Genomic DNA, 144,179 nt, shown 5'->3' on the forward strand with positions numbered 1-144,179 from the left:
CCCTACCCCACCCCCACCCCCTACACCCTCACCCACCCCCAACCCCACACCCACACCCTCACCCACCCCTCCACCCCACACCTAACCCTAACCCTACCCTAACCCTACCCTACCCTAACCCTACCCTACCCTAACCCACCCTCCTAACCCTACCTACCTAACCCACCTAACCCTAACCCACAACCCTAACCCTAACCCTAACCCTAACCCTAACCCTAACCCTAACCCTAACCCTAACCCTAACCCTAACCCTAACCCTAACCCTAACCCTAACCCTAACCCTAACCCTAACCCTAACCCTAACCCTAACCCTAACCCTAACCCTAACCCTAACCCTAACCCTAACCCTAACCCTAACCCTAACCCTAACCCTAACCCTAACCCTAACCCTAACCCTAACCCTAACCCTAACCCTAACCCTAACCCTAACCCTAACCCTAACCCTAACCCTAACCCTAACCCTAACCCTAACCCTAACCCTAACCCTAACCCTAACCCTAACCCTAACCCTAACCCTAACCCTAACCCTAACCCTAACCCTAACCCTAACCCTAACCCTAACCCTAACCCTAACCCTAACCCTAACCCTAACCCTAACCCAACCCTAACCCTAACCCTAACCCTAACCCTAACCCTAACCCTAACCCTAACCCTAACCCTAACCCTAACCCTAACCCTAACCCTAACCCTAACCCTAACCCTAACCCTAACCCTAACCCTAACCCTAACCCTAACCCTAACCCTAACCCTAACCCTAACCCTAACCCTAACCCTAACCCTAACCCTAACCCTAACCCTAACCCTAACCCTAACCCTAACCCTAACCCTAACCCTAACCCTAACCCTAACCCTAACCCTAACCCTAACCCTAACCCTAACCCTAACCCTAACCCTAACCCTAACCCTAACCCTAACCCTAACCCTAACCCTAACCCTAACCCTAACCCTAACCCTAACCCTAACCCTAACCCTAACCCTAACCCTAACCCTAACCCTAACCCTAACCCTAACCCTAACCCTAACCCTAACCCTAACCCTAACCCTAACCCTAACCCTAACCCTAACCCTAACCCTAACCCTAACCCTAACCCTAACCCTAACCCTAACCCTAACCCTAACCCTAACCCTAACCCTAACCCTAACCCTAACCCTAACCCTAACCCTAACCCTAACCCTAACCCTAACCCTAACCCTAACCCTAACCCTAACCCTAACCCTAACCCTAACCCTAACCCTAACCCTAACCCTAACCCTAACCCTAACCCTAACCCTAACCCTAACCCTAACCCTAACCCTAACCCTAACCCTAACCCTAACCCTAACCCTAACCCTAACCCTAACCCTAACCCTAACCCTAACCCTAACCCTAACCCTAACCCTAACCCTAACCCTAACCCTAACCCTAACCCTAACCCTAACCCTAACCCTAACCCTAACCCTAACCCTAACCCTAACCCTAACCCTAACCCTAACCCTAACCCTAACCCTAACCCTAACCCTAACCCTAACCCTAACCCTAACCCTAACCCTAACCCTAACCCTAACCCTAACCCTAACCCTAACCCTAACCCTAACCCTAACCCTAACCCTAACCCTAACCCTAACCCTAACCCTAACCCTAACCCTAACCCTAACCCTAACCCTAACCCTAACCCTAACCCTAACCCTAACCCTAACCCTAACCCTAACCCTAACCCTAACCCTAACCCTAACCCTAACCCTAACCCTAACCCTAACCCTAACCCTAACCCTAACCCTAACCCTAACCCTAACCCTAACCCTAACCCTAACCCTAACCCTAACCCTAACCCTAACCCTAACCCTAACCCTAACCCTAACCCTAACCCTAACCCTAACCCTAACCCTAACCCTAACCCTAACCCTAACCCTAACCCTAACCCTAACCCTAACCCTAACCCTAACCCTAACCCTAACCCTAACCCTAACCCTAACCCTAACCCTAACCCTAACCCTAACCCTAACCCTAACCCTAACCCTAACCCTAACCCTAACCCTAACCCTAACCCTAACCCTAACCCTAACCCTAACCCTAACCCTAACCCTAACCCTAACCCTAACCCTAACCCTAACCCTAACCCTAACCCTAACCCTAACCCTAACCCTAACCCTAACCCTAACCCTAACCCTAACCCTAACCCTAACCCTAACCCTAACCCTAACCCTAACCCTAACCCTAACCCTAACCCTAACCCTAACCCTAACCCTAACCCTAACCCTAACCCTAACCCTAACCCTAACCCTAACCCTAACCCTAACCCTAACCCTAACCCTAACCCTAACCCTAACCCTAACCCTAACCCTAACCCTAACCCTAACCCTAACCCTAACCCTAACCCTAACCCTAACCCTAACCCTAACCCTAACCCTAACCCTAACCCTAACCCTAACCCTAACCCTAACCCTAACCCTAACCCTAACCCTAACCCTAACCCTAACCCTAACCCTAACCCTAACCCTAACCCTAACCCTAACCCTAACCCTAACCCTAACCCTAACCCTAACCCTAACCCTAACCCTAACCCTAACCCTAACCCTAACCCTAACCCTAACCCTAACCCTAACCCTAACCCTAACCCTAACCCTAACCCTAACCCTAACCCTAACCCTAACCCTAACCCTAACCCTAACCCTAACCCTAACCCTAACCCTAACCCTAACCCTAACCCTAACCCTAACCCTAACCCTAACCCTAACCCTAACCCTAACCCTAACCCTAACCCTAACCCTAACCCTAACCCTAACCCTAACCCTAACCCTAACCCTAACCCTAACCCTAACCCTAACCCTAACCCTAACCCTAACCCTAACCCTAACCCTAACCCTAACCCTAACCCTAACCCTAACCCTAACCCTAACCCTAACCCTAACCCTAACCCTAACCCTAACCCTAACCCTAACCCTAACCCTAACCCTAACCCTAACCCTAACCCTAACCCTAACCCTAACCCTAACCCTAACCCTAACCCTAACCCTAACCCTAACCCTAACCCTAACCCTAACCCTAACCCTAACCCTAACCCTAACCCTAACCCTAACCCTAACCCTAACCCTAACCCTAACCCTAACCCTAACCCTAACCCTAACCCTAACCCTAACCCTAACCCTAACCCTAACCCTAACCCTAACCCTAACCCTAACCCTAACCCTAACCCTAACCCTAACCCTAACCCTAACCCTAACCCTAACCCTAACCCTAACCCTAACCCTAACCCTAACCCTAACCCTAACCCTAACCCTAACCCTAACCCTAACCCTAACCCTAACCCTAACCCTAACCCTAACCCTAACCCTAACCCTAACCCTAACCCTAACCCTAACCCTAACCCTAACCCTAACCCTAACCCTAACCCTAACCCTAACCCTAACCCTAACCCTAACCCTAACCCTAACCCTAACCCTAACCCTAACCCTAACCCTAACCCTAACCCTAACCCTAACCCTAACCCTAACCCTAACCCTAACCCTAACCCTAACCCTAACCCTAACCCTAACCCTAACCCTAACCCTAACCCTAACCCTAACCCTAACCCTAACCCTAACCCTAACCCTAACCCTAACCCTAACCCTAACCCTAACCCTAACCCTAACCCTAACCCTAACCCTAACCCTAACCCTAACCCTAACCCTAACCCTAACCCTAACCCTAACCCTAACCCTAACCCTAACCCTAACCCTAACCCTAACCCTAACCCTAACCCTAACCCTAACCCTAACCCTAACCCTAACCCTAACCCTAACCCTAACCCTAACCCTAACCCTAACCCTAACCCTAACCCTAACCCTAACCCTAACCCTAACCCTAACCCTAACCCTAACCCTAACCCTAACCCTAACCCTAACCCTAACCCTAACCCTAACCCTAACCCTAACCCTAACCCTAACCCTAACCCTAACCCTAACCCTAACCCTAACCCTAACCCTAACCCTAACCCTAACCCTAACCCTAACCCTAACCCTAACCCTAACCCTAACCCTAACCCTAACCCTAACCCTAACCCTAACCCTAACCCTAACCCTAACCCTAACCCTAACCCTAACCCTAACCCTAACCCTAACCCTAACCCTAACCCTAACCCTAACCCTAACCCTAACCCTAACCCTAACCCTAACCCTAACCCTAACCCTAACCCTAACCCTAACCCTAACCCTAACCCTAACCCTAACCCTAACCCTAACCCTAACCCTAACCCTAACCCTAACCCTAACCCTAACCCTAACCCTAACCCTAACCCTAACCCTAACCCTAACCCTAACCCTAACCCTAACCCTAACCCTAACCCTAACCCTAACCCTAACCCTAACCCTAACCCTAACCCTAACCACACCCGAACCCTCACCTAACCCTACCCTAACCCTCCCTCCCGTACCCTACACCCTTCCCTAACCCTAACCTAACCCCTAACCCTAACCCTAACCCTAACCCTAACCCTAACCCTAACCCTAACCCTAACCCTAACCCTAACCCTAACCCTAACCCTAACCCTAACCCTAACCCTAACCCTAACCCTAACCCTAACCCTAACCCTAACCCTAACCCTAACCCTAACCCTAACCCTAACCCTAACCCTAACCCTAACCCTAACCCTAACCCTAACCCTAACCCTAACCCTAACCCTAACCCTAACCCTAACCCTAACCCTAACCCTAACCCTAACCCTAACCCTAACCCTAACCCTAACCCTAACCCTAACCCTAACCCTAACCCTAACCCTAACCCTAACCCTAACCCTAACCCTAACCCTAACCCTAACCCTAACCCTAACCCTAACCCTAACCCTAACCCTAACCCTAACCCTAACCCTAACCCTAACCCTAACCCTAACCCTAACCCTAACCCTAACCCTAACCCTAACCCTAACCCTAACCCTAACCCTAACCCTAACCCTAACCCTAACCCTAACCCTAACCCTAACCCTAACCCTAACCCTAACCCTAACCCTAACCCTAACCCTAACCCTAACCCTAACCCTAACCCTAACCCTAACCCTAACCCTAACCCTAACCCTAACCCTAACCCTAACCCTAACCCTAACCCTAACCCTAACCCTAACCCTAACCCTAACCCTAACCCTAACCCTAACCCTAACCCTAACCCTAACCCTAACCCTAACCCTAACCCTAACCCTAACCCTAACCCTAACCCTAACCCTAACCCTAACCCTAACCCTAACCCTAACCCTAACCCTAACCCTAACCCTAACCCTAACCCTAACCCTAACCCTAACCCTAACCCTAACCCTAACCCTAACCCTAACCCTAACCCTAACCCTAACCCTAACCCTAACCCTAACCCTAACCCTAACCCTAACCCTAACCCTAACCCTAACCCTAACCCTAACCCTAACCCTAACCCTAACCCTAACCCTAACCCTAACCCTAACCCTAACCCTAACCCTAACCCTAACCCTAACCCTAACCCTAACCCTAACCCTAACCCTAACCCTAACCCTAACCCTAACCCTAACCCTAACCCTAACCCTAACCCTAACCCTAACCCTAACCCTAACCCTAACCCTAACCCTAACCCTAACCCTAACCCTAACCCTAACCCTAACCCTAACCCTAACCCTAACCCTAACCCTAACCCTAACCCTAACCCTAACCCTAACCCTAACCCTAACCCTAACCCTAACCCTAACCCTAACCCTAACCCTAACCCTAACCCTAACCCTAACCCTAACCCTAACCCTAACCCTAACCCTAACCCTAACCCTAACCCTAACCCTAACCCTAACCCTAACCCTAACCCTAACCCTAACCCTAACCCTAACCCTAACCCTAACCCTAACCCTAACCCTAACCCTAACCCTAACCCTAACCCCAACCCCAACCCCAACCCTAACCCTAACCCCTTCTCACCCTGAGGCCAGTATTCTAAACCTGTGCTGTGTTGAGACCTTGTTGACCGAGGGCCATGATGGTGAAAAGCCTGGACGGCCTTCCTGGTGAAAATGAGATACGCAGTTGCGTCTAGGCAAGGTGTTCCCTGCTTCCTTCGGCAAATATCCAGCCTGGGCAAATGTTGTCTTCCGGAGGCAAGTCAAGCCAGGAACTCTGAGAGATGGTTCCATCCCCAATGTGCCACTTGTAAGAACTGTGTAAAAAGCGACAGAGAACGTGATCAGCAAGGAAACACAATTCTCCTGAGAACGACAATCATCGTGCCGATCGTAATCTCAGTGCATACCTGGATGCCCAACAAGCCAAGCCAGTGGTTCCCAAGCGTTGTAATGCCACGGAACACTTTGCTGAGACCAAAAACCTTCGCGGCGCACCAACATGAAAAAAAAAAAAAAGGATTAACTAGGTTAGTCTCACCTGAATGGCAACAGGCTGCTAAAACTATTATCACACGCACATTGCATGTTAAAGTATGTCAGTAAGGGAGTAATTAAAAGGGCAAATGTGTGAAGTGCAAGGAGTGGCCTTAGTGGTTAGGTAAAAAAGTACACAGACAAACTAAATAATCCCTTGATACAAATCATTTATTTAGTGCAGACAGACCAAGACCAGCCACAATAAACTATTCGCAGTAAATATAAATTCACAGCAAAATAGGTTCAGTTCACAATATCCTATAACAAGCTGTATTTAACGAAGTAGTTAAACGTTACAAAGGGCATTACAATTGTTGAAAAACAATAGCACACGGATCAAACATGCTATCCCCGCCGTTTTATTCGATTTGATTAGACGTTTCGCGACCGAAATGTTTTGTGTGCAGACTGAACGCACACCTGAGCCGAGCACGACCACAATACATATCCACAGTTAATCTAAGCAGTGTCATATTGTAACCGTTTTGGTCTGTTATCAACCCTTCCGGATCCAAAACCAGGAGTCAGACACCCTTTTCGGTGGACATGCTGTTGACTTCTCACAAGCACCATCTGCCTTCACAAAGGCAGCGCTAGCAGTGGAAAGAACGAAGAACTGCAGGAGAAACGCCGGGGCTATTTAGAGCCCGATTATTCAACACAGAGGGGGGAAACCAAAGCCAAATGAGACTTAGAGGAACAGGAGACATCCAACAACAGTATAAAGATGAAAAGGAATTCACCACATGTCCCTTTAATCAATTGCCTTGCAGTTCCACTGTGTAGCGTTATGTTGGGTGTATTTTGATAAGAGCATTTGGGCTCTGAGCTGAAGCACTGATCTAAAGAAGACCTCTACACCCCCAAAGTTATCAGATTGCCTTTGCTCATCAGCTTGGAACTGGTTTGCATCAAAGTGACAGTTTTGGGGAGGATGGCACCGAGAAGAGGCCAAATAGGTTGAATCCTGCTATAGGATGTCTGGAGAAAGGGGCCTGTAGGTGATAAAAACTCTTTGAAGTGGACGAGAGCCGAAATCCCGACATAGAGCTACGAACCCGGGCCAACCGGCATTTCCAAAACATGGCATGGATTGACATCAGTCATAAATCAAGCCCCCCTCCATTAGGACACTGGGGGCTGAAACCGAAATCCAATCTCAAGAACTCAAGAACCAATCACCTATTGATCTGACAGACTATAAGGAACAGTGCACAGTCTCTCTCTCTCTCTCTCTCTCTCTCTCTCTTTCTCTCTCACCTGAACCAGTAACTCGCTGCCACAGCTCAACCTGTAGCTCTGTTGCCCGAACCGGAACCAGAAACCAACCAAGTCTTTGCCGGCAACAGAAGAGTTAAACTGGGAGAAGGAGATTGAGCCGTACGAAGAATTCTATTAAAGGACTTTATTAAATAAAGAACTTTACAGACTGCGCATGCCCGCCTGTGCCCACCTGATCAGTGGAGTTTTACAGCTGGACAATTGAGTAAGTCGAATGTATATGAAAGTGTTCAGTCATTTAAATAGCTATTTGAGTCTTAAGAAACTTGACCCTTGGAACGAACAGGGCCCTGCTTTCCTCAAAGACTTTGTCTTCAAGTAACTACGGTGGAACCCTGCTTACAAAGAAGATTTTGTGCACAACCTTGGAGCCTTCAAACCAGTGGAAAATCTGTTTGGAAAAGACTCTAATTTCGCGAAACCCCAACTTCCAGGTGCATCGACTGAGTGGAAGTTCTTGGACAAAGCCGAACCGCACTGCCTTTGTTCCAAACCACACGGACCATGTGCCGTGTGCTGTGATCTGAGCCCGAAGACAGAGAGGCCTCTCTGCGACGAAGTTCAGATAAGTTTAACAGTTTGGAGTTCATGATTCATGACATTTGAGAAATCAATTAGAAATGTTATTCTGTGATTCATAAATCTAGAATGTGTAATATCATTTAGTTTTCTTAAATATAAATGTGTGTTGCATTAAACTGTTTTGTTGATAATTTTAGAAATAAAATCTGTCAACCCCGAGAAATATCTTCTCATTCCTGTTTAACTGTTTAGTCTGAAATTGACACAAGTCAATAGACGTTAGATTATTGGTGGCCCTGCCTATCCTTGATCATTGAATAATAATCAGTTAAGGGAAATTGTGGTAACAAGTAATGATAGGATCTTTCTCGGCACCTAAACGTAAATGAGACTGATATATATATAACGAGAAGTTACCTGACATAAATACTAACCTGCCTAGTTATTTAATGTCTGACTAACAATACTAACGAGAGACTCACCTTCGTCTTACTAACCGGTATTGTAGTTAATGTGTTTATAACCTTTTTTGTTTAACGATTTGTGTGTTATCATATGCGATCCCATGGTCTTTGATTTGGTCACGGAAGTGATTTGTCTTTGATTTGTTGATCTAGAGTTGAATTTTGATTAGCTTTTCCCTTTTGTATAATTAGTGTAGTGCTACATTTAGTCTTTGTTTTTGAATAAATTTAACAATTTATATCTTTGGAATTGGTGTCTGTGTCCAATTATCACAGAAATTGAGTTCTACAAGATTCCAGGATTCGTGATAAGGTGATACTATAAATTCACTTCTTAAATTGAAATTTATAAGTGTACCTTACGATACAACTGATAGCACTGCAACTCAGTGTAGGTGTGCGTTCAGTCCGGCAAACACAACATTTCAGTTATGAAACGCTTTCTACAGGTGATGTATAAATGTAATATTTTCACACATTTGAATAAGTTTGATTTGATACAAGATTTATGAAGTTGACCAAACAAAATGACATAATATTTTTCAGGGGATAAAAATCTCACGACACAATTGGGTAGTCCTCACGGCACACGGGTTGAAAACCACTGAGCCAAGCCACGGTGCTTCTTGGCTTTGCACGGCCACTGAGACTGCCAGGGGAAGACGGTGAGAAGCATCCCTTCGATAGCTCAGTTGGTAGAGCGGAGGACTGTAGGTTTCAGGCAGCGGGCATCCTTAGGTCGCTGGTTCAATTCCGGCTCGAAGGAAGGCGTGATTATGGTTTGACATCGGTTTTGGACGAGCTCCCAAATGTCAAGCCATTGGAATTGCATGAGGACAAGGAGAAAACACCGGAAATTCGGATTTGCTGTGGAGAACTCGCATTGCCCAAACATCTCATATGCATGTGACCCTTTTCACCCTGAGCCCAGTTTTCTAAATCGGCCAGTAAGCGGTGTGGAACAATCATGAAGCCAACACATTGTGAAGCACTTCACTGAAGCCCGGGTAGCTCAGCCGGTAGAGCATCAGACTTTTAATCTGAGGGTCCAGGGTTCGAGTCCCTGTTCGGGTGCCTTGTTGACCGAGGGCCATGATGGTGAAAAGCCTGGATGGCCTTCCAGGTGACAATGAAATATGCAGTTGCGTCTAGGCAAGGTGTCTAGTCCTCTTTGCTTCTTTCGGCAAATATCCAGCCTGGGCAAGTGTTGTCTTCCAGAGGCAAGTCAAGCCAGGAACTCTGAGAGATGTTTTTGCCGTTGACGACGTGTCACTTTAGAACAGCACAACATCCATCTCTACTTGACTTGGCACAATCTGTGAGGGTTGGGCCAACACAACGTGTCCACACATTTGCAGGCGTCTTGAAATACTTGGAATGACCTGTGGCCCCATGCCATGCAGAAGTCCACAGGTATGCGTGTCAGCATGCTCTGCTCCTCATCCCCAATGTGCCACTTGTAAGAACTTTGTAAAAAGCGACAGAGAACATGATCAGCAAAGAAACACAATTCTCCTGAGAACGACAATCATCGTGCCGATCGTAATCTCAGTGCATACCTGGATGCCCAACAAGCCAAGCCAGTGGTTCCCAAGCGTTGTAATGCCACGGCACACTTTGCTGAGACCAAAAACCTTCGCGGCGCACCAACATGAAAAAAGAAAAAAAGGATTTACTAGGTATTGTCTCACCTGAATGGCAACAGGCTGCTAAAACTATTATCACACGCACATTGCATGTTAAAGTATGTCAGTAAGGGAGTAATTAAAAGGGCAAATGTGTGAAGTGCAAGGAGTGGCCCTTAGTGGTTAGCTAAAAAAGTACACAGACAAACTAAATAATCCCTTGATACAAATCATTTATTTAGTGCAGACAGACCAAGACCAGCCACAATAAACTATTCGCAGTAAATATAAATTCACAGCAAAATAGGTTCAGTTCACAATATCCTATAACAAGCTGTATTTAACGAAGTAGTTAAACGTTACAAAGGGCATTACAATTTTAGAAAAACAATAGCACACGGATCAAACATGCTATCCCCGCCATTTTATTCGATTTGATTAAACGTTTCGCGACCGAAATGTTTTGTGTGCAGACTGAACGCACACCTGAGCCGAGCACGATCACAATACATATCCACAGTTAATCTAAGCAGTATCATATTGTAACCGTTTCGGTCTGTTATCAACCCTTCCGGATCCAAAACCAGGAGTCAGACACCCTTTTCGGTGGACATGCTGTTGACTTCTCACAAGCACCATCTGCCTTCACAAAGGCAGCGCTAGCAGTGGAAAGAACGAAGAACTGCAGGAGAAACGCCGGGGCTATTTAGAGCCCGATTATTCAACACAGAGGGGGGAAACCAAAGCCAAATGAGACTTAGAGGAACAGGAGACATCCAACAACAGTATAAAGATGAAAAGGAATTCACCACATGTCCCTTTAATCAATTGCCTTGCAGTTCCACTGTGTAGCGTTATGTTGGGTGTATTTTGATAAGAGCATTTGGGCTCTGAGCTGAAGCACTGATCTAAAGAAGACCTCTCCACCCCCAAAGTTATCAGATTGCCTTTGCTCATCAGCTTGGAACTGGTTTGCATCAAAGTGACAGTTTTGGGGAGGATGGCACCGAGAAGAGGCCAAATAGGTTGAATCCTGCTATAGGATGTCTGGAGAAAGGGGCCTGTAGGTGATAAAAACTCTTTGAAGTGGACGAGAGCCGAAATCCCGACATAGAGCTACGAACCCGGGCCAACCGGCATTTCCAAAAGATGGCATGGATTGACATCAGTCATAAATCAAGCCCCCCTCCATTAGGACACTGGGGGCTGAAACCGAAATCCAATCTCAAGAACTCAAGAACCAATCACCTATTGATCTGACAGACTATAAGGAACAGTGCACAGTCTCTCTCTCTCTCTCTCTCTCTCTCTCTCTTTCTCTCTCACCTGAACCAGTAACTCGCTGCCACAGCTCAACCTGTAGCTCTGTTGCCCGAACCGGAACCAGAAACCAACCAAGTCTTTGCCGGCAACAGAAGAGTTAAACTGGGAGAAGGAGATTGAGCCGTACGAAGAATTCTATTAAAGGACTTTATTAAATAAGGAACTTTACAGACTGCGCATGCCCGCCTGTGCCCACCTGATCAGTGGAGTTTTACAGCTGGACAATTGAGTAAGTCGAATGTATATGAAAGTGTTCAGTCATTTAAATAGCTATTTGAGTCTTAAGAAACTTGACCCTTGGAACGAACAGGGCCCTGCTTTCCTCAAAGACTTTGTCTTCAAGTAACTACGGTGGAACCCTGCTTACAAAGAAGATTTTGTGCACAACCTTGGAGCCTTCAAACCAGTGGAAAATCTGTTTGGAAAAGACTCTAATTTCGCGAAACCCCAACTTCCAGGTGCATCGACTGAGTGGAAGTTCTTGGACAAAGCCGAACCGCACTGCCTTTGTTCCAAACCACACGGACCATGTGCCGTGTGCTGTGATCTGAGCCCGAAGACAGAGAGGCCTCTCTGCGACGAAGTTTATAACCTTTTTTGTTTAACGATTTGTGTGTTATCATATGCGATCCCAATGGTCTTTGATTTGGTCACGGAAGTGATTTGTCTTTGATTTGTTGATCTAGAGTTGAATTTTGATTAACTTTTCCCTTTTGTATAATTAGTGTAGTGCTACATTTAGTCTTTGTTTTTGAATAAATTTAACAATTTATATCTTTGGAATTGGTGTCTGTGTCCAATTATTACAGAAATTGAGTTCTACAAGATTCCAGGATTCGTGATAAGGTGATACTATAAATTCACTTCTTAAATTGAAATTTATAAGTGTACCTTACGATACAACTGATAGCACTGCAACTCAGTGTAGGTGTGCGTTCAGTCCGGCAAACACAACATTTCAGTTATGAAACGCTTTCTACAGGTGATGTATAAATGTAATATTTTCACACATTTGAATAAGTTTGATTTGATACAAGATTTATGAAGTTGACCAAACAAAATGACATAATATTTTTCAGGGGATAAAAATCTCACGACACAATTGGGTAGTCCTCACGGCACACGGGTTGAAAACCACTGAGCCAAGCCACGGTGCTTCTTGGCTTTGCACGGCCACTGAGACTGCCAGGGGAAGACGGTGAGAAGCTTCCCTTCGATAGCTCAGTTGGTAGAGCGGAGGACTGTAGTTTTCAGGCAGCGGGCATCCTTAGGTCGCTGGTTCAATTCCGGCTCGAAGGAAGGCGTGATTATGGTTTGACATCGGTTTTGGACGAGCTCCCAAATGTCAAGCCATTGGAATTGCATGAGGACAAGGAGAAAACACCGGAAATTCGGATTTGCTGTGAAGAACTCGCATTGCCCAAACATCTCATATGCATGTGACCCTTTTCACCCTGAGCCCAGTTTTCTAAATCGGCCAGTAAGCGGTGTGGAACAATCATGAAGCCAACACATTGTGAAGCACTTCACTGAAGCCCGGGTAGCTCAGCCGGTAGAGCATCAGACTTTTAATCTGAGGGTCCAGGGTTCGAGTCCCTGTTCGGGTGCCTTGTTGACCGAGGGCCATGATGGTGAAAAGCCTGGATGGCCTTCCAGGTGACAATGAAATATGCAGTTGCGTCTAGGCAAGGTGTCTAGTCCTCTTTGCTTCTTTCGGCAAATATCCAGCCTGGGCAAGTGTTGTCTTCCAGAGGCAAGTCAAGCCAGGAACTCTGAGAGATGTTTTTGCCGTTGACGACGTGTCACTTTAGAACAGCACAACATCCATCTCTACTTGACTTGGCACAATCTGTGAGGGTTGGGCCAACACAACGTGTCCACACATTTGCAGGCGTCTTGAAATACTTGGAATGACCTGTGGCCCCATGCCATGCAGAAGTCCACAGGTATGCGTGTCAGCATGCTCTGCTCCTCATCCCCAATGTGCCACTTGTAAGAACTTTGTAAAAAGCGACAGAGAACATGATCAGCAAAGAAACACAATTCTCCTGAGAATGACAATCATCGTGCCGATCGTAATCTCAGTGCATACCTGGATGCCCAACAAGCCAAGCCAGTGGTTCCCAAGCGTTGTAATGCCACGGCACACTTTGCTGAGACCAAAAACCTTCGCGGCGCACCAACATGAAAAAAAAAAAAAAGGATTTACTAGGTATTGTCTCACCTGAATGGCAACAGGCTGCTAAAACTATTATCACACGCACATTGCATGTTAAAGTATGTCAGTAAGGGAGTAATTAAAAGGGCAAATGTGTGAAGTGCAAGGAGTGGCCCTTAGTGGTTAGGTAAAAAAGTACACAGACAAACTAAATAATCCCTTGATACAAATCATTTATTTAGTGCAGACAGACCAAGACCAGCCACAATAAACTATTCGCAGTAAATATAAATTCACAGCAAAATAGGTTCAGTTCACAATATCCTATAACAAGCTGCACAAAGGCAGCGCTAGCAGTGGATAGAACGAAGAACTGCAGGAGAAACGCCGGGGCTATTTAGAGCCCGATTATTCAACACAGAGGGGGAAAACCAAGGCCAAATGAGACTTAGAGGAACAGGAGACATCCAACAACAGAATAAAGATAAAAAGGAATTCACCACATGTCCCTTTAATCAATTGCCTTGCAGTTCCACTGTGTAGCGTTATGTTGGGTGTATTTTGATGAGAGCATTTGGGCTCTGAGCTGAAGCACTGATCTAAAGAAGACCTCTCCACCCCCAAAGTTATCAGATTTCCTTTGCTCATCAGCTTGGAACCGGTTTGCATCAAAGTGACAGTTTTGGGGTGGATGGCACCGAGAAGAGGCCAATACTAACGAGAGACTCACCTTCGTCTTACTAACCGGTATTGTAGTTAATGTGTTTATAACCTTTTTTGTTTAACGATTTGTGTGTTAGAGCATCAGACTTTTAATCTGAGGGTCCAGGGTTCGAGTCCCTGTTCGGGCGCCTTGTTGACCGAGGGCCATGATGGTGAAAAGCCTGGATGGCCTTCCAGGTGACAATGAAATATGCAGTTGCGTCTAGGCAAGGTGTCTAGTCCTCTTTGCTTCTTTCGGCAAATATCCAGCCTGGGCAAGTGTTGTCTTCCAGATGCAAGTCAAGTCAGGAACTCTGAGAGATGTTTTTGCCGTTGACGACATGTCACTTTAGAACAGCACAACATGCATCTCTACTTGACTTGGCACAATCTGTGAGGGTTGGGCCAACACAACGTGTCCACACATTTGCAGGCGTCTTGAAATACTTGGAATGACCTGTGGCCCCATGCCATGCAGAAGTCCACAGCTATGCGTGTCAGCATGCTCTGCTCTTCATCCCCAATGTGCCACTTGTAAGAACTGTGTAAAAAGCGACAGAGAACGTGATCAGCAAAGAAACACAATTCTCCTGAGAACGACAATCATCGTGCCGATCGTAATCTCAGTGCATACCTGGATGCCCAACAAGCCAAGCCAGTGGTTCCCAAGCGTTGTAATGCCACGGAACACTTTGCTGAGACCAAAAACCTTCGCGGCGCACCAACATGAAAAAAAAAAAAAAGGATTTACTAGGTATTGTCTCACCTGAATGGCAACAGGCTGCTAAAACTATTATCACACGCACATTGCATGTTAAAGTATGTCAGTAAGGGAGTAATTAAAAGGGCAAATGTGTGAAGTGCAAGGAGTGGCCCTTAGTGGTTAGGTAAAAAAGTACACAGACAAACTAAATAATCCCTTGATACAAATCATTTATTTAGTGCAGACAGACCAAGACCAGCCACAATAAACTATTCGCAGTAAATATAAATTCACAGCAAAATAGGTTCAGTTCACAATATCCTATAACAAGCTGCACAAAGGCAGCGCTAGCAGTGGATAGAACGAAGAACTGCAGGAGAAACGCCGGGGCTATTTAGAGCCCGATTATTCAACACAGAGGGGGAAAACCAAGGCCAAATGAGACTTAGAGGAACAGGAGACATCCAACAACAGAATAAAGATAAAAAGGAATTCACCACATGTCCCTTTAATCAATTGCCTTGCAGTTCCACTGTGTAGCGTTATGTTGGGTGTATTTTGATGAGAGCATTTGGGCTCTGAGCTGAAGCACTGATCTAAAGAAGACCTCTCCACCCCCAAAGTTATCAGATTTCCTTTGCTCATCAGCTTGGAACCGGTTTGCATCAAAGTGACAGTTTTGGGGTGGATGGCACCGAGAAGAGGCCAATACTAACGAGAGACTCACCTTCGTCTTACTAACCGGTATTGTAGTTAATGTGTTTATAACCTTTTTTGTTTAACGATTTGTGTGTTAGAGCATCAGACTTTTAATCTGAGGGTCCAGGGTTCGAGTCCCTGTTCGGGCGCCTTGTTGACCGAGGGCCATGATGGTGAAAAGCCTGGATGGCCTTCCAGGTGACAATGAAATATGCAGTTGCGTCTAGGCAAGGTGTCTAGTCCTCTTTGCTTCTTTCGGCAAATATCCAGCCTGGGCAAGTGTTGTCTTCCAGATGCAAGTCAAGTCAGGAACTCTGAGAGATGTTTTTGCCGTTGACGACATGTCACTTTAGAACAGCACAACATGCATCTCTACTTGACTTGGCACAATCTGTGAGGGTTGGGCCAACACAACGTGTCCACACATTTGCAGGCGTCTTGAAATACTTGGAATGACCTGTGGCCCCATGCCATGCAGAAGTCCACAGCTATGCGTGTCAGCATGCTCTGCTCTTCATCCCCAATGTGCCACTTGTAAGAACTGTGTAAAAAGCGACAGAGAACGTGATCAGCAAAGAAACACAATTCTCCTGAGAACGACAATCATCGTGCCGATCGTAATCTCAGTGCATACCTGGATGCCCAACAAGCCAAGCCAGTGGTTCCCAAGCGTTGTAATGCCACGGAACACTTTGCTGAGACCAAAAACCTTCGCGGCGCACCAACATGAAAAAAAAAAAAAAGGATTTACTAGGTATTGTCTCACCTGAATGGCAACAGGCTGCTAAAACTATTATCACACGCACATTGCATGTTAAAGTATGTCAGTAAGGGAGTAATTAAAAGGGCAAATGTGTGAAGTGCAAGGAGTGGCCCTTAGTGGTTAGGTAAAAAAGTACACAGACAAACTAAATAATCCCTTGATACAAATCATTTATTTAGTGCAGACAGACCAAGACCAGCCACAATAAACTATTCGCAGTAAATATAAATTCACAGCAAAATAGGTTCAGTTCACAATATCCTATAACAAGCTGCACAAAGGCAGCGCTAGCAGTGGAAAGAACGAAGAACTGCAGGAGAAACGCCGGGGCTATTTAGAGCCCGATTATTCAACACAGAGGGGGAAAACCAGGGCCAAATGAGACTTAGAGGAACAGGAGACATCCAACAACAGTATAAAGATAAAAAGGAATTCACCACATGTCCCTTTAATCAATTGCCTTGCAGTTCCACTGTGTAGCGTTATGTTGGGTGTATTTTGATAAGAGCATTTGGGCTCTGAGCTGAAGCACTGATCTAAAGAAGACCTCTCCACCCCCAAAGTTATCAGATTTCCTTTGCTCATCAGCTTGGAACCGGTTTGCATCAAAGTGACAGTTTTGGGGTGGATGGCACCGAGAAGAGGCCAAATAGGTTGAATCCTGCTATGAGATGTCTGGAGAAAGGGGCCTGTAGGTGATAAAAACTCTTTGAAGTGGACGAGAGCCGAAATCCCGACATAGAGCTACGAACCCGGGCCAACCGGCATTTCCAAAAGATGGCATGGATTGACATCAGTCATAAATCAAGCCCCCCTCCATTAGGACACTGGGGGCTGAAACCGAAATCCAATCTCAAGAACTCAAGAACCAATCACCTATTGATCTGACAGACTATAAGAAACAGTGCACAGTCTCTCTCTCTCTCTCTCTCTCTCTCTCTCTCTCTCACCTGAACCAGTAACTCGCTGCCACAGCTCAACCTGTAGCTCTGTTGCCCGAACCGGAACCAGAAACCAACCAAGTCTTTGCCGGCAACAGAAGAGTTAAACTGGGAGAAGGAGATTGAGCCGTACGAAGAATTCTTTTAAAGGACTTTATTAAATAAAGAACTTTACAGACTGCGCATGCCCGCCTGTGCCCACCTGATCAGTGGAGTTTTACAGCTGGACAATTGAGTAAGTCGAATGTATATGAAAGTGTTCAGTCATTTAAATAGCTATTTGAGTCTTAAGAAACTTGACCCTTGGAACGAACAGGGCCCTGCTTTCCTCAAAGACTTTGTCTTCAAGTAACTACGGTGGAACCCTGCTTACAAAGAAGATTTTGTGCACAACCTTGGAGCCTTCAAACCAGTGGAAAATCTGTTTGGAAAAGACTCTAATTTCGCGAAACCCCAACTTCCAGGTGCATCGACTGAGTGGAAGTTCTTGGACAAAGCCGAACCGCACTGCCTTTGTTCCAAACCACACGGACCATGTGCCGTGTGCTGTGATCTGAGCCCGAAGACAGAGAGGCCTCTCTGCGACGAAGTTCAGATAAGTTTAACAGTTTGGAGTTCATGATTCATGACATTTGAGAAATCAATTAGAAATGTTATTCTGTGATTCATAACTCTAGAATGTGTAATATCATTTAGTTTTCTTAAATATAAATGTGTGTTGCATTAAACTGTTTTGTTGATAATTTTAGAAATAAAATCTGTCAACCCCGAGAAATATCTTCTCATTCCTGTTTAACTGTTTAGTCTGAAATTGACACAAGTCAATAGACGTTAGATTATTGGTGGCCCTGCCTATCCATGATCTTTGAATAATAATCAGTTAAGGGAAATTGTGGTAACAAGTAATGATAGGATCTTTCTCGGCACCTAAACGTAAATGAGACTGATATATATATAACGAGAAGTTACCTGACATAAATACTAACCTGCGTAGTTATTTAATGTCTGACTAACAATACTAACGAGAGACTCACCTTCGTCTTACTAACCGGTATTGTAGTTAATGTGTTTATAACCTTTTTTGTTTAACGATTTGTGTGTTAGAGCATCAGACTTTTAATCTGAGGGTCCAGGGTTCGAGTCCCTGTTCGGGCGCCTTGTTGACCGAGGGCCATGATGGTGAAAAGCCTGGATGGCCTTCCAGGTGACAATGAAATATGCAGTTGCGTCTAGGCAAGGTGTCTAGTCCTCTTTGCTTCTTTCGGCAAATATCCAGCCTGGGCAAGTGTTGTCTTCCAGAGGCAAGTCAAGCCAGGAACTCTGAGAGATGTTTTTGCCGTTGACGACGTGTCACTTTAGAACAGCACAACATGCATCTCTACTTGACTTGGCACAATCTGTGAGGGTTGGGCCAACACAACGTGTCCACACATTTGCAGGCGTCTTGAAATACTTGGAATGACCTGTGGCCCCATGCCATGCAGAAGTCCACAGCTATGCGTGTCAGCATGCTCTGCTCTTCATCCCCAATGTGCCACTTGTAAGAACTGTGTAAAAAGCGACAGAGAACGTGATCAGCAAAGAAACACAATTCTCCTGAGAACGACAATCATCGTGCCGATCGTAATCTCAGTGCATACCTGGATGCCCAACAAGCCAAGCCAGTGGTTCCCAAGCGTTGTAATGCCACGGCACACTTTGCTGAGACCAAAAACCTTCGCGGCGCACCAACATGAAAAAAAAAAAAAAGGATTTACTAGGTATTGTCTCACCTGAATGGCAACAGGCTGCTAAAACTATTATCACACGCACATTGCATGTTAAAGTATGTCAGTAAGGGAGTAATTAAAAGGGCAAATGTGTGAAGTGCAAGGAGTGGCCCTTAGTGGTTAGGTAAAAAAGTACACAGACAAACTAAATAATCCCTTGATACAAATCATTTATTTAGTGCAGACAGACCAAGACCAGCCACAATAAACTATTCGCAGTAAATATAAATTCACAGCAAAATAGGTTCAGTTCACAATATCCTATAACAAGCTGCACAAAGGCAGCGCTAGCAGTGGATAGAACGAAGAACTGCAGGAGAAACGCCGGGGCTATTTAGAGCCCGATTATTCAACACAGAGGGGGAAAACCAAGGCCAAATGAGACTTAGAGGAACAGGAGACATCCAACAACAGAATAAAGATAAAAAGGAATTCACCACATGTCCCTTTAATCAATTGCCTTGCAGTTCCACTGTGTAGCGTTATGTTGGGTGTATTTTGATGAGAGCATTTGGGCTCTGAGCTGAAGCACTGATCTAAAGAAGACCTCTCCACCCCCAAAGTTATCAGATTTCCTTTGCTCATCAGCTTGGAACCGGTTTGCATCAAAGTGACAGTTTTGGGGTGGATGGCACCGAGAAGAGGCCAATACTAACGAGAGACTCACCTTCGTCTTACTAACCGGTATTGTAGTTAATGTGTTTATAACCTTTTTTGTTTAACGATTTGTGTGTTAGAGCATCAGACTTTTAATCTGAGGGTCCAGGGTTCGAGTCCCTGTTCGGGCGCCTTGTTGACCGAGGGCCATGATGGTGAAAAGCCTGGATGGCCTTCCAGGTGACAATGAAATATGCAGTTGCGTCTAGGCAAGGTGTCTAGTCCTCTTTGCTTCTTTCGGCAAATATCCAGCCTGGGCAAGTGTTGTCTTCCAGATGCAAGTCAAGTCAGGAACTCTGAGAGATGTTTTTGCCGTTGACGACATGTCACTTTAGAACAGCACAACATGCATCTCTACTTGACTTGGCACAATCTGTGAGGGTTGGGCCAACACAACGTGTCCACACATTTGCAGGCGTCTTGAAATACTTGGAATGACCTGTGGCCCCATGCCATGCAGAAGTCCACAGCTATGCGTGTCAGCATGCTCTGCTCTTCATCCCCAATGTGCCACTTGTAAGAACTGTGTAAAAAGCGACAGAGAACGTGATCAGCAAAGAAACACAATTCTCCTGAGAACGACAATCATCGTGCCGATCGTAATCTCAGTGCATACCTGGATGCCCAACAAGCCAAGCCAGTGGTTCCCAAGCGTTGTAATGCCACGGAACACTTTGCTGAGACCAAAAACCTTCGCGGCGCACCAACATGAAAAAAAAAAAAAAGGATTTACTAGGTATTGTCTCACCTGAATGGCAACAGGCTGCTAAAACTATTATCACACGCACATTGCATGTTAAAGTATGTCAGTAAGGGAGTAATTAAAAGGGCAAATGTGTGAAGTGCAAGGAGTGGCCCTTAGTGGTTAGGTAAAAAAGTACACAGACAAACTAAATAATCCCTTGATACAAATCATTTATTTAGTGCAGACAGACCAAGACCAGCCACAATAAACTATTCGCAGTAAATATAAATTCACAGCAAAATAGGTTCAGTTCACAATATCCTATAACAAGCTGCACAAAGGCAGCGCTAGCAGTGGAAAGAACGAAGAACTGCAGGAGAAACGCCGGGGCTATTTAGAGCCCGATTATTCAACACAGAGGGGGAAAACCAGGGCCAAATGAGACTTAGAGGAACAGGAGACATCCAACAACAGTATAAAGATAAAAAGGAATTCACCACATGTCCCTTTAATCAATTGCCTTGCAGTTCCACTGTGTAGCGTTATGTTGGGTGTATTTTGATAAGAGCATTTGGGCTCTGAGCTGAAGCACTGATCTAAAGAAGACCTCTCCACCCCCAAAGTTATCAGATTTCCTTTGCTCATCAGCTTGGAACCGGTTTGCATCAAAGTGACAGTTTTGGGGTGGATGGCACCGAGAAGAGGCCAAATAGGTTGAATCCTGCTATGAGATGTCTGGAGAAAGGGGCCTGTAGGTGATAAAAACTCTTTGAAGTGGACGAGAGCCGAAATCCCGACATAGAGCTACGAACCCGGGCCAACCGGCATTTCCAAAAGATGGCATGGATTGACATCAGTCATAAATCAAGCCCCCCTCCATTAGGACACTGGGGGCTGAAACCGAAATCCAATCTCAAGAACTCAAGAACCAATCACCTATTGATCTGACAGACTATAAGAAACAGTGCACAGTCTCTCTCTCTCTCTCTCTCTCTCTCTCTCTCTCTCACCTGAACCAGTAACTCGCTGCCACAGCTCAACCTGTAGCTCTGTTGCCCGAACCGGAACCAGAAACCAACCAAGTCTTTGCCGGCAACAGAAGAGTTAAACTGGGAGAAGGAGATTGAGCCGTACGAAGAATTCTTTTAAAGGACTTTATTAAATAAAGAACTTTACAGACTGCGCATGCCCGCCTGTGCCCACCTGATCAGTGGAGTTTTACAGCTGGACAATTGAGTAAGTCGAATGTATATGAAAGTGTTCAGTCATTTAAATAGCTATTTGAGTCTTAAGAAACTTGACCCTTGGAACGAACAGGGCCCTGCTTTCCTCAAAGACTTTGTCTTCAAGTAACTACGGTGGAACCCTGCTTACAAAGAAGATTTTGTGCACAACCTTGGAGCCTTCAAACCAGTGGAAAATCTGTTTGGAAAAGACTCTAATTTCGCGAAACCCCAACTTCCAGGTGCATCGACTGAGTGGAAGTTCTTGGACAAAGCCGAACCGCACTGCCTTTGTTCCAAACCACACGGACCATGTGCCGTGTGCTGTGATCTGAGCCCGAAGACAGAGAGGCCTCTCTGCGACGAAGTTCAGATAAGTTTAACAGTTTGGAGTTCATGATTCATGACATTTGAGAAATCAATTAGAAATGTTATTCTGTGATTCATAACTCTAGAATGTGTAATATCATTTAGTTTTCTTAAATATAAATGTGTGTTGCATTAAACTGTTTTGTTGATAATTTTAGAAATAAAATCTGTCAACCCCGAGAAATATCTTCTCATTCCTGTTTAACTGTTTAGTCTGAAATTGACACAAGTCAATAGACGTTAGATTATTGGTGGCCCTGCCTATCCATGATCTTTGAATAATAATCAGTTAAGGGAAATTGTGGTAACAAGTAATGATAGGATCTTTCTCGGCACCTAAACGTAAATGAGACTGATATATATATAACGAGAAGTTACCTGACATAAATACTAACCTGCGTAGTTATTTAATGTCTGACTAACAATACTAACGAGAGACTCACCTTCGTCTTACTAACCGGTATTGTAGTTAATGTGTTTATAACCTTTTTTGTTTAACGATTTGTGTGTTAGAGCATCAGACTTTTAATCTGAGGGTCCAGGGTTCGAGTCCCTGTTCGGGCGCCTTGTTGACCGAGGGCCATGATGGTGAAAAGCCTGGATGGCCTTCCAGGTGACAATGAAATATGCAGTTGCGTCTAGGCAAGGTGTCTAGTCCTCTTTGCTTCTTTCGGCAAATATCCAGCCTGGGCAAGTGTTGTCTTCCAGAGGCAAGTCAAGCCAGGAACTCTGAGAGATGTTTTTGCCGTTGACGACGTGTCACTTTAGAACAGCACAACATGCATCTCTACTTGACTTGGCACAATCTGTGAGGGTTGGGCCAACACAACGTGTCCACACATTTGCAGGCGTCTTGAAATACTTGGAATGACCTGTGGCCCCATGCCATGCAGAAGTCCACAGCTATGCGTGTCAGCATGCTCTGCTCTTCATCCCCAATGTGCCACTTGTAAGAACTGTGTAAAAAGCGACAGAGAACGTGATCAGCAAAGAAACACAATTCTCCTGAGAACGACAATCATCGTGCCGATCGTAATCTCAGTGCATACCTGGATGCCCAACAAGCCAAGCCAGTGGTTCCCAAGCGTTGTAATGCCACGGCACACTTTGCTGAGACCAAAAACCTTCGCGGCGCACCAACATGAAAAAAAAAAAAAAGGATTTACTAGGTATTGTCTCACCTGAATGGCAACAGGCTGCTAAAACTATTATCACACGCACATTGCATGTTAAAGTATGTCAGTAAGGGAGTAATTAAAAGGGCAAATGTGTGAAGTGCAAGGAGTGGTCCTTAGTGGTTAGGTAAAAAAGTACACAGACAAACTAAATAATCCCTTGATACAAATCATTTATTTAGTGCAGACAGACCAAGACCAGCCACAATAAACTATTCGCAGTAAATATAAATTCACAGCAAAATAGGTTCAGTTCACAATATCCTATAACAAGCTGCACAAAGGCAGCGCTAGCAGTGGAAAGAACGAAGAACTGCAGGAGAAACGCCGGGGCTATTTAGAGCCCGATTATTCAACACAGAGGGGGAAAACCAAGGCCAAATGAGACTTAGAGGAACAGGAGACATCCAACAACAGTATAAAGATAAAAAGGAATTCACCACATGTCCCTTTAATCAATTGCCTTGCAGTTCCACTGTGTAGCGTTATGTTGGGTGTATTTTGATAAGAGCATTTGGGCTCTGAGCTGAAGCACTGATCTAAAGAAGACCTCTTCACCCCCAAAGTTATCAGATTTCCTTTGCTCATCAGCTTGGAACTGGTTTGCATCAAAGTGACAGTTTTGGGGAGGATGGCACCGAGAAGAGGCCAAATAGGTTGAATCCTGCTATGAGATGTCTGGAGAAAGGGGCCTGTAGGTGATAAAAACTCTTTGAAGTGGACGAGAGCCGAAATCCCGACATAGAGCTACGAACCCGGGCCAACCGGCATTTCCAAAAGATGGCATGGATTGACATCAGTCATAAATCAAGCCCCCCTCCATTAGGACACTGGGGGCTGAAACCGAAATCCAATCTCAAGAACTCAAGAACCAATCACCTATTGATCTGACAGACTATAAGGAACAGTGCACAGTCTCTCTCTCTCTCTCTCTCTTTCTCTCTCTCTCTCTTTCTCTCTCACCTGAACCAGTAACTCGCTGCCACAGCTCAACCTGTAGCTCTGTTGCCCGAACCGGAACCAGAAACCAACCAAGTCTTTGCCGGCAACAGAAGAGTTAAACTGGGAGAAGGAGATTGAGCCGTACGAAGAATTCTTTTAAAGGACTTTATTAAATAAAGAACTTTACAGACTGCGCATGCCCGCCTGTGCCCACCTGATCAGTGGAGTTTTACAGCTGGACAATTGAGTAAGTCGAATGTATATGAAAGTGTTCAGTCATTTAAATAGCTATTTGAGTCTTAAGAAACTTGACCCTTGGAACGAACAGGGCCCTGCTTTCCTCAAAGACTTTGTCTTCAAGTAACTACGGTGGAACCCTGCTTACAAAGAAGATTTTGTGCACAACCTTGGAGCCTTCAAACCAGTGGAAAATCTGTTTGGAAAAGACTCTAATTTCGCGAAACCCCAACTTCCAGGTGCATCGACTGAGTGGAAGTTCTTGGACAAAGCCGAACCGCACTGCCTTTGTTCCAAACCACACGGACCATGTGCCGTGTGCTGTGATCTGAGCCCGAAGACAGAGAGGCCTCTCTGCGACGAAGTTCAGATAAGTTTAACAGTTTGGAGTTCATGATTCATGACATTTGAGAAATCAATTAGAAATGTTATTCTGTGATTCATAACTCTAGAATGTGTAATATCATTTAGTTTTCTTAAATATAAATGTGTGTTGCATTAAACTGTTTTGTTGATAATTTTAGAAATAAAATCTGTCAACCCCGAGAAATATCTTCTCATTCCTGTTTAACTGTTTAGTATGAAATTGACACAAGTCAATAGACGTTAGATTATTGGTGGCCCTGCCTATCCTTGATCATTGAATAATAATCAGTTAAGGGAAATTGTGGTAACAAGTAACGATAGGATCTTTCTCGGCACCTAAACGTAAATGAGACTGATATATATATAACGAGAAGTTACCTGACATAAATACTAACCTGCGTAGTTATTTAATGTCTGACTAACAATACTAACGAGAGACTCACCTTCGTCTTACTAACCGGTATTGTAGTTAATGTGTTTATGACATTTTTTGTTTAACGATTTGTGTGTTATCATATGCGATCCCATGGTCTTTGATTTGGTCACGGAAGTGATTTGTCTTTGATTTGTTGATCTAGAGTTGAATTTTGATTAGCTTTTCCCTTTTGTATAATTAGTGTAGTGCTACATTTAGTCTTTGTTTTTGAATAAATTTAACAATTTATATCTTTGGAATTGGTGTCTGTGTCCAATTATTACAGAAATTGAGTTCTACAAGATTCCAGGATTCGTGATAAGGTGATACTATAAATTCACTTCTTAAATTGAAATTTATAAGTGTACCTTACGATACAACTGATAGCACTGCAACTCAGTGTAGGTGTGCGTTCAGTCCGGCAAACACAACATTTCAGTTATGAAACGCTTTCTACAGGTGATGTATAAATGTAATATTTTCACACATTTGAATAAGTTTGATTTGATACAAGATTTATGAAGTTGACCAAACAAAATGACATAATATTTTTCAGGGGATAAAAATCTCACGACACAATTGGGTAGTCCTCACGGCACACGGGTTGAAAACCACTGAGCCAAGCCACGGTGCTTCTTGGCTTTGCACGGCCACTGAGACTGCCAGGGGAAGATGGTGAGAAGCTTCACTTCGATAGCTCAGTTGGTAGAGCGGAGGACTGTAGGTTTCAGGCAGCGGGCATCCTTAGGTCGCTGGTTCAATTCCGGCTCGAAGGAAGGCGTGATTATGGTTTGACATCGGTTTTGGACGAGCTCCCAAATGTCAAGCCATTGGAATTGCATGAGGACAAGGAGAAAACACCGGAAATTCGGATTTGCTGTGGAGAACTCGCATTGCCCAAACATCTCATATGCATGTGACCCTTTTCACCCTGAGCCCAGTTTTCTAAACCGGCCAGAAAGCGGTCTGGAACAATCATGAAGCCAACACATTGTAAAGCACTTCACTGAAGCCCGGGTAGCTCAGCCGGTAGAGCATCAGACTTTTAATCTGAGGGTCCAGGGTTCGAGTCCCTGTTCGGGCGCCTTGTTGACCGAGAGCCATGATGGTGAAAAGCCTGGATGGCCTTCCAGGTGACAATGAAATATGCAGTTGCGTCTAGGCAAGGTGTCTAGTCCTCTTTGCTTCTTTCGGCAAATATCCAGCCTGGGCAAGTGTTGTCTTCCAGAGGCAAGTCAAGCCAGGAACTCTGAGAGATGTTTTTGCCGTTGACGACGTGTCACTTTAGAACAGCACAACATGCATCTCTACTTGACTTGGCACAATCTGTGAGGGTTTGGGCCAACACAACGTGTCCACACATTTGCAGGCGTCTTGAAATACTTGGAATGACCTGTGGCCCCATGCCATGCAGAAGTCCACAGCTATGCCTCATCCCCAATGTGCCACTTGTAAGAACTTTGTAAAAAGCGACAGAGAACATGATCAGCAAAGAAACACAATTCTCCTGAGAACGACAATCATCGTGCCGATCGTAATCTCAGTGCATACCTGGATGCCCAACAAGCCAAGCCAGTGGTTCCCAAGCGTTGTAATGCCACGGCACACTTTGCTGAGACCAAAAACCTTCGCGGCGCACCAACATGAAAAAAAAAAAAAAGGATTTACTAGGTATTGTCTCACCTGAATGGCAACAGGCTGCTAAAACTATTATCACACGCACATTGCATGTTAAAGTATGTCAGTAAGGGAGTAATTAAAAGGGCAAATGTGTGAAGTGCAAGGAGTGGCCCTTAGTGGTTAGGTAAAAAAGTACACAGACAAACTAAATAATCCCTTGATACAAATCATTTATTTAGTGCAGACAGACCAAGACCAGCCACAATAAACTATTCGCAGTAAATATAAATTCACAGCAAAATAGGTTCAGTTCACAATATCCTATAACAAGCTGCACAAAGGCATCGCTAGCAGTGGAAAGTACGAAGAACTGCAGAAGAAACGCCGGGGCTATTTAGAGCCCGATTATTCAACACAGAGGGGGGAAACCAAAGCCAAATGAGACTTAGAGGAACAGGAGACATCCAACAACAGTATAAAGATGAAAAGGAATTCACCACATGTCCCTTTAATCAATTGCCTTGCAGTTCCACTGTGTAGCGTTATGTTGGGTGTATTTTGATAAGAGCATTTGGGCTCTGAGCTGAAGCACTGATCTAAAGAAGACCTCTCCACCCCCAAAGTTATCAGATTTCCTTTGCTCATCAGCTTGGAACTGGTTTGCATCAAAGTGACAGTTTTGGGGAGGATGGCACCGAGAAGAGGCCAAATAGGTTGAATCCTGCTATGAGATGTCTGGAGAAAGGGGCCTGTAGGTGATAAAAACTCTTTGAAGTGGACGAGAGCCGAAATCCCGACATAGAGCTACGAACCCGGGCCAACCGGCATTTCCAAATGATGGCATGGATTGACATCAGTCATAAATCAAGCCCCCCTCCATTAGGACACTGGGGGCTGAAACCGAAATCCAATCTCAAGAACTCAAGAACCAATCACCTATTGATCTGACAGACTATAAGGAACAGTGCACAGTCTCTCTCTCTCTCTCTCTCTCTCTCTCTCTCTCTTTCTCTCTCACCTGAACCAGTAACTCGCTGCCACAGCTCAACCTGTAGCTCTGTTGCCCGAACCGGAACCAGAAACCAACCAAGTCTTTGCCGGCAACAGAAGAGTTAAACTGGGAGAAGGAGATTGAGCCGTACGAAGAATTCTATTAAAGGACTATATTAAAGAAAGAACTTTACAGACTGCGCATGCCCGCCTGTGCCCACCTGATCAGTGGAGTTTTACAGCTGGACAATTGAGTAAGTCGAATGTATATGAAAGTGTTCAGTCATTTAAATAGCTATTTGAGTCTTAAGAAACTTGACCCTTGGAACGAACAGGGCCCTGCTTTCCTCAAAGACTTTGTCTTCAAGTAACTACGGTGGAACCCTGCTTACAAAGAAGATTTTGTGCACAACCTTGGAGCCTTCAAACCAGTGGAAAATCTGTTTGGAAAAGACTCTAATTTCGCGAAACCCCAATTTCCAGGTGCATCGACTGAGTGGAAGTTCTTGGACAAAGCCGAACCGCACTGCCTTTGTTCCAAACCACACGGACCATGTGCCGTGTGCTGTGATCTGAGCCCGAAGACAGAGAGGCCTCTCTGCGACGAAGTTCAGATAAGTTTAAAAGTTTGGAGTTCATGATTCATGACATTTGAGAAATCAATTAGAAATGTTATTCTGTGATTCAAAACTCTAGAATGTGTAATATCATTTAGTTTTCTTAAATATAAATGTGTGTTGCATTAAACTGTTTTGTTGATAATTTTAGAAATAAAATCTGTCAACCCCGAGAAATATCTTCTCATTCCTGTTTAACTGTTTAGTCTGAAATTGACACAAGTCAATAGACGTTAGATTATTGGTGGCCCTGCCTATCCTTGATCATTGAATAATAATCAGTTAAGGGAAATTGTGGTAACAAGTAATGATAGGATCTTTCTCGGCACCTAAACGTAAATGAGACTGATATATATATAACGAGAAGTTACCTGACATAAATACTAACCTGCGTAGTTATTTAATGTCTGACTAACAATACTAACGAGAGACTCACCTTCGTCTTACTAACCGGTATTGTAGTTAATGTGTTTATAACCTTTTTTGTTTAACGATTTGTGTGTTAGAGCATCAGACTTTTAATCTGAGGGTCCAGGGTTCGAGTCCCTGTTCGGGCGCCTTGTTGACCGAGGGCCATGATGGTGAAAAGCCTGGATGGCCTTCCAGGTGACAATGAAATATGCAGTTGCGTCTAGGCAAGGTTTCTAGTCCTCTTTGCTTCTTTCGGCAAATATCCAGCCTGGGCAAGTGTTGTCTTCCAGAGGCAAGTCAAGCCAGGAACTCTGAGAGATGTTTTTGCCGTTGACGACGTGTCACTTTAGAACAGCACAACATGCATCTCTACTTGACTTGGCACAATCTGTGAGGGTTGGGCCAACACAACGTGTCCACACATTTGCAGGCGTCTTGAAATACTTGGAATGACCTGTGGCCCCATGCCATGCAGAAGTCCACAGCTATGCGTGTCAGCATGCTCTGCTCTTCATCCCCAATGTGCCACTTGTAAGAACTGTGTAAAAAGCGACAGAGAACGTGATCAGCAAAGAAACACAATTCTCCTGAGAACGACAATCATCGTGCCGATCGTAATCTCAGTGCATACCTGGATGCCCAACAAGCCAAGCCAGTGGTTCCCAAGCGTTGTAATGCCACGGAACACTTTGCTGAGACCAAAAACCTTCGCGGCGCACCAACATGAAAAAAAAAAAAAAGGATTTACTAGGTATTGTCTCACCTGAATGGCAACAGGCTGCTAAAACTATTATCACACGCACATTGCATGTTAAAGTATGTCAGTAAGGGAGTAATTAAAAGGGCAAATGTGTGAAGTGCAAGGAGTGGCCCTTAGTGGTTAGGTAAAAAAGTACACAGACAAACTAAATAATCCCTTGATACAAATCATTTATTTAGTGCAGACAGACCAAGACCAGCCACAATAAACTATTCGCAGTAAATATAAATTCACAGCAAAATAGGTTCAGTTCACAATATCCTATAACAAGCTGTATTTAACGAAGTAGTTAAACGTTACAAAGGGCATTACAATTTTAGAAAAACAATAGCACACGGATCAAACATGCTATCCCCGCCATTTTATTCGATTTGATTAAACGTTTCGCGACCGAAATGTATTGTGTGCAGACTGAACGCACACCTGAGCCGAGCACGATCACAATACATATCCACAGTTAATCTAAGCAGTATCATATTGTAACCGTTTCGGTCTGTTATCAACCCTTCCGGATCCAAAACCAGGAGTCAGACACCCTTTTCGGTGGACATGCTGTTGACTTCTCACAAGCACCATCTGCCTTCACAAAGGCAGCGCTAGCAGTGGAAAGAACGAAGAACTGCAGGAGAAACGCCGGTGCTATTTAGAGCCCGATTATTCAACACAGAGGGGGAAAACCAAGGCCAAATGAGACTTAGAGGAACAGGAGACATCCAACAACAGTATAAAGATAAAAAGGAATTCACCACATGTCCCTTTAATCAATTGCCTTGCAGTTCCACTGTGTAGCGTTATGTTGGGTGTATTTTGATAAGAGCATTTGGGCTCTGAGCTGAAGCACTGATCTAAAGAAGACCTCTCCACCCCCAAAGTTATCAGATTTCCTTTGCTCATCAGCTTGGAACTGGTTTGCATCAAAGTGACAGTTTTGGGGAGGATGGCACCGAGAAGAGGCCAAATAGGTTGAATCCTGCTATGAGATGTCTGGAGAAAGGGGCCTGTAGGTGATAAAAACTCTTTGAAGTGGACGAGAGCCGAAATCCCGACATAGTGCTACGAACCCGGGCCAACCGGCATTTCCAAAAGATGGCATGGATTGACATCAGTCATAAATCAAGCCCCCCTCCATTAGGACACTGGGGGCTGAAACCGAAATCCAATCTCAAGAACTCAAGAACCAATCATCTATTGATCTGACAGACTATAAGGAACAGTGCACAGTCTCTCTCTCTCTCTCTCTCTCTCTCTCTCTTTCTCTCTCTCTCTCTTTCTCTCACCTGAACCAGTAACTCGCTGCCACAGCTCAACCTGTAGCTCTGTTGCCCGAACCGGAACCAGAAACCAACCAAGTCTTTGCCGGCAACAGAAGAGTTAAACTGGGAGAAGGAGATTGAGCCGTACGAAGAATTCTTTTAAAGGACTTTATTAAATAAAGAACTTTACAGACTGCGCATGCCCGCCTGTGCCCACCTGATCAGTGGAGTTTTACAGCTGGACAATTGAGTAAGTCGAATGTATATGAAAGTGTTCAGTCATTTAAATAGCTATTTGAGTCTTAAGAAACTTGACCCTTGGAACGAACAGGGCCCTGCTTTCCTCAAAGACTTTGTCTTCAAGTAACTACGGTGGAACCCTGCTTACAAAGAAGATTTTGTGCACAACCTTGGAGCCTTCAAACCAGTGGAAAATCTGTTTGGAAAAGACTCTAATTTCGCGAAACCCCAACTTCCAGGTGCATCGACTGAGTGGAAGTTCTTGGACAAAGCCGAACCGCACTGCCTTTGTTCCAAACCACACGGACCATGTGCCGTGTGCTGTGATCTGAGCCCGAAGACAGAGAGGCCTCTCTGCGACGAAGTTCAGATAAGTTTAACAGTTTGGAGTTCATGATTCATGACATTTGAGAAATCAATTAGAAATGTTATTCTGTGATTCATAACTCTAGAATGTGTAATATCATTTAGTTTTCTTAAATATAAATGTGTGTTGCATTAAACTGTTTTGTTGATAATTTTAGAAATAAAATCTGTCAACCCCGAGAAATATCTTCTCATTCCTGTTTAACTGTTTAGTCTGAAATTGACACAAGTCAATAGACGTTAGATTATTGGTGGCCCTGCCTATCCTTGATCATTGAATAATAATCAGTTAAGGGAAATTGTGGTAACAAGTAACGATAGGATCTTTCTCGGCACCTAAACGTAAATGAGACTGATATATATATAACGAGAAGTTACCTGACATAAATACTAACCTGCGTAGTTATTTAATGTCTGACTAACAATACTAACGAGAGACTCACCTTCGTCTTACTAACCGGTATTGTAGTTAATGTGTTTATAACCTTTTTTGTTTAACGATTTGTGTGTTATCATATGCGATCCCATGGTCTTTGATTTGGTCACGGAAGTGATTTGTCTTTGATTTGTTGATCTAGAGTTGAATTTTGATTAGCTTTTCCCTTTTGTATAATTAGTGTAGTGCTACATTTAGTCTTTGTTTTTGAATAAATTTAACAATTTATATCTTTGGAATTGGTGTCTGTGTCCAATTATTACAGAAATTGAGTTCTACAAGATTCCAGGATTCGTGATAAGGTGATACTATAAATTCACTTCTTAAATTGAAATTTATAAGTGTACCTTACGATACAACTGATAGCACTGCAACTCAGTGTAGGTGTGCGTTCAGTCCGGCAAACACAACATTTCAGTTATGAAACGCTTTCTACAGGTGATGTATAAATGTAATATTTTCACACATTTGAATAAGTTTGATTTGATACAAGATTTATGAAGTTGACCAAACAAAATGACATAATATTTTTCAGGGGATAAAAATCTCACGACACAATTGGGTAGTCCTCACGGCACACGGGTTGAAAACCACTGAGCCAAGCCACGGTGCTTCTTGGCTTTGCACGGCCACTGAGACTGCCAGGGGAAGACGGTGAAAAGCTTCCCTTCGATAGCTCAGTTGGTAGAGCGGAGGACTGTAGGTTTCAGGCAGCGGGCATCCTTAGGTTGCTGGTTCAATTCCGGCTCGAAGGAAGGCGTGATTATGGTTTGACATCGGTTTTGGACGAGCTCCCAAATGTCAAGCCATTGGAATTGCATGAGGACAAGGAGAAAACACCGGAAATTCGGTTTTGCTGTGGAGAACTCGCATTGCCCAAACATCTCATATGCATGTGACCCTTTTCACCCTGAGCCCAGTTTTCTAAACCGGCCAGAAAGCGGTCTGGAACAATCATGAAGCCAACACATTGTGAAGCACTTCACTGAAGCCCGGGTAGCTCAGCCGGTAGAGCATCAGACTCTTAATCTGAGGGTCCAGGGTTCGAGTCCCTGTTCGGGCGCCTTGTTGACCGAGGGCCATGATGGTGAAAAGCCTGGATGGCCTTCCAGGTGACAATGAAATATGCAGTTGCGTCTAGGCAAGGTGTCTAGTCCTCTTTGCTTCTTTCGGCAAATATCCAGCCTGGGCAAGTGTTGTCTTCCAGAGGCAAGTCAAGCCAGGAACTCTGAGAGATGTTTTTGCCGTTGACGACGTGTCACTTTAGAACAGCACAACATGCATCTCTACTTGACTTGGCACAATCTGTGAGGGTTGGGCCAACACAACGTGTCCACACATTTGCAGGCGTCTTGAAATACTTGGAATGACCTGTGGCCCCATGCCATGCAGAAGTCCACAGCTATGCGTGTCAGCATGCTCTGCTCCTCATCCCCAATGTGCCACTTGTAAGAACTTTGTAAAAAGCGACAGAGAACATGATCAGCAAAGAAACACAATTCTCCTGAGAACGACAATCATCGTGCCGATCGTAATCTCAGTGCATACCTGGATGCCCAACAAGCCAAGCCAGTGGTTCCCAAGCGTTGTAATGCCACGGCACACTTTGCTGAGACCAAAAACCTTCGCGGCGCACCAACATGAAAAAAAAAAAAACGGATTTACTAGGTATTGTCTCACCTGAATGGCAACAGGCTGCTAAAACTATTATCACACGCACATTGCATGTTAAAGTATGTCAGTAAGGGAGTAATTTAAAGGGCAAATGTGTGAAGTGCAAGGAGTGGCCCTTAGTGGTTAGGTAAAAAAGTACACAGACAAACTAAATAATCCCTTGATACAAATCATTTATTTAGTGCAGACAGACCAAGACCAGCCACAATAAACTATTCGCAGTAAATATAAATTCACAGCAAAATAGGTTCAGTTCACAATATCCTATAACAAGCTGCACAAAGGCAGCGCTAGCAGTGGAAAGAACGAAGAACTGCAGGAGAAACGCCGGGGCTATTTAGAGCCCGATTATTCAACACAGAGGGGGAAAACCAAGGCCAAATGAGACTTAGAGGAACAGGAGACATCCAACAACAGTATAAAGATAAAAAGGAATTCACCACATGTCCCTTTAATCAATTGCCTTGCAGTTCCACTGTGTAGCGTTATGTTGGGTGTATTTTGATAAGAGCATTAGGGCTCTGAGCTGAAGCACTGATCTAAAGAAGACCTCTCCACCCCCAAAGTTATCAGATTTCCTTTGCTCATCAGCTTGGAACTGGTTTGCATCAAAGTGACAGTTTTGGGGAGGATGGCACCGAGAAGAGGCCAAATAGGTTGAATCCTGCTATGAGATGTCTGGAGAAAGGGGCCTGTAGGTGATAAAAACTCTTTGAAGTGGACGAGAGCCGAAATCCCGACATAGTGCTACGAACCCGGGCCAACCGGCATTTCCAAAAGATGGCATGGATTGACATCAGTCATAAATCAAGCCCCCCTCCATTAGGACACTGGGGGCTGAAACCGAAATCCAATCTCAAAAACTCAAGAACCAATCATCTATTGATCTGACAGACTATAAGGAACAGTGCACAGTCTCTCTCTCTCTCTCTCTCTCTCTCTTTCTCTCTCTCTCTCTTTCTCTCTCACCTGAACCAGTAACTCGCTGCCACAGCTCAACCTGTAGCTCTGTTGCCCGAACCGGAACCAGAAACCAACCAAGTCTTTGCCGGCAACAGAAGAGTTAAACTGGGAGAAGGAGATTGAGCCGTACGAAGAATTCTTTTAAAGGACTTTATTAAATAAAGAACTTTACAGACTGCGCATGCCCGCCTGTGCCCACCTGATCAGTGGAGTTTTACAGCTGGACAATTGAGTAAGTCGAATGTATATGAAAGTGTTCAGTCATTTAAATAGCTATTTGAGTCTTAAGAAACTTGACCCTTGGAACGAACAGGGCCCTGCTTTCCTCAAAGACTTTGTCTTCAAGTAACTACGGTGGAACCCTGCTTACAAAGAAGATTTTGTGCACAACCTTGGAGCCTTCAAACCAGTGGAAAATCTGTTTGGAAAAGACTCTAATTTCGCGAAACCCCAACTTCCAGGTGCATCGACTGAGTGGAAGTTCTTGGACAAAGCCGAACCGCACTGCCTTTGTTCCAAACCACACGGACCATGTGCCGTGTGCTGTGATCTGAGCCCGAAGACAGAGAGGCCTCTCTGCGACGAAGTTCAGATAAGTTTAACAGTTTGGAGTTCATGATTCATGACATTTGAGAAATCAATTAGAAATGTTATTCTGTGATTCATAACTCTAGAATGTGTAATATCATTTAGTTTTCTTAAATATAAATGTGTGTTGCATTAAACTGTTTTGTTGATAATTTTAGAAATAAAATCTGTCAACCCCGAGAAATATCTTCTCATTCCTGTTTAACTGTTTAGTCTGAAATTGACACAAGTCAATAGACGTTAGATTATTGGTGGCCCTGCCTATCCTTGATCATTGAATAATAATCAGTTAAGGGAAATTGTGGTAACAAGTAACGATAGGATCTTTCTCGGCACCTAAACGTAAATGAGACTGATATATATATAACGAGAAGTTACCTGACATAAATACTAACCTGCGTAGTTATTTAATGTCTGACTAACAATACTAACGAGAGACTCACCTTCGTCTTACTAACCGGTATTGTAGTTAATGTGTTTATAACCTTTTTTGTTTAACGATTTGTGTGTTATCATATGCGATCCCATGGTCTTTGATTTGGTCACGGAAGTGATTTGTCTTTGATTTGTTGATCTAGAGTTGAATTTTGATTAGCTTTTCCCTTTTGTATAATTAGTGTAGTGCTACATTTAGTCTTTGTTTTTGAATAAATTTAACAATTTATATCTTTGGAATTGGTGTCTGTGTCCAATTATTACAGAAATTGAGTTCTACAAGATTCCAGGATTCGTGATAAGGTGATACTATAAATTCACTTCTTAAATTGAAATTTATAAGTGTACCTTACGATACAACTGATAGCAGTGCAACTCAGTGTAGGTGTGCGTTCAGTCCGGCAAACACAACATTTCAGTTATGAAACGCTTTCTACAGGTGATGTATAAATGTAATATTTTCACACATTTGAATAAGTTTGATTTGATACAAGATTTATGAAGTAGACCAAACAAAATGACATAATATTTTTCAGGGGATAAAAATCTCACGACACAATTGGGTAGTCCTCACGGCACACGGGTTGAAAACCACTGAGCCAAGCCACGGTGCTTCTTGGCTTTGCACGGCCACTGAGACTGCCAGGGGAAGACGGTGAGAAGCTTCCCTTCGATAGCTCAGTTGGTAGAGCGGAGGACTGTAGGTTTCAGGCAGCGGGCATCCTTAGGTTGCTGGTTCAATTCCGGCTCGAAGGAAGGCGTGATTATGGTTTGACATCGGTTTTGGAAGAGCTCCCAAATGTCAAGCCATTGGAATTGCATGAGGACAAGGAGAAAACACCGGAAATTCGGATTTGCTGTGGAGAACTCGCATTGCCCAAACATCTCATATGCATGTGACCCTTTTCACCCTGAGCCCAGTTTTCTAAACCGGCCAGAAAGCGGTCTGGAACAATCATGAAGCCAACACATTGTGAAGCACTTCACTGAAGCCCGGGTAGCTCAGCCGGTAGAGCATCAGACTCTTAATCTGAGGGTCCAGGGTTCGAGTCCCTGTTCGGGCGCCTTGTTGACCGAGGGCCATGATGGTGAAAAGCCTGGATGGCCTTCCAGGTGACAATGAAATATGCAGTTGCGTCTAGGCAAGGTGTCTAGTCCTCTTTGCTTCTTTCGGCAAATATCCAGCCTGGGCAAGTGTTGTCTTCCAGAGGCAAGTCAAGCCAGGAACTCTGAGAGATGTTTTTGCCGTTGACGACGTGTCACTTTAGAACAGCACAACATGCATCTCTACTTGACTTGGCACAATCTGTGAGGGTTGGGCCAACACAACGTGTCCACACATTTGCAGGCGTCTTGAAATACTTGGAATGACCTGTGGCCCCATGCCATGCAGAAGTCCACAGCTATGCGTGTCAGCATGCTCTGCTCCTCATCCCCAATGTGCCACTTGTAAGAACTTTGTAAAAAGCGACAGAGAACATGATCAGCAAAGAAACACAATTCTCCTGAGAACGACAATCATCGTGCCGATCGTAATCTCAGTGCATACCTGGATGCCCAACAAGCCAAGCCAGTGGTTCCCAAGCGTTGTAATGCCACGGCACACTTTGCTGAGACCAAAAACCTTCGCGGCGCACCAACATGAAAAAAAAAAAAACGGATTTACTAGGTATTGTCTCACCTGAATGGCAACAGGCTGCTAAAACTATTATCACACGCACATTGCATGTTAAAGTATGTCAGTAAGGGAGTAATTTAAAGGGCAAATGTGTGAAGTGCAAGGAGTGGCCCTTAGTGGTTAGGTAAAAAAGTACACAGACAAACTAAATAATCCCTTGATACAAATCATTTATTTAGTGCAGACAGACCAAGACCAGCCACAATAAACTATTCGCAGTAAATATAAATTCACAGCAAAATAGGTTCAGTTCACAATATCCTATAACAAGCTGCACAAAGGCAGCGCTAGCAGTGGAAAGAACGAAGAACTGCAGGAGAAACGCCGGGGCTATTTAGAGCCCGATTATTCAACACAGAGGGGGAAAACCAAGGCCAAATGAGACTTAGAGGAACAGGAGACATCCAACAACAGTATAAAGATAAAAAGGAATTCACCACATGTCCCTTTAATCAATTGCCTTGCAGTTCCACTGTGTAGCGTTATGTTGGGTGTATTTTGATAAGAGCATTAGGGCTCTGAGCTGAAGCACTGATCTAAAGAAGACCTCTCCACCCCCAAAGTTATCAGATTTCCTTTGCTCATCAGCTTGGAACTGGTTTGCATCAAAGTGACAGTTTTGGGGAGGATGGCACCGAGAAGAGGCCAAATAGGTTGAATCCTGCTATGAGATGTCTGGAGAAAGGGGCCTGTAGGTGATAAAAACTCTTTGAAGTGGACGAGAGCCGAAATCCCGACATAGTGCTACGAACCCGGGCCAACCGGCATTTCCAAAAGATGGCATGGATTGACATCAGTCATAAATCAAGCCCCCCTCCATTAGGACACTGGGGGCTGAAACCGAAATCCAATCTCAAGAACTCAAGAACCAATCATCTATTGATCTGACAGACTATAAGGAACAGTGCACAGTCTCTCTCTCTCTCTCTCTCTCTCTCTTTCTCTCTCTCTCTCTTTCTCTCTCACCTGAACCAGTAACTCGCTGCCACAGCTCAACCTGTAGCTCTGTTGCCCGAACCGGAACCAGAAACCAACCAAGTCTTTGCCGGCAACAGAAGAGTTAAACTGGGAGAAGGAGATTGAGCCGTACGAAGAATTCTTTTAAAGGACTTTATTAAATAAAGAACTTTACAGACTGCGCATGCCCGCCTGTGCCCACCTGATCAGTGGAGTTTTACAGCTGGACAATTGAGTAAGTCGAATGTATATGAAAGTGTTCAGTCATTTAAATAGCTATTTGAGTCTTAAGAAACTTGACCCTTGGAACGAACAGGGCCCTGCTTTCCTCAAAGACTTTGTCTTCAAGTAACTACGGTGGAACCCTGCTTACAAAGAAGATTTTGTGCACAACCTTGGAGCCTTCAAACCAGTGGAAAATCTGTTTGGAAAAGACTCTAATTTCGCGAAACCCCAACTTCCAGGTGCATCGACTGAGTGGAAGTTCTTGGACAAAGCCGAACCGCACTGCCTTTGTTCCAAACCACACGGACCATGTGCCGTGTGCTGTGATCTGAGCCCGAAGACAGAGAGGCCTCTCTGCGACGAAGTTCAGATAAGTTTAACAGTTTGGAGTTCATGATTCATGACATTTGAGAAATCAATTAGAAATGTTATTCTGTGATTCATAACTCTAGAATGTGTAATATCATTTAGTTTTCTTAAATATAAATGTGTGTTGCATTAAACTGTTTTGTTGATAATTTTAGAAATAAAATCTGTCAACCCCGAGAAATATCTTCTCATTCCTGTTTAACTGTTTAGTCTGAAATTGACACAAGTCAATAGACGTTAGATTATTGGTGGCCCTGCCTATCCTTGATCATTGAATAATAATCAGTTAAGGGAAATTGTGGTAACAAGTAACGATAGGATCTTTCTCGGCACCTAAACGTAAATGAGACTGATATATATATAACGAGAAGTTACCTGACATAAATACTAACCTGCGTAGTTATTTAATGTCTGACTAACAATACTAACGAGAGACTCACCTTCGTCTTACTAACCGGTATTGTAGTTAATGTGTTTATAACCTTTTTTGTTTAACGATTTGTGTGTTATCATATGCGATCCCATGGTCTTTGATTTGGTCACGGAAGTGATTTGTCTTTGATTTGTTGATCTAGAGTTGAATTTTGATTAGCTTTTCCCTTTTGTATAATTAGTGTAGTGCTACATTTAGTCTTTGTTTTTGAATAAATTTAACAATTTATATCTTTGGAATTGGTGTCTGTGTCCAATTATTACAGAAATTGAGTTCTACAAGATTCCAGGATTCGTGATAAGGTGATACTATAAATTCACTTCTTAAATTGAAATTTATAAGTGTACCTTACGATACAACTGATAGCACTGCAACTCAGTGTAGGTGTGCGTTCAGTCCGGCAAACACAACATTTCAGTTATGAAACGCTTTCTACAGGTGATGTATAAATGTAATATTTTCACACATTTGAATAAGTTTGATTTGATACAAGATTTATGAAGTTGACCAAACAAAATGACATAATATTTTTCAGGGGATAAAAATCTCACGACACAATTGGGCAGTCCTCACGGCACACGGGTTGAAAACCACTGAGCCAAGCCACGGTGCTTCTTGGCTTTGCACGGCCACTGAGACTGCCAGGGGAAGACGGTGAGAAGCTTCCCTTCGATAGCTCAGTTGGTAGAGCGGAGGACTGTAGGTTTCAGGCAGCGGGCATCCTTAGGTTGCTGGTTCAATTCCGGCTCGAAGGAAGGCGTGATTATGGTTTGACATCGGTTTTGGACGAGCTCCCAAATGTCAAGCCATTGGAATTGCATGAGGACAAGGAGAAAACACCGGAAATTCGGATTTGCTGTGGGGAACTCGCATTGCCCAAACATCTCATATGCATGTGACCCTTTTCACCCTGAGCCCAGTTTTCTAAACCGGCCAGAAAGCGGTCTGGAACAATCATGAAGCCAACACATTGTGAAGCACTTCACTGAAGCCCGGGTAGCTCAGCCGGTAGAGCATCAGACTTTTAATCTGAGGGTCCAGGGTTCGAGTCCCTGTTCGGGCGCCTTTTTGACCGAGGGCCATGATGGTGAAAAGCCTGGATGGCCTTCCAGGTGACAATGAAATATGCAGTTGCGTCTAGGCAAGGTGTCTAGTCCTCTTTGCTTCTTTCGGCAAATATCCAGCCTGGGCAAGTGTTGTCTTCCAGAGGCAAGTCAAGCCAGGAACTCTGAGAGATGTTTTTGCCGTTGACGACGTGTCACTTTAGAACAGCACAACATGCATCTCTACTTGACTTGGCACAATCTGTGAGGGTTGGGCCAACACAACGTGTCCACACATTTGCAGGCGTCTTGAAATACTTGGAATGACCTGTGGCCCCATGCCATGCAGAAGTCCACAGCTATGCGTGTCAGCATGCTCTGCTCCTCATCCCCAATGTGCCACTTGTAAGAACTTTGTAAAAAGCGACAGAGAACATGATCAGCAAAGAAACACAATTCTCCTGAGAACGACAATCATCGTGCCGATCGTAATCTCAGTGCATACCTGGATGCCCAACAAGCCAAGCCAGTGGTTCCCAAGCGTTGTAATGCCACGGCACACTTTGCTGAGACCAAAAACCTTCGCGGCGCACCAACATGAAAAAAAAAAAAACGGATTTACTAGGTATTGTCTCACCTGAATGGCAACAGGCTGCTAAAACTATTATCACACGCACATTGCATGTTAAAGTATGTCAGTAAGGGAGTAATTTAAAGGGCAAATGTGTGAAGTGCAAGGAGTGGCCCTTAGTGGTTAGGTAAAAAAGTACACAGACAAACTAAATAATCCCTTGATACAAATCATTTATTTAGTGCAGACAGACCAAGACCAGCCACAATAAACTATTCGCAGTAAATATAAATTCACAGCAAAATAGGTTCAGTTCACAATATCCTATAACAAGCTGCACAAAGGCAGCGCTAGCAGTGGAAAGAACGAAGAACTGCAGGAGAAACGCCGGGGCTATTTAGAGCCCGATTATTCAACACAGAGGGGGAAAACCAAGGCCAAATGAGACTTAGAGGAACAGGAGACATCCAACAACAGTATAAAGATAAAAAGGAATTCACCACATGTCCCTTTAATCAATTGCCTTGCAGTTCCACTGTGTAGCGTTATGTTGGGTGTATTTTGATAAGAGCATTAGGGCTCTGAGCTGAAGCACTGATCTAAAGAAGACCTCTCCACCCCCAAAGTTATCAGATTTCCTTTGCTCATCAGCTTGGAACTGGTTTGCATCAAAGTGACAGTTTTGGGGAGGATGGCACCGAGAAGAGGCCAAATAGGTTGAATCCTGCAATGAGATGTCTGGAGAAAGGGGCCTGTAGGTGATAAAAACTCTTTGAAGTGGACGAGAGCCGAAATCCCGACATAGTGCTACGAACCCGGGCCAACCGGCATTTCCAAAAGATGGCATGGATTGACATCAGTCATAAATCAAGCCCCCCTCCATTAGGACACTGGGGGCTGAAACCGAAATCCAATCTCAAGAACTCAAGAACCAATCACCTATTGATCTGACAGACTATAAGGAACAGTGCACAGTCTCTCTCTCTCTCTCTCTTTCTCTCTCTCTCTCTTTCTCTCTCACCTGAACCAGTAACTCGCTGCCACAGCTCAACCTGTAGCTCTGTTGCCCGAACCGGAACCAGAAACCAACCAAGTCTTTGCCGGCAACAGAAGAGTTAAACTGGGAGAAGGAGATTGAGCCGTACGAAGAATTCTTTTAAAGGACTTTATTAAATAAAGAACTTTACAGACTGCGCATGCCCGCCTGTGCCCACCTGATCAGTGGAGTTTTACAGCTGGACAATTGAGTAAGTCGAATGTATATGAAAGTGTTCAGTCATTTAAATAGCTATTTGAGTCTTAAGAAACTTGACCCTTGGAACGAACAGGGCCCTGCTTTCCTCAAAGACTTTGTCTTCAAGTAACTACGGTGGAACCCTGCTTACAAAGAAGATTTTGTGCACAACCTTGGAGCCTTCAAACCAGTGGAAAATCTGTTTGGAAAAGACTCTAATTTCGCGAAACCCCAACTTCCAGGTGCATCGACTGAGTGGAAGTTCTTGGACAAAGCCGAACCGCACTGCCTTTGTTCCAAACCACACGGACCATGTGCCGTGTGCTGTGATCTGAGCCCGAAGACAGAGAGGCCTCTCTGCGACGAAGTTCAGATAAGTTTAACAGTTTGGAGTTCATGATTCATGACATTTGAGAAATCAATTAGAAATGTTATTCTGTGATTCATAACTCTAGAATGTGTAATATCATTTAGTTTTCTTAAATATAAATGTGTGTTGCATTAAACTGTTTTGTTGATAATTTTAGAAATAAAATCTGTCAACCCCGAGAAATATCTTCTCATTCCTGTTTAACTGTTTAGTCTGAAATTGACACAAGTCAATAGACGTTAGATTATTGGTGGCCCTGCCTATCCTTGATCATTGAATAATAATCAGTTAAGGGAAATTGTGGTAACAAGTAACGATAGGATCTTTCTCGGCACCTAAACGTAAATGAGACTGATATATATATAACGAGAAGTTACCTGACATAAATACTAACCTGCGTAGTTATTTAATGTCTGACTAACAATACTAACGAGAGACTCACCTTCGTCTTACTAACCGGTATTGTAGTTAATGTGTTTATAACCTTTTTTGTTTAACGATTTGTGTGTTAGAGCATCAGACTTTTAATCTGAGGGTCCAGGGTTCGAGTCCCTGTTCGGGCGCCTTGTTGACCGAGGGCCATGATGGTGAAAAGCCTGGATGGCCTTCCAGGTGACAATGAAATATGCAGTTGCGTCTAGGCAAGGTGTCTAGTCCTCTTTGCTTCTTTCGGCAAATATCCAGCCTGGGCAAGTGTTGTCTTCCAGAGGCAAGTCAAGTCAGGAACTCTGAGAGATGTTTTTGCCGTTGACGACATGTCACTTTAGAACAGCACAACATGCATCTCTACTTGACTTGGCACAATCTGTGAGGGTTGGGCCAACACAACGTGTCCACACATTTGCAGGCGTCTTGAAATACTTGGAATGACCTGTGGCCCCATGCCATGCAGAAGTCCACAGCTATGCGTGTCAGCATGCTCTGCTCTTCATCCCCAATGTGCCACTTGTAAGAACTGTGTAAATAGCGACAGAGAACGTGATCAGCAAAGAAACACAATTCTCCTGAGAACGACAATCATCGTGCCGATCGTAATCTCAGTGCATACCTGGATGCCCAACAAGCCAAGCCAGTGGTTCCCAAGCGTTGTAATGCCACGGAACACTTTGCTGAGACCAAAAACCTTCGCGGCGCACCAACATGAAAAAAAAAAAAAAGGATTTACTAGGTATTGTGTCACCTGAATGGCAACAGGCTGCTAAAACTATTATCACACGCACATTGCATGTTAAAGTATGTCAGTAAGGGAGTAATTAAAAGGGCAAATGTGTGAAGTGCAAGGAGTGGCCCTTAGTGGTTAGGTAAAAAAGTACACTGACAAACTAAATAATCCCTTGATACAAATCATTTATTTAGTGCAGACAGACCAAGACCAGCCACAATAAACTATTCGCAGTAAATATAAATTCACAGCAAAATAGGTTCAGTTCACAATATCCTATAACAAGCTGCACAAAGGCAGCGCTAGCAGTGGAAAGAACGAAGAACTGCAGGAGAAACGCCGGGGCTATTTAGAGCCCGATTATTCAACACAGAGGGGGAAAACCAGGGCCAAATGAGACTTAGAGGAACAGGAGACATCCAACAACAGTATAAAGATAAAAAGGAATTCACCACATGTCCCTTTAATCAATTGCCTTGCAGTTCCACTGTGTAGCGTTATGTTGGGTGTATTTTGATAAGAGCATTTGGGCTCTGAGCTGAAGCACTGATCTAAAGAAGACCTCTCCACCCCCAAAGTTATCAGATTTCCTTTGCTCATCAGCTTGGAACCGGTTTGCATCAAAGTGACAGTTTTGGGGTGGATGGCACCGAGAAGAGGCCAAATAGGTTGAATCCTGCTATGAGATGTCTGGAGAAAGGGGCCTGTAGGTGATAAAAACTCTTTGAAGTGGACGAGAGCCGAAATCCCGACATAGAGCTACGAACCCGGGCCAACCGGCATTTCCAAAAGATGGCATGGATTGACATCAGTCATAAATCAAGCCCCCCTCCATTAGGACACTGGGGGCTGAAACCGAAATCCAATCTCAAGAACTCAAGAACCAATCACCTATTGATCTGACAGACTATAAGGAACAGTGCACAGTCTCTCTCTCTCTCTCTCTCTCTCTCTCTCTCTCTTTCTCTCTCTCTCTCTTTCTCTCTCACCTGAACCAGTAACTCGCTGCCACAGCTCAACCTGTAGCTCTGTTGCCCGAACCGGAACCAGAAACCAACCAAGTCTTTGCCGGCAACAGAAGAGTTAAACTGGGAGAAGGAGATTGAGCCGTACGAAGAATTCTTTTAAAGGACTTTATTAAATAAAGAACTTTACAGACTGCGCATGCCCGCCTGTGCCCACCTGATCAGTGGAGTTTTACAGCTGGACAATTGAGTAAGTCGAATGTATATGAAAGTGTTCAGTCATTTAAATAGCTATTTGAGTCTTAAGAAACTTGACCCTTGGAACGAACAGGGCCCTGCTTTCCTCAAAGACTTTGTCTTCAAGTAACTACGGTGGAACCCTGCTTACAAAGAAGATTTTGTGCACAACCTTGGAGCCTTCAAACCAGTGGAAAATCTGTTTGGAAAAGACTCTAATTTCGCGAAACCCCAACTTCCAGCTGCATCGACTGAGTGGAAGTTCTTGGACAAAGCCGAACCGCACTGCCTTTGTTCCAAACCACACGGACCATGTGCCGTGTGCTGTGATCTGAGCCCGAAGACAGAGAGGCCTCTCTGCGACGAAGTTCAGATAAGTTTAACAGTTTGGAGTTCATGATTCATGACATTTGAGAAATCAATTAGAAATGTTATTCTGTGATTCATAACTCTAGAATGTGTAATATCATTTAGTTTTCTTAAATATAAATGTGTGTTGCATTAAACTGTTTTGTTGATAATTTTAGAAATAAAATCTGTCAACCCCGAGAAATATCTTCTCATTCCTGTTTAACTGATTAGTATGAAATTGACACAAGTCAATAGACGTTAGATTATTGGTGGCCCTGCCTATCCTTGATCATTGAATAATAATCAGTTAAGGGAAATTGTGGTAACAAGTAACGATAGGATCTTTCTCGGCACCTAAACGTAAATGAGACTGATATATATATAACGAGAAGTTACCTGACATAAATACTAACCTGCGTAGTTATTTAATGTCTGACTAACAATACTAACGAGAGACTCACCTTCGTCTTACTAACCGGTATTGTAGTTAATGTGTTTATAACCTTTTTTGTTTAACGATTTGTGTGTTAGAGCATCAGACTCTTAATCTGAGGGTCCAGGGTTCGAGTCCGTGTTCGGGCGCCTTGTTGACCGAGGGCCATGATGGTGAAAAGCCTGGATGGCCTTCCAGGTGACAATGAAATATGCAGTTGCGTCTAGGCAAGGTGTCTAGTCCTCTTTGCTTCTTTCGGCAAATATCCAGCCTGGGCAAGTGTTGTCTTCCAGAGGCAAGTCAAGCCAGGAACTCTGAGAGATGTTTTTGCCGTTGACGACGTGTCACTTTAGAACAGCACAACATGCATCTCTACTTGACTTGGCACAATCTGTGAGGGTTGGGCCAACACAACGTGTCCACACATTTGCAGGCGTCTTGAAATACTTGGAATGACCTGTGGCCCCATGCCATGCAGAAGTCCACAGCTATGCGTGTCAGCATGCTCTGCTCTTCATCCCCAATGTGCCACTTGTAAGAACTGTGTAAAAAGCGACAGAGAACGTGATCAGCAAAGAAACACAATTCTCCTGAGAACGACAATCATCGTGCCGATCGTAATCTCAGTGCATACCTGGATGCCCAACAAGCCAAGCCAGTGGTTCCCAAGCGTTGTAATGCCACGGCACACTTTGCTGAGACCAAAAACCTTCGCGGCGCACCAACATGAAAAAAAAAAAAAAGGATTTACTAGGTATTGTCTCACCTGAATGGCAACAGGCTGCTAAAACTATTATCACACGCACATTGCATGTTAAAGTATGTCAGTAAGGGAGTAATTAAAAGGGCAAATGTGTGAAGTGCAAGGAGTGGCCCTTAGTGGTTAGGTAAAAAAGTACACAGACAAACTAAATAATCCCTTGATACAAATAATTTATTTAGTGCAGACAGACCAAGACCAGACATAATAAACTATTCGCAGTAAATATAAATTCACAGCAAAATAGGTTCAGTTCACAATATCCTATAACAAGCTGTATTTAACGAAGTGGTTAAACGTTACAAAGGGCATTACAATTGTTGAAAAACAATAGCACACGGATCAAACATGCTATCCCCGCCGTTTTATTCGATTTGATTAGACGTTTCGCGACCGAAATGTTTTGTGTGCAGACTGAACGCACACCTGAGCCGAGCATGATCACAATACATATCCACAGTTAATCTAAGCAGTATCATATTGTAACCGTTTCGGTCTGTTATCAACCCTTCCGGATCCAAAACCAGGAGTCAGACACCCTTTTCGGTGGACACCCTGTTGACTTCTCACAAGCACCATCTGCCTTCACAAAGGCAGCGCTAGCAGTGGAAAGAACGAAGAACTGCAGGAGAAACGCCGGGGCTATTTAGAGCCCGATTATTCAACACAGAGGGGGAAAACCAGGGCCAAATGAGACTTAGAGGAACAGGAGACATCCGACAACAGTATAAAGATAAAAAGGAATTCACCACATGTCCCTTTAATCAATTGCCTTGCAGTTCCACTGTGTAGCGTTATGTTGGGTGTATTTTGATAAGAGCATTTGGGCTCTGAGCTGAAGCACTGATCTAAAGAAGACCTCTCCACCCCCAAAGTTATCAGATTTCCTTTGCTCATCAGCTTGGAACTGGTTTGCATCAAAGTGACAGTTTTGGGGAGGATGGCACCGAGAAGAGGCCAAATAGGTTGAATCCTGCTATGAGATGTCTGGAGAAAGGGGCCTGTAGGTGATAAAAACTGTTTGAAGTGGACGAGACGAAATCCCGACATAGAGCTACGAACCCGGGCCAACCGGCATTTCCAAAAGATGGCATGGATTGACATCAGTCATAAATCAAGCCCCCCTCCATTAGGACACTGGGGGCTGAAACCGAAATCCAATCTCAAGAACTCAAGAACCAATCACCTATTGATCTGACAGACTATAAGGAACAGTGCACAGTCTCTCTCTCTCTCTCTCTTTCTCTCTCACCTGAACCAGTAACTCGCTGCCACAGCTCAACCTGTAGCTCTGTTGCCCGAACCGGAACCAGAAACCAACCAAGTCTTTGCCGGCAACAGAAGAGTTAAACTGGGAGAAGGAGATTGAGCCGTACGAAGAATTCTTTTAAAGGACTTTATTAAATAAAGAACTTTACAGACTGCGCATGCCCGCCTGTGCCCACCTGATCAGTGGAGTTTTACAGCTGGACAATTGAGTAAGTCGAATGTATATGAAAGTGTTCAGTCATTTAAATAGCTATTTGAGTCTTAAGAAACTTGACCCTTGGAACGAACAGGGCCCTGCTTTCCTCAAAGACTTTGTCTTCAAGTAACTACGGTGGAACCCTGCTTACAAAGAAGATTTTGTGCACAACCTTGGAGCCTTCAAACCAGTGGAAAATCTGTTTGGAAAAGACTCTAATTTCGCGAAACCCCAACTTCCAGGTGCATCGACTGAGTGGAAGTTCTTGGACAAAGCTGAACCGCACTGCCTTTGTTCCAAACCACACGGACCATGTGCCGTGTGCTGTGATCTGAGCCCGAAGACAGAGAGGCCTCTCTGCGACGAAGTTCAGATAAGTTTAACAGTTTGGAGTTCATGATTCATGACATTTGAGAAATCAATTAGAAATGTTATTCTGTGATTCATAACTCTAGAATGTGTAATATCATTTAGTTTTCTTAAATATAAATTTGTGTTGCATTAAACTGTTTTGTTGATAATTTTAGAAATAAAATCTGTCAACCCCGAGAAATATCTTCTCATTCCTGTTTAACTGTTTAGTCTGAAATTGACACAAGTCAATAGTCGTTAGATTATTGGTGGCCCTGCCTATCCTTGATCATTGAATAATAATCAGTTAAGGGAAATTGTGGTAACAAGTAACGATAGGATCTTTCTCGGCACCTAAACGTAAATGAGACTGATATATATATAACGAGAAGTTACCTGACATAAATACTAACCTGCGTAGTTATTTAATGTCTGACTAACAATACTAACGAGAGACTCACCTTCGTCTTACTAACCGGTATTGTAGTTAATGTGTTTATAACCTTTTTTGTTTAACGATTTGTGTGTTATCATATGCGATCCCATGGTCTTTGATTTGGTCACGGAAGTGATTTGTCTTTGATTTGTTGATCTAGAGTTGAATTTTGATTAGCTTTTCCCTTTTGTATAATTAGTGTAGTGCTACATTTAGTCTTTGTTTTTGAATAAATTTAACAATTTATATCTTTGGAATTGGTGTCTGTGTCCAATTATTACAGAAATTGAGTTCTACAAGATTCCAGGATTCGTGATAAGGTGATACTATAAATTCACTTCTTAAATTGAAATTTATAAGTGTACCTTACGATACAACAGATAGCACTGCAACTCAGTGTAGGTGTGCGTTCAGTCCGGCAAACACAACATTTCAGTTATGAAACGCTTTCTACAGGTGATGTATAAATGTAATATTTTCACACATTTGAATAAGTTTGATTTGATACAAGATTTATGAAGTTGACCAAACAAAATGACATAATATTTTTCAGGGGATAAAAATCTCACGACACAATTGGGTAGTCCTCACGGCACACGGGTTGAAAACCACTGAGCCAAGCCACGGTGCTTCTTGGCTTTGCACGGCCACTGAGACTGCCAGGGGAAGATGGTGAGAAGCTTCCCTTCGATAGCTCAGTAGGTAGAGCGGAGGACTGTAGGTTTCAGGCAGCGGGCATCCTTAGGTCGCTGGTTCAATTCCGGCTCGAAGGAAGGCGTGATTATGGTTTGACATCGGTTTTGGACGAGCTCCCAAATGTCAAGCCATTGGAATTGCATGAGGACAAGGAGAAAACACCGGAAATTCGGATTTGCTGTGGAGAACTCGCATTGCCCAAACATCTCATATGCATGTGACCCTTTTCACCCTGAGCCCAGTTTTCTAAACCGGCCAGAAAGCGGTCTGGAACAATCATGAAGCCAACACATTGTGAAGCACTTCACTGAAGCCCGGGTAGCTCAGCCGGTAGAGCATCAGACTTTTAATCTGAGGGTCCAGGGTTCGAGTCCCTGTTCGGGTGCCTTGTTGACCGAGGGCCATGATGGTGAAAAGCCTGGATGGCCTTCCAGGTGACAATGAAATATGCAGTTGCGTCTAGGCAAGGTGTCTAGTCCTGTTTGCTTCTTTCGGCAAATATCCAGCCTGGGCAAGTGTTGTCTTCCAGAGGCAAGTCAAGCCAGGAACTCTGAGAGATGTTTTTGCCGTTGACGACGTGTCACTTTAGAACAGCACAACATCCATCTCTACTTGACTTGGCACAATCTGTGAGGGTTGGGCCAATACAACGTGTCCACACATTTGCAGGCGTCTTGAAATACTTGGAATGACCTGTGGCCCCATGCCATGCAGAAGTCCACAGCTATGCGTGTCAGCATGCTCTGCTCCTCATCCCCAATGTGCCACTTGTAAGAACTTTGTAAAAAGCGACAGAGAACATGATCAGCAAAGAAACACAATTCTCCTGAGAACGACAATCATCGTGCCGATCGTAATCTCGTGTGTGTCTCGAATGGCAACAGGCTGCTAAAACTATTATCACACGCACATTGCATGTTAAAGTATGTCAGTAAGGGAGTAATTAAAAGGGCAAATGTGTGAAGTGCAAGGAGTGGCCCTTAGTGGTTAGGTAAAAAAGTACACAGACAAACTAAATAATCCCTTGATACAAATAATTTATTTAGTGCAGACAGACCAAGACCAGCCACAATAAACTATTCGCAGTAAATATAAATTCACAGCAAAATAGGTTCAGTTCACAATATCCTATAACAAGCTGCACAAAGGCAGCGCTAGCAGTGGAAAGAACGAAGAACTGCAGGAGAAACGCCGGGGCTATTTAGAGCCCGATTATTCAACACAGAGGGGGAAAACCAGGGCCAAATGAGACTTAGAGGAACAGGAGACATCCAACAACAGTATAAAGATAAAAAGGAATTCACCACATGTCCCTTTAATCAATTGCCTTGCAGTTCCACTGTGTAGCGTTATGTTGGGTGTATTTTGATAAGAGCATTTGGGCTCTGAGCTGAAGCACTGATCTAAAGAAGACCTCTCCACCCCCAAAGTTATCAGATTTCCTTTGCTCATCAGCTTGGAACTGGTTTGCATCAAAGTGACAGTTTTGGGGAGGATGGCACCGAGAAGAGGCCAAATAGGTTGAATCCTGCTATGAGATGTCTGGAGAAAGGGGCCTGTAGGTGATAAAAACTCTTTGAAGTGGACGAGAGCCGAAATCCCGACATAGAGCTACGAACCCGGGCCAACCGGCATTTCCAAAAGATGGCATGGATTGACATCAGTCATAAATCAAGCCCCCCTCCATTAGGACACTGGGGGCTGAAACCGAAATCCAATCTCAAGAACTCAAGAACCAATCACCTATTGATCTGACAGACTATAAGGAACAGTGCACAGTCTCTCTCTCTCTCTCTCTCTCTCTCTCTCTCTTTCTCTCTCACCTGAACCAGTAACTCGCTGCCACAGCTCAACCTGTAGCTCTGTTGCCCGAACCAGAACCAGAAACCAACCAAGTCTTTGCCGGCAACAGAAGAGTTAAACTGGGAGAAGGAGATTGAGCCGTACGAAGAATTCTTTTAAAGGACTTTATTAAATAAAGAACTTTACAGACTGCGCATGCCCGCCTGTGCCCACCTGATCAGTGGAGTTTTACAGTTGGACAATTGAGTAAGTCGAATGTATATGAAAGTGTTCAGTCATTTAAATAGCTATTTGAGTCTTAAGAAACTTGACCCTTGGAACGAACAGGGCCCTGCTTTCCTCAAAGACTTTGCTTCAAGTAACTACGGTGGAACCCTGCTTACAAAGAAGATTTTGTGCACAAACTTGGAGCCTTCAAACCAGTGGAAAATCTGTTTGGAAAAGACTCTAATTTCGCGAAACCCCAACTTCCAGGTGCATCGACTGAGTGGAAGTTCTTGGACAAAGCCGAACCGCACTGCCTTTGTTCCAAACCACACGGACCATGTGCCGTGTGCTGTGATCTGAGCCCGAAGACAGAGAGGCCTCTCTGCGACGAAGTTCAGATAAGTTTAACAGTTTGGAGTTCATGATTCATGACATTTGAGAAATCAATTAGAAATGTTATTCTGTGATTCATAACTCTAGAATGTGTAATATCATTTAGTTTTCTTAAATATAAATATGTGTTGCATTAAACTGTTTTGTTGATAATTTTAGAAATAAAATCTGTCAACCCTGAGAAATATCTTCTCATTCCTGTTTAACTGTTTAGTCTGAAATTGACACAAGTCAATAGACGTTAGATTATTGGTGGCCCTGCCTATCCTTGATCATTGAATAATAATCAGTTAAGGGAAATTGTGGTAACAAGTAACGATAGGATCTTTCTCGGCACCTAAACGTAAATGAGACTGATATATATATAACGAGAAGTTACCTGACATAAATACTAACCTGCGTAGTTATTTAATGTCTGACTAACAATACTAACGAGAGACTCACCTTCGTCTTACTAACCGGTATTGTAGTTAATGTGTTTATAACCTTTTTTGTTTAACGATTTGTGTGTTATCATATGCGATCCCATGGTCTTTGATTTGGTCACGGAAGTGATTTGTCTTTGATTTGTTGATCTAGAGTTGAATTTTGATTAGCTTTTCCCTTTTGTATAATTAGTGTAGTGCTACATTTAGTCTTTGTTTTTGAATAAATTTAACAATTTATATCTTTGGAATTGGTGTCTGTGTCCAATTATTACAGAAATTGAGTTCTACAAGATTCCAGGATTCGTGATAAGGTGATACTATAAATTCACTTCTTAAATTGAAATTTATAAGTGTACCTTACGATACAACTGATAGCACTGCAACTCAGTGTAGGTGTGCGTTCAGTCCGGCAAACACAACATTTCAGTTATGAAACGCTTTCTACAGGTGATGTATAAATGTAATATTTTCACACATTTGAATAAGTTTGATTTGATACAAGATTTATGAAGTTGACCAAACAAAATGACATAATATTTTTCAGGGGATAAAAATCTCACGACACAATTGGGTAGTCCTCACGGCACACGGGTTGAAAACCACTGAGCCAAGCCACGGTGCTTCTTGGCTTTGCACGGCCACTGAGACTGCCAGGGGAAGACGGTGAGAAGCTTCCCTTCGATAGCTCAGTTGGTAGAGCGGAGGACTGTAGGTTTCAGGCAGCAGGCATCCTTAGGTCGCTGATTCAATTCCGGCTCGAAGGAAGTCGTGATTATGGTTTGACATCGGTTTTGGACGAGCTCCCAAATGTCAAGCCATTGGAATTGCATGAGGACAAGGAGAAAACACCGGAAATTCGGATTTGCTGTGGAGAACTCGCATTGCCCAAACATCTCATATGCATGTGACCCTTTTCACCCTGAGCCCAGTTTTCTAAACCGGCCAGAAAGCGGTCTGGAACAATCATGAAGCCCACACATTGTGAAGCACTTCACTGAAGCCCGGGTAGCTCAGCCGGTAGAGCATCAGACTTTTAATCTGAGGGTCCAGGGTTCGAGTCCCTGTTCGGGTGCCTTGTTGACCGAGGGCCCTGATGGTGAAAAGCCTGGATGGCCTTCCAGTTGACAATGAAATATGCAGTTGCGTCTAGGCAAGCTGTCTAGTCCTCTTTGCTTCTTTTGGCAAATATCCAGCCTGGGCAAGTGTTGTCTTCCAGAGGCAAGTCAAGCCAGGAACTCTGACGACGTGTCACTTTAGAACAGCACAACATGCATCTCTACTTGACTTGGCACAATCTGTGAGGGTTGGGCCAACACAACGTGTCCACACATTTGCAGGCGTCTTGAAATACTTGGAATGACCTGTGGCCCCATGCCATGCAGAAGTCCACAGCTATGCGTGTCAGCATGCTCTGCTCCTCATCCCCAATGTGCCACTTGTAAGAACTTTGTAAAAAGCGACAGAGAACATGATCAGCAAAGAAACACAATTCTCCTGAGAACGACAATCATCGTGCCGATCGTAATCTCAGTGCATACCTGGATGCCCAACAAGCCAAGCCAGTGGTTCCCAAGCGTTGTAATGCCACGGCACACTTTACTGAGACCAAAAACCTTCGCGGCGCACCAACATGAAAAAGAAAAAAAAAGGATTTACTAGGTATTGTCTCACCTGAATGGCAACAGGCTGCTAAAACTATTATCACACGCACATTGCATGTTAAAGTATGTCAGTAAGGGAGTAATTAAAAGGGCAAATGTGTGAAGTGCAAGGAGTGGCCCTTAGTGGTTAGGTAAAAAAGTACACAGACAAACTAAATAATCCCTTGATACAAATCATTTATTTAGTGCAGACAGACCAAGACCAGCCACAATAAACTATTCGCAGTAAATATAAATTCACAGCAAAATAGGTTCAGTTCACAATATCCTATAAGAAGCTGCACAAAGGCAGCGCTAGCAGTGGAAAGAACGAAGAACTGCAGGAGAAACGCCGGGGCTATTTAGAGCCCGATTATTCAACACAGAGGGGGAAAACCAAGGCCAAATGAGACTTAGAGGAACAGGAGACATCCAACAACAGTATAAAGATAAAAAGGAATTCACCACATGTCCCTTTAATCAATTGCCTTGCAGTTCCACTGTGTAGCGTTATGTTGGGTGTATTTTGATAAGAGCATTTGGGCTCTGAGCTGAAGCACTGATCTAAAGAAGACCTCTCCACCCCCAAAGTTATCAGATTTCCTTTGCTCATCAGCTTGGAACTGGTTTGCATCAAAGTGACAGTTTTGGGGAGGATGGCACCGAGAAGAGGCCAAATAGGTTGAATCCTGCTATGAGATGTCTGGAGAAAGGGGCCTGTAGGTGATAAAAACTCTTTGAAGTGGACGAGAGCCGAAATCCCGACATAGAGCTACGAACCCGGGCCAACCGGCATTTCCAAAAGATGGCATGGATTGACATCAGTCATAAATCAAGCCCCCCTCCATTAGGACACTGGGGGCTGAAACCGAAATCCAATCTCAAGAACTCAAGAACCAATCACCTATTGATCTGACAGACTATAAGGAACAGTGCACAGTCTCTCTCTCTCTCTCTCTCTCTTTCTCTCTCACCTGAACCAGTAACTCGCTGCCACAGCTCAACCTGTAGCTCTGTTGCCCGAACCGGAACCAGAAACCAACCAAGTCTTTGCCGGCAACAGAAGAGTTAAACTGGGAGAAGGAGATTGAGCCGTACGAAGAATTCTATTAAAGGACTATATTAAAGAAAGAACTTTACAGACTGCGCATGCCCGCCTGTGCCCACCTGATCAGTGGAGTTTTACAGCTGGACAATTGAGTAAGTCGAATGTATATGAAAGTGTTCAGTCATTTAAATAGCTATTTGAGTCTTAAGAAACTTGACCCTTGGAACGAACAGGGCCCTGCTTTCCTCAAAGACTTTGTCTTCAAGTAACTACGGTGGAACCCTGCTTACAAAGAAGATTTTGTGCACAACCTTGGAGCCTTCAAACCAGTGGAAAATCTGTTTGGAAAAGACTAATTTCGCGAAACCCCAATTTCCAGGTGCATCGACTGAGTGGAAGTTCTTGGACAAAGCCGAACCGCACTGCCTTTGTTCCAAACCACACGGACCATGTGTCGTGTGCTGTGATCTGAGCCCGAAGACAGAGAGGCCTCTCTGCGACGAAGTTCAGATAAGTTTAACAGTTTGGAGTTCATGATTCATGACATTTGAGAAATCAATTAGAAATGTTATTCTGTGATTCAAAACTCTAGAATGTGTAATATCATTTAGTTTTCTTAAATATAAATGTGTGTTGCATTAAACTGTTTTGTTGATAATTTTAGAAATAAAATCTGTCAACCCCGAGAAATATCTTCTCATTCCTGTTTAACTGTTTAGTCTGAAATTGACACAAGTCAATAGACGTTAGATTATTGGTGGCCCTGCCTATCCTTGATCATTGAATAATAATCAGTTAAGGGAAATTGTGGTAACAAGTAATGATAGGATCTTTCTCGGCACCTAAACGTAAATGAGACTGATATATATATAACGAGAAGTTACCTGACATAAATACTAACCTGCGTAGTTATTTAATGTCTGACTAACAATACTAACGAGAGACTCACCTTCGTCTTACTAACCGGTATTGTAGTTAATGTGTTTATAACCTTTTTTGTTTAACGATTTGTGTGTTAGAGCATCAGACTTTTAATCTGAGGGTCCAGGGTTCGAGTCCCTGTTCGGGCGCCTTGTTGACCGAGGGCCATGATGGTGAAAAGCCTGGATGGCCTTCCAGGTGACAATGAAATATGCAGTTGCGTCTAGGCAAGGTGTCTAGTCCTCTTTGCTTCTTTCGGCAAATATCCAGCCTGGGCAAGTGTTGTCTTCCAGAGGCAAGTCAAGTCAGGAACTCTGAGAGATGTTTCTGCCGTTGATGACGTGTCACTTTAGAACAGCACAACATGCATCTCTACTTGACTTGGCACAATCTGTGAGGGTTGGGCCAACACAACGTGTCCACACATTTGCAGGCGTCTTGAAATACTTGGAATGACCTGTGGCCCCATGCCATGCAGAAGTCCACAGCTATGCGTGTCAGCATGCTCTGCTCTTCATCCCCAATGTGCCACTTGTAAGAACTGTGTAAAAAGCGACAGAGAACGTGATCAGCAAAGAAACACAATTCTCCTGAGAACGACAATCATCGTGCCGATCGTAATCTCAGTGCATACCTGGATGCCCAACAAGCCAAGCCAGTGGTTCCCAAGCGTTGTAATGCCACGGCACACTTTGCTGAGACCAAAAACCTTCGCGGCGCACCAACATGAAAAAAAAAAAAAGGATTTACTAGGTATTGTCTCACCTGAATGCCAACAGGCTGCTAAAACTATTATCACACGCACATTGCATGTTAAAGTATGTCAGTAAGGGAGTAATTAAAAGGGCAAATGTGTGAAGTGCAAGGAGTGGCCCTTAGTGGTTAGGTAAAAAAGTACACAGACAAACTAAATAATCCCTTGATACAAATCATTTATTTAGTGCAGACAGACCAAGACCAGCCACAATAAACTATTCGCAGTAAATATAAATTCACAGCAAAATAGGTTCAGTTCACAATATCCTATAACAAGCTGCACAAAGGCAGCGCTAGCAGTGGAAAGAACGAAGAACTGCAGGAGAAACGCCGGGGCTATTTAGAGCCCGATTATTCAACACAGAGGGGGAAAACCAAGGCCAAATGAGACTTAGAGGAACAGGAGACATCCAACAACAGTATAAAGATAAAAAGGAATTCACCACATGTCCCTTTAATCAATTGCCTTGCAGTTCCACTGTGTAGCGTTATGTTGGGTGTATTTTGATAAGAGCATTTGGGCTCTGAGCTGAAGCACTGATCTAAAGAAGACCTCTCCACCCCCAAAGTTATCAGATTTCCTTTGCTCATCAGCTTGGAACTGGTTTGCATCAAAGTGACAGTTTTGGGGAGGATGGCACCGAGAAGAGGCCAAATAGGTTGAATCCTGCTATGAGATGTCTGGAGAAAGGGGCCTGTAGGTGATAAAAACTCTTTGAAGTGGACGAGAGCCGAAATCCCGACATAGAGCTACGAACCCGGGCCAACCGGCATTTCCAAAAGATGGCATGGATTGACATCAGTCATAAATCAAGCCCCCCCCCATTAGGACACTGGGGGCTGAAACCGAAATCCAATCTCAAGAACTCAAGAACCAATCACCTATTGATCTGACAGACTATAAGGAACAGTGCACAGTCTCTCTCTCTCTCTCTCTCTCTTTCTCTCTCACCTGAACCAGTAACTCGCTGCCACAGCTCAACCTGTAGCTCTGTTGCCCGAACCGGAACCAGAAACCAACCAAGTCTTTGCCGGCAACAGAAGAGTTAAACTGGGAGAAGGAGATTGAGCCGTACGAAGAATTCTATTAAAGGACTTTATTAAATAAAGAACTTTACAGACTGCGCATGCCCGCCTGTGCCCACCTGATCAGTGGAGTTTTACAGCTGGACAATTGAGTAAGTCGAATGTATATGAAAGTGTTCAGTCATTTAAATAGCTATTTGAGTCTTAAGAAACTTGACCCTTGGAACGAACAGGGCCCTGCTTTCCTCAAAGACTTTGTCTTCAAGTAACTACGTTGGAACCCTGCTTACAAAGAAGATTTTGTGCACAACCTTGGAGCCTTCAAACCAGTGGAAAATCTGTTTGGAAAAGACTCTAATTTCGCGAAACCCCAATTTCCAGGTGCATCGACTGAGTGGAAGTTCTTGGACAAAGCCGAACCGCACTGCCTTTGTTCCAAACCACACGGACCATGTGCCGTGTGCTGTGATCTGAGCCCGAAGACAGAGAGGCCTCTCTGCGACGAAGTTCAGATAAGTTTAACAGTTTGGAGTTCATGATTCATGACATTTGAGAAATCAATTAGAAATGTTATTCTGTGATTCAAAACTCTAGAATATGTAATATCATTTAGTTTTCTTAAATATAAATGTGTGTTGCATTAAACTGTTTTGTTGATAATTTTAGAAATAAAATCTGTCAACCCCGAGAAATATCTTCTCATTCCTGTTTAACTGTTTAGTCTGAAATTGACACAAGTCAATAGACGTTAGATTATTGGTGGCCCTGCCTATCCTTGATCATTGAATAATAATCAGTTAAGGGAAATTGTGGTAACAAGTAACGATAGGATCTTTCTCGGCACCTAAACGTAAATGAGACTGATATATATATAACGAGAAGTTACCTGACATAAATACTAACCTGCGTAGTTATTTAATGTCTGACTAACAATACTAACGAGAGACTCACCTTCGTCTTACTAACCGGTATTGTAGTTAATGTGTTTATAACCTTTTTTGTTTAACGATTTGTGTGTTAGAGCATCAGACTTTTAATCTGAGGGTCCAGGGTTCGAGTCCCTGTTCGGGCGCCTTGTTGACCGAGGGCCATGATGGTGAAAAGCCTGGATGGCCTTCCAGGTGACAATGAAATATGCAGTTGCGTCTAGGCAAGGTGTCTAGTCCTCTTTGCTTCTTTCGGCAAATATCCAGCCTGGGCAAGTGTTGTCTTCCAGAGGCAAGTCAAGTCAGGAACTCTGAGAGATGTTTCTGCCGTTGATGACGTGTCACTTTAGAACAGCACAACATGCATCTCTACTTGACTTGGCACAATCTGTGAGGGTTGGGCCAACACAACGTGTCCACACATTTGCAGGCGTCTTGAAATACTTGGAATGACCTGTGGCCCCATGCCATGCAGAAGTCCACAGCTATGCGTGTCAGCATGCTCTGCTCTTCATCCCCAATGTGCCACTTGTAAGAACTGTGTAAAAAGCGACAGAGAACGTGATCAGCAAAGAAACACAATTCTCCTGAGAACGACAATCATCGTGCCGATCGTAATCTCAGTGCATACCTGGATGCCCAACAAGCCAAGCCAGTGGTTCCCAAGCGTTGTAATGCCACGGCACACTTTGCTGAGACCAAAAACCTTCGCGGCGCACCAACATGAAAAAAAAAAAAAGGATTTACTAGGTATTGTCTCACCTGAATGCCAACAGGCTGCTAAAACTATTATCACACGCACATTGCATGTTAAAGTATGTCAGTAAGGGAGTAATTAAAAGGGCAAATGTGTGAAGTGCAAGGAGTGGCCCTTAGTGGTTAGGTAAAAAAGTACACAGACAAACTAAATAATCCCTTGATACAAATCATTTATTTAGTGCAGACAGACCAAGACCAGCCACAATAAACTATTCGCAGTAAATATAAATTCACAGCAAAATAGGTTCAGTTCACAATATCCTATAACAAGCTGCACAAAGGCAGCGCTAGCAGTGGAAAGAACGAAGAACTGCAGGAGAAACGCCGGGGCTATTTAGAGCCCGATTATTCAACACAGAGGGGGAAAACCAAGGCCAAATGAGACTTAGAGGAACAGGAGACATCCAACAACAGTATAAAGATAAAAAGGAATTCACCACATGTCCCTTTAATCAATTGCCTTGCAGTTCCACTGTGTAGCGTTATGTTGGGTGTATTTTGATAAGAGCATTTGGGCTCTGAGCTGAAGCACTGATCTAAAGAAGACCTCTCCACCCCCAAAGTTATCAGATTTCCTTTGCTCATCAGCTTGGAACTGGTTTGCATCAAAGTGACAGTTTTGGGGAGGATGGCACCGAGAAGAGGCCAAATAGGTTGAATCCTGCTATGAGATGTCTGGAGAAAGGGGCCTGTAGGTGATAAAAACTCTTTGAAGTGGACGAGAGCCGAAATCCCGACATAGAGCTACGAACCCGGGCCAACCGGCATTTCCAAAAGATGGCATGGATTGACATCAGTCATAAATCAAGCCCCCCCCCATTAGGACACTGGGGGCTGAAACCGAAATCCAATCTCAAGAACTCAAGAACCAATCACCTATTGATCTGACAGACTATAAGGAACAGTGCACAGTCTCTCTCTCTCTCTCTCTCTCTTTCTCTCTCACCTGAACCAGTAACTCGCTGCCACAGCTCAACCTGTAGCTCTGTTGCCCGAACCGGAACCAGAAACCAACCAAGTCTTTGCCGGCAACAGAAGAGTTAAACTGGGAGAAGGAGATTGAGCCGTACGAAGAATTCTATTAAAGGACTTTATTAAATAAAGAACTTTACAGACTGCGCATGCCCGCCTGTGCCCACCTGATCAGTGGAGTTTTACAGCTGGACAATTGAGTAAGTCGAATGTATATGAAAGTGTTCAGTCATTTAAATAGCTATTTGAGTCTTAAGAAACTTGACCCTTGGAACGAACAGGGCCCTGCTTTCCTCAAAGACTTTGTCTTCAAGTAACTACGTTGGAACCCTGCTTACAAAGAAGATTTTGTGCACAACCTTGGAGCCTTCAAACCAGTGGAAAATCTGTTTGGAAAAGACTCTAATTTCGCGAAACCCCAATTTCCAGGTGCATCGACTGAGTGGAAGTTCTTGGACAAAGCCGAACCGCACTGCCTTTGTTCCAAACCACACGGACCATGTGCCGTGTGCTGTGATCTGAGCCCGAAGACAGAGAGGCCTCTCTGCGACGAAGTTCAGATAAGTTTAACAGTTTGGAGTTCATGATTCATGACATTTGAGAAATCAATTAGAAATGTTATTCTGTGATTCAAAACTCTAGAATATGTAATATCATTTAGTTTTCTTAAATATAAATGTGTGTTGCATTAAACTGTTTTGTTGATAATTTTAGAAATAAAATCTGTCAACCCCGAGAAATATCTTCTCATTCCTGTTTAACTGTTTAGTCTGAAATTGACACAAGTCAATAGACGTTAGATTATTGGTGGCCCTGCCTATCCTTGATCATTGAATAATAATCAGTTAAGGGAAATTGTGGTAACAAGTAACGATAGGATCTTTCTCGGCACCTAAACGTAAATGAGACTGATATATATATAACGAGAAGTTACCTGACATAAATACTAACCTGCGTAGTTATTTAATGTCTGACTAACAATACTAACGAGAGACTCACCTTCGTCTTACTAACCGGTATTGTAGTTAATGTGTTTATAACCTTTTTTGTTTAACGATTTGTGTGTTATCATATGCGATCCCATGGTCTTTGATTTGGTCACGGAAGTGATTTGTCTTTGATTTGTTGATCTAGAGTTGAATTTTAATTAGCTTTTCCCTTTTGTATAATTAGTGTAGTGCTACATTTAGTCTTTGTTTTTGAATAAATTTAACAATTTATATCTTTGGAATTGGTGTCTGTGTCCAATTATCACAGAAATTGAGTTCTACAAGATTCCAGGATTCGTGATAAGGTGATACTATAAATTCACTTCTTAAATTGAAATTTATAAGTGTACCTTACGATACAACTGATAGCACTGCAACTCAGTGTAGGTGTGCGTTCAGTCCGGCAAACACAACATTTCAGTTATGAAACGCTTTCTACAGGTGATGTATAAATGTAATATTTTCACACATTTGAATAAGTTTGATTTGATACAAGATTTATGAAGTTGACCAAACAAAATGACATAATATTTTTCAGGGGATAAAAATCTCACGACACAATTGGGTAGTCCTCACGGCACACGGGTTGAAAACCACTGAGCCAAGCCACGGTGCCTCTTGGCTTTGCACAGCCACTGAGACTGCCAGGGGAAGACGGTGAGAAGCTTCCCGTCGATAGCTCAGTTGGTAGAGCGGAGGACTGTAGGTTTCAGACAGCGGGCATCCTTAGGTCGCTGGTTCAATTCCGGCTCGAAGGAAGGCGTGATTATGGTTTGACATCGGTTTTGGACGAGCTCCCAAATGTCAAGCCATTGGAATTGCATGAGGACAAGGAGAAAACACCGGAAATTCGGATTTGCTGTGGAGAACTCGCATTGCCCAAACATCTCATATGCATGTGACCCTTTTCACCCTGAGCCCTGTTTTTTAAACCGGCCAGAAAGCGGTCTGGAACAATCATGAAGCCAACACATTGTGAAGCACTTCACTGAAGCCCGGGTAGCTCAGCCGGTAGAGCATCAGACTTTTAATCTGAGGGTCCAGGGTTCGGGCGCCTTGTTGACCGAGAGCCATGATGGTGAAAAGCCTGGATGGCCTTCCAGGTGACAATGAAATATGCAGTTGTGTCTAGGCAAGGTGTCTAGTCCTCTTTGCTTCTTTCGGCAAATATCCAGCCTGGGCAAGTGTTGTCTTCCAGAGGCAAGTCAAGCCAGGAACTCTGAGAGATGTTTTTGCCGTTGACGACGTGTCACTTTAGAACAGCACAACATGCATCTCTACTTGACTTGGCACAATCTGTGAGGGTTGGGCCAACACAACGTGTCCACACATTTGCAGGCGTCTTGAAATACTTGGAATGACCTGTGGCCCCATGCCATGCAGAAGTCCACAGCTATGCGTGTCAGCATGCTCTGCTCCTCATCCCCAATGTGCCACTTGTAAGAACTTTGTAAAAAGCGACAGAGAACATGATCAGCAAAGAAACACAATTCTCCTGAGAACGACAATCATCGTGCCGATCGTAATCTCAGTGCATACCTGGATGCCCAACAAGCCAAGCCAGTGGTTCCCAAGCGTTGTAATGCCACGGCACACTTTGCTGAGACCAAAAACCTTCGCGGCGCACCAACATGAAAAAAAAAAAAAAGGATTTACTAGGTATTGTCTCACCTGAATGGCAACAGGCTGCTAAAACTATTATCACACGCACATTGCATGTTAAAGTATGTCAGTAAGGGAGTAATTAAAAGGGCAAATGTGTGAAGTGCAAGGAGTGGCCCTTAGTGGTTAGGTAAAAAAGTACACAGACAAACTAAATAATCCCTTGATACAAATCATTTATTTAGTGCAGACAGACCAAGACCAGCCACAATAAACTATTCGCAGTAAATATAAATTCACAGCAAAATAGGTTCAGTTCACAATATCCTATAACAAGCTGCACAAAGGCAGCGCTAGCAGTGGAAAGAACGAAGAACTGCAGGAGAAACGCCGGGGCTATTTAGAGCCCGATTATTCAACACAGAGGGGGAAAACCAAGGCCAAATGAGACTTAGAGGAACAGGAGACATCCAACAACAGTATAAAGATGAAAAGGAATTCACCACATGTCCCTTTAATCAATTGCCTTGCAGTTCCACTGTGTAGCGTTATGTTGGGTGTATTTTGATAAGAGCATTTGGGCTCTGAGCTGAAGCACTGATCTAAAGAAGACCTCTCCACCCCCAAAGTTATCAGATTTCCTTTGCTCATCAGCTTGGAACTGGTTTGCATCAAAGTGACAGTTTTGGGGAGGATGGCACCGAGAAGAGGCCAAATAGGTTGAATCCTGCTATGAGATGTCTGGAGAAAGGGGCCTGTAGGTGATAAAAACTCTTTGAAGTGGACGAGAGCCGAAATCCCGACATAGAGCTACGAACCCGGGCCAACCGGCATTTCCAAAAGATGGCATGGATTGACATCAGTCATAAATCAAGCCCCCCTCCATTAGGACACTGGGGGCTGAAACCGAAATCCAATCTCAAGAACTCAAGAACCAATCACCTATTGATCTGACAGACTATAAGGAACAGTGCACAGTCTCTCTCTCTCTCTCTCTCTCTCTCTATCTCTCTCTCTCTCTTTCTCTCTCACCTGAACCAGTAACTCGCTGCCACAGCTCAACCTGTAGCTCTGTTGCCCGAACCGGAACCAGAAACCAACCAAGTCTTTGCCGGCAACAGAAGAGTTAAACTGGGAGAAGGAGATTGAGCCGTACGAAGAATTCTTTTAAAGGACTTTATTAAATAAAGAACTTTACAGACTGCGCATGCCCGCCTGTGCCCACCTGATCAGTGGAGTTTTACAGCTGGACAATTGAGTAAGTCGAATGTATATGAAAGTGTTCAGTCATTTAAATAGCTATTTGAGTCTTAAGAAACTTGACCCTTGGAACGAACAGGGCCCTGCTTTCCTCAAAGACTTTGTCTTCAAGTAACTACGGTGGAACCCTGCTTACAAAGAAGATTTTGTGCACAACCTTGGAGCCTTCAAACCAGTGGAAAATCTGTTTGGAAAAGACTCTAATTTCGCGAAACCCCAATTTCCAGGTGCATCGACTGAGTGGAAGTTCTTGGACAAAGCCGAACCGCACTGCCTTTGTTCCAAACCACACGGACCATGTGTCGTGTGCTGTGATCTGAGCCCGAAGACAGAGAGGCCTCTCTGCGACGAAGTTCAGATAAGTTTAACAGTTTGGAGTTCATGATTCATGACATTTGAGAAATCAATTAGAAATGTTATTCTGTGATTCAAAACTCTAGAATGTGTAATATCATTTAGTTTTCTTAAATATAAATGTGTGTTGCATTAAACTGTTTTGTTGATAATTTTAGAAATAAAATCTGTCAACCCCGAGAAATATCTTCTCATTCCTGTTTAACTGTTTAGTCTGAAATTGACACAAGTCAATAGACGTTAGATTATTGGTGGCCCTGCCTATCCTTGATCATTGAATAATAATCAGTTAAGGGAAATTGTGGTAACAAGTAATGATAGGATCTTTCTCGGCACCTAAACGTAAATGAGACTGATATATATATAACGAGAAGTTACCTGACATAAATACTAACCTGCGTAGTTATTTAATGTCTGACTAACAATACTAACGAGAGACTCACCTTCGTCTTACTAACCGGTATTGTAGTTAATGTGTTTATAACCTTTTTTGTTTAACGATTTGTGTGTTATCATATGCGATCCCATGGTCTTTGATTTGGTCACGGAAGTGATTTGTCTTTGATTTGTTGATCTAGAGTTGAATTTTAATTAGCTTTTCCCTTTTGTATAATTAGTGTAGTGCTACATTTAGTCTTTGTTTTTGAATAAATTGAACAATTTATATCTTTGGAATTGGTGTCTGTGTCCAATTATCACAGAAATTGAGTTCTACAAGATTCCAGGATTCGTGATAAGGTGATACTATAAATTCACTTCTTAAATTGAAATTTATAAGTGTACCTTACGATACAACTGATAGCACTGCAACTCAGTGTAGGTGTGCGTTCAGTCCGGCAAACACAACATTTCAGTTATGAAACGCTTTCTACAGGTGATGTATAAATGTAATATTTTCACACATTTGAATAAGTTTGATTTGATACAAGATTTATGAAGTTGACCAAACAAAATGACATAATATTTTTCAGGGGATAAAAATCTCACGACACAATTGGGTAGTCCTCACGGCACACGGGTTGAAAACCACTGAGCCAAGCCACGGTGCCTCTTGGCTTTGCACGGCCACTGAGACTGCCAGGGGAAGACGGTGAGAAGCTTCCCTTCGATAGCTCAGTTGGTAGAGCGGAGGACTGTAGGTTTCAGACAGCGGGCATCCTTAGGTCGCTGGTTCAATTCCGGCTCGAAGGAAGGAGTGATTATGGTTTGACATCGGTTTTGGACGAGCTCCCAAATGTCAAGCCATTGGAATTGCATGAGGACAAGGAGAAAACACCGGAAATTCGGATTTGCTGTGGAGAACTCGCATTGCCCAAACATCTCATATGCATGTGACCCTTTTCACCCTGAGCCCTGTTTTTTAAACCGGCCAGAAAGCGGTCTGGAACAATCATGAAGCCAACACATTGTGAAGCACTTCACTGAAGCCCGGGTAGCTCAGCCGGTAGAGCATCAGACTTTTAATCTGAGGGTCCAGGGTTCGAGTCCCTGTTCGGGTGCCTTGTTGACCGAGAGCCATGATGGTGAAAAGCCTGGATGGCCTTCCAGGTGACAATGAAATATGCAGTTGTGTCTAGGCAAGGTGTCTAGTCCTCTTTGCTTCTTTCGGCAAATATCCAGCCTGGGCAAGTGTTGTCTTCCAGAGGCAAGTCAAGCCAGGAACTCTGAGAGATGTTTTTGCCGTTGACGACGTGTCACTTTAGAACAGCACAACATGCATCTCTACTTGACTTGGCACAATCTGTGAGGGTTGGGCCAACACAACGTGTCCACACATTTGCAGGCGTCTTGAAATACTTGGAATGACCTGTGGCCCCATGCCATGCAGAAGTCCACAGCTATGCGTGTCAGCATGCTCTGCTCCTCATCCCCAATGTGCCACTTGTAAGAACTTTGTAAAAAGCGACAGAGAACATGATCAGCAAAGAAACACAATTCTCCTGAGAACGACAATCATCGTGCCGATCGTAATCTCAGTGCATACCTGGATGCCCAACAAGCCAAGCCAGTGGTTCCCAAGCGTTGTAATGCCACGGCACACTTTGCTGAGACCAAAAACCTTCGCGGCGCACCAACATGAAAAAAAAAAAAAAGGATTTACTAGGTATTGTCTCACCTGAATGGCAACAGGCTGCTAAAACTATTATCACACGCACATTGCATGTTAAAGTATGTCAGTAAGGGAGTAATTAAAAGGGCAAATGTGTGAAGTGCAAGGAGTGGCCCTTAGTGGTTAGGTAAAAAAGTACACAGACAAACTAAATAATCCCTTGATACAAATCATTTATTTAGTGCAGACAGACCAAGACCAACCACAATAAACTATTCGCAGTAAATATAAATTCACAGCAAAATAGGTTCAGTTCACAATATCCTATAACAAGCTGCACAAAGGCAGCGCTAGCAGTGGAAAGAACGAAGAACTGCAGGAGAAACGCCGGGGCTATTTAGAGCCCGATTATTCAACACAGAGGGGGAAAACCAAGGCCAAATGAGACTTAGAGGAACAGGAGACATCCAACAACAGTATAAAGATGAAAAGGAATTCACCACATGTCCCTTTAATCAATTGCCTTGCAGTTCCACTGTGTAGCGTTATGTTGGGTGTATTTTGATAAGAGCATTTGGGCTCTGAGCTGAAACACTGATCTAAAGAAGACCTCTCCACCCCCAAAGTTATCAGATTTCCTTTGCTCATCAGCTTGGAACTGGTTTGCATCAAAGTGACAGTTTTGGGGAGGATGGCACCGAGAAGAGGCCAAATAGGTTGAATCCTGCTATGAGATGTCTGGAGAAAGGGGCCTGTAGGTGATAAAAACTCTTTGAAGTGGACGAGAGCCGAAATCCCGACATAGAGCTACGAACCCGGGCCAACCGGCATTTCCAAAAGATGGCATGGATTGACATCAGTCATAAATCAAGCCCCCCTCCATTAGGACACTGGGGGCTGAAACCGAAATCCAATCTCAAGAACTCAAGAACCAATCACCTATTGATCTGACAGACTATAAGGAACAGTGCACAGTCTCTCTCTCTCTCTCTCTCTCTCTCTATCTCTCTCTCTCTCTTTCTCTCTCACCTGAACCAGTAACTCGCTGCCACAGCTCAACCTGTAGCTCTGTTGCCCGAACCGGAACCAGAAACCAACCAAGTCTTTGCCGGCAACAGAAGAGTTAAACTGGGAGAAGGAGATTGAGCCGTACGAAGAATTCTTTTAAAGGACTTTATTAAATAAAGAACTTTACAGACTGCGCATGCCCGCCTGTGCCCACCTGATCAGTGGAGTTTTACAGCTGGACAATTGAGTAAGTCGAATGTATATGAAAGTGTTCAGTCATTTAAATAGCTATTTGAGTCTTAAGAAACTTGACCCTTGGAACGAACAGGGCCCTGCTTTCCTCAAAGACTTTGTCTTCAAGTAACTACGGTGGAACCCTGCTTACAAAGAAGATTTTGTGCACAACCTTGGAGCCTTCAAACCAGTGGAAAATCTGTTAGGAAAAGACTCTAATTTCGCGAAACCCCAACTTCCAGGTGCTTCGACTGAGTGGAAGTTCTTGGACAAAGCCGAACCGCACTGCCTTTGTTCCAAACCACACGGACCATGTGCCGTGTGCTGTGATCTGAGCCCGAAGACAGAGAGGCCTCTCTGCGACGAAGTTCAGATAAGTTTAACAGTTTGGAGTTCATGATTCATGACATTTGAGAAATCAATTAGAAATGTTATTCTGTGATTCAAAACTCTAGAATGTGTAATATCATTTAGTTTTCTTAAATATAAATGTGTGTTGCATTAAACTGTTTTGTTGATAATTTTAGAAATAAAATCTGTCAACCCCGAGAAATATCTTCTCATTCCTGTTTAACTGTTTAGTCTGAAATTGACACAAGTCAATAGACGTTAGATTATTGGTGGCCCTGCCTATCCTTGATCATTGAATAATAATCAGTTAAGGGAAATTGTGGTAACAAGTAACGATAGGATCTTTCTCGGCACCTAAACGTAAATGAGACTGATATATATATAACGAGAAGTTACCTGACATAAATACTAACCTGCGTAGTTATTTAATGTCTGACTAACAATACTAACGAGAGACTCACCTTCGTCTTACTAACCGGTATTGTAGTTAATGTGTTTATAACCTTTTTTGTTAAACGATTTGTGTGCTATCATATGCGATCCCATGGTCTTTGATTTGGTCACGGAAGTGATTTGTCTTTGATTTGTTGATCTAGAGTTGAATTTTAATTAGCTTTTCCCTTTTGTATAATTAGTGTAGTGCTACATTTAGTCTTTGTTTTTGAATAAATTTAACAATTTATATCTTTGGAATTGGTGTCTGTGTCCAATTATTACAGAAATTGAGTTCTACAAGATTCCAGGATTCGTGATAAGGTGATACTATAAATTCACTTCTTAAATTGAAATTTATAAGTGTACCTTACGATACAACTGATAGCACTGCAACTCAGTGTAGGTGTGCGTTCAGTCCGGCAAACACAACAATTCAGTTATGAAACGCTTTCTACAGGTGATGTATAAATGTAATATTTTCACACATTTGAATAAGTTTGATTTGATACAAGATTTATGAAGTTGACCAAACAAAATGACATAATATTTTTCAGGGGATAAAAATCTCACGACACAATTGGGTAGTCCTCACGGCACACGGGTTGAAAACCACTGAGCCAAGCCACGGTGCTTCTTGGCTTTGCACGGCCACTGAGACTGCCAGGGGAAGACGGTGAGAAGCTTCCCTTCGATAGCTCAGTTGGTAGAGCGGAGGACTGTAGGTTTCAGGCAGCGGGCATCCTTAGGTCGCTGGTTCAATTCCGGCTCGAAGGAAGGCGTGATTATGGTTTGACATCGGTTTTGGACGAGCTCCCAAATGTCAAGCCATTGGAATTGCATGAGGACAAGGAGAAAACACCGGAAATTCGGATTTGCTGTGGAGAACTCGCATTGCCCAAACATCTCATATGCATGTGACCCTGAGCCCAGTTTTCTAAACCGGCCAGAAAGCGGTCTGGAACAATCATGAAGCCAACACATTGTGAAGCACTTCACTGAAGCCGGGGTAGCTCAGCCGGTAGAGCATCAGACTTTTAATCTGAGGGTCCAGGGTTCGAGTCCCTGTTCGGGCGTCTTGTTGACCGAGGGCCATGATGGTGAAAAGCCTGGATGGCCTTCCAGGTGACAATGAAATATGCAGTTGCGTCTAGGCAAGGTGTCTAGTCCTCTTTGCTTCTTTCGGCAAATATCCAGCCTGGGCAAGTGTTGTCTTCCAGAGGCAAGTCAAGCCAGGAACTCTGAGAGATGTTTTTGCCGTTGACGACGTGTCACTTTAGAACAGCACAACATGCATCTCTACTTGACTTGGCACAATCTGTGAGGGTTGGGCCAACACAACGTGTCCACACATTTGCAGGCGTCTTGAAATACTTGGAATGACCTGTGGCCCCATGCCATGCAGAAGTCCACAGCTATGCGTGTCAGCATGCTCTGCTCTTCATCCCCAATGTGCCACTTGTAAGAACTGTGTAAAAAGCGACAGAGAACGTGATCAGCAAAGAAACACAATTCTCCTGAGAACAACAATCATCGTGCCGATCGTAATCTCAGTGCATACCTGGATGCCCAACAAGCCAAGCCAGTGGTTCCCAAGCGTTGTAATGCCACGGCACACTTTGCTGAGATAAAAAAACCTTCGCGGCGCACCAACATGAAAAAAAAAAAAAAGGATTTACTAGGTATTGTCTCACCTGAATGGCAACAGGCTGCTAAAACTATTATCACACGCACATTGCATGTTAAAGTATGTCAGTAAGGGAGTAATTAAAAGGGCAAATGTGTGAAGTGCAAGGAGTGGCCCTTAGTGGTTAGGTAAAAAAGTACACAGACAAACTAAATAATCCCTTGATACAAATCATTTATTTAGTGCAGACAGACCAAGACCAGCCACAATAAACTATTCGCAGTAAATATAAATTCACAGCAAAATAGGTTCAGTTCACAATATCCTATAACAAGCTGCACAAAGGCAGCGCTAGCAGTGGAAAGAACGAAGAACTGCAGAAGAAACGCCGGGGCTATTTAGAGCCCGATTATTCAACACAGAGGGGGAAAACCAAGGCCAAATGAGACTTAGAGGAACAGGAGACATCCAACAACAGTATAAAGATAAAAAGGAATTCACCACATGTCCCTTTAATCAATTGCCTTGCAGTTCCACTGTGTAGCGTTATGTTGGGTGTATTTTGATAAGAGCATTTGGGCTCTGAGCTGAAGCACTGATCTAAAGAAGACCTCTCCACCCCCAAAGTTATCAGATTTCCTTTGCTCATCAGCTTGGAACTGGTTTGCATCAAAGTGACAGTTTTGGGGAGGATGGCACCGAGAAGAGGCCAAATAGGTTGAATCCTGCTATGAGATGTCTGGAGAAAGGGGCCTGTAGGTGATAAAAACTCTTTGAAGTGGACGAGAGCCGAAATCCCGACATAGAGCTACGAACCCGGGCCAACCGGCATTTCCAAATGATGGCATGGATTGACATCAGTCATAAATCAAGCCCCCCTCCATTAGGACACTGGGGGCTGAAACCGAAATCCAATCTCAAGAACTCAAGAACCAATCACCTACTGATCTGACAGACTATAAGGAACAGTGCACAGTCTCTCTCTCTCTCTCTCTCTTTCTCTCTCACCTGAACCAGTAACTCGCTGCCACAGCTCAACCTGTAGCTCTGTTGCCCGAACCAGAACCAGAAACCAACCAAGTCTTTGCCGGCAACAGAAGAGTTAAACTGGGAGAAGTAGATTGAGCCGTACGAAGAATTCTATTAAAGGACTATATTAAAGAAAGAACTTTACAGACTGCGCATGCCCGCCTGTGCCCACCTGATCAGTGGAGTTTTACAGCTGGACAATTGAGAAAGTCGAATGTATATGAAAGTGTTCAGTCATTTAAATAGCTATTTGAGTCTTAAGAAACTTGACCCTTGGAACGAACAGGGCCCTGCTTTCCTCAAAGACTTTGTCTTCAAGTAACTACGGTGGAACCCTGCTTACAAAGAAGATTTTGTGCACAACCTTGGAGCCTTCAAACCAGTGGAAAATCTGTTTGGAAAAGACTCTAATTTCGCGAAACCCCAATTTCCAGGTGCATCGACTGAGTGGAAGTTCTTGGACAAAGCCGAACCGCACTGCCTTTGTTCCAAACCACACGGACCATATGCCGTGTGCTGTGATCTGAGCCCGAAGACAGAGAGGCCTCTCTGCGACGAAGTTCAGATAAGTTTAACAGTTTGGAGTTCATGATTCATGACATTTGAGAAATCAATTAGAAATGTTATTCTGTGATTCAAAACTCTAGAATGTGTAATATCATTTAGTTTTCTTAAATATAAATGTGTGTTGCATTAAACTGTTTTGTTGATAATTTTAGAAATAAAATCTGTCAACCCCGAGAAATATCTTCTCATTCCTGTTTAACTGTTTAGTCTGAAATTGACACAAGTCAATAGACGTTAGATTATTGGTGGCCCTGCCTATCCTTGATCATTGAATAATAATCAGTTAAGGGAAATTGTGGTAACAAGTAATGATAGGATCTTTCTCGGCACCTAAACGTAAATGAGACTGATATATATATAACGAGAAGTTACCTGACATAAATACTAACCTGCGTAGTTATTTAATGTCTGACTAACAATACTAACGAGAGACTCACCTTCGTCTTACTAACCGGTATTGTAGTTAATGTGTTTATAACCTTTTTTGTTTAACGATTTGTGTGTTATCATATGCGATCCCATGGTCTTTGATTTGGTCACGGAAGTGATTTGTCTTTGATTTGTTGATCTAGAGTTGAATTTTAATTAGCTTTTCCCTTTTGTATAATTAGTGTAGTGCTACATTTAGTCTTTGTTTTTGAATAAATTTAACAATTTATATCTTTGGAATTGGTGTCTGTGTCCAATTATTACAGAAATTGAGTTCTACAAGATTCCAGGATTCGTGATAAGGTGATACTATAAATTCACTTCTTAAATTGAAATTTATAAGTGTACCTTACGATACAACTGATAGCACTGCAACTCAGTGTAGGTGTGCGTTCAGTCCGGCAAACACAACATTTCAGTTATGAAACGCTTTCTACAGGTGATGTATAAATGTAATATTTTCACACATTTGAATAAGTTTGATTTGATACAAGATTTATGAAGTTGACCAAACAAAATGACATAATATTTTTCAGGGGATAAAAATCTCACGACACAATTGGGTAGTCCTCACGGCACACGGGTTGAAAACCACTGAGCCAAGCCACGGTGCTTCTTGGCTTTGCACGGCCACTGAGACTGCCAGGGGAAGACGGTGAGAAGCTTCCCTTCGATAGCTCAGTTGGTAGAGCGGAGGACTGTAGGTTTCAGACAGCGGGCATCCTTAGGTCGCTGGTTCAATTCCGGCTCGAAGGAAGGCGTGATTATGGCTTGACATCGGTTTTGGACGAGCTCCCAAATGTCAAGCCATTGGAATTGCATGAGGACAAGGAGAAAACACCGGAAATTCGGATTTGCTGTGGAGAACTCGCATTGCCCAAACATCTCATATGCATGTGACCCTTTTCACCCTGAGCCCAGTTTTCTAAACCGGCCAGAAAGCGGTCTGGAACAATCATGAAGCCAACACATTGTGAAGCACTTCACTGAAGCCCGGGTAGCTCAGCCGGTAGAGCATCAGACTTTTAATCTGAGGATCCAGGGTTCGAGTCCCTGTTCGGGCGCCTTGTTGACCGAGGGCCATGATGGTGAAAAGCCTGGATGGCCTTCCAGGTGACAATGAAATATGCAGTTGCGTCTATGCAAGGTGTCTAGTCCTCTTTGCTTCTTTCGGCAAATATCCAGCCTGGGCAAGTCAAGCCAGGAACTCTGAGAGATGTTTTTGCCGTTGACGACGTGTCACTTTAGAACAGCACAACATGCATCTCTACTTGATTTGGCACAATCTGTGAGGGTTGGGCCAACACAACGTGTCCACACATTTGCAGGCGTCTTGAAATACTTGGAATGACCTGTGGCCCCATGCCATGCAGAAGTCCACAGCTATGCGTGTCAGCATGCTCTGCTCCTCATCCCCAATGTGCTACTTGTAAGAACTGTATAAAAAGCGACAGAGAACGTGATCAGCAAAGAAACACAATTCTCCTGAGAACGACAATCATCGTGCCGATCGTAATCTCAGTGCATACCTGGATGCCCAACAAGCCAAGCCAGTGGTTCCCAAGCGTTGTAATGCCACGGCACACTTTGCTGAGACCAAAAACCTTCGCGGCGCACCAACATGAAAAAAAAAAAAAAGGATTTACTAGGTATTGTCTCACCTGAATGGCAACAGGCTGCTAAAGCTATTATCACACGCACATTGCATGTTAAAGTATGTCAGTAAGGGAGTAATTAAAAGGGCAAATGTGTGAAGTGCAAGGAGTGGCCCTTAGTGGTTAAGTAAAAAAGTACACAGACAAACTAAATAATCCCTTGATACATATCATTTATTTAGTGCAGACAGACCAAGACCAGCCACAATAAACTATTCGCAGTAAATATAAATTCACAGCAAAATAGGTTCAGTTCACAATATCCTATAACAAGCTGCACAAAGGCAGCGCTAGCAGTGGAAAGAACGAAGAACTGCAGGAGAAACGCCGGGGCTATTTAGAGCCCGATTATTCAACACAGAGGGGGAAAACCAAGGCCAAATGAGACTTAGAGGAACAGGAGACATCCAACAACAGTATAAAGATAAAAAGGAATTCACCACATGTCCCTTTAATCAATTGCCTTGCAGTTCCACTGTGTAGCATTATGTTGGGTGTATTTTGATAAGAGCATTTGGGCTCTGAGCTGAAGCACTGATCTAAAGAAGACCTCTCCACCCCCAAAGTTATCAGATTTCCTTTGCTCATCAGCTTGGAACTGGTTTGCATCAAAGTGACAGTTTTGGGGAGGATGGCACCGAGAAGAGGCCAAATAGGTTGAATCCTGCTATGAGATGTCTGGAGAAAGGGGCCTGTAGGTGATAAAAACTCTTTGAAGTGGACGAGAGCCGAAATCCCGACATAGAGCTACGAACCCGGGCCAACCGGCATTTCCAAAAGATGGCATGGATTGACATCAGTCATAAATCAAGCCCCCCTCCATTAGGACACTGGGGGCTGAAACCGAAATCCAATCTCAAGAACTCAAGAACCAATCACCTATTGATCTGACAGACTATAAGGAACAGTGCACAGTCTCTCTCTCTCTCTCTCTCTCTCTTTCTCTCTCTCTCTCTTTCTCTCTCACCTGAACCAGTAACTCGCTGCCACAGTTCAACCAGTAGCTCTGTTGCCCGAACCGGAACCAGAAACCAACCAAGTCTTTGCCGGCAACAGAAGAGTTAAACTGGGAGAAGGAGATTGAGCCGTACGAAGAATTCTTTTAAAGGACTTTATTAAATAAAGAACTTTACAGACTGCGCATGCCCGCCTGTGCCCACCTGATCAGTGGAGTTTTACAGCTGGACAATTGAGTAAGTCGAATGTATATGAAAGTGTTCAGTCATTTAAATAGCTATTTGAGTCTTAAGAAACTTGACCCTTGGAACGAACAGGGCCCTGCTTTCCTCAAAGACTTTGTCTTCAAGTAACTACGGTGGAACCCTGCTTACAAAGAAGATTTTGTGCACAACCTTGGAGCCTTCAAACCAGTGGAAAATCTGTTTGGAAAAGACTCTAATTTCGCGAAACCCCAACTTCCAGGTGCATCGACTGAGTGGAAGTTCTTGGACAAAGCCGAACCGCACTGCCTTTGTTCCAAACCACACGGACCATGTGCCGTGTGCTGTGATCTGAGCCCGAAGACAGAGAGGCCTCTCTGCGACGAAGTTCAGATAAGTTTAACAGTTTGGAGTTCATGATTCATGACATTTGAGAAATCAATTAGAAATGTTATTCTGTGATTCATAACTCTAGAATGTGTAATATCATTTAGTTTTCTTAAATATAAATGTGTGTTGCATTAAACTGTTTTGTTGATAATTTTAGAAATAAAATCTGTCAACCCCGAGAAATATCTTCTCATTCCTGTTTAACTGTTTAGTCTGAAATTGACACAAGTCAATAGACGTTAGATAATTGGTGTCCCTGCCTATCCATGATCATTGAATAATAATCAGTTAAGGGAAATTGTGGTAACAAGTAACGATAGGATCTTTCTCGGCACCTAAACGTAAATGAGACTGATATATATATAACGAGAAGTTACCTGACATAAATACTAACCTGCGTAGTTATTTAATGTCTGACTAACAATACTAACGAGAGACTCACCTTCGTCTTACTAACCGGTATTGTAGTTAATGTGTTTATAACCTTTTTTGTTTAACGATTTGTGTGTTATCATATGCGATCCCATGGTCTTTGATTTGGTCACGGAAGTGATTTGTCTTTGATTTGTTGATCTAGAGTTGAATTTTAATTAGCTTTTCCCTTTTGTATAATTAGTGTAGTGCTACATTTAGTCTTTGTTTTTGAATAAATTTAACAATTTATATCTTTGGAATTGGTGTCTGTGTCCAATTATCACAGAAATTGAGTTCTACAAGATTCCAGGATTCGTGATAAGGTGATACTATAAATTCACTTCTTAAATTGAAATTTATAAGTGTACCTTACGATACAACTGATAGCACTGCAACTCAGTGTAGGTGTGCGTTCAGTCCGGCAAACACAACATTTCAGTTATGAAACGCTTTCTACAGGTGATGTATAAATGTAATATTTTCACACATTTGAATAAGTTTGATTTGATACAAGATTTATGAAGTTGACCAAACAAAATGACATAATATTTTTCAGGGGATAAAAATCTCACGACACAATTGGGTAGTCCTCACGGCACACGGGTTGAAAACCACTGAGCCAAGCCACGGTGCTTCTTGGCTTTGCACGGCCACTGAGACTGCCAGGGGAAGACGTTGAGAAGTTTCCCTTCGATAGCTCAGTTGGTAGAGCGGAGGACTGTAGGTTTCAGGCAGCGGGCATCCTTAGGTCGCTCGAAGGAAGGCGTGATTATGGTTTGACATCGGTTTTGGACGAGCTCCCAAATGTCAAGCCATTGGAATTGCATGAGGACAAGGAGAAAACACCGGAAATTCGGATTTGCAGTGGAAAACTCGCATTGCCCAAACATCTCATATGCATGTGACCCTTTTCACCCTGAGCCCAGTTTTCTAAACCGGCCAGAAAGCGGTCTGGAACAATCATGAAGCCAACACATTGTAAAGCACTTCACTGAAGCCCGGGTAGCTCAGCCGGTAGAGCATCAGACTTTTAATCTGAGGGTCCAGGGTTCGAGTCCCTGTTTGGGCGCCTTGTTGACCGAGGGCCATAATGGTGAAAAGCCTGGATGGCCTTCCAGGTGACAATGAAATATGCAGTTGCGTCTAGACAAGGTGTCTAGTCCTCTTTGCTTCTTTCGGCAAATATCCAGCCTGGGCAAGTGTTGTCTTCCAGAGGCAAGTCAAGCCAGGAACTCTGAGAGATGTTTTTGCCGTTGACGACGTGTCACTTTAGAACAGCACAACATGCATCTCTACTTGACTTGGCACAATCTGTGAGGGTTGGGCCAACACAACGTGTCCACACATTTGTAGGCGTCTTGAAATACTTGGAATGACCTGTGGCCCCATGCCATGCAGAAGTCCACAGCTATGCGTGTCAGCATGCTCTGCTCCTCATCCCCAATGTGCCACTTGTAAGAACTGTGTAAAAAGCGACAGAGAACGTGATCAGCAAAGAAACACAATTCTCCTGAGAACGACAATCATCGTGCCGATCGTAATCTCAGTGCATACCTGGATGCCCAACAAGCCAAGCCAGTGGTTCCCAAGCGTTGTAATGCCACGGCACACTTTGCTGAGACCAAAAACCTTCGCGGCGCACCAACATGAAAAAAAAAAAAAAGGCTTTACTAGGTATTGTCTCACCTGAATGGCAACAGGCTGCTAAAACTAATATCACACGCACATTGCATGTTAAAGTATGTCAGTAAGGGAGTAATTAAAAGGGCAAATGTGTGAAGTGCAAGGAGTGGCCCTTAGTGGTTAGGTAAAAAATTACACAGACAAACTAAATAATCCCTTGATACAAATCATTTATTTAGTGCAGACAGACCAAGACCAGCCACAATAAACTATTCGCAGTAAATATAAATTCACAGCAAAATAGGTTCAGTTCACAATATCCTATAACAAGCTGTATGTTACGAAGTGGTTAAACGTTACAAAGGGCATTACAATTGTTGAAAAACAATAGCACACGGATCAAACATGCTATCCCCGCCGTTTTATTCGATTCGATTAGACGTTTCGCGACCGAAATGTTTTGTGTGCAGACGGAACGCACACCTGAGCCGAGCACGATCACAATACATATCCACAGTTAATCTAAGCAGTATCATATTGTAACCGTTTCGGTCTGTTATCAACCCTTCCGGATCCAAAACCAGGAGTCAGACACCCTTTTCGGTGGACACGCTGTTGACTTCTCACAAGCACCATCTGCCTTCACAAAGGCAGCGCTAGCAGTGGAAAGAACGAAGAACTGCAGGAGAAACGCCGGGGCTATTTAGAGCCCGATTATTCAACACAGAGGGGGGAAACCAAAGCCAAATGAGACAAAGTGACAGTTTTGGGGAGGATGGCACCGAGAAGAGGCCAAATAGGTTGAATCCTGCTATGAGATGTCTGGAGAAAGGGGCCTGTAGGTGATAAAAACTCTTTGAAGTGGACGAGAGCCGAAATCCCGACATAGAGCTACGAACCCGGGCCAACCGGCATTTCCAAAAGATGGCATGGATTGACATCAGTCATAAATCAAGCCCCCCTCCATTAGGACACTGGGGGCTGAAACCGAAATCCAATCTCAAGAACTCAAGAACCAATCACCTATTGATCTGACAGACTATAAGGAACAGTGCACAGTCTCTCTCTCTCTCTCTCTCTCTCTCTCTTTCTCTCTCACCTGAACCAGTAACTTGCTGCCACAGCTCAACCTGTAGCTCTGTTGCCCAAACCGGAACCAGAAACCAACCAAGTCTTTGCCGGCAACAGAAGAGTTAAACTGGGAGAAGGAGATTGAGCCGTACGAAGAATTCTTTTAAAGGACTTTATTAAATAAAGAACTTTACAGACTGCGCATGCCCGCCTGTGCCCACCTGATCAGTGGAGTTTTACAGCTGGACAATTGAGTAAGTCGAATGTATATGAAAGTGTTCAGTCATTTAAATAGCTATTTGAGTCTTAAGAAACTTGACCCTTGGAACGAACAGGGCCCTGCTTTCCTCAAAGACTTTGTCTTCAAGTAACTACGGTGGAACCCTGCTTACAAAGAAGATTTTGTGCACAACCTTGGAGCCTTCAAACCAGTGGAAAATCTGTTTGGAAAAGACTCTAATTTCGCGAAACCCCAACTTCCAGGTGCATCGACTGAGTGGAAGTTCTCGGACAATGCCGAGCCGCACTGCCTTTGTTCCAAACCACACGGACCATGTGCCGTGTGCTGTGATCTGAGCCCGAAGACAGAGAGGCCTCTCTGCGACGAAGTTCAGATAAGTTTAACAGTTTGGAGTTCATGATTCATGACATTTGAGAAATCAGTTAGAAATGTTATTCTGTGATTCATAACTCTAGAATGTGTAATATCATTTAGTTTTCTTAAATATAAATGTGTGTTGCATTAAACTGTTTTGTTGATAATTTTAGAAATAAAATCTGTCAACCCCGAGAAATATCTTCTCATTCCTGTTTAACTGTTTAGTCTGAAATTGACACAAGTCAATAGACGTTAGATTATTGGTGGCCCTGCCTATCCTTGATCATTGAATAATAATCAGTTAAGGGAAATTGTGGTAACAAGTAATGATAGGATCTTTCTCGGCACCTAAACGTAAATGAGACTGATATATATATAACGAGAAGTTACCTGACATAAATACTAACCTGCGTAGTTATTTAATGTCTGACTAACAATACTAACGAGAGACTCACCTTCGTCTTACTAACCGGTATTGTAGTTAATGTGTTTATAACCTTTTTTGTTTAACGATTTGTGTGTTATCATATGCGATCCCATGGTCTTTGATTTGGTCACGGAAGTGATTTGTCTTTGATTTGTTGATCTAGAGTTGAATTTTAATTAGCTTTTCCCTTTTGTATAATTAGTGTAGTGCTACATTTAGTCTTTGGTTTTGAATAAATTTAACAATTTATATCTTTGGAATTGGTGTCTGTGTCCAATTATTACAGAAATTGAGTTCTACAAGATTCCAGGATTCGTGATAAGGTGATACTATAAATTCACTTCTTAAATTGAAATTTATAAGTGTACCTTACGATACAACTGATAGCACTGCAACTCAGTGTAGGTGTGCGTTCAGTCCGGCAAACACAAAATTTCAGTTATGAAACGCTTTCTACAGGTGATGTATAAATGTAATATTTTCACACATTTGAATAAGTTTGATTTGATACAAGATTTATGAAGTTGACCAAACAAAATGACATAATATTTTTCAGGGGATAAAAATCTCACGACACAATTGGGTAGTCCTCACGGCACACGGGTTGAAAACCACTGAGCCAAGCCACGGTGCTTCTTGGCGTTGCACGGCCACTGAGACTGCCAGGGGAAGACAGTGAGAAGCTTCCCTTTGATAGCTCAGTTGGTAGAGTGGAGGACTGTAGGTTTCAGGCAGCGGGCATCCTTAGGTCGCTGGTTCAATTCCTGCTCGAAGGAAGGCGTGATTATGGTTTGACATCGGTTTTTTGACGAGCTCCCAAATGTCAAGCCATTGGAATTGCATGAGGACAAGGAGAAAACACCGGAAATTCGGATTTGCTGTGGAAAACTCGCATTGGCCAAACATCTCATATGCATGTGACCCTTTTCAATATCCAGCCTGGGCAAGTGTTGTCTTCCAGAGGCAAGTCAAGCCAGGAACTCTTAGAGATGTTTTTGCCGTTGACGACGTGTCACTTTAGAACAGCACAACATGCATCTCTACTTGACTTGGCACAATCTGTGAGGGTTGGGCCAACACAACGTGTCCACACATTTGCAGGCGTCTTGAAATACTTGGAATGACCTGTGGCCCCATGCCATGCAGAAGTCCACAGCTATGCGTGTCAGCATGCTCTGCTCCTCATCCCCAATGTGCCACTTGTAAGAACTGTGTAAAAAGCGACAGAGAACGTGATCAGCAAAGAAACACAATTCTCCTGAGAACGACAATCATCGTGCCGATCGTAATCTCAGTGCATACCTGGATGCCCAACAAGCCAAGCCAGTGGTTCCCAAGCATTGTAATGCCACGGCACACTTTGCTGAGACCAAAAACCTTCGCGGCGCACCAACATGAAAAAAAAAAAAAAGGATTTACTAGGTATTGTCTCACCTGAATGGCAACAGGCTGCTAAAACTATTATCACATGCACATTGCATGTTAAAGTATGTCAGTAAGGGAGTAATTAAAAGGGCAAATGTGTGAAGTGCAAGGAGTGGCCCTTAGTGGTTAGGTAAAATAGTACACAGACAAACTAAATAATCCCTTGATACAAATCATTTATTTAGTGCAGACAGACCAAGACCAGCCACAATAAACTATTCGCAGTAAATATAAATTCACAGCAAAATAGGTTCAGTTCACAATATCCTATAACAAGCTGTATTTAACGAAGTGGTTAAACGTTACAAAGGGCATTACAATTGTTGAAAAACAATAGCACACGGATCAAACATGCTATCCCCGCCGTTTTATTCGATTTGATTAGACGTTTCGCGACCGAAATGTTTTGTGTGCAGACTGAATGCACACCTGAGCCGAGCACGATCACAATACATATCCACAGTTAATCTAAGCAGTATCATATTGTAACCGTTTCGGTCTGTTATCAACCCTTCCGGATCCAAAACCAGGAGTCAGACACCCTTTTCGGTGGACACGCTGTTGACTTCTCACAAGCACCATCTGCCTTCACAAAGGCAGCGCTAGCAGTGGAAAGAACGAAGAACTGCAGGAGAAACGCCGGGGCTATTTAGAGCCCGATTATTCAACACAGAGGGGGGAAACCAAAGCCAAATGAGACAAAGTGACAGTTTTGGGGAGGATGGCACCGAGAAGAGGCCAAATAGGTTGAATCCTGCTATGAGATGTCTGGAGAAAGGGGCCTGTAGGTGATAAAAACTCTTTGAAGTGGACGAGAGCCGAAATCCCGACATAGAGCTACGAACCCGGGCCAACCGGCATTTCCAAAAGATGGCATGGATTGACATCAGTCATAAATCAAGCCCCCCTCCATTAGGACACTGGGGGCTGAAACCGAAATCCAATCTCAAGAACTCAAGAACCAATCACCTATTGATCTGACAGACTATAAGGAACAGTGCACAGTCTCTCTCTCTCTCTCTCTCTCTCTCTCTCTCTTTCTCTCTCACCTGAACCAGTAACTCGCTGCCACAGCTCAACCTGTAGCTCTGTTGCCCGAACCGGAACCAGAAACCAACCAAGTCTTTGCCAGCAACAGAAGAGTTAAACTGGGAGAAGGAGATTGAGCCGTACGAAGAATTCTTTTAAAGGACTTTATTAAATAAAGAACTTTACAGACTGCGCATGCCCGCCTGTGCCCACCTGATCAGTGGAGTTTTACAGCTGGACAATTGAGTAAGTCGAATGTATATGAAAGTGTTCAGTCATTTAAATAGCTATTTGAGTCTTAAGAAACTTGACCCTTGGAACGAACAGGGCCCTGCTTTCCTCAAAGACTTTGTCTTCAAGTAACTACGGTGGAACCCTGCTTACAAAGAAGATTTTGTGCACAACCTTGGAGCCTTCAAACCAGTGGAAAATCTGTTTGGAAAAGACTCTAATTTCGCGAAACCCCAACTTCCAGGTGCATCGACTGAGTGGAAGTTCTTGGACAAAGCCGAACCGCACTGCCTTTGTTCCAAACCACACGGACCATGTGCCGTGTGCTGTGATCTGAGCCCGAAGACAGAGAGGCCTCTCTGCGACGAAGTTCAGATAAGTTTAACAGTTTGGAGTTCATGATTCATGACATTTGAGAAATCAATTAGAAATGTTATTCTGTGATTCATAACTCTTGAATGTGTAATATCATTTAGTTTTCTTAAATATAAATGTGTGTTGCATTAAACTGTTTTGTTGATAATTTTAGAAATAAAATCTGTCAACCCCGAGAAATATCTTCTCATTCCTGTTTAACTGTTTAGTCTGAAATTGACACAAGTCAATAGACGTTAGATTATTGGTGGCCCTGCCTATCCTTGATCATTGAATAATAATCAGTTAAGGGAAATTGTGGTAACAAGTAATGATAGGATCTTTCTCGGCACCTAAACGTAAATGAGACTGATATATATATCACGAGAAGTTACCTGACATAAATACTAACCTGCGTAGTTATTTAATGTCTGACTAACAATACTAACGAGAGACTCACCTTCGTCTTACTAACCGGTATTGTAGTTAATGTGTTTATAACCTTTTTTGTTTAACGATTTGTGTGTTATCATATGCGATCCCATGGTCTTTGATTTGGTCACGGAAGTGATTTGTCTTTGATTTGTTGATCTAGAGTTGAATTTTAATTAGCTTTTCCCTTTTGTATAATTAGTGTAGTGCTACATTTAGTCTTTGGTTTTGAATAAATTTAACAATTTATATCTTTGGAATTGGTGTCTGTGTCCAATTATTACAGAAATTGAGTTCTACAAGATTCCAGGATTCGTGATAAGGTGATACTATAAATTCACTTCTTAAATTGAAATTTATAAGTGTACCTTACGATACAACTGATAGCACTGCAACTCAGTGTAGGTGTGCGTTCAGTCCGGCAAACACAACATTTCAGTTATGAAACGCTTTCTACAGGTGATGTATAAATGTAATATTTTCACACATTTGAATAAGTTTGATTTGATACAAGATTTATGAAGTTGACCAAACAAAATGACATAATATTTTTCAGGGGATAAAAATCTCACGACACAATTGGGTAGTACTCACGGTACACGGGTTGAAAACCACTGAGCCAAGCCACGGTGCTTCTTGGCTTTGCACAGCCACAGAGACTTCCAGAGGAAGACGGTGAGAAGCTTCCCTTTGATAGCTCAGTTGGTAGAGTGGAGGACTGTAGGTTTCAGGCAGCGGGCTTCCTTAGGTCGCTGGTTCAATTCCGGCTCGAAGAAAGGCGTGATTATGGTTTGACATCGGTTTTGGACGAGCTCCCAAATGTCAAGCCATTGGAATTGCATGAGGACAAGGAAAAAACCCCGGAAATTCGGATTTGTTGTGGAGAACTCGCATTGCCCACACATCTCATATGCATGTGACCCTTTTCACCCTGAGCCCAGTTTTCTAAACCGTCCAGAAAGCGGTCTGGAAATATCATGAAGCCAACACATTGTGAAGCACCTCACTGAAGCCCGGGTAGTTCAGCCGGTAGAGCATCAGACTTTTAATCCGAGGGTCCAGGGTTCAAGTCCCTGTTTGGGTGCCTTGTTGACCGAGGGCCATGATGGTAAAATGACAATGAAATCTGCAGTTGCGTCTAGGCGAGGTGTCTAGTCCTCTTTGCTTCTTTCGGCAAATATCCAGCCTGTTGTCTTCCAGAGGCAAGTCAAGCCAGGAACTCTGAGAGGTGTTTTTGCCGTTGACGACGTGTCACTTTAGAACAGCACAACATGCATCTCTACTTGACTTGGCACAATCTGTGAGGGTTGGGCCAACACAACGTGTCCACACATTTGCAGTCGTCTTGAAATACTTGGAATGACCTGTGGCCCCATGCCATGCAGAAGTCCACAGCTATGCGTGTCAGCATGCTCTGCTCCTCATCCCCAATGTGCCACTTGTAAGAACTGTGTAAAAAGCGACAGAGAACGTGATCAGCAAAGAAACACAATTCTCCTGAGAACGACAATCATCGTGCCGATCGTAATCTCAGTGCATACCTGGATGCCCAACAAGCCAAGCCAGTGGTTCCCAAGCGTTGTAATGCCACGGCACACTTTGCTGAGACCAAAAACCTTCGCGGCGCACCAACATGAAAAAATAAATAAAAGGATTTACTAGTTATTGTCTCAGCTGAATGGCAACAGGCTGCTAAAACTATTATCACACGCACATTGCATGTTAATGTATGTCAGTAAGGGAGTAATTAAAAGGGCAAATGTGTGAAGTGCAAGGAGTGGCCTTTAGTGGTTAGGTAAAAAAGTACACAGACAAACTAAATAATCCCTTGATACAAATCATTTATTTAGTGCAGACAGACCAAGACCAGCCACAATAAACTATTCGCAGTAAATATAAATTCACAGCAAAATAGGTTCAGTTCAAAATATCCTATAACAAGCTGTATGTAACGAAGTGGTTAAACGTTACAAAGGGCATTACAATTGTTGAAAAACAATAGCACACGGATCAAACATGCTATCCCCGCCATTTTATTCGATTTGATTAGACGTTTCGCGACCGAAATGTTTTGTGTGCGGACTGAACGCACACCTGAGCCGAGCACGATCACAATACATATTCACAATTAATCTAAGCAGTATCATATTGTAACCGTTTCGGTCTGTTATCAACCCTTCCGGATCCAAAACCAGGAGTCAGACACCCTTTTCGGTGGACACGCTGTTGACTTCTCACAAGCACCATCCGCCTTCACAGAGGCAGCGCTAGCAGTGGAAAGAACAAAAACGGAGGGAAAATTCGCTTGCGCCGAACGGGGTCGAGAGATCCGCTGTGACGCAGGAGTGCGAGAGGACTCGACACCACCGAGCACGGGCGCGAGAGGGAGAGATACCCACGGTGTGAGAAACCGCCCGCGACGCAAGCACCAGATGCCCGCAAGGACAATGGGAACCGGCGCGCTACCGAGAAACTGACCAAGATATGGAACGCTTCACGAATTTGCGTGTCATCCTTGCACAGGGGCCATGCAAATCTTCTCTGTATCGTTCCAGTTTTATTATACGTATTGCCGTCGCGAACACAAGGGCTGGGTTAGAGAGCACCCGCCTTTGTACCCAGGTGGGCCGGGGGAGCGAGGCGACTCGCTGTTTGGGGTCGGGAAGCCTGTCCCACTCCCTGCTCGTTGGCGGTGAGGCCGGGGGCCTTCCCTGGAGAGACTCTAGCGCCTCTCTTTCACCAAACGTCCGTACCACCATGGCAGACAGGGACACTTCACCCCATCCCCATGCCGGGCAGAGGCATGCTGGGGGAATGTGCAAATCCGGAGAGGTAATCAATCAACCGTAATCCCAAGTGTCATTGGAAAACGGAGCAGAAATCCACTACAATCCCCGATACGCCGAAGTAGTGGGCAGAGATGCTTCCCCCCTGCCAGCCGCCAGGCGGAGCGGCCGGGGCTGCGCTGGTGAGGTGAGGTGTATCGTATCGTATCGTATCGTATCGTATCTTGATGTTCCCTTACAGCCCCCCTCCCCTGAGCCATTAACGATGACTCCATACCTGGTCTGCAATGATTAGCTCACAATGTGGGCTGCAGGACGTGCGTGACCTGTAGATTTCTCCACTGCACCTGTGTAACGTCTTGAACACGTCATTGGTACTAAGCCTTGGTGGGTAATTTGATTCTGAATTGCACCATTATAAAAATCTCTTGTGCCTTGGCAAGTCGCACAGGAAGAGGGCGTCTGCTAAGAAAGAAGTAGTGAGAAATGACAATCGGTCGCCTGCCCCGTTTAGCTTCCGAGATCTGACGAGATCGGGCGCGTTCAGGATGGTGTGGCCAAAAGCAGAGAGGCCTGGCTGCATGATGTCGCTTAAAGGCTGGTGGGTATTGACGGAACTTCCAGCAAAAAAAAAAAAAAAAAAAAAAAAAAATGGAGGGAACAATATCAGTGCAGCAAAGGGTGTTGTAAGTAGCGGGATACGTGTAAAATTCTTCAATTATATCTCCTCCAGACAGAAAGAGAGTATTAAGAGCTACGATGAAGTTACCCAAGTGACGTAAAAAGCTTGCAGCACCTGGTATTTCCAGGAGGTCTCCCATCCAAGTACTGACCAGGCCCTGACCCGTTTAAGTTCCGAGATCTGACGAGACGGGGTGCGTCCAGGACGGTGTAGCCGCAAGCCGAGAGGCCTGGCTGCATGATGTCTCTTTAAGGCAGACGGGTGTTGACGGAACTTCCAGCAAATAAAAAAAGAAAAATGGAGGGAAAAATATCAGTTCAGCAAAGGGTGTTGAAAGTAGCCGGGTACGTGTACATTTCTTCAATTATATCTCCTCCAGACAGAAAGAGAGAATTAAGAGCTACAATGAAGTTACCCAGGAGACATAAAAAGCTTGCAGCACCTGGTATTTCCAGGAGGTCACCCATCCAAGTACTGACCAGGCCCTGCCCCGTTTAGCTTCCGAGATCTGACAAGATCGGTAGCGTTCAGGACGGTGAGGCCGCAAGCCGAGACGCCTGGCTGCATGATGTCTCTTAAAGGCTGGCGGGTATTGACGGAACTTCCAGCAAAAAAAAAAAAAAAAAAAAGAAAAATGGATGGAAAAATATCAGTGCAGCAAAGGGTGTTGAAAGAAGCCGGGTACGTGTACAATTCTTCAATTATATCTCCTCCAGACAGAAAGAGAGAATTAAGAGCTACAATGAAGTTACCCAGGAGACGTAAAAAGCTTGCAGTACCTGGTATTTCCAGGAGGTCTCCCATGCAAGTACTGATCAGGCCCTGCCCCGTTTAGCTTCCGAGATCTGATGAGATCGGGCGTGTTCAGAACGGTGAGGCCGCAAGCCAAGAGGCCAGGCTGCATGATGTCTCTTAATGGCTGGCGGGTATTGACGTAACTTCCAGCAAAAAAAAAAAAAAAATGAAAAATGGAGGGAAAAATATCAGTGCAGCAAAGGGTGTTGACAGTAGCCGGGTACGTGTACAATTCTTCAATTATATCTCCTCCTGACAGAAAGAGAGAATTAAGAACTACGATGAAGTAACCCAGGAGACGTAAAAAGTTTGCAGTACCTGGTATTTCCAGGAGGTCACCCATCCAAATACTGACCAGGCCCTGCCACGATTTGCTTCCAAGATCTCACAAGATTGGGCGCGTTCAGGACAGTGTGGCCGCAAGCAAAGAGGCCTGGCTGCATGATGTCTCTTAAAGGCTGGCGGGTATTGACGGAACTTCCAGCAAAAAAAAATAAAAATAAAGAAAAATGGAGGGAAAAATATCAGTGCAGCAAAGGCTGTTGATAGTAGCCGGGTACGTGTACAATTCCTAAATTATAACACCTCCAGACAGAAAGAGAGTATTAAGAGCTACGATGAAGTTTCCCAGGAGACGTAAAAAGCTGGCAGCACCTGGTATTTCCAGGAGATCACCCATCAAAGTACTGACCAGGCCCTGCCCCGTTTAGCTTCCGAGATCTGTCGAGATCGGGCGCGTTCAGGACGGTGTGGACGCAAGCCAAGAGGGCTGGCTGCATGATATCTCTTAAAGGCTGGCGGGTATTGATGGAACTTCCAACAAAAAAAAAAAAAGAAAAATGAAGGGAAAAATACCAGTGCAGCAAAGGGTGTTGAAAGAAGCCGGGTATGTGAATAATACTTCAATTATATCTCCTTCAGACAGAAAGAGAGTATTAAGAGCTACGATGAAGTTACCCAGGAGACGTAAAAGCTTGCAGCACCAGGTATTTCCAGGAGGTCTCACATTCAAGTACTGACCAGGTCCTGCCCCGTTTAGCTTCCGAGATCTGACGAGATCGGTCGCGTTCAGGATGGTGTGGCCGCAAGCCAAGATGCCTGGCTGCATGATGTCTCTTAAAGGCTGGCGGGTATTGACGGAACTTCCAGCAAAAAAAAAAAGAAAAATAGAGGGAAAAATACCAGTGCAGCAAAGGGTGTTGAAAGTAGCCGGGTACGTGTACAATTCTTCAATTATATCTTCTCCAGACAGAAAGAGAGTATTAAGAGCTACGATGAAGTTCCCCAGGAGACGTAAAAAGCTGGCAGCACCTGGTATTTCCTGGAGATCTCCCATCCAAGTACTGACCAGGTCCTGCCCCGTTTAGTTTCCGAGATCTGACGAGATTGGGCGCGTTCAGGACTGTGTGTCCGCAAGCCGAGAGGCCTGGTTGCATGATGTCTCTTAAAGGCTGGCGGATATTGACGGAACTTCCAGAAAAAAGAAAAAAGAAAAAGAAAAATGGAGGAAAAAATATCAGTGCAGCAAAGGGTGTTGAAAGTAGCCGGGTACGTGTACATTTCATCAATTATATCTCCTCCAGACAGAAAGAGAGTATTAAGATCTACGATGAAGTTACCCAGGAGACGTAAAAAGCTTGCAGTACCTGGTATTTCCAGGAGGTCTCCCATCCAAGTACTGATCAGGCACTGCTCCATTTAGCTTCCGAGATCTGATGAAATCGGGCGCGTTCAGAACGGTGTGGCCGCAAGCCAAGAGGCCTGGCTGCATGATGTCTCTTAAAGGCTGGAGGGTATTGACAGAACTTCCAGCAAAAAAAAAAAAAAAAAGAAAAATACACATACCACGTGGGCAATTCTAGAGCGTCCCCTAGAGTACAAACAGTGTATCGTGCCTACAAAAGTTTTCTTGTTACTAACCTTTGGAATCTGGATTTCTGGACAAAGCTCTCCAATAACTATTACAGAACTTAGTTCTTTTCAGTCTAAGATTCCTCTCACGGGGCACCAATTATGTAGCGTAAGGTACACTTATAAATTTCAATTATAGAAGTGTATTTATAGTATCACCTTATCACGAATCCTGGAATCTTGTAGAACTCAATTTCTGTAATAATTTGACGCAGACACCATTTCCAAAGATATAAATTGTCAAATTTATTCAAAACAAAGACTAAATGTAGCACTACACTAATTATACAAAAGGGAAAAACTAATTAAAATTCAACTCTAGATCAACAAATCAAAGACAAATCACTTCCGTGACCAAATCAAAGACCATGGGATCGCATATGATAACACACAAATCGTTAAACAAAAAAGGTTATAAACACATTGACTACAATACCGGTTAGTAAGACGAAGGTGAGTCTCTCGTTAGTATTATTAGTCACACATTAAATAACTACGCAGGTTAGTATTTATGTCAGGTAACTTCTCATTATATATATATATATATATATATATATATATCAGTCTCATTTACGTTTAGGTGCCAAGAAAGATCCTATCATTACTTGTTACCACAATTTTCCTTAACTGATTATTATTCAATGATTAAGGATAGGCAGGGCCACCACTAATCTAATGTCTATTAACTTGTGTCAATTTCAGAATAAACAGTAAAACAGGAATGAGAAGATATTTCTCGGCGTTGACAGATTTTATTTCTAAAATTATCAACAAAACAGTTTAATGCAACACACATTTATATTTAAGAAAACTAAATGATATTACACATTCTAGAGTTATGAATCACAGATTAACATTTCTAATTGATTTCTCAAATGTCATGAATCATGAACTCCAAACTGTTAAACTTATGTGAACTTCGTCGCAGATAGGCCTCTCTGGCTTCCGGCTCAGATAACAGCACACGGCACGAGTTCCGTGTGGTTGGAACAAAGGCAGTCCGGTTCGGCTTTGTCCAAGAACTTCCACTCAGTCGATGCACCTGGAAGTTGGGGTTTCGCGAAAGTAGAGTCGTTTCCAAACAGATTTTCCACTGGTTTGAAGGCTCCAAGGTTGTGCACAAAATCTTCTTTGTAAGCTGGGGTTCCACCGTAGTTACTTGAAGATGAAGTCTTTGAGGAAAGCAGGGCCCTGTTTGTTCCAAGGGTCAAGTTTCTTAAGACTCAATTAGCTATTTAAATGACTGACACTTTCGTATTCAGTCGACTTAGTCAATTGTCCAGCTGTAAAACTCCACTGATCAGGTGGGCACAGGCGGGCAGTGCAGTCTGTAAAGTTCTTTATTTAATAAAGTCCTTTAAAAGAATTCTTCGTACGGCTCAATCTCCTTCTCCCAGTTTAACTCTTCTGTTGCCGGCAAAGACTTGGTTGGTTTCTGGTTCCGGTTCTGGCAACAGAGCTACAGGTTATGCTGTGGCAGCGAGTTACTGGTTCAGGTGAGAGAGAGAGAGAAAGAAAGGCCGTGTTTGTCCTTTATAGTCTGTCAGATCAATAGGTGATTGGTTCCTGAGTTCTTGAGATTGGATTTCGGTTTCAGCCCCCAGTGTCCTATTGGAGGGGGGCTTGATTTATGACTGATGTCAATCCATGCCATCTTTTGGAAATGCCGGTTGGCCTGGGTTCGTAGCTCTATGTCGGGATTTCAGCTCTCATCCACTTCAAAGAGTTTTTATCACCAACAGGCCCCTTTCTCCAGACATCTCATAGCAGAATAACAAACTATTTGGCCTCTTCTCGGTGCCATCCTCCCCAAAACTGTCACTTTGATGCAAACCAGTTCCAAGCTGATGAGCTAAGGAAATCTGATAACTTTGGGGGGGAGAGGTCTTCTTTAGATCCGTGCTTCAGCTCAGAGCCCAAATACTCTTATCCAAATACATCTTATCCAACATAACGCTACACACCACATCCCAAAGATGCTCTATTGGGTTGAGATCTGGTGACTGTGGTTGCCAGTTTAGTACAGTGAACTCATTGTCATGTTCAAGAAACCAATTTGAAATGATTCGACCTTTGTGACATGGTGCATTATCCTGCTGGAAGTAGCCATCAGAGGACGGGTACATGGTGGTCATAAAGGGATGGACATGGTCAGAAACAATGGGCCGTGGCATTTAAACGATGCCCGATTGGCACTAAGGGGCCTAAAGTGTGCCAAGAAAACATCCCCCACACCATTACACCACCACCACCAGCCTGCACAGTGGTAACAAGGCATGATGGATCCATGTTCTCATTCTGTATACACCAAATTCTGACTCTGAAATCGAGACTCATCAGACGTATGTATGTATGTATGCATGTCCAATTGCTTTGACAATACAAATGCACTGAATTGAGAGAGAGAGAGAGAGAGAGGTAGTCCAGACCGCTGCAAAATTCCTGCTGAAGTGATCTGGATCACCACACAATGGCCCAAGGACCACTGCAAACTTGGATTTCAATGTATTTGTGTAATGTGTGTTGCAATAGCACCTACCATGTTCCTTTGTGGTGATCTGGTTAATTCTGATCTGGGAAAACCACAATCCTGCAGGTTTAATAAGTCTCTCTACACATCAGTCCCTGAGTACCTTCAACCAATGGTCATTTTGACCAATTAAGCCCAAGATTTGAGTCAATTAAGTTGTCAAGGACTACCCAGTGAAGACGTGAACTCACGACTAGGTCACACTGTGAGCTCACCAGAGCAGACATTACACTGAGCTCACTGTGAGCTCACTTAGTGCTTTTCCAGCGACATGGTGATGGTGCTGGAGCCGGAGCCGCTGCCCTTACTCGGTGGCTAACCCACCTCTATGTTACAAATGTTCCCTAAACACTTATTTTGCAAGATCAATAAAAATCCTTTAGGAAATTTAAACTTTTACTGACACACATAGTTAATAGCAATGTATTATAACTTTACCAAAAATAATAATCTGTATATCTTTAATTGTTTAGACATTATTAAGATATAATGCATCTTTCACATAGGGAACATTTGTAACATGTTAGGAAAAACAAACAAATGATTTGAAAATATTCATAATTACAGCATACAATTTGTCAGGCTTCATAAGAATGGTATTTATAACATACTCTGTAAAAATCAAGCAAATAGCATTTGTGGTTCACAAGAAAATATATATATATATATATATAATCAAAGCTATCAGACTATAGCAGCCGTTGTATGAAGACACATACGATTATACAGCATTATTTGGCAGCTTCGCAAGACCTAATTTTAAACGTTGTTGGTAAGTTAGATAATTAGTGGGGACCCTCTATTTGCAGTTCTTCCCCTCCATAATTGCTAAAATAAAGTTTTACTGACATTTTATTGACCCTACCACTGCATAGGGCATATCTGTAACATGAACGCTACTGAATGGCACATACATTGAAAACTACAGAGAACTGAGACAAATCCACTTTACACTTCATAAATAATCTTAAAACGTTTCCAACCAAGGCAACACCCACTTGAAATACATTAATTCTCATTTTTGGTAAACAAAAAGAGAGATTGTTACATATGTTCCCTATGATGCATCTACAGAGAGAGAGAGACAGACAGACACTAACACTCTCTCTCTCTCTCTCTCTCAGCTGGGAGTGTGTGGGAGGGGTCTGCAGTGAGCGGGAGTGCTGCTGAGAGCTCTGTCCTTTGGCTGCGTTTTTTTGTTGCTTTACTTTTTTCAGTTTGTTTATTTTGTCTTCTGTTTTCAGTGCTTTTCTTATTGTGGGGGAACAGGGGAGGGGAGGGGGGAGTACCGGTAGTTCTTCCCGGGTCGGGGGGTCGGACCCCCTGAATGCGTCTTTGATAAGAAAAACTGACCCGACGCCATGGAGTCAAGATCGCTCCGGTGCAGTTCTGCCCCCTAGAGCAGTGTGTGTTAGCGGTTGGGGAGGTAGCAGGGTGTGAAAATATCAAGTCTGCTGCCATTGTTATCTTCTTAAAAACCACTGATCTGCTCAATCAGCTAGTGGCTAATGGCACAGTGTTAGACGACACTTTCACCCCGGTGTTGCCGCTCGCTGCTCCTGCCCGGAAGGTAACGCTGTCTAACGTCCCTCTGTTCATCCGCACCGGCTCGGGCAGCTGATGTCCGGCATTAAGAGGGTCCCGCTGGGCTGCAAAGCCCCGCAACTGAAACACGTCGTGTCCTTCCGAAGGCAGCTGTATATGATCCTCAATAACATCAATGAGGATCTTAATGTCTCCGAAGTTGGATCTCTCTTTCTGCCACCACCACGAAGATTGCTCTTTAGTAATGTTGGAAAGTCAAAGACAGCAACCGTCAGGGTTCTTGCATATGACGTATTCGTGCTGCACCTCTCTGCAAGGATCCAGGACAGTTTGTCAATGTAAACTCCAGTGCCTGGGAATATTTCCACCTAAAAGACAATGGTAAATAAAAAACAAGTTTATCCCCAAACTATTCTTATATTATGTTAAGTGGAATACTCAGACATTATCAGTGAGGCTGTGATTTTGTTACAGAAATGTGTTATTAAAGACCACAGTATGTCTCAATTCTAAGTTTATTAATTTACAGACATAATAAAGTCAGTGAATCTGTGACACCCATAATTCAATTACATTCTTATTATCAACTATAACTATGAATATACCTGATAATGTAGCATCATTAGATTGTTTACAACCAATATTTGTTTTCAATATATATATTTTTACCTTGTCTTTGTAATATTGTAGACCAAGAGTGTTACACCTGTTTTGGTGATTCTTTGTCAGATTCAGAACAATTTGCTGTGGGGCTGTCAGAACCACTTGATGGTGACACACTTTTGTCTTCATTGCTGATAAATGTGGCTTTTGTTACAATTTTTTTCAGATTGTCCAAAATTGATTGATAATCATTTCTAGTAATATATTTAATACAAAGTGAAAACAAAACCATCAATGCCTGCAATTATACTTGAGAGACTTGCTCTATGTTATTGGCAAACTGACCTTTTTGTGGGTCATTAACATTAGCTACGAAAAAAATAAAAAAGATAAAATACAACAATTACCAGGTCTAATGTAATGCATATAGTCATTAATGTAGGATTATGAAGTTATGTTGAAAAACTTTATTTAATAATCAGTATTATTAAACTATTAGACAGTGCACATTACGAGTCTGTATTGTGGTTCTAGATTACTTCAGTATGATCAACTATAATACATTACTCTGGAATCTAAATTACTTAAGAATAACATTTATCAAGGTAAGGAATTATTTGCTATAAATAAAAAAACTTACCATCAACCATACGGTTTCGAAGACATTGGTTTTCATTTTTAAGTCTTGTGTTTTCCTTTTCGAGCTGCTTAACTTTTTGCTGTAGCTCAACTTCACTGGACTCTTTAAATGTCTGTAGAATGTGATGGGATCTAATTCTTGAAGCTCCATCGGTTTTCTTTCTTATTTTGTGCTGTATTCAGAGAGAAAAAGAGTTTAAAATGAAATATATATATATATATATATATATATATATATATGAAAATGATTAAAAAAAAACAATCCTGCAATACATTTATTTAATATTTGCAGTAATTATCTCACCGGTAACTGTGGTTCATCAAGGTCACTATCATCTGAAATTTGAAGTTTTTTGTTTGTTTTAGGTACTCTCTTCATTTTAGGAGAGGGCATTTTTGTTAGGTCATTAAGTTTTCTTCTTAGTTCACCTTCTTTTCCTAAAATAAAAATAAAATAAATAAAACCCTGCATTATGTCCACAGATATTTGGGGATTATATTTATTTGTCATAAAAATACTGTGCTTTGACCATACAAATTAAGATGAACAGCCAACACTGAATCAAAACTGAAGTTAAATTATATCTGGTTTAATTTATTTTGTGATTTGGGGGATTTTATTGTAAAGCACAACACACAATAAATCGTTCTTACAAATGCCAGTCAAGTATGACGAGTTTTTAGTGCCCTCACCACCACCTACCATGTTATAAGAGTATGTTAGAAGTACAACACATTAATAACTTAAACATTCATTTCAAATATACTGTGATTGTATATATCAAATAGCATGTAAAGACTTTAATGTTTTTTTTTTTTAAATAAACATTTTTACCAGTCATAATGATCTGCGCTTCATGGACAGGCCATCCACCTTTTGGAGGTTTGTTCATGTCTCTCCACTCTGCTCTGAAGTTTCGAGTCGTCTCTTCGTCATCATCAGCAATGCTGAATAAATCAAAATTGCGAAAGCAAGCAGTGGGAATCACGCTGTAAGAGTCTTTGTCGACCCCGCTTTCCCACTTCACCAACGCGTGCATCACCGCCATACTACCTTCACCTTCTCATCCGTTTTTTCTGCGCGTTTTTCCCCCGACAAGTCACGGCACAAAAAACAGTCCCGCTCTGCATTCTGGTACTTGGCGTTCTTAATAACACCAACAGGGTGTAATCGCATAGACCACTCGAGTATAAAGTCTGCTAAGGGGACAGGACAACTGCACCGCATCAAAGGGACGATGGACGGGGCCATGTACCGTCAAATCATGGGTGAGAACCTCCTTCCCTAAGCCAGGGCATTGAAAATGGGTCAAATACTTATTTCCTTCATTAACATGCAAATCAATTTATAACTTTTTTGAAATGCATTTTTCTGGATTTTTTGGCTGTTATTCTGTCTCTCACTGTTAAAATACACCTACCATTAAAATTATAGACTGATCATTTCTTTGTCAGTGGGCAAACGTACAAAATCAGCAGGGGATCAAATACTTTTTTCCCCCACTGTACATACATATATATGGAAAAGAAACATTACAAGTATAAATCACAATAAGATGTAATAAAGTACAGATAAACAAAATGTAATAAAATGTGATCTTTTTGAAAATGCAGGGACGTCACTGGAAAAGATGAGGTCTGGATGGCAGCATATGTTGCTCCAAAATGTGTACATCTCTTCTGCAAAAATGGTGCCCTCACAGATGTGCGAGTTATATGACAGACAAACAGACAGACAGACAGACAGACACTCACACACACTGTCACACCCCCACACACACACACTTTCACAGAGAGACATACACACACACACACTCACTTTCACACAGAGACAGGCACACACACGTACAGACACACACACTAACTTTCACACAGAGACAGACACACACACACACACACATACATACAGGATAACGCCAAACCACATTCTGCCCAGATTTCAAGCGCATGGTTGCATAGGCAGAGAGTGCGGGTGCTAGCATGGCCTGCCTGCAGTCCTGACCTGTCTCCAAATTGAGAATGTGTGGCGCACTAGTGCAAATTAAGACAATGAAGGCCCTGTGCAGTTGCGCAGCTGAGGAAATGCATAATGGATGAATGGGGGAAAATCCCGCTTGCTAAACTTAACCAAGTGGTGTCTTCAGTGCCCAAGTGCTTAATAAGTGTTATTAAAAGAAAAGGTGATGTTACATAGTGGTAAACAGTCGACTGTCCCAACTTTCTTGGTTTCTTTTCACTGCTAATGAGATGCTGTAGAGTGAGTTAGTTATATTGCTTTCAGGAGCTCTAATCGTATTGATGAGTTCATGCAGCATTTTTAATTGAATTTCAAAAAGAAATCCTTGCTGTCTGGCCTGTGTGTATGAGATGTACTCTGTCAATCTTTGGCTAACAACTGAAACATTGGTAGAACAGAAATGGCAACATAAAAAAGAAAAGTACATTTTAAAAGAGCACATTAAATAGGATGAATATACAGTTTTTTACAATCACTTTGTCACTAATTTCAGAACCTTGATGTCATTTTTCAAAACTCTAGACACAAAACTCAAAACGGTCATCACTTGTAACACAGGCTGTCCAATGTTCAAGACATTGCATTGTGCATTCATATCTTTAAAGAAACCTTGCACTTGCAGACTTGTTGGTTCAAATAACTCATTTATCATGAAATACCATAGTAACATAGTAAAACAGAAGATACCGATAGTTTCACTGTGTAGTTGTTCGTACAATCATTAAATATTGTAGTACAAAATATGTGATACATGTTTCATTATGGTACTACACATAAATACATCACTGTAAAAGGACTAGTAGAGAGAATACTACAGACACAGTGGAATCATTGAACAAAATCTGAAATACAATACAATACAATACAATCAAATCACACCATAGGTTTCTTTGAATCCATGCAACAATAATTAGCTACAAAAAAGAACAAAACTACAGTAAAATGTCAACTGCAGTGTTCCTCACCTGGCTTAGTGTAAAAAGCAAAACAAAGGATTGATTACCGTACTTCTAAATTTCCATCAGCCCTGTGTTCAGGTTCAGGTTCTCACAACCATTTTTCACAAGAGGCATCTTGAAACTGAACATACCTGAACATATTCAGTCATCAGCTGCTTCACTCTGTCTGCATTTCTTTCAAAAGGCACACTATACTCTGTGCTACACATTGGTATGCAGTATACAGTCATTTGACAATTGAGAGTAGCCTAATGTTTTGTGCATGCTGAAGACTTGCCGCTTCTCAGTACGGAAATTTCTGATGATTGAGGCCACAGTTGATCCTGAGTTGATTCTGAGGTTTGATTGAATCATTGTAGCTGCCTCAGTCATGGTCATGCCATGATTTACAACATGCTCTACAACTATTTCTCGGATTTCACTGGACACTATTTGCTGTTGCTGCCGCTGTCTGGTCCGTGGCCTTGTCCTCTACCACGTTCCCCCAACACCTCTCAAATGAGGCCCATGGCTGCCTCTCTGGTGAGCCCTAAGCCCTCCTCTATGACGAGGCCCATGACCACCTCTCAGAAGGGGTGCATGTCCCCTTCCATTCCTTTGACCACCACGTCTTCCTCCTCCCACTGCTTTACCTCTATTGTGACCTGGATGACCTGCCGGCTCCATGTTATCACTGTGTTGCTGGGGTGGATAGCACTCATTTCACTCGATACTCGTACCACAATGTGAAATCAATCATCAATAACCAGTTGGCAGTATTGGAAAAGCAATTACAAGGGCCTGCATACATACAGTAATGTCAAATCTGATGTGGAAGAACAATCATCTTCAACCAGGTTGGAGCGTTAGTTGCAATGCCTTTAATACACGCAGCGTGGAGAGGAACAGTGACTCAAGAAGATCCCAAAGTCACTCTGCCTTCATTTTAACAGTCAGAGCTTTTATACACAAAAATCAAAGAGCTGGTTATAATCAGAAAGTCATTACTATGTTATCTTAAAAGTTAGCTAAGCAGAATTTATATCATTATAGGACAGAGTTCATAGATCAACACATGGATTAGGGAGCAGGCACTTCAATCATACTGTTTGACATTGTCTCCAAGATTCTCATCGTAAATAAAAAACAGAAATCAAACTACCTTCTGGCCTGACCTTCTAGCTTGACCTTATCTTTCTTAAGTATACAAGAAAGAAAAACAGGTATTAGAGAAAGAATTTCCAACTTTCCTTCCACACTGAAAACATGGTGTGGAAAAGTGCTACATGATGATGAATGATGATGAAATATTACATCCATAGATAATGTAGTCCAACTGGTTCATGCTCCTCGGTTATTGGTGTCAATGGATCTCATTATCCTGAAACTTTCATTATCGAAACATGGAATACTCTTCGTCAGTTTCCATAAAACTATGAATTAAGAGTAATGCAACAGTCACTTATCATTTTGAGCAGCTGTATCAATTGATAGTTAGATCTTTGTAATGAAATGAATAGACAGTGATCTCAGATGTAATGTGTGAATTGCATTTTGAAATGGTAATTCTTTGATGTTAAGTTGTGTCATTTTAGTTCAATGAACAAATGATCTGAGGTTGATGTGTATTGTATCCAAGCAATTGAAAAATGTGCATTTTGATCATTGGGTGTGAGTTTTGTGTCTAGAGTTTTGAAAAATGACATCAAGGTTCTGAAATGAGTGCCAAAGTGATTGTAAAAAAGTGTAATATCAGGGCACAGTGGCTATTACTGATCTGGCCTTCCATGGCCTCTGTATTAATGTAACAGGTCACATTGTATGTGTACACTGATACTTGATAGTATAATATAGTACAAGTAAAAAACATACATAGGTATCATAGAAGTATTTTGCAGAAATGATTAAGGATACTTATCAAAATGGAGAGGAAATGCTAAATCCAGTCTCCCCAGGCTGAGCTTCTATTGCTACACCTGCTAAGTGGCTGCTGGCCCCACTATATGGATAGAGCCACACCAAGTACAAGAGTCTCCCCGTTGCTATTTATATCTCCCTATCCAGTCTTCTATACGTGTCAGGGTGGGGTGCCTATTCCCCTGTGTGTGTGTGAAAGTGTGTCTGTGTGTGTGTCTGTAAGTGTGTGTGTCTGTCTGTGATAGTGTGTGTGTGTGTCTGTCTGTCTGTCTGTCTGTCTGTCTGTGAAAGTGTGTGTGTGTGTGTGTGTGTGTGAAAGTGTGTGTGAGTGTTTGTCTGTCTGTCTGTCATGTAACTTGCACATCTGTTAGGGCACCATTAATGCAGAGATGTACACATATTGTTTATTTTCCATATATATGTATGTATGTATGTATGCATGTCCAATTGCTTTGACAATACAAATGCACTGAATTGAGACAGAGAGAGAGAGAGAGAGAGAGAGAGAGAGAGAGAGAGAGACAGAGAGAGAGAGGTGCTAAGGCACATTTGTAACATAAATTAGGGAACATTTGAAACATGCTTAGGGAACATTCATAAGAACATAAGAACATAAGAACATAAGAAAGTTTACAAACGAGAGGAGGCCATTCGACCCATCATGCTCGTTTGGTGTCCATTAATATCTAAGTGATCCATGGATCCTATCCAGTCTATTTTTAAATGTTCCCAAACTTTCAGCTTCTACCACTTTCCATCTTGAATGCCTTGAAGCCCAATTTCCATTTGTGTCCCCTGGTGTGTGTGTCCCTGCTGATCTGGAAAAGCTCCTCTGGTTTGAGGAACCTTTCATGATTTTGAAGACTTGGATCAAGTCCCCACGTAATCTCCTCTGTTCCAGGGTGAAAAGGTTCAGTTCCCTCAGTCTCTCCGAGTAGGACTTTCCCTTCAGACCTGGAATAAGTCTGGTTGCTCTCCTCTGAACTGCCTCTAAAGCAGCAATATCCTTCTTGAAGTGTGGTGCCCAGAACTGTACACAGTATTCCAGATGAGGTTTAACTAGCGCATTGTACAGTCTTAACATTACTTCCCTTGTTTTAAATTCTACACTTTTGACGATATACCCTAGCATTCTGTATGCCTTTTGTATTGCTTCCCCACATTGTTTGGATGGAGAAAGTGAATCCACATAGATTCCTAGGTCTTTCTCATGCATTACTTCATCTAGATCTGTACCTCCCATAGTGTAATTATAGTGGACATTTTTGTTTCCTGCATGTATTACCTTGCACTTGTCCACATTGAATTTCATTTGCGAGGTGTCAGCCCACAACTGAATTTATCTAAGTTCCTCTGAATAGCATGTGCTGCCAAGATTGTATCTGCTGAGCCACCTATTTTAGTATCATCTGCAAATTTGACAAGGTTGCTAAGTATCCCAGAGTCCAGATCATTAATATAGATTAGAAAAAGCAAAGGCCCTAGTACTGATCCCTGTGGAACTCCACTAACAACCTCACTCCAGTTAGAAGTGACTCCTCTAATCTGTTTCCTATACATCAACCAGTTCATAATCCATCTACTTACATTACCCTGAATGCCTACAGCTTCCAATTTGAGGATCAGTCTTTGGTGTGGAACCTTATCAAAAGCTTTTTGGAAATCTAAGTATATCATATCATATGCTTTCACGTGATCTACAGCTGCAGTTGCATGTTCAAAAAAATTTATTATGTAAGTAAGACATGATCTGCCTCGTCTAAACCCAAGTTGACTATCTCCAAGAATATGGTTTTCATTGAGATGCTCCTCTTATTTTCTGTCTAATCATTTTTTCCAACATTTTACAGGTGATGCAGGTGAGACTGATTGGTCTGTAATTTCCTGGCTCAGTTTTGTCCCCTTTCTTGTGGATTGGTATGAAATTTGCTGTCTTCCAGTCAGTGGGAACATCCCCTGTTCTAAGTGTCATTTGGAATAATCGAGTTAGCAGCCTATACATAATTTCCCTCATTTCTTTAAGTACTGTTGGAAATATCCCATCTGGCCCAGGTGATTTGTTTGATTTTAATTCTGCTAGTCCCTTTAGTACCTCCTCCTCATTTATCCTGATCTCTCTTAGGGTTTGACTGGATTGATTGTCAACCTGTGGCATGTCATCTGTTTCTTCTTTTCTAAAAACCTCTGTGAAATACTCATTTAGAATATTTGACACATCTTGTTCGTTTTCCAAGATACCTCCATTTTTGCTCTTTATCTGTTTCACCTCCTCCTTAATTGACCGCTTGCTGTTGTAATTTTGAAAAAAGCTCATTGCATTGGTTGTAGCTCCAAGAGCTATGTTTCTTTCTATTTCCCTCTTTGCTTTCCTGATCCCTTTCTTAAGATCTCTTTGCAGCTCAACATATTCTATGTATTTTGTTTCATCACCATCCCTTTTGTATGTGCTATACAACATTTTCTTCCTCTTTATATTTTTTTGCATGCCTCTGGTTTGTATGTATGTATGTATGTATGTATGTATGTATGTGTGGAAGGAAAGTTAGAATTTCTTTTCTCACAACTGTTTTTCTTTCTTGTATACTTAAGAAAGATAAGGTCAAGCTAGAAGGTCAGGAGGCCATAAGGTAGTTTGATTTCTCTTTGTTATTTACAATGAGAACCTTGGAGACAATGTCAAACAGAATGACCTACGTGCCTGTTCCCTAATACCATGTGTAGACCTATGAACTCTGTTCTATAATGATATATGTTCTGCTTAGTTAGCCTTTAAGATAACATAGTAATGACTTTCTAGCATGTATGTATGTATGTATATATATATATATATATATATATATATATATATATATATATATATATATATGTATGAATGTATGTATGTCCAATTGCTTTGACAATACAAATGAATAGAATTGAGAGGGAGAGAGAGAGAGAGACAAACAGACAGACTGACAAACAGAAAAACAGACAGACACAGACACACACACACACACACACACAGAGCCAGCCAGCCAGCCAGCTCAGCGATGACATCACGAGCCTCTCTCAGCTGACTTCTATGACATCACAGAGCACGTACATTCCATTGCTTGCCGTCTGTCAACCACCCAGTCACTGCCAGCCAGACTGGCTGGCTGGCTGGATGGGGGGGCTGCTTGCTGCTTCTGCGTACCTTAGCAAGCTTATTTGCTTGACCGGCCTTCCTACTCCTCTGCCCACATGCCCACCTATGCCCGATCTGCTGTTCACCTGGATCACAGCTCCGCCCCAACAAGGCAGATCCTCCCAAAAATGGTACAAACTGATTCACGTTCCCCTCCACGGAAAACTTTAGCCCAAAATAAGGGACACATTCTGTAACAACATAATGGATGCCCACCCAACCTGTGACAAAACTGAGAAAAAAGAAAAACGCTCAGTCCTCCTGGGGTAGGGACACACAGCCACCCTGGCTGCCCAATATGTCAGCGCCTACCACAGCCTGAGGGACACAGTGACACACGAGCACCGACTGTAAATATAATGTAAATACTCGTTTGTAATGCATGTCGTTGTATTTCAAAAAAGGAATCTGGAAATAGTAAACCTATTTTCTTTATTTGTATGTATTAAAGATCACATTTTATTACATTTTCTTTTTCTGTACTTGATTACGTGATTCATAATTCTATTATTCATTTTCCGTGTATATGTATATATGTATGTATGTATGTGTGTATATATATATATATATATATATATATATATGTATATGTATGTATGTCCAATTGCTTTGACAATACAAATGAATTGAATTGAGAGGGAGAGAGAGAAAGAGAGAGAGAGAGAGAGAGAGAGAGGAATATGAGCTCCTAAAAAACATTTGTTTTTATACATAAGCAGATTTAATTTGTCATTTACAAATGAATATATAGCACTATAAACATACACAGAAGACATGGAATAGAAATTCAGAAGAAAAAGTATTCAAAAAATAATAATTTTAATAAAAACACAAAAAGTAGAAAGCAGAGAGACAGTTCAGGAAGAAAAGTCAGAAAAGAAAAGCTGAAGACAAGAATTGGAGGTAAGACCTTTCACCTATAGACACAAATTATTAAACAAAACAATATATATAAATAAAATAAATAAGCATTCTCAGTAGTTGACTCAGCTAATGAAAATGCAGAGCTCACTTTGAATAGAGTGACAGTAGGAGAGAGCCCAACTGCCACTGAGACTGATACAAATCTATCGAACAGCAGTCTGACTGCAGAGCTGCCTTTTGAAATCCGATACCCTGAAGACATTCGCTCTACACAGGCTAAGAAGGACTACACAAACAAGCTGTGATGAGAGCATCTCCTGAGACCCTCATCCTAGACTACACCGGTAAAGGAGAAAACAGGGTCAAGAACAATCTACTGTTCTACACCGCCTTTCACAAAACCCTGTGCCAGACATACCCCAATAACAACAAGAGGGGCATTAGCAGAGGCAGGCAGATCTCAGTGCTGGTAGAGAAAGACACAGACAGTGTGATGCTCACTTTTAATGTATACCACAATGGGACCATCATGGTGCAGGGCAGCGAGAGCAGCCTGGACCAATTATCTCTCGGCTTCCACACCTCAAAGCAGCAGACTGAGGTAGAGAAACAAGTGCCAGAGCCGGCCACCCTGCAGTCTGCCCCCAGCCACACGGAGCCAGACAGTGCCCAATCTCCCACAGACTGCCCTCCTGTCTACCCAAAACTCTCCAGCAACATTAAAACACTAAAGGAATGCCTATCAGTGCTGGAGCTGGAGTTTGCGCAGCTCCGGGATGAGATGCACAGACTAAAGATGCAGCACAAGGCTGAGATCCATGAGCTGAGAGCAGCAGTGAGAGACCTGGAGGAGCAGAGTCAAACCCTGAGGACGGAGCTGTGCAGAGCGAGGGAAGAGCTGACCAGGACACCCCAGCACAGCCAGCTAAGGAGCCTGCAGAGCCAGCTGGAGGAGCTAAGAGAGGAGCTACACATCACTGGAGCACAGAGACTACACTGCACTGACCCCACAACACCTCCAACCCCTGACACCTCCAACACTGACACACCCACTGATCCACCCACACTCCCCACCACTCCTGACACCCCCACTATCACCAGACCTGCCACTAATACACAAACCCCTGAAACGCCACTCCCCCAAAACACACCCGCTGCCCCCACCACTTCCGACGCAAACCCGGAGTGGCAGGTCAACACAGAGGTGGTCATTCTGAGCGACTCCAATGGGAAGTTCCTGGATGAGAGGTGCCTCTTCCCTGGGTGAAAAGTGAAAAAGCTTTGGTGCCCGACAGCACAGAGAGCCCTGGAGCTGCTCTCCAAGAGGAGGCTGTGCCAGGTCAAACACATCCTCATCCACACCGGCACTAACGACCTGAGTGCCCGCATGGGCGATGTGGCCTCAGCCCTGAGACAGGTGGCAACGAAAGCCACAGAGGAATTCCCAACTGCCAAAATCACCATCTCCACACTGCTGCCCCGCACAGACATGCCCCTGCACATCATCCAGGCCATCAACGCAGATGTGTCCCGAAGATGTGCCCTCCTCCCCAATGTACACCTGGCACACCACTGAGACATCCAGCCACATCACCTGTATGACCACGACCACCTCAACAAGACGGGTGTGAGGATCTTCGCAAAGGTCCTCAAGGACACAACCCTGTGCCGAAACCCCACACACCCCCACCTCGAGACCAGGAGCAAACCCCCCAGCCCCCGGCCACATCCCCAGCCACCGGCCCCACTCCAGCCCCAGCCCCTGAGACCCCGCGGCCCCACCCCCCATCCCCAGAGGGCCCGTCCAGCACAGCAGAGCGGACAGCCGAGGACCAGCACAGCCACACAGCCACGCAGCAGCGGCTTCCAGAGCCTGGAGGCCCAATGCCGCCCAGCTGGCCCAGATAAGGCAACTCCTCAGTGTCATCTGTACCACACTGCTGAGTTAACTGAGCCTCAACACACATATATATGGTTGTGGAGATGGAGAGTAAGAAAAAATGTAATTTAATTATTCTGATATTTTGATGCAAAGATTAAATCTGTGAGTGATAACGCTACCAATAATAATAATAGAATTCTATACATTATGTATATCCATATATAATTATTAATAGTAATATAATATCAGTTGTAGACCACAAATTAAACTTTCTTATGTAGAAGAGACAAGTATAATAAAATATATTAACATGTCCTTTAAAATAAGCAGTTGGAATATCCAGGGTTTACGCTCCTCAACTTTTGGAATGAAGAGCACAGACCCTGAACTGATCAACACTGTAAATAGTTCAGATGTTTTCATTCTTGTAGAGACTTGGTGCTGTGCAGATATGTCTACATCCTGTCCCAATGTATACAGGGAGCTGATTGTGCCCTCCTATAAAAAACCCAAAGTCAGGTGTGGCAGGGCCTCGGGGGGGATTATCGTGTGGTACAGGGAGGAGCTCCGAGCAGCCCTATGCCCAGTACAGAGAGGAGACACACACCTGCGGTTGAAAATCAGAAAAGACACCCTACAAAATAACACAGATATATACCTATGTGCAATTTATATGCCACCCGCAGACTCCCCCTACTATAATGAGGAAGGCTTTCAAGAGATTCAAAAAGAAATCTGCCACTTCCAGACCCTGGGCTCTGTACTGCTGTGTGGCGATCTCAATGCCAGGACTGGCAGAGAGATGGACTACATCAATGCAGAGGGGAACACACACCTGTTCTGAGACTCCCCGCTGTGCCACACACACACCTCCACACTGAGACACAGCCAGGACAGCGTGGTAAACAAGAGCGGGAAGCAGGTAGTGCGCCTATGTAAAAGCCTGGGTCTATATATCATCAATGGCAGGACCAGGGGGGACTCTCTGGGGAGATTCACATACTGCTCGGCTCTGGGCAGAAGTGTGGTGGACTACGCCATAAGTGACCTGGACCCACAAGCCATCAATGCGTTTATAGTCAGACAACAATCTCCACTATCAGACCACAGCCAAATAACACTTTACCTAAAAAGATCAGCGCAGCCACAAATCAGAGCCAAACTTCCCACAAAACTGGTCTCCCTGCCCCCCAGTTACAGATGGTCAGAGCCCAGCACAGAGAACTACACAAGAGCCCTGAATAGTGATGAGATTGAAAACATGTTAGACAGATATCAATCCTCACACTATCAAATAAACCAAAACGGAATAAACTCAGCCACCAAAACATTGAATGAAATATTTGAAAGACTGGCTTTAAAATGAAACATTAAAACAATTAAAAACCAAAATATAAAATCGTCTAAAAGAAAAAAAGAACAGTGGTGTGACCAGGAGTGTGAAACTTCTAGGAAACACCTGAGACATCTCTCCAACACTAAACACAGAGAGCCCGACAACCAGGCCAGCTACTGCCAGGCCCTGCGGCACTACAAGCAACTCTTCAGGAAGAAAAAAGACCACTATATGGGCAGAATAAATACCCCAAAAACAAAAAATGAAATACCAATTCAAAATGGAGAAATCTGGAAAACACACTTTGAAAAACTTTACCAAAATGTTGAAAACAATCCAAACCCAGAACAGGTTAAAATATTAAAAAACCTAAATAAATTGGAAGAAATCATTAAGAATAATCAAAATCCCTTAGATAACCCAATTACAAAATACAGGACCTAAAACATCAACTCAAAATCCTCAAACCCAGGAAAGCCAGCGGCCCCGACAGCATCAGCCCTGAGATGCTGAAGCACAGCAGCCCGCAGCTGCAGGAGGTTCTGCTCAAACGCTTTAACCTGGTGCTGAGAGCCGGGTGTTTCCCTGAGGTCTGGAATCAAGGATTGATCACCCCGATTTTTAAAAGTGGAGACAAATTAGACCCCAATAACTACCGGGGCATCTGTGTGAGCAGTAACCTGGGGAAGGTGTTCTGCAGTATCATCAACGCCCGGATACTGGCCTTCCTTACCGAGCACAGTGTCCTGAATAAGAGTCAGATTGGCTTCCTACCAATACACCGCACAACCGATCATATTTACACTCTACACTCCCTCATAAATAAATATACCCAAAACAATAAAGGAAAAATATTTGCCTGTTTTGTAGACTTTAGAAAGGCATTTGACTCAATCTGGCACAAAGGACTATTTTATAAACTTCTACAGAGTGGTGTAGGGGGTATAGTTTATGACATCATTAAATCAATGTATTCTGAAAACAAATGCGGAGTTCAAATTGGCAACTCAAGAACAGAGTTCTTCACTCAGAGGCGGGGAGTGAGACAGGGCTGCAGTCTGAGTCCAACACTGTTCAACATCTACATCATCGAGTTGGCCACAGTGTTGGAGCAGTCTGACGCCCCCGGCCTCACTCTCCACGACACAGAGATCAAGTTCCTGCTCTACGCAGACGACCTGGTGCTGCTGTCGCCCACAGAGCAGGGGCTTCAGCAGAACCTGGCTCTGCTAGAGCAGTACTGTCAGAAATGGGCCCTGGCAGTCAATCTGGACAAGACCAGAGTTATGGTTTTCCAGAAAAAAGCCCGATCTCAGGGAAACAGGTACTGCTTCACTCTGGGCAGCACTGTATTTGAGCACTGCACCAGATACAACTACCTTGGCCTGACCATCAGTGTGTCAGGGAGCTTCAGCCTGGATATAAACGCATTAAAAGACAAGGCACGACGGGCATTTTATGCCATAAAGACACGATTTGGGAAAACAACAATACCAATAACTATTTGGATTAAAATATTCAACTCCATCATCTAACCAATCCTGCTATATGGGAGCGAAGTGTGGGGTCCCCTCATGAACCTCAATAACAAAAATTGGGACAAAAGCCCCACGGAAATATTCCACCTAGAATTTATTAAAAACATCTTACACGTACACAGAAACGCCCCCAACATCGCCTGCAGAGCCGAATTAGGACTCTTCACTCTGCACAAGAAAGAGCAGCCAAGTTCTGGCTGCACCTAAACACAGCAGAGACCCAGTCCTAACAATACAAGGCTCCACTGAGCAACCACCTCTCCCCAGACAAGGACCCCCTTGGCCGGCTGGCTCTGAGGCTCACAGAGCCCGAACACACAATGACCAAAACAACAACAATTGGGAAAATTGACATGTACCTGAAAAGCAAATACACAAAAGAATGGAGACACGAATTAGAATTACAAAACAAATTAGAATGCTACCGGGCCCAGAATAGAAACATTACATTGGCTGAATACTTAAAAATCCAAAATATAAAAGAGAGACAAAATCTAACTAAATACAGGCTCACTGACCACAGCCTCGCCATTGAAAAAGGCCGCAACAGAAAATTCTGGGTTGCCAGAGAAGAGCGGCTGTGCAGCCAGTGTGACCTAGGGGAGGTCGAAACAGAGGCGCATTTCCTGCTGTCCTGCCCTAAATACACAAAAATCAGGGAGACATACTTTAAAATATTCAAAATGCAAATCCCTGAGTTCAACATGATCCCCGATTGCTGCAAACTCCCCGTCCTGCTGGGAGAGGAGGAGCGCACTGCCATCTTAGCAGCACAATATGTATCCACCTGCCACAGCCTGCGAGATAGTGTGTAGACACCAGCCTGTGGGACTCCATTTGCAAAACAAAATAAAAACAGTGATTTTTCTGATGTCATGACACAAATTTTGATACAAACAACAAATATGGTTTATATTCTACGTAATTTTATTTCAATGTGTATGATATTTGTTCCACTGAATCTTGTATTGCAATGTTTTGTCTTGTTTGATAGAACATTTGTATCTGCTTTGGCAATATTGTGATAGATCATGCCATTAAAGCACCTTTGAATTGAATTGAAATGAATTGACAGACAGACAGACAGACACACACACACACACACACACACACACACAAACACAGAGCCAGCCAGCCCGCCAGCCAGCCAGCTCAGCGATGACATCACGAGCCTCTCTCAGCTGACTGCTATGACATCACAGAGCACGTACATTCCGTTGCTTGCCGTCTGTCAACCACTCAGTCACTGCCAGCCAGAGTGGCTGGCTGGCTGGATGGGGGGGCTGTTTGCTGCTTCTGCGTACCTTAGCAAGCTTATTTGGTTGACCGGCCTTCCTACTCCTCTGCCCACATGCCCACCTATGCCCGATCTGCTGTTCACCTGGATCACAGCTCCGCCCCAACAAGGCAGATCCTCCCAAAAATGGTACAAACTGATTCACGTTCCCCTCCACGGAAAACTTTAGCCCAAAATAAGGGACACATTCTGTAACAACATAATGGATGCCCACCCAACCTGTGACAAAACTGAGAAAAAAGAAAAACGCTCAGTCCTCCTGGGGGAGGGACACACAGCCACCCTGGCTGCCCAATATGTCAGCGCCTACCACAGCCTGAGGGACACAGTGACACATGAGCACCGGCTGTAATTATAATGTAAATACTCGTTTGTAATGCATGTCATTGTATTTCAAAAAAGGAATCTGGAAATAGTAAACCTATTTTCTTTATTTGTATGTATTAAAGATCACCTTTTATTACATTTTCTTTTTCTGTACTTCATTACATCTTATTGTGATTCATAATTCTATTATTTATTTTCTGTATGTATGTATGTTTGTATGTATGTATGTATGTATGTATGTATGTATGTATGTATGTATGTATGTATATATGGAAGGAAAGTTAGAAATTCTTTTCTCACACCTGTTTTTCTCTCTTGCATACTCCAGAAAGATAAGGTCAAGCTAGAAGGTCAGGAGGCCATAAGGTAGTTTGATTTCACTTTGTTATTTTAACGATGAGAACCTTGGAGACAATGTCAAACGGTATGACCTACGTGCCTGTTCCCTAAAACCATGTGTAGACCTATGAACTCTGTTCTATAATGATATATGTTCTGCTTAGTTAGCCTTTAAGATAACATAGTAATGACTTTCTAGCATGTATGAATGTATGTATGTATATATAAATATATATATATATACGTATATATATATATATATATATATATATATATATATATATATATATATATATGTATATATACATATATACGTATATATATATGTATATATATATATATATATATATATATATATATATATATATATATACCCAAAACAATAAAGGAAAAATATTTGCCTGTTTTGTAGACTTTAGAAAGGCATTTGACTCAATCTGGCACAAAGGACTATTTTATAAACTTCTACAGAGTGGTGTAGGGGGTCAAGTTTATGACATCATTAAATCAATGTTTTCTGAAAACAAATGCAGAGTTCAAATTGGCAACTCAAGAACAGAGTTCTTCACTCAGGGGCGGGGAGTGAGACAGGGCTGCAACATCTACATCAATGAGTTGGCCACAGTGTTGGAGCAGTCTGACGCCCACGGCCTAACTCTCCATGACACAGAGATCAAGTTCCTGCTCTACGCAGACGACCTGGTGCTGCTGTCGCCCACAGAGCAGGGGCTTTAGCAGAACCTGGCGCTACTAGAGCAGTACTGTCAGAAATGGGCCCTGGCAGTCAATCTGGACAAGACCAGAGTTATGGTTTTCCAGAAAAAAGCCCGATCTGTTATATATATATGTATGTGTAGAACCGTATGGGAAATAAGTGGAGAAGTCGTGGAGATAAAGCAAATAGAACTTTAATCGAGCCGCTCGGAAGCTCCACGTCAGAAATAATTCCTTCAGTGAGACTTAATGTTTACAAACATGAGTACAACTTTATAGGAAAATGACGTAACATCTTATGGCCGTTCATCCAATCAGAAGATACATGTCCGGGTCCGTTTTATGATCTGTTCTCCCCTGAAGAGGTGATGGATCCAAAGCAGATGTCCGTCTTTGATGTGCACTAGGAAGATGCGATCCCACGGTCGTCATTTACCTAATGTCAATCGCTCGTTAACAGAAACAATTCCTGCCTATCTGGAGAAACGATTAAGTCATAAACAAATTCTCAGCAGACAGCTGTAGGCTATTTCGGCACTGTGTGATCTTTCATTACTGACAGGAGTTTCTAACAAATCGACCTTGTTGACCCTTTACTTGTCCTGCTAAATCGAATCTGCTCAGTCTGTATACAAAACTACTTCTAATGCTAGTATTAATATAAAACATTATATAATAATCACAACACACTTTCTTCAACTTCCTATACAGAGTCTTCAGTCGCTCAGAGATCTCTCTACCTCCTGCAGTCGGCTGCCATACGAATCGACGGTGCCCTGAAGAGTAGCAATAGACTCTCGCGTCTCAGATTGAAACGATTTAATGGAGCTCTGTATTTTGCTCACCGCTGCGACAAGAAAGGCCAGGTCTCCGCCACTCTCTGGTGAGGGATTGCCACCCCCTGTCAGGCCTGAATCTAACTCGGGTTGAGTTGCCTCTGTCGCTGGCCCCTTCTTGCTCTTTTGTTTAGACATGTTTTTAAAACAATAATACACTTATAATATACTGCAGCTTATTGCTTAAAATAAATAAAAGAAAATAACCTGTTTGCTGGAAAAAAAAATCTAAATATCGCAGGAGCTCTCTTCACACGTCTACACCGAAACCATGCTCAACAGCGCCCCATCTAGTCTAGTAATTTAAACGTCAGGAATGAGAAGTCCCATCTGTCCCATCATTTCTGGCAATGACATTCAGTGCTTCTATGTTTTTATATTTTGCAGGATTGGAACATCACCAAACAAAAATTCCAGCAAAGAGGTTTGGTGATTTGCGGAGGGCAGGTCGGTATCTTGATTCCAGACAGCTGCGATGTGTAAGACTGCTCTCTGTGCTTAAGGCAGATGTGCACAACAGAGCATGTTGGCCACTCTGGGCCTCTGGACGTCTGTGTGAGGTCCTGACTGTCCTGATTCTCTCCTCCTCATCTGCAGGAGCCAGGATCCCTTACTCTGGACATCCTAGTGGGGGACAAGCCAGCCTGAACACCTCCTTAGACATGGGTCAATTCTGTCCTAAAATTACACTCTTCAAGTTGAGTGATACCAGGAAATCCATCCCAGGTGACCTTCGAAGTTACAGTGCTTTTCCTGTGAGGGAAAGCAAAAACTCAGGATGAGTCTCTTTTTTTTAACATGTGTCATGCTGACAGATTCAGAGGAAACAGCTGTCACACAATCCTGGTCCTGGGAGGCTGTCTTGGGTTTCATCCAGTCATTCTCAATCCCCTGGTAAGGGGCAGTGTTGTTTAGTTATGGGTTTTCGGATAGTTACACTAATAGTTAACGATTTTTGATCCTAGTTGTATTTAGTTATAGTTATTGGATTTAAGTTAGTTATCTCGTTCTTTCTTGGTTTCTTAATAATTTTTCCGTCTTCTCGTTTCTGACCACTTTTTTAAACGCGTCTCCTCCTTCAGTTTTTCAAACATCACGATAAACACTTTTTGTACAATATCTGAGAATGTATGCTATTGCTCCAGGTCCAGATCCTCTTGAGGCCCCCAAGGACCCTAACATTTTTTACATCTAATAACTGCTGATAGCTTACTTTTAGCACCATACTTACAATTTAACACTAATAGTAAACCATAGATTATCTTTCTGAATATATATCTATCCTTTGACCCACTGAGAGCCAAGTACTGCATGCTGTTTATGTTAGAACTTGTTTTCAGATGTTGAACATCTCATTTCTCCTTCCAGCATGCATTTAAGAGTAATATGAATGGAACATAGATAGAAAAGTGTGTATGAAGCTTCCAAAAATGCTATCTAGCTTGCTATCGGAGCTAAGGATCATGGGATACTGTAAAAAAAATTTTTTTGACATTTGACAGCCTATAACGCTTTACGGGTGGCAGATATAATGTTTGTCACTATAGAACACATATATGTAACCAGATGGGCTCTTTCCAAGCATGACCTTTGAAGAACCCAGTCTGGATGCATAGATGGTACATTTATTTATTTAACATGCCAGGCCTGAAAGGGGCCCAGCATGGAAGCACTCTACCTCAGCAGAGACTTATTGAACAGCACAAGTGGTCAGCCTTATATACATTGCAGGACATGTGGGTCTGTGGCCGGAGTCTGTCACTGGGGGTTTGCCAGAGTGTTATCTTGAGGTCAGATTTCTGACCCTTGTAATGTTCATGGTAGTCTTCCTTGGTAGAGGTGTGGGATTCAAAGAACAGATGTCTTCCTTTGATATACTAGGAAAGGTCCGATCCCACGGATCTTATTTAACAACTGTCAATCGTTCATTAACAAAAACAGTTCCTGCCTATCTGGAGAAAAGATTAAGTCCACAGACTTTTAACAAACATCTGTGGGCCCTCTCTCTCTGCAGTTTGATCTTTTCTATTATTGACAGGAATGTCTAGAGGGTATGCCCTGAACAACTTACAAAATGGTTGTTGCTACCATAATACATTTACTTTGCTTGTCTGCATATTATTATTAATATAAAACATAATACAGTTTATATAAAATATTAATAACGGCTCTTCAACCTTCAACTTCACCTCCGACCTTTCCTTTCAGGTCAAAGGTGATTTTTTGATTTTTGGCTTACAGCTTTCAAAAGTCATCACAGTCATCATACATGTCATAAAGTGCCAAATATGTTCTTCTGAATAAATGCTTGAACTTTGACCCTTCCTTTAGGCTGATGATTGCTACAGAACTCAGATAGTAACTCATATGAGGTCTGTTCACAAATGTCCTCCACTGTGACCATTGACCTCTACTTAAGATCAAAGTGAGAACTAACTCATAACTCCTTTCATAGTGCACTTAGGCTCATACTTACAATGGAGCACATATAGGAACCCATGTATGTACCTGAAAATGCCCTTTCTGATGACCTTTGACCTTCCTGTCAGCTCAAATTCAAAGTCCTCTCATAAATCCTTCCAGAAAAAAGCTATAAAGCTGCTTTGAAGCTACAATTATTTAAAAGGCATTTAACATGCTGAACTGCTTACATTCATTAGATACTATTTGAATTGGTCTTAAAACATCCTTTTTCTAATTTGTAGCAGTTCCTGTCCCCCTGTACATCTATTGAGCTTCTGCTCACAATTTCTTACCGGTGGCTTCACAAACACAGTTTAGTACTTGTCTCTGACTATCAGATTTTATATGAGGTAGAGAACTCCGAGACTAGTGCTAACCGAGGTCGGTGAAACTGAGTTTACATCTCTGGCCAGTGATCATCACACTATTTCTGCAAGTCCTGTAGTCTGAACTACATATGTAGCCTGCTTGTATCTGAAACGTTGTTGTACTTGAAATAACTCCACATTATAACACATATTTCACTCCCCACGTACTTCTTTGTACCGAGATTATTTTAAACAGGATTGACCCACCAGCAGCTGGTGCTGTGAAGACAGTCCTCCCTCCACACTCTGATCTACAGTGCACCACCATTATTATTATTCAATATAGTATAGATATAGATATCCATTTTCATTTTATTTTGTAGATTAGACAGAGAAGGGAAAGAAATGTAATGATTGTATGTTGATGCTTTCATCTTCGCCAGAGAAGGACTGGTGCTTCTATTTCTAGTGCTTTCACAAAAGGCCCTCTCTTCCTGGCCTGCTCTGCTCAGGCCTGACCGACGCGTGACAGGACACTTTCGCTGGAGTTCGCTTCACGTCGGTTGTACATCTTGATCATGAGCTTCTGCTGCACCTTGATCTGCTCACGGTGCACCTCCTGCTCTGCATCCTTGTGGACCTGGTCGATTGTCTTAGGACCCTGGTCACCCCTCCTGGGCACCCAGTTATCCTGAAGAAGAGGAGAAAGAGTCAGTGACCATGGTAGAGAGAGAGAACGAGAGGCAGACAGGGATTGGGGGGCTGGGAAGCTGAAAGCAAGGAAGGTTTCTATTCTCCCAACACTCATGACTTACTCTTCTCAGGTCCAAGACGTCCTGCAGCATGAAGCGGATTCAAGAGGAGGTCTTCCTTTCTTTGATGATCTGCTCCATCTGGCTGAAGTACTGGTCCATGCGGGGCTGGTGAAAAGGTCGATTAGAAAACTGAGCAGACAGCAGGTACAAAAGTAACTTTATACCACCAAGTGAAGCAGCATTCCTTCAAGAAGGCGTCTGCAGATGCTCAGAAACACTTATTCAGACCACTGTCAATAGGCCTCATCACGTTGCTGGATGTTTAGCCAGGGCTCAGTCTGGCACGACGGCCGGAACTGCCTTACCTTGGCGGTTTCCAAGTCCAGGTCTTTGCCGATAGTGGAGAGGAGTAGGCACAGGCACTCCAGGGACTCTTCGTGGTTCTTCAACAGCTTGACGATGCAATTGTGCATGGTGGTCTTTATCAGCATCTTCACCTTGAACAGCTCCCCAATGAACCTGATGTTGCCTAGTGAGCGCTGCTGGGCCTTGCACTTGGCCTCCTGCAGCTCGTCACGTAGACGCTGCCACTCCTCACCCTGCGCACACACGGCACTTAATTACATACTATCATAACAGAGGCATGATTCTACAAGCATTTTCAAGCACTGGAAATCAGTTTTTTTTTTTCAGACTTTTTCCAGACATCCAGACTAGCGTACAAACCCTGTTTATATTTAAAATAAATACTTGGGTTGTCAGTCGATTCAAATTACAATAAGTGTTACAGTCTTTAAGTGGTTGTGCCACACAGTTATACTTTAATAAATACTAGTCATTGATAATACAGTAGAACAATGCTGAATGGGAAAGGAGAAAAATATATAAATGAATATTAAATAAAAAACACTAAATCATTATAATTAACACTATACAAGCGCAGGGCTGCTCAGTTTGACTGATTTAATGTTAATTACTCTGGGTTCCTGAATACTCTGTGCAGACCCGTTCTTTACTTTTACTAAATATATGTATCAAATATGCCTAAGAAGCGTTTTAGCTGTCACGATCTCTACCTCACCTACAGTCTACAGTCTTTCATGTGCTTGAAAAACACACGCATTGTATAGCATTACAGGTGTAGTCAGATTGAGTGATTAAACACTTGTTTCTTTAGTTTTGATTGTGCTGTGGACGCCTTCAGAAAACAAAGTGCTTTGATCTTATTTATACCAATCATTTGAATGTTTTATGTTCATATTTAAATGTAAATACTACTTATGCTAGTTTTATTTGATTGTTTGCCTTTCATTATACCACAGCATTTAAAGAGCTATCGGCTGTTGTAGGTGGTTCAAAAACTCTGTGATTCTACTGTTAACCGTATATCACTATTATGACATTTTTGTTTTTTAAATCAGCTCGATTAAATAGAAAAAATGTTGATCGTCAATTCAATTAGTTGATTCATAGACCCGATTAATTGATTAATCGAGGCAGCCCTAAAAATACGTTCAAATGTTCCTACCACCAAGGATGCATCCAGCAACTTCTGCTTCTTCTCCAAGACCTCGTCTCCATCCTCCTCCGTCTCAAACTCCTTCTGGCAGCGGTTCAAAAGCAGAGAGCGGAAAGGCACCGTCTCTCCCGGCTTGTCAACGGCTGGGACTTTGAGCTACAGAAAGGGGAGCAGGAACAACATAAACCCTAAGCAAGATGGTGTGCTAGGCTGGCTTCCAGCTTTAATAGGTATCGGAGTGAAAACTCTTGATATGCGCATCACAAGACAGGCATCTGCTAGTCCATTCAAAACTGAACTCCCACAAATTACAATTCCAGAGCTAAACAAATCTGATCCATGTATTATTATTATTATTATTATTATTATTATTATTATTATTATTATTATTATTATTATTATTATTATTATTTATTTCCTAGCAGATGTCCTTGTCCAATATAAGAGCAATACAAAGTGCAATAATACAGAGCAGTTCAAGTCGTAATACATTTTACAAGTTCAAATTTACACAAATAGCATCTTCACAATCCTCTACCATTCCCTCCCTCCCTCTTTCACTTCACTCTCCCCGTCACCCTCCTTCTCTCACCCTCAGAAGGCACTGGCACATATTGGCGTATGAGGCGGAGAAGTTGGGTTCGGAGACGGCCTTCTCGAAGATGAGCTCCATGACACCCTGGAGTCGCTGCTCCGTGTCGATGGTCAGCTCGTTCACTTGACGCATCCACGGCTGGAACATCTGTGGGGTCAGCTTGTTCAGAATACCACTCACCCTGCGGAAGAGCTCCTGTTGAAGGGGAAAGGGGGGAGGAGGGAAGGAAGGAAAAAGAGTTAGTTCTGCAAACCTCGGCCAAGTCCGTGTTTTTATTTGTTCTGGAGAGGTGGGTGCATGTGAGCGTACTCAGCCCCTCAGTTCATCTTCTCCATCAGTAGAGGTCAGTGGCCCAGACACCAATGCACTACAAATAGATCATCAGTGGGGCTCCAATTTTACCCACAATCCCCTTTACTAGACTAGCAAATTATTATTCCCACCCCCCCAAACATGAACCGTGTCCTCTGCTCCTACATACCTGGGTCTTAATGACCTCGGGGTCATCACCCACTGTGGGAGCCTTCTTAATTGTAGGCAGGTAACACACATACAGTCATCTAAATAACAATCGCAATTAGACAGCAGTTGACAAAAAGTACAAATGAGACAAATGTCCAAGATCAGCATTAAACAGATCCATCAGAACAATGCAGGTAACCATCTCAATCAGAAGGATTTATATATAAAAACATGAAAATAAAACTCTAGGGTCTCCTAGACAAGCAGGGGGCTGCATACCTTAGCCAGGACCACATCGCTAATGCGGAGTTTCTGCAGCCTGTCACAGATGAACTCTAAGTCCAGCAGGAACTGACGCTCATTTTTCTCCTTCTCATCAGGGACATAATTACACCTGCAACATAATTTGAAAGCAACAACATTTCCACAGGAGTCTTGGTTGTGCCGAGGATTACGAAATAATGAAAGCAATACATTTTAGACGTCGGCTCAAAATCCCTACCATTCGGCGTTGAAATGACCCAGGTTTATTTTGTATTTATACCATATCCAGTTCACCATATTCACATCCTCTCATACAGTAATCAATAAACGAGAATAATGGTTCAATTTGTAGCTACACACCTATGCTTAGGAGCAATTCACACGATCTTGTACTGGTGAAGAACATTATTATTCACAATATGTCATTTAAAAAAATGTAGGCTATACATACCCTGCTGCAATGAAAAGAAAAAGATAGATTAATGAAACGGCCTACCTGAATCTTGCGGAGTCTTCAAGACAAAACTTGAAGTTTGCAATCGCTGCCATGCTTTTGAATTCAATACAACCAAAAGGCTCTCGGGAACACTGAAATTACTCAGAGGTAAAATCAATCAACCGTACGACTCCGTCTCCAAACACACTATCAGCTCTAATTAGGCAATATCCACAGAGCAAACAGAATCGAATTCCAGCAACTGTTACGTATGCAACTGACAACAACTGACGTCATACCCAACACATATCAGAACAACATAATACAGTTCAGAAACGAGAGGCCACTCGACCCATCAGCTCGTTTGGTGTCCATTAATAACTAAATGATCCAAGGATCACATCCAGTCTATTTCTGAATGTTCCCAAATTGTGGCTTCAACCACATCGCTGGGGAGTCTGTTCCAGATTGTAATAACTCTCTGTGTGAACAAGTGTCTCCTGTTTTCTGTCTTGAATGGCTTGAAGCCCAATTTCCATTTGTGTCCAAACACACTGAATCGAGTCACTCAATCGGTTCGCATCGCCTCACAAAAGAATCAGTCCCTCAGCCAGGCTCACACTGCGCACTTTTACAACCCGACCCGAGTCTGAGAGGCGGGCAGCGTGGCTTTCCCTGGATGCTGTCTTTTGCTGGTGAAGAGTCGCACTACTGATCATTAAGGATCAACATTTGATCTGCATGGCTTATCACATCAGCGCCAACACAACAAGCAACGAGCAGCACAAGTGTCCCTCAGTCCAAGTCCACAACACACACGAGTGGCCTGTAACTCCCGATCAACAGCAGAGCTAGTAGGCTGGCACCCCCTCCTGTAAAATGAGCGGAACAACCCTATTCATCAATACAAGGCTGTAAGTCTAGAGAGAGGGCCTACCTTACATGTGTTTTCCTCTGGATTTTCAGGAAGCCAAGTCTTTGATGATGTCACCAAAACCCAGGTGGTGCTTTAAGGGCTTCAGAGTGAGTGCTCAGTCTGTCAGCCCCACTGTAGAGGCGCCCTGTTCTGCACAGGCCGGGTTACACACAGAGCGACCTGCACAGCCACGCAACTGGGAAAGTGACATATATGCGCAATGCAATGTCCACCTTCGGGCCACAGATTGCAGCTTCTTTCACGCAGTGACTGAAGCAAGGCGCTTGCAGTTTTGATATATCCCTTGAAATGAGACATTGCGTCTGTGAAATCCTCTTAGATCAGCGCAGTGTTTCCTCTGAAGCAACAGCACAGGATCGGGGTTCTTGAGATGAGAGCTGATGTCCGTCCTGTTTCCAAACTTCGCTATTACTTTCCCCCGCTTTGTCTTTACAGTAATTGAACCCGTGAAAGGCTCTCTGGATTGTCAGTCTGCTTAGTCCCACCTTCAAGCAGAGAAACCAACTCTGATAGGACAGAACTGCGCCGGTAATCCCATGCATTAAATAGGGCCTGATTGTAGCGCCGTCTCCTGGTCAAGGGTGGACAGTGGTCAGCAGGCACCAACACCAGCCTAGGCACCCACACCGGGCCGCAGACCTCTGCAGGGCCCCAGGGTCCAAAGCAGGGGCCCACACTTCCCCACATCACCCCCTCCACACTCTGTGATCTGGTATATCTACCGCACAGTGCACAATTCATTGAATTGCTGGTAAATTAAATACATTGTGAGCATAAGCGACATATATGTGAACCTTTTCTTGTCCCAAGAGTAGCACTGTTATCATTTCCGTTGCACAGAGCACAAGCATTTCCAAATCTTTTTCAAATATTTAACATAACAACATAAGAAAGTTTACAAACGAGAGGAGGTCATTTGCCACATCGTGCTCGTTTGGTGTCCATTAATAACTAAGTGATCCAAGGATCCTATCCAGTCTGATTTTAATTGTTCCCAAATTTTCAGCTTCAACCACATCACTGGGGAGTAGTGTTTCCAGCCCGGGGACCCGTGGTACCGAAAACCCGGGCAACCCGGACGATTTGTCAATCTCACAAGCCCGGGTTTGGCATGGGTATAAAACCGGGGCTGAGAAACAAACCAACAAAAATCATACTTGCGTGCACAGAGCCTCAGTGAGCTCTTGTGTTTTTTCATTCGGTGAGAAGATTGATGTTCATTCCGTAACCTACAATATAATTGAGCACTGTTGCAAAATACGAGGAGTTCAAAAAAAATGTTCTGATCCAAGCTCGGTTTGGTTCTACTTCCTACAAATGCAAAAAGTATGCAAACAACGTATTGCAAACAGCTGGGGGCTCTACAAGGTCACTTCAGTTCATACAAATGATCAATACATAATAACTCTGTGAATGAACTGAGTTCGTGTTTAATTTTAGCTTCACATAAAATACAGACACAAAAATGACATGTATTATTTTACTTATTTAGAATAACATTGATGATATGGCCAGGTTGTAGTTTAATGATTAAAATAAGGGGGAAAACTAAGATCCGAGGAGTTCAAGCATACGTTTGATGTGTCTAACAGTGTGTTTTTTATTTATTTAATTTTGTTTCCATTTTGATTATTTATTCAATTTATATGCCTATGAGATAATCTGGCTTCAATCACAGATGCCCCGGGGACCCAGGGTTTATGAAATTTAAACTCCAAAAACCCTGGCCTGGAATTTTCCCCCGATTTTGGAAACCCTACTGGGGAGTTTGTTCCAGATTGTGACAACTCTATGTGTGAAGAAGTGTCTCCTGTTTTCCGTCTTGAATGCTTTGAAGCCCAATTTCTTTTTGTGTCTCTGCTGATCTGGAAAAGCTCCTCTGGTTTGATGTGGTCGATGCCTTTCATGATTTTGAAGACTTGAATCAAGTCCCCATGTAGTCTCCTCTGTTCCAGGGTGAAAAGGTTCAGTTCCTCAGTCTCTCAGTAGGACATCTCAGTAGGACATCAGCTCTAACTAGTGCATCGTACAGTCTGAACATCACTGCCCTTGATTTAAAAGCAATGGCCCTAACACTGATCCCTGTGGATCTCCACTAACAACCTCACTCCAGATAGAAGCAACTCCTCTAATCGACACCCTCTGTTTCCTCTACATCAACCAGTTCATAATCTACTACTTACATTACCCTGAATTCCTACAGCTTCCAATTTGAGGATCAGTCTTTGGTGTGGAACCTTATCAGAAGCTTTTTGAAAATGTACGTATATCATATCATGTGTTTTCACATGATCTACAGCTGCAGTTGCATGTTCAAAAAACTCTAATACATTTGTAAGACATGATCTGCCTCGTCTAAACCCATGTTGACTATCTCCAAGAATATGGTTTTCATTAAAATGCTCCTCTATTTCTGTCTAATCATTTTTTCCAACATTTTACAAGTAATGCAGGTGAGACTGATTGGTCTGTAATTTCCTGGCTCAGTTTTGTCCCCTTTCTTGTGGATTGGTATGACATTTGCTATCTTCCAGTCAGTTGGCACATCCCCTGTTCTAAGTGTCTTTTGGAATATTTGAGTTAGCGGCCTGTTTGAGTTAGCGGCCTGTAAATAATTTCCCACATTTCTTTAAGTACTGTTGGAAATATACCATCTGGCCTAGGTGATTTGTTTGTTTTTAATTCTGCTAGTCCCTGTAGTACCTCCACCTCATTTTTCCTGATCTCTCTTAGGGTTTGACTGGACTGGTTATTATCCTGTGGCATGTTATCTGTTTTTTCTTTTGTAAAAACCTCTAAAATACTCATTTAGAACATTTACCATATCTTGTTCATTTTCCAAAATACTTCAATTTTTGCCCTCTATCTGTTTCACTTCATCCTTTATTGACCTCTTGCTGTTGTAGTATTGAAAAAAGCTCTTTGCATTAGTTATAGAGCTATGTTTCTTTCTATTTCCCTCTTTGCTTTCCTGATCCCTTTCTTAAGATCTATTTGCAGTTCAACATATTCTTTGTATTTTGTTTAGTCTCTATCCCTTTTGTATGCGCTATACCACATTTTCTCTCTCTTCAAATTTTTTTGCATACTTCCATTAAACCATTTTGGCCAATGTTTTTTGGTCCTCAATTTGCTAAGTTTTGGTATAAATTTCTCCTGAGCCTCAAGTAGTATATTCTTAAATATACCCATCCATTTTCAACTGAATCTGATCCAGTGTGCTCCAGTCTACCTCTTCCAAGTGTCGCCAAAATTGTAGACCATTGCTTTAGACTTGGGCCTTGTTTCTAGAAAGAATGCCTCAAAGATGACCATATTGTGATCACAGTTTGCTATTGATTCTATAACTAATGTCCCTCTGACTCTATCAAACATCTCGGTTATTTGAAGGGAAATCTGTCAAGGTCACTGTTAAGGTACAACGCTTCAGTTGAAGCAGCCCTTCGGATCCCAGTGAATCGGGCAGTCAGGTCAGTCAGCATTTCAGCTACAGGGGAGACTTTTCAGCAGGAGACGAGCGCTCGGGAAGAAAAATGCACAGACACAGAAGTAGTCTGTTCGTTTATCTTCAGTTTATTGAAAGTTTCACACAGCCTTTATACAGTCTAACAAACATCTTCAGTGATAGTTACGGGGCAGTCCCGATATGTAGTTACACACCATAATAGTACTGATTTTGCAGTGTTCCCACAAGCAGGTGCACATGTCATGCCTCGTGGGAATGTTATTGTCCGAGGATGTGTGTAACCCATAATATATTTGTGTTTCGGGAAGGGGAAAATGTAGCACATACTGTACGAACAACATGTTTTGTGTCTGCCACAGCTGCTTGGATTACAAGCAGTTCTGCAAGCTATTTCAGCAGTGTGCATAAGACATAGATAATAAGTAAAGTTATGAATAACTCACAGTTCCTAACTAGTAACTTACTGGAAAGTTTCCTATATTTTCTAACAGTTATACAGTGGGTATATACAATACATAGGAGGCAATTTTACCCCAACAGTCACCGTTGACAATTGGAAACAGCTCCTCAGTGGAATATGCCAGTAATGAGGACATAAGTGTACAAACATAAAGAAAGTCCTGCTATTACAAACTGCCAGCAAATGCATGTAATGCATTACTCATCTATTCAAAATACCTAGTTTACTGCATTACTATGATTATTATTATCCAATATAGAAATATATTAACACATTAGTCTCAGTAACGTGCATTTTTCACCTTTAATTTTGTGTAATTTCCAGGAAAATAGTGTTGATACATTTTGAATAGTCAGTGAAACATATCAATTTTCAAAGACTTCATGTCCCTCTTAACAGCCCTAGCAAACAATGCATTTACAGCATATTAATAAATAAAGAATACTTTAAGGGGGATGGTGTAAAACATCCATAGGAACAGCAGAGAAACTGTAAGTTAAACATGAACCTGAGATATTTCCACAATGTTTCTGGGTTCAAAAATAGGATCACCAAATAAATAAGCAAGTAAATCTTAAAGTACAGCTATAGATAATTCATTTTTGTAAGGATATTATACATTATTGACAATGTTTTCTGTATCAGTTGTTAAAACCCCTAAAAAGAGCACATTATAAATGGTCAATGTGATTTATTTCCAGCACACAATCCCCAAAGAAATGACAGGAATTAAGGACTGTGTTGTGGAAATACCATTTTAACTTGTATAAAAGGAAAGCTTTAAAGTTAATCTCTACTTTCTTTGGGTCTCAAATATTTAATTCTTAATTCCCCTAACTGGTCTTGGTTTGTATCGTTGAAATGCAATTTGATCACAGAATTTATCTATTTAACATGTCAAACAGTAGGTGGCAGAGTTTACATTACATTATTTGTCATTTAGCAGACGCTCTTATCCAGGGCGACTTACATTTGTACCCATTTATTATTATTATTATTATTATTAATATTTTTATTTCTTGGCAGACGCCCTTATCCAGGGCGACTTACAACATAACTGCAAAAATACAGTGAAGTACAATCAATCAATCAATCAATCAATCAATTTTTATTTGTATAGCGCCCTTCGCAGGGTAGCCACAGAGTGCTTTACAGACTGGTAAACATACAACAAACGTACAGCAAAATAAAAAACATAAATACAATAAAATCAAATATAGACCTGTAAACATTTTACATGATCTAGAATAAAGTGAGTGAACATTTAAGTAAATAAAGCATTTAGGAACGGAGGAGAGAAAAACAAGAAAACTCCTAAGAATGGCATGTAGGAGAAAATGAATCTCTGGGGGTCCACGGCCTAGGGCCTAGGCCTAATGGTTGCCTCCCCTCCAGGCAGTATACTTATTACAGCAGCAAGGAGATCAGAAAGTTCTTTATCGGTGCTGCTGGCTGTGGTCTTCCCTGTGGAGGAGGCCTCTCGCTGGCCATCGGGGGTGGAGGGTTTGGACCATCAACAGGCTTTGGGTTGCGATGGCTCATCAAACCTTGGGTGTGGATGCCCCGTTGACCCTCCATTGTGAGGTGCTTCTGGGATGGGTTGTGCCTCATCAGACAGGTAGGGAGGTGCCAGTCCCTTTAGTGCTTTACATGTTAATAAGAGCACTTTAAAGTCTATCCTGTAGTGCACGGGCAGCCAGTGAAGAGAAGCCAATACTGGAGTGATGTGTTCATGTTTTTATGTTTTTGTTAGGATTCTTGCAGCAGCATTTTGGACTGAAGTGCACAAATAGCTCTGTTTGTGCTGCCTGACAGAATGGCATTACAGTAGTCCAATCTAGATGTAACAAATGCGTGTATCAATTTCTCAGTGTCCTGTAACGAGAGGAATTGTCTTAGTCTAGCAATGTTTCTAAGCTGGAGGAAGGAAGATCTCGACACATTCTGAATGTGTGATTCAAAAGATAGATTATGATCACAGATGACACCCAGGTTTCATGCCATCCCCTTAGGGGAGAAATTAAAGTTATCATTACTCAGTTTTGTTAGTGAATGATGAACAGTTCGATTTTTGTCTCCTAAAATTATGACTTCTGTTTTGTCAGAATTAAGCATAAGAATTTTTTTTGTCATCCATGTTTTAATCTCAGACAGACAGCAGATTCATTTTTCTAGGTCTATGGTGTTGTTAGGATTTACTGACAGATATAATTGTGTGTCGTCTGCGTAACTGTGAAAGTTAATATTATGTCGTCGAATGATATCACCTAAAGGGAGCATGTACAATGAAAAAAGTACAGGTCCGAGGACTGAGCCCTGTGGGACTCCGTACTTAACCTCAGTTAAATTTGAGTGGTTCTCGTTAATCTGTGCATATTGGAGTCTGTTTGACAGATATGATTTAAACCATGAAAGCACATTGCGAGATAGGCCAATACGGTTTTCTAAGCGGTGTATCAAGATTTTGTGGTCGATTGTGTCAAAAGCCGCACTTAAGTCTAATAAAATAATAACACTGGTGTGCCCTACATTGGAGGACTGAAACACGTCATTCAATACTTTTAACAGGGCCGTTTCTGTACTCAGGCCGGAACGGAAGCCTGATTGAAATTCTTCATAAAGGTGATTATCGGTTAAAAAAGCTTGCAGTTGGTTTGCAACTACTTTCTCTAGAACCTTAGAAAGGAAGGGAAGGTTTGAGATAGGTCGATAGTGTTTAAGTTGGTTAGGGTCGACACTGGGTTTCTTAAGAAGTGGTTTAATTACAGCTATTTTAAATGATTCAGGAACAGATCCTGAGAATAAAGAGACATTGATAATATTGTGTATTCTGTGAATAATTCATGGCAGAGATTGTTTTAGCAGTTTAGTGCGTATAGGGTCTAGTGCGCAGGTTGTTGTTTTCATTTTAGTAATTAAGGAGACCAATTCCTGGTGATTTACTACGTTAAACGAGTCCAAGGTAGGCAGGGGCTGTGAAGGACTGCATGTGTCAGCTATAAAATCTGTGTATGTTTCCTGTTCTATCTGTTTTCTAATGCTGTTAACTTTGCTATTGAAATGATCCACGAAGTCACTACAGGTGAAATTGGGGGGGATGACCTCTGAAGGCTTTACCTTCTGGTTAGTAAGTGTCGCTATTGTATTAAAAAGAAAACGCGGGTTGTTCGTCGAACCACGGTGAGTGTTTTGTTGGTTTTTATTTGTCGTGTCCTTAATGGGGCTACTAAAGCAGTGCTTAGTGTATTGTTGAAATTATTTAATAATTCATCTGCAGATCCTTCTTTTGATAAAGCTAGCATTTGGCAAGAGGATAGTGATTTTATAAATAGCAGTGGGATTTAGGCAGCGAGTTTCTATGTTCCTTTCCGTGTGTCTAATTCTACTCCTCCTACAAGGCAATCAATCATTACAAATTAAATTTAGCTAAAACAGCAATTCAAAATAATACATTTTACAAATTTCAATTTACAATTTACACAAGTACAGTAAGTGACTTCCTACATCCTTGACAGTGAAAGCTAAGTGCTGTCAAGATGTAGGGTCACAGTCAAGGGCTACGGGAAAGGGAGCAAGGAGTAAAACAATCAAGAACGCGAGAAGCATAATAAAACTGTGAAGTGCTATCTAGCAGGGATAGAGGACTAATATTACAAGTGCTGTCGGAAGAGATGCGTCTTGAGTAAGTGCCGGAATGAGGTCAAGGACTCTGCTGTTTTGACTTCGGTGGGCAGGTCGTTCCACCATTTAGGTGCCAGGGATGAGAAGGAGCGGTTCTGGAGGAGGCAGAGTTGGTCTATACAACTGGGTATTTTACTGGAGCAATCTAAGTGAAGTACCTTGCTCAAGGGTACAACAGCACTGCCCCACCTGGGATTTGAACCCAAAACCCACAATATGAGTCCAGAGCCCTAAGCACTACTCCACAGTGTTGCATTAATCACAGACTGTACCAAGGCTCCATGTGATTCTTTATTGCACTTATACTGTTATTATTGTTTATTTGATTTAATTTTAATTATTCACTGATTGAGTCATGTTCTCAAATTGTTTGTTTTCATTGATTGTATTCACTGATTGATTGACTTTTATTGATATTCACTATTATTGAACAGGCAGAAGCTTTGATCCCCGATGCGGCGCACCTGTATCACTGAGCAGCGGCCGCCTTCCCTCACGGCCACTACACCTGTGGACACTCAGCTGGAGATAAAGGCTGCCCTGCCAGAACAAAGGGGCACGGCGGAGCACCAGCAGGGACAGTGACTGCGGGACGGGTTACAGAGGAGAGGATATCGGCTGTGAGGGTGCCAGCCGGTAGGCACTAACTCCTCGCAGGGTCGGAGCGGGTCCCTGCAGATCGGGAGCTGCCTGGAGAAACATTAGCCGCTGGACGCAGTGACTCGACAGCGACAAGAGGATCTAAGGAACTATTACTGGCCAGAGACATTGACTTGGCTTCTACAAGACTGTATTCCTGGACTTGCCTTCTTGGTTCTGCGGTTTCCAGCTTCTCGGCGATAGACGGCACTTTGGGGCTCCGGACCAGCAGCCGGAGGGAGAAGCACATAGCGGACGGGTGAGAGGGACGCACTCAATATCCCTGTGAGCTTGTGATCGCAGCACTTGCCAGTGAGCGAGCGTGTCCTCCTCCTGAGACTGCTCTTTGTCCTGGATTGGGGCTGCTTGTGCGGACGAGCTGCTCGTTTGTGAGGATCTCTAGCCTGGGACGGAACCGGAGGCCGAGCCGGGTTGGGACTGTGTAATTGAGACCATTCTCTCGCCATTCTCCATCGTTTCATACATACGTTTTTTGATTGTGAATATAGGGGGTATTGTCTGGGCTTAGTTTTATTTGGGAATTTAGTATAGTTTATTATATTTTCAGCTTTTGTATAGGTTTCTGTATTTTTATTTTTGCCCAGGTGATTAAAGGCAATTTTAATTGTAAAAAAAACATCGAGGGAACGGTGCCCTGCTAGTTGCCCCTGTTGTATTGTACATGGTGAATTTTATTTAATGGACTAGAATAAGACCTTTCTTATTTACTGGTGGCGTCTGTCCTGGGACCTTACCTGCAGGGGGAAATAAGTGAGTGTAACTCAGTTGGGATGGCATAGCGAGACTTCATGCGACCCAGTCAGAGGTGATTCTAGGGTATGTGGGGGCCCCAGGCAAAATAAATCCTGATGGTGAAGCCAGGGAGAGCATGGTGGGGTTTCCCATTTGCGACACCCCTGGACCCACTGTTCACTGCCACTCGTGACAATTTTCAGGTTTTTCTGAATGCTTAAACACTAACAGTGATTCTTGAAGTACTATCTCTGAAATAATTAACACTTTTAGGCAATGTATTTAACAAGTGAGCAATGGGTTCAATCAAATATGAGCTGTTATACTGTTGCAGGTATAATTGGGATATTTTGAGATGGAAACCGGTAAGTGCTGTAGTCTTACTGGTACAGTAATATGTACTGTACTTTCATAATGAGAAGGATCTCTCACTACAGTTTCTCAGTCGTTTATACACTGTGACCGAAAGCATGCACAGAGTGATCCGAGGTTCAAGCTAACATCCCAGAACCACTTCTGCAGGACTATGCACACCTTCACCTTGCTTCAACTCAATTGGTGAGTCCAGTTCACTCATGTTGCAAAACATTACTCGCAACTCTCAATGTGTTGGCACAATTGTCATTGAGAAAACACCTGTACCTTTTGTGCAATACATGAGTCATTTGACAAAACTCAAAGTGCTAATGTACTACAACACACTTCACGTCTGCAAACCCATCCATCCATTTTCAAAACACACAATTCCTGTGAGGGTCGCGGGGCAGCCAGAGCCGATCCCGGCAGTGATAGGGCACAAGGCAGGAATACAACCAGGACAGGATGCCAGGCCATCGCTGGGCAACATATACACAGCAATTTAACATAACCTAAACTGCATGTCTTTGGACAGTGGGAGGAAACTGCAGAGCCTGGAGAAAACCCACACGGACACGGGGAGAACATGTAAACTCCAAACAGACTAGATCCCATGACCCATGGAGTTGTGAGGTAGCAGCACTAACCACCGCACCACCCTGTGCAAACCCAATTAACCAAATTGTTCACTCAGTTGTCCTCGTTCTCTCAAGTATATAAAAAGGTCACACGAGGACTCATGATTGTACAAGAAAAATGGAGCCACAAAGAGCAGAAAGGGGAAGAGGGAGGGGAAGACACAGAGGACGATGAAGGCGACGGAATATATTGAATGAAATAAGAGCCACACTGGTTGATAGTGTAATCAACCATGGGATGAGTATGCGAAAAGCTGGGCAGTGAGTGCAGCCCAATTTGAGCCTCTTTACTGTGGCTGGAATCATCAGGACATTCAGGACTACGAACCGGTGAGTGGGTATAAATTTACCATGCACAATATTTGGATTTCATATATCAACAAGAGTACTGCAAGTCTGTACATCACATTGTATTGTTTGCATACAGGGCTGAGAAGACCAGCTGCTGGTGGGAGAAACGAGGCTGAAATAGTCAACATGGTGTTGGCAAAAAATGCGATTAGACTCAGAGAAATCCAAACGTGTATAATAGAGGACAATGGGATGTTTCAGAACATAGACCATGTTTCAATATCCACTATTGATCGTTTGCTGAGAAGGCACAGGATGAGCATGAAGCAAATATATCGTGTACCATTTGAGAGGAACTCTGATCGTGTGAAAGAGATGTGCTACTTTTACATGCAAGTGAGTATGAAACTGTTTCCAGTACTATTGTGCACTTGGAAGAGACAGAGGTCCAGGAAGTGCAGTAATGCACCATGTTCTAATCACTGTTCCTACATGGTCAGAGAATACTCAAGCTTGATGCCAGCGATGACCACATTGAGTTCATCTATGTGGACGAGGTAGGATTCAAGAGGCAGTGCTGGGGAAGGAACATCATTGGCCAGCGAGCAGGTCCCTGGCCAAAGGGGTGGAAACATAACCATGTGGGCTGCTATCAGTCATTGCATTTTTATGCTTGTTATATATAAATACATTGATAATTTTTGGGTAGGCAGGATCATCCATGCATCCATCCATTTTCAAAACCACTTAGGGTCGCAGGGAAGCTGGAGCTGATCCTAGCACACATAGGGTGCAAGGCAGGAACACACCCAGGGCAGGATGCCAGGCCAGCACTGGGCAACACACACATACAGGGCAATTTAGTATGGCCAATTAAGCTAACCCACATGTCGTTGGACGGTGGGAGGAAACCCACATGTACCCGGGGAAAACATGCAAACTCCATACAGACAGGCAACCCAAGCTGGGTCTTGAACCTGGGACCCCTAGAGCTGTAAGGCAACACACCACTGTGCCACGCCTGGCCAGGATCAAACATTGTATAATATAAAGTTCTTTACTGTCTGTGTTGATGGATTCTTTTTGTTTTCCTACATGAATCTTCCATTTTGAGGAGAGAGTTTTATTTTTCTAAACACAGTGTATTCTTAATGCTCAGTGTGAGAAACAGATATGATGTATGTGTGTGTGATTCTGACCCAATTCTTTGATTTTGAGGGCTGTGTATATAGTTTTTAGGCCAGAATTTTCCCCTCTGTGTGTTTAGCAGATGTGACTTTTTATTATGGGCATTGTGTTAACAGTTTAGGAGTATTGTGGTATAATAGTGTGTATGCAATTGGGAAAAACTATAAAACCATTCAAATGTTTTTAGAGGACTGCAAGAAAACCAGTATCTGGTCGACTGTTCACCCCAGAGCAGGAGACGCACATTGTAAATATAAAATAACTGCATCACACTCAGAGAACTGCAGGACCACATAATGGCAGATAACACACATTCCACAACATCAACAGAGTGAGTCTCTCTGCACTCTCTCGTCTACTGAAACTTAATAGAATTGGGATGAAGCAGCTATACAGAGTTCCTTTTGAACAAAACTCAGACCGTGTAAAACAACTGAGATATGAATATCTGCACGTAAGATATACTATCCTATCATTGGTACTGGATCTGGAAGTGCATGGTGCTACATCATATTGACTGATCCCTGTCTTTTCATACTGTGCTACATTGTTTTGTCATGGAGCTAGAAGCAGATTCAGTGCATCGTGAGCTAATATATGTGGACGAGGCAGGTTTCAACCTTGCAAAAACAAGCGGCCACGGCAGAAATATCATCGGACACCGTGCAATCATCAACATCCCAGGACAATGTGGTGGCAACGTAACAATGTGTGCGGTCCTTCACCATCATGCAATCCTTGGCCCATACAACACTGCACACATCATCACATTTCTGGACACCCTCCACAAACAGACTAATCCCTAATGACTGGGTGCCAGAACAGCCCAGGTACGTTATCATCTGGGACAATGTTAGTTTCCACCGGGCTGCTGTGGTCCGCAATTGGTTCACAGGTCACCCACTTTTCATCACACTCAATCGCCCCCATAATCTGCGTTCTTGAATCCTATTGAAGAATTCTTCTCTGTATGACGTTGGAAGGTGTATGATCGCCAGCCCCACCAACGCATACCCCTTCTACAGGCAATGGAGGAGGCTTGTGGAGACCTCGATCAGGGGTCATGCCAGGCCTGGATATGGCACTCCAAGTGATACTTTCCATGCTGCCTGGCTCAAGACAACATCGCATGTGATGTGGATGAAGTCTTATGGCCAGACCCACAAAGAAGGTGAGATGTAGACTAATTTTTTCTGTTCTTTTTCCTAGCACAAATGTCTTTTCTTCTACTGCATTTTTGTTGTTTGAGGAGTGTTAGAACATTGAGAGAAAGAAAAAAAAACATTCCCCTTATTTGTATTGATAATGGGTTACAGTGAGGGAAAAAAGTATTTGATTCCCTGCTGATTTTGTACGTTTAAGAGAGTGCTCCCTTTAAGAGAGTGCTCCTAACCTCAGCTCATTACCTGTATTAAAGACACCTGGGAGCCAGAAATCTTGCTGATTGATAGGGGATCAAATACTTATTTCCCTCATTAACATGCAAATCAATTTATAACTTTTTGAAATGCGTTTTTCTGGATTTTTTTGTTGTTATTCTGTCTCTCACTGTTAAAATACACCTACCATTAAAATTATAGACTGATCATTTTTTTGTCAGTGGGCAAACGTACAAAATCAGCAGGGGATCAAATACTTTTTTCCCCTCACTGTATGTTCGGAATACACATTATTAGTATTATTTTTTTTTCTTGGCAGACGCCCTTATCCAGGGCGACTTACAAAATAGAAGCGCAATACAAAGTGCAAGAATACAATTCAGTACAAGGCATCAACCATTACAAATTAAAATTTACATTATACAAGGCAATTCAAAACATAATACATTTTACAACTTCCAATTTACACAAGTAAATACAATAAGTAAAGTCGTACATCCTGGAAAGTGAAAGCTAAGTGCTGTCAAGATGTTAGGTCCCAGTCAAGGGCTACGGGAAAGGGAGCAAGGGGGAAATCAATAATACAAGTATTAGTAATACAAGGCAAGAAGCATGGTAAAATGTTGTGAAGTGCTACCTTACAGGAGAGTAAAGGGACTAATATTACAACTAATATATCCTTCCGGCGCTAACTCAAGACATCTTTTCAGACAGTACTTGTAATATTAGTCCCTTTAATCCCCGTTAGATAGCACTTCATAGCATTTTGTCATGCTTCTTGGATTATTGATTGATTTTCCTCCTTGCTCCCTTTCCCGTAACCCTTGACTGTACCTTACATCTTGACAGCACTTAGCTTTACTTTCCAGGATGTATGTCCGCACTTACTGCACTTAACTGTATAAATTGGAAGTTGTAAAATGTATTATATCTTGAATTGCTTTGTTTAATGTAAATTTGAATCTGTAATGTTTGATGCCTTGTATTTAACTGTATTCTTGCACTTTGTATTGCACTTATTTTGTAAGTCGCCCTGGATAAGGGCGTCTGCCAAGAAATAAAAAAAATAATAATAATATTGTGTCGGTATCGGGAGCCAGTGGCGGGAGCGGAGCAGTGGAGTAGTGTGTGCGAGGGAAAGAGATTACCAGGTGAGCCGCAGAGTTCTGGATGAGCTGGAGCAGCGGGTAGTAGTTGCAGGCAGGCCGGCCAGGAGGGAGTTGCAGTAGTCCAGGCGGGAGAGGACCAGTGACTGGACGAGCAGCTGAGTCAAGAAGTTGGTGCGGAAGGGACGGATTCGGCGTATGTTGCTCAGGAAGAATCTGCAGGTGCCTGTCAGTGTGGTGATGTGCTGGGTGTAGGAGAGCGCAGGATCAAGGATGACTCCTAGATTTTTAGCGGAAGAAGCAGGAGAAAGTGTGGTGGATTCCAAGGGGATTGAGATGGGGAGATCAGCAGAAGGTGAGGAAGAGTGGGGGAAAAAGAGGAGATCCGATTTAGAGAGGTTGAGCTTGAGGTGGTGTGACTGCATCCAGGCGGAGATAGCAGACAAACAGGAAGAGATGCGAGAAGGGATGAGAGGGTAAGAAGAGGGAAAAGACAGGAAGATCTGGGCATCATCTGCATAGAAGTGGTAGGAGAAACCATGGGATGCGATGAGGGGGCCCAGGGAGCGAGTGTAGAGAGAGAACAGGAGCGGGCCCAGGATGGAGCCTTGGGGTACGTCTATGAGGAGAGGTTGGGGGGTGGATGAGGAACCTTGCCATGTCACTTGGTAGGTCCAGTCGTTGAGGTAGGAGGAGATCCAGGTGAGAGCAGTTCCAGAGATACCGAGGTCAGCAAGGTAGGAGAGGAGGATGGAGTGATCGACAGTGTCAAATGCTGCAGAGAGATCAAGGAGGATGAGGACTGAGGAGAGGGAGGCCGCCCGAGCACACCGGGGGGAGTCAGTGACTGCCAGGAGAGCCGTCTCGGTGGTGATTCTGAGTCTGAGATGTCCAGGGGTGTCACGAAGAGTTGCGAAGGGGAACAGCCTCTAGACAAGATGAGGTCTAACTGGCAACCTGCACTGTGAGTGGGTGGAGACGAAGAGAGAAGTTAAAGGAGTAAAAGAGAGGAAGAAATCCGGCAGAGTGGGAGGGTTTGGAGAGGATGGTAGGTGAGGACAGCGAGGGGAGGGAGGAGAGAAGAAAGTCGAGTTCATCCAGGAAGGTGGTGAGTGGACCAGGAGGACAGTAGAGAACTAGAAGAAAGAGGTGAGAGGGAATTCAAAGCTGTTGGAGGCGATAGAGGAGAGAGAAGGGGGTGGCACAGAGAAGAGCAGAGAAGGGGAGATCAGGAGCCCTATTCCCCCCCCACCCAGTAAGACAGGGGGAGTGGGACAGGACAAACACAGAGGATAAGGCAGCAGGGGTGGATGAGTTCTCCGGGGAAATCCATGTCTCAGTGAGAGCAAGGAAATCCAGAGAGTGGTGGGAGGCGAAGGCGGAGATGAAGTCGGCCTTGTTGGAAGCATACTTTACACATTTGGATGCCTGTGTGTATGTGTGTTTACTACATGTATGAATAAACTTTATTGCAAACTGCTATGCCCTGTACATGAAAAAGCAAAAGCCACAAGTGTTTTTCATTTATACTATCATTCATGCTTAGTTGGCGCTTTGTGTGCCTATTCAAATAATGGTTTGTGTGTACTGTATTGCATACGCAACCTATCGTTATCTTTCAAGTCGGAAGCACTGCCCAAGGGGGAGGGGTTGCTGTATAACAAAGCTGTCGCAGGGGCAGAGGCAGCGAGCTGATAAGGGAGCCTGCCACGAGGTGCACCGCAAGTGTGCCTAGGCAACACAACTCCAGACAGTTACCTCAGGGATCCCGTAGGGCCGCACCTGAGCCGTCCAGGAGCGAGGACCATAGTCACGCTCTACCGGGAGCTGTCTGCTATCAGCATATACAAAGCGGGGCTACAGAGGTTAACTCTTATGCCCTCCACTTACAAGAACAAGGCCGGCTGCTCTACTAGTGCAGCTAGGAGCGAGGCCGTAATCTACTTGCACAATGTCTGGTGTAGGCAATCAAGCACTTGTGCGGCCTCCGTGCAATATCATGGCAGTGGACCCCTGATCCAATAGGAGCGGGTCACAGACCCAATGAGAAAAATACAATATAATACATAGCTGGCTAATCAGCAGAGTAGCCGAGCTGAACAATATACAATATAAACATATCGCATGACAGGAAGACCTTCATGGATTTTACTGCCGCTGCTAGCACTCCTGCTGTGGAGGAAAAAGCCCTGTGGACAAACAACCAACACAGCAAGCAGTCGGAATATATATAGAACTATATAAATACGACTATTATTTTTTAAAGGGTCTTCTTGTGAACGAAACTGAAACCGAAAGGGGCAGAATTGGGATTAGCTATCAATAATAACTAAACACACACCAGACAGAGACTATGTGTAGTGAAAAACGGTGGTGAACAACACTATGAAGTGAGCCAGCTAGCCAGATGAAATACGCAGTTTGAATGTTTATTACAAACACAGAGAGCTTACATTCCTGAGTCCAGCGAAGAGGCAAAAGAGGATGAACCTCCGCTGACGTCACATTTTATAGAACAGGAAGTGGGAAGGGACCTGTTCTGAGTGACGCGCGCAGGTGCCAATGCCAGCTTTGATAGAGTGATGTTTCGATCGGGTTCCTACGGAAGTGCGCAGAAACCCCTCCCCCTTGGGCAGTGCTTCCGACTTGAAAGATAACATAATGATATGATTATCTGTAACCCACTTTACTCTTATATCTGACAATTGAGATTCACACAGAAATGTTTTTACTTTGATTAACTTTAGTCAATCTCTCAATGAAGCTAAATAAAATGTATTGTGTTTGTTGAACGAAAGTTGTTGATTGATTTTGAAGTCGTGAAAAATGTTTTATAGTCTGTAATTAGTAAGCAAACTTCGGAGGTTTCAGGAGAAGCATGCAATCTGCCTTAATGTTTCTAAATAGCCCTATTGTAAATATAAACCAAAGATATTAAATGTTGTAATTTCCAAAACAGGGCAGTTGCCATAATATCAGGTACTGTCAAATGTTCTCTAGCCGAAAACTGTTTTTTTCAGTTTGTTACGCCATGGCGTCCAACTCGTAACACCTTTTTTCACTATGTCACCATAGAGACATTTCAAGCCAGGCAGTTTATTAGGTTTACAAATAATAATAAATAATCTAGCTGCTGTTTGACGTCTCCCATGTCAGCTTCTCCTTGTACTGCTTCGAGACAGGACAGAAGATTGCTTTAGTTTCTATGTCGCCACAGTTTCAATGAAGGCACTGTTCCTCGGAAGATGTCACAGAAAATATACAGTATCCTCTTGGACTGGGGCTGGTATTGCGAGACCATGACCGTGCAGGCCCCACACCCCCATCTCCACAGCCATACTTCGTCCCAGTCAGCCTCACTGCGGAGAATAAAGGAGTCAAGGAAAAACATCCTTGGCAAGAATTCATGAGCTCGGCAGGATGACACAAAGAAGGAAATACTACAGAGTAACGAAACAATCACCAATCTAGATGTACACGTAATGTCACTTAAGGAAATATTGAAAGTTTAAAGTTTTTAAATACTGATTATCCCCCAGTCCATTATACTGTGGGTGCAAATATTATATTTCCTCATAGTTTACATTTGCTTACTATAGTATGTTTTTCCAAGGTTTTGCATGTAAACAATACATTAGCTGTTCTTCTCTTATAATATTATTATTGTTATACTGTTTAAAGTTATTGGATCCTATAGGGTATGAAGTTAAAAGTCACACATGAAAGAAGACAACAACATGCCAAAAAATGCAACGAAGTATCCCATAACCACAATATGTAATCTTTACATGCAAAAGTTAATAGAAACAAGAATATCGAAGTTGCCATGGTAAGAATACATAATGTCTCCGTATAGAATAGTATTCAAAGTTATACAGTATATCTAACCTTTAATTAGTTATTTTAAATCAAACTTATGTGTAATGATTGTAGGCTATTCATATTGCAGATATTAAACCACTAAAAACATGATCCTAAGTCAAACTCACTAACAAGCCATTCAGCGGTGGTTCTAGCCCCTTTCATCTCGGGGGGCATGGCTGGGGCCAGTTGTAATCGTAGCGGGGCCATCATCGGGGGGGTGTATTGTCCATGATGTTAGTGGTGGGGGGGGTGCTGACAGTGTTTTGTCCACGGTGCCAGTTAGGGGGGCCACAGGGGGTATGTGCCAAATTTGAGGTATGTGCCTATCCTGCGTTTTCTTTTTTTTCTTATTTCTTTTTTTTTTTACATACCAAAGTAAAGCTGTGACCTTATTTGGCAAAGTAGGGTTCAGGATTTAAATTCACAGTGGCTACCTGAACTAACAGTAATGGGGCACACAACAAGTAAACAGAGAAAATAACTACACTATTCCTACCCTCCCAAATCTTACAGGACAGGACAGGTGAGATGCCCCTACTCCAAGATACTTATACAATAGAAAAACTATGGTAATAATAATATAGCCCAAGACAAAAAATATTAATCTTTCTAGACTGTATTAAAGTTCAGCACTTCGGAAAAATAGAATTATTTTGTATTTCAATAAAACAAAAATTATTACTGGTATCCACACACCCAACCAATGTAAATGTCACGGACGGTGTTAATTAGCTCCTTAATCACCATTACTTATTATATTTATATTTCACTTCACTTTATGCAATATGGCTTGTGTATTTTGTTTGGTTCTATATTGCCATTATTTTGTGTGTTGATTATCTTTCACTTTATTGTTTAATTTGTTATTCACTTAGTATTATTTTGATTGTTTGCACGCGTGCCTTATTATTTGTGTTTCTTTGAGCCAATCACCACCGCACAACTCACCTGGGTCCACCTGCACTCTTCACACGCGTCCCCACTTAATCACCCTGCCCTGGGAGAGGAGAGGAGGGAGCGTCTGATACGAGCCGCAGAGACCTCCCACATTGGAAAGTGGACTACAGCAGACAGGAGGGGAGGTGGCAGACCTGGGAGCAGGACCCAGATCAACACGGCGCACAGGGACAGAATAGTGATGTCGTTCGCGAATGTGCCGGGTCCCGTCTGAGAAAGGATGTCTGTTCTTATGTTTTTATTTCTTATAAATGAATACAAGACAGAAAAAAAGTATGAATGTTGTGTTGATGTGCTGCGTATGATGACATTGTCCCGGTGCTCCCGTTTGGTGCAGCACACACACCTCAACACAAGATTCAGTCAGTGCGAGTGGTGCGGCCGAGCAGTGTGGCGAAAAAAAAATACGATCTTCCAACAGCAATTTCAACTAAAAAAGGAACACAATACAAACTCTTCAATGTAAAGCCAAAATTCACAACAAGCCAAAAAAAAATAAAAAACGGGTTAATTGTTGTTTTAGATCAATTGATTGGAATATAGCTAATAGGATCAGCACAATCCAATCAATCAATCACTCACTCACTTGGCCCTGTTACACAGACTGATTAATAGCAGTATGTTTAAGTCTAACCATAAATTCATAAATTAAAGCAAAGAAACTATTACTATGGGCAAGGACTTGTATAAAATCAAGTTTAAACAATGAAAACATGTAATCAAATACACATAATCCCACAAACAAATACATATAGATTTAAAATAGAGTCAGAGAGCTCCCGTCAACTGAACAGCTCCCCAGCATTTGGCGCACACTGCACACTGCACACTGCACATGTAAAAACAAGCAGCCCCCTATTATCTGCACACAAACCAACACAAGCAATGCTAGCCATAGAAAGAGTCTCTCTTGTGTCTTCTGAGCACTGCTTATATCCCCATCTGCTCCCGGTATGACATCCCGTGATTGGTCGCAATGCTCAGTCCAATTAGGGTTAATAAGAGCCAATTCAATCAGTGACAGAGCCGACTGGCTCATCACAGTACTACTATATTTACAGCATGACATAACAGCGTGGCGCTGGAGCGGGAAAGTGCGCTTCTTTTTGCACATCGTCTACATGCGCGAAAAGCCTGGACACTTGGGCTAAAAAAAAGACAAAAATAGAAAGTGTGAAATATGAACGTTAACATTGTAGCGCAAACATTGGGCTTCGAGCCACGTGTAACAGACAGTGCGATTCAGAACAAAGTCAAAAATAGCTTCTGCACAACAATACAACTCTTAGCTAGTAAATTCATGTGGAAAATGGACGCCCCGTCTACAGGGCTGCGGCAAGTCGTGGCCTATTTGTTGGGGAAGGATGTTGAGCTCGGTTTTCCAAACGAGCCGCTGCATATTGACCTATGTCTATTGTCTAAATGTCTATTTATTTATTGATGTATTCATTTATTTATTTCAACATGTATTGATTCATTGATGATTTTCTCTGTGTATTCATTTTTAATTCTGGCATGGATTATCCTGCATACAAAAGCAAAGGCCCGGGACAGTGCGAGCATGACTTATACAGCGCAGTGCAATCATGGTCGCTGCTTGACATCGTCCTGCAAATAAAAAAACATTGGCTGGATGTCAAGTCACACATTGCCGGGCCAGACCTCAAACCCGGATCCTCCGGATCATCACCCTGCTGCTCTCCAGCTGAGCTACTCCGGCAACGGAACATCGGCGCGGAAGGGCGCTATTAACTGTGCGCTGTTTCTGCCGTCACTCATCTCCTGCAATGCCGTGTTTATGTGAGAGCTGTGACGCGCTGTAGCAGCAACTACATGTTTACTACATCTCATCTCCTCTGGGGTTTCAGTGTTTGTGAGACGGTGACACTAAACGCTGAAGTATAATGTCGGCCAATAAGCGCACTGGACACCGCCCATTGGCTGTGATTGACACAGCGGGTTTGTATGACGTCATTCACTGCTACAATGATCGAGTCCAGAAATACACCGTGGTCGTGCAAAAATGCTTTTTCTACTCTTGCGGTTTTTATTTTACACTACAGGAATAAATAACTAAACGAATATTAAATACATAGATACATGTCCCTGCCGATTCCAATGTTGGCGATTCATTGAACATGTAGCACTATTTGCACATGCATGTATTTATTGTCTCACATTAGAGATGAGATGTAGAAAACATGTAGTTGCTGCTACAGCGCGTCACAGCTCTCACATAAACACGGCATTGCACATGCCTGTAGCCAAAGTCCGTTTTTTTGTCTTCATTAAAATGATCCTTTACAGGAGTATTACATGCGAAGCCAAGGCCGGCCCTATCGGAATAGGCAAATGCTAGGGGCGCCCGAAAGAGTGAACATTTGTACGGAGGTTTGTTGCACTCAGTGCTTGTTATTGTGTGGAACCAAGTCACAGCAATTCCTGGTTATTAGCCAATAGGATGTGAGTGTTAATATGGGATGTCCTGTATAGAGCTGCTGTTAGGGAGTCAGTCAGTGAGTTGCACTGGGCAACAGCGGCACTTTGTACTGTCAAAAACAACACAAAAACAGCTATTGGGTTTTGCTGATTTCTATACATAAGCAGCTAAAATTGGACATTGTCAACCTCGCCTCTAAAATATAAAAGTGCGCACACGACCGGGGGTCACGGTGCCATAGCTTGTGTTCACCTAGAAACTCGTCCGGCAGCGGCGGACACAGCGGATTTCAGTGCAGACGCGTTTCAGCAGCGACACGTTTCCATCACACCCACCGGCACCGCGTCCAGTTTGCATATATAATGTTGCTTGATATGGGATTTTCCGCTGCTGATGTGTGGTTGTGAAGCAAAGATATGTTTGAGTCCAAATCTGCCTGATTTCATGGAGATTTTGAGCTGTTTTTTGACTTGTCTCCAGTTGTTAAAATCTTCCCCAGAACCCGCACCCTGAATTACTCAATCGTCTTCGCCCTCATTTTTCAACACTAATTTTGTGCAGTGCACAGTGGGACAAAGGGAAATGGTACAGACTTTAATCTAATAAGACACAAAATGCTTGAAAGTTTCTATTATGTTTATCTATATGACTACAATAATCTTTAACAAATTAAAATGTAAGTGGTCTGAAACAGTTTTAATACAAATATATACATTTATTTAACCAGTTGATTTTTGTACTTTGTGAAATGAATGTACTAAATATAAGCAACGGGGTAAATGACTAATTCACAGATTTAGTCCATGTCTGGACCTTGACTATACCTTGACCAAGAAATGTGGACCCTGACACAACATAATTGACTACCCCTGCTGTAGAACATTGCTACATTATGCATATTGCACTAAGGTGTCTGTAATATCATTTTTTCGTGCAATACTTTTTTAATACTGTATTTATAATTCATTTTATGTCACTTGTTTCTTTAAATTATGTTTTTATACTGTTTGTGTGGGGGTTTTGTTTCTAAAATAAAGAAGATCTCAAAGACATAAAGCTATGCAGTCTGTGAGTGTATGAACACAATGACCCTGCGATGCAGGGGGCACCACTTAAAATCTTGCCTAGGGCACCAAATTGGCCCTGTGCGCAGCAACTGACGTTATGCAAACGACATCCAGCTGGATAGTGAGTATGGGGTGAAAAGAGCAGGAGAGACGGGAGAGAAAGCAGGCAGCAGCGTCATTGTCGCAGAATATTGAACATATGTTCAAAAACACTGCCAAACAGGGTAAGGTTGTTATATGTACTACCTAATCTAACAGTTGAGATAGATAACGCTAACTACGTGCTAGCAAACAGTCGTCAACTCCACGCAGAAGGTAGCTAATGTTTTTACTCGTGTGTGTCTGTGTCTGTCAGGATTACACAAAAACTACAAGACCGATTTTCACAAAACTCAGTGGAGGGGTGTAGCATGGGTCAAGGAAGAACACAGTAAATTCTGACCATTATCCATCCAGTGGGACTAGCTAGCTACAGTGACCGATTCAGAAGATTTTTACCCTGAATATGTGTGATGTGTCGGTGCTCCATTCACGTGTGTGTGTGTGTGTGTGTGTGTGCATGTGTCTGTGTGTCTGTGTGCGTGCATGCGTGTGTTTGGACTGAAAAAGGTGGTACATGATCTTGGTAAGCAATTTGACAGCATTGTAGTAAATATTTTCGGTGCATCAAAAAGCGTCCTCGTTAAGATACCAGCAGACAAGCTAATCCAGCACAAATTATTGCATAAAAAGTAACCAAAATGAAGTATTTAAACCTCATAATTGAATACAAAATGAGGGGAAAAACTGCAAAAAGGTCCACTTTTTGAAAAAAAGAACCCCCCTTCCACTAGGCTGGCTACGGGCCTGTTGCAGGAGATGAGTGACAGCAGAAACAGCGCACACTTAATAGCGCTCTTCCGGGTCTTTCCGGAGTTGCCCGAGTAGCTCAGTCGGGAGCGCGTCAGACTGAAGGTATGAAGCCCCAGGTCCGATCCCTGGCTCTGGCAATGAGCTACACTGTTTCCACTTCCACACTTTTACTCTGTACAACAATCTGACGCAGAGCAACCATGATTTTACAGCGAAGTGAAATCATGGTCACTCTGCTTCAGATTGTTCTGCAAAGTAAAAGCTTTCATTACATGTCGTGTAAAAAAAGTGCAAAAGTCCAAAAGTGTCTTGACAAGTGTTGAAATTAAAGCTAGACCCACGCTAACGCGATTCTTTAAATCCCAGACGATATTTAAAATGGTGGGCTGCTCACATTTAATGACAGGCAGGATTTCACGGAATTTAGGTCTTTTGCATCATGATGCCCCAAAACAACTATTGTTATTTGAGGTATTTGAATCAATACTTATGAAAATCAAAATCAAAAACTCAAAATAATGTAACTTGTTTTCGTGGATGTGCTCGACTCTCATTGGCTGCTGCCGGTCTCGGACCCGAGTCGCATCTTTAATATGAATTGTGTTGAATCTACTCGCCTGCCTGGCGAGCTGCAGGTTTGAGCAGAGGGCAGCGGCTCATCGGTTAGGCCCCGACCTGCTGCTTTCTGTTCAACCGGACACTTAATGACTCCATTGAATGAACAACCGGCTTAGATTGTACTTTTCAAATTGTGTAAAAAAGAGTTGGTTCTTTAATATGTTATTCATACAATTCTATGCTTAACTTAAACCCTCTACAGTTAAAAATAATGAAAATGCTCTGATTAAGGTTCAATTAAGCAATCGAGAGCTCTGTTGGAACAGATACCACAGGCAGTGCCCATCTTGCCCATCTTGCCAAAGACTATCAACATCAATATTATTAGCATTAGTAATGTAACTATTCTCAATTTCCCAGCTGAGCTCACAGACACTTTCACTGACCCCCCCCTCCTTCCTGGGGGGTGAATCCCTTCCTAATTGATAGGGTATTTCTGTTAGTGAAAGGACTATTTCCATACAATTTCATGACTTTAGACTTTAAACTATATCTCATTCAATGATTTATTTATTTTACATTAAGTTATACCTTCAGTAGCTTCCTTATTTTCCCTCATATTCCATTCAACCACCATCACAACTCTCATGCTGAAAGTGGCAGCACATGTCTTTCACACATATCAAACTCCCTTTTTCCAGCTTCCCAAGCCTTATTAACTCTTAAACCCCTCGTCAACTTCCTCAAACCTTCCTCAACATCGCTCAGACCCACTAAATTGCTCTGTATCCTAACAGCTGTTCTTTCTCCTTTTCCTAATTTCTTACAAGAAAATTCAAGTTATATTTATTGACATGTATTATTACTATTTATACACACATTTCACTCCATTATTTTAACTAAAATATTTACTTAACAAAATATCTTTTAGAAAATAAGCCTTTTAATTGATTTCAATAATGATTCCCAGGTACCTCAGGAAAACAAAGTTTCAAAAAATGTGTCCAGTCAATGAT

At 43.0% G+C, this 144,179-nt stretch overlaps 29 non-coding genes and 8 pseudogenes across 29 annotated transcripts; 27 read left to right on the top strand and 10 right to left on the bottom strand.

Moving 5' to 3' along the window:
• Positions 1–9,282: 9,282 nt before the first annotated feature.
• trnay-gua (transfer RNA tyrosine (anticodon GUA)) lies at positions 9,283–9,371 on the top strand. The gene is given in 2 exon segments: positions 9,283–9,319; positions 9,336–9,371. It is a non-coding gene; the product is annotated as a tRNA-Tyr (tRNA).
• Positions 9,372–9,606: 235 nt separating this feature from the next.
• Positions 9,607–9,679, top strand: trnak-uuu (transfer RNA lysine (anticodon UUU)). Its single transcript has one exon. It is a non-coding gene; the product is annotated as a tRNA-Lys (tRNA).
• A 3,084-nt stretch (positions 9,680–12,763) lies between these two features.
• Positions 12,764–12,852, top strand: trnay-gua (transfer RNA tyrosine (anticodon GUA)). The gene is given in 2 exon segments: positions 12,764–12,800; positions 12,817–12,852. It is a non-coding gene; the product is annotated as a tRNA-Tyr (tRNA).
• A 235-nt stretch (positions 12,853–13,087) lies between these two features.
• On the top strand, positions 13,088–13,160 carry trnak-uuu (transfer RNA lysine (anticodon UUU)). The gene has a single exon. It is a non-coding gene; the product is annotated as a tRNA-Lys (tRNA).
• A 12,884-nt stretch (positions 13,161–26,044) lies between these two features.
• trnay-gua (transfer RNA tyrosine (anticodon GUA)) lies at positions 26,045–26,133 on the top strand. Its single transcript is given in 2 exon segments — positions 26,045–26,081; positions 26,098–26,133. It is a non-coding gene; the product is annotated as a tRNA-Tyr (tRNA).
• Positions 26,134–26,368: 235 nt separating this feature from the next.
• trnak-uuu (transfer RNA lysine (anticodon UUU)) lies at positions 26,369–26,441 on the top strand. Its single transcript has one exon. It is a non-coding gene; the product is annotated as a tRNA-Lys (tRNA).
• A 6,275-nt stretch (positions 26,442–32,716) lies between these two features.
• trnay-gua (transfer RNA tyrosine (anticodon GUA)) lies at positions 32,717–32,805 on the top strand. Its single transcript is given in 2 exon segments — positions 32,717–32,753; positions 32,770–32,805. It is a non-coding gene; the product is annotated as a tRNA-Tyr (tRNA).
• A 235-nt stretch (positions 32,806–33,040) lies between these two features.
• On the top strand, positions 33,041–33,113 carry trnak-cuu (transfer RNA lysine (anticodon CUU)). The gene has a single exon. It is a non-coding gene; the product is annotated as a tRNA-Lys (tRNA).
• A 3,264-nt stretch (positions 33,114–36,377) lies between these two features.
• On the top strand, positions 36,378–36,466 carry trnay-gua (transfer RNA tyrosine (anticodon GUA)). Its single transcript is given in 2 exon segments — positions 36,378–36,414; positions 36,431–36,466. It is a non-coding gene; the product is annotated as a tRNA-Tyr (tRNA).
• A 235-nt stretch (positions 36,467–36,701) lies between these two features.
• trnak-cuu (transfer RNA lysine (anticodon CUU)) lies at positions 36,702–36,774 on the top strand. Its single transcript has one exon. It is a non-coding gene; the product is annotated as a tRNA-Lys (tRNA).
• A 3,264-nt stretch (positions 36,775–40,038) lies between these two features.
• trnay-gua (transfer RNA tyrosine (anticodon GUA)) lies at positions 40,039–40,127 on the top strand. The gene is given in 2 exon segments: positions 40,039–40,075; positions 40,092–40,127. It is a non-coding gene; the product is annotated as a tRNA-Tyr (tRNA).
• Positions 40,128–40,362: 235 nt separating this feature from the next.
• Positions 40,363–40,435, top strand: trnak-uuu (transfer RNA lysine (anticodon UUU)). Its single transcript has one exon. It is a non-coding gene; the product is annotated as a tRNA-Lys (tRNA).
• An 8,999-nt stretch (positions 40,436–49,434) lies between these two features.
• trnay-gua (transfer RNA tyrosine (anticodon GUA)) lies at positions 49,435–49,523 on the top strand. The gene is given in 2 exon segments: positions 49,435–49,471; positions 49,488–49,523. It is a non-coding gene; the product is annotated as a tRNA-Tyr (tRNA).
• A 235-nt stretch (positions 49,524–49,758) lies between these two features.
• Positions 49,759–49,831, top strand: trnak-uuu (transfer RNA lysine (anticodon UUU)). The gene has a single exon. It is a non-coding gene; the product is annotated as a tRNA-Lys (tRNA).
• A 3,121-nt stretch (positions 49,832–52,952) lies between these two features.
• On the top strand, positions 52,953–53,041 carry trnay-gua (transfer RNA tyrosine (anticodon GUA)). Its single transcript is given in 2 exon segments — positions 52,953–52,989; positions 53,006–53,041. It is a non-coding gene; the product is annotated as a tRNA-Tyr (tRNA).
• A 235-nt stretch (positions 53,042–53,276) lies between these two features.
• On the top strand, positions 53,277–53,349 carry trnak-uuu (transfer RNA lysine (anticodon UUU)). The gene has a single exon. It is a non-coding gene; the product is annotated as a tRNA-Lys (tRNA).
• An 8,634-nt stretch (positions 53,350–61,983) lies between these two features.
• On the top strand, positions 61,984–62,072 carry trnay-gua (transfer RNA tyrosine (anticodon GUA)). The gene is given in 2 exon segments: positions 61,984–62,020; positions 62,037–62,072. It is a non-coding gene; the product is annotated as a tRNA-Tyr (tRNA).
• A 3,560-nt stretch (positions 62,073–65,632) lies between these two features.
• trnay-gua (transfer RNA tyrosine (anticodon GUA)) lies at positions 65,633–65,721 on the top strand. The gene is given in 2 exon segments: positions 65,633–65,669; positions 65,686–65,721. It is a non-coding gene; the product is annotated as a tRNA-Tyr (tRNA).
• Positions 65,722–65,956: 235 nt separating this feature from the next.
• Positions 65,957–66,029, top strand: trnak-uuu (transfer RNA lysine (anticodon UUU)). Its single transcript has one exon. It is a non-coding gene; the product is annotated as a tRNA-Lys (tRNA).
• Positions 66,030–69,293: 3,264 nt separating this feature from the next.
• Positions 69,294–69,382, top strand: trnay-gua (transfer RNA tyrosine (anticodon GUA)). The gene is given in 2 exon segments: positions 69,294–69,330; positions 69,347–69,382. It is a non-coding gene; the product is annotated as a tRNA-Tyr (tRNA).
• Positions 69,383–69,608: 226 nt separating this feature from the next.
• trnak-uuu (transfer RNA lysine (anticodon UUU)) lies at positions 69,609–69,681 on the top strand. The gene has a single exon. It is a non-coding gene; the product is annotated as a tRNA-Lys (tRNA).
• A 3,243-nt stretch (positions 69,682–72,924) lies between these two features.
• trnay-gua (transfer RNA tyrosine (anticodon GUA)) lies at positions 72,925–73,013 on the top strand. Its single transcript is given in 2 exon segments — positions 72,925–72,961; positions 72,978–73,013. It is a non-coding gene; the product is annotated as a tRNA-Tyr (tRNA).
• A 235-nt stretch (positions 73,014–73,248) lies between these two features.
• On the top strand, positions 73,249–73,321 carry trnak-uuu (transfer RNA lysine (anticodon UUU)). Its single transcript has one exon. It is a non-coding gene; the product is annotated as a tRNA-Lys (tRNA).
• Positions 73,322–76,872: 3,551 nt separating this feature from the next.
• trnak-uuu (transfer RNA lysine (anticodon UUU)) lies at positions 76,873–76,945 on the top strand. The gene has a single exon. It is a non-coding gene; the product is annotated as a tRNA-Lys (tRNA).
• Positions 76,946–80,282: 3,337 nt separating this feature from the next.
• On the top strand, positions 80,283–80,371 carry trnay-gua (transfer RNA tyrosine (anticodon GUA)). The gene is given in 2 exon segments: positions 80,283–80,319; positions 80,336–80,371. It is a non-coding gene; the product is annotated as a tRNA-Tyr (tRNA).
• Positions 80,372–83,753: 3,382 nt separating this feature from the next.
• On the top strand, positions 83,754–83,842 carry trnay-gua (transfer RNA tyrosine (anticodon GUA)). The gene is given in 2 exon segments: positions 83,754–83,790; positions 83,807–83,842. It is a non-coding gene; the product is annotated as a tRNA-Tyr (tRNA).
• A 235-nt stretch (positions 83,843–84,077) lies between these two features.
• Positions 84,078–84,150, top strand: trnak-uuu (transfer RNA lysine (anticodon UUU)). Its single transcript has one exon. It is a non-coding gene; the product is annotated as a tRNA-Lys (tRNA).
• A 1,394-nt stretch (positions 84,151–85,544) lies between these two features.
• Positions 85,545–85,651, bottom strand: LOC136723388 (U6 spliceosomal RNA). The gene has a single exon (XR_010806677.1). It is a non-coding gene; the product is annotated as a U6 spliceosomal RNA (small nuclear RNA).
• Positions 85,652–86,636: 985 nt separating this feature from the next.
• LOC136723384 (uncharacterized) lies at positions 86,637–86,755 on the bottom strand (annotated as a pseudogene).
• A 209-nt stretch (positions 86,756–86,964) lies between these two features.
• Positions 86,965–87,083, bottom strand: LOC136723383 (uncharacterized; annotated as a pseudogene).
• Positions 87,084–87,301: 218 nt separating this feature from the next.
• Positions 87,302–87,420, bottom strand: LOC136723390 (uncharacterized; annotated as a pseudogene).
• Positions 87,421–87,635: 215 nt separating this feature from the next.
• On the bottom strand, positions 87,636–87,754 carry LOC136723386 (uncharacterized; annotated as a pseudogene).
• A 217-nt stretch (positions 87,755–87,971) lies between these two features.
• Positions 87,972–88,090, bottom strand: LOC136723393 (uncharacterized; annotated as a pseudogene).
• A 210-nt stretch (positions 88,091–88,300) lies between these two features.
• LOC136723391 (uncharacterized) lies at positions 88,301–88,419 on the bottom strand (annotated as a pseudogene).
• A 209-nt stretch (positions 88,420–88,628) lies between these two features.
• Positions 88,629–88,747, bottom strand: LOC136723387 (uncharacterized; annotated as a pseudogene).
• Positions 88,748–88,963: 216 nt separating this feature from the next.
• Positions 88,964–89,082, bottom strand: LOC136723392 (uncharacterized; annotated as a pseudogene).
• A 28,599-nt stretch (positions 89,083–117,681) lies between these two features.
• On the bottom strand, positions 117,682–117,758 carry LOC136723389 (small nucleolar RNA SNORD66). The gene has a single exon (XR_010806678.1). It is a non-coding gene; the product is annotated as a small nucleolar RNA SNORD66 (small nucleolar RNA).
• Between the last annotated feature and the right edge of the window lie 26,421 nt (positions 117,759–144,179).

The sequence above is a fragment of the Amia ocellicauda genome, unplaced genomic scaffold (genome assembly GCF_036373705.1).
Source record: "Amia ocellicauda isolate fAmiCal2 unplaced genomic scaffold, fAmiCal2.hap1 HAP1_SCAFFOLD_160, whole genome shotgun sequence".
Lineage (NCBI taxonomy): Eukaryota > Metazoa > Chordata > Actinopteri > Amiiformes > Amiidae > Amia > Amia ocellicauda.